This window comes from Mangifera indica, chromosome 6, assembly GCF_011075055.1.
Source record: "Mangifera indica cultivar Alphonso chromosome 6, CATAS_Mindica_2.1, whole genome shotgun sequence".
NCBI lineage: Eukaryota > Viridiplantae > Streptophyta > Magnoliopsida > Sapindales > Anacardiaceae > Mangifera > Mangifera indica.
In genome coordinates, this window is record NC_058142.1 from 14,722,959 (window position 1) to 14,853,434 (window position 130,476).

Sequence of the window (130,476 nt, forward strand, 5' to 3'; positions counted from 1 at the left end):
ATATGTGTATCTTGTGAAATTTTAATTTTTCTTGTATATGACCTTAAGTTCCAAACTCAAACTTGTGAGCAAATACCAATATTAAATCTTGTTCTTATATCAATGAATCAACAAATTGACCATATATCCTTCCTCCTAGATAATCCAATACGTATGAGATCAATAACATAAGACCCAATCAGTAAATAATTAAAATACAACAATATGGGAGACAGAAATTCTGCATGCAGGTGGTTACAACAATGCCTGACGGGGTCTAGTTCCTTTTTGCCCTGGAAATGATAACCAAAAACAATGAATGAGACTGTATAAAACCTTAGGTTTTCATTGTAAGGGTGTAATTATCAAGTTTTCACTCCTACAAGAAGATTGTAGGAATCTCTGTGCAGGTTTTTTAAATTACAGGGAAAGGTTCGAAATAAGCCCGACTTTAAAAATCTTTAATGAATAAGTCTTGAATAAAAAACTGAACCTCATCATAAAAAAAATCTGAATCCCTAAAAGCTAGTTTGAGTAGCAAAAGAGGAGACATTATGTATAAAAATGTATGAGTTCAAGTCTCTTATGATAATATTTTAATATCAAATTTTTTATTTACCTAATTCAATAATTATAGAGTCGGTGACTTGAATTTTTTTACAAACCTGGTTGACAACCCTACTCAGAGCAAACATTGATCCAATCTAAGGACCGCTCTGGAGGGCTTAATTGGTCCGAGCAGTTCAACCACGATGGTTCAGTCCAGAGTTTATAAAACTGGTGAGGTCTATTTGTTTATTAAATTAATTTTATTTTGTAATAACTAATTATAAATTTGTTTTATTAAGACAAAAGCTCAAGTGAGGTGAGACATTGAAACAAACAAGCCCATTTGGGCTCATGCAGCAACAATCTGACACTAAACTCTTGAGGATAAATGGATCAGAAGATTCATTGTGGGCTGAAAGGGAATCAAAGCCCAAATGAAAATTAACCTATTGGCTGAACTTTTATCTTTCACCATTTATATGTTTATCCCAATTTTGAATATTCAATTAGATACTTAAATAATTTATCTTTATGTATATCATATAAAACATATTATATGAATATCAAATTGAGTTTTCAAAACTAAATGTATATAACATTGATATATTTTATGTTGTTTATTTGCTAAATTATTCATATTAATTTTTAAAAGTTTTAAGAACCATAGATTTTGTTTTAAAATTTCAAAAATATGGGAAATAAATTCTTATTTTATAATTTAAATAACTTATTTTCTTTTCAAAGTGGTTTGATGTCCCAAAGGTTTAAGATTTTTTTCTTGCAATTTAGTTTGGATTTTAAATCTAAACTTTGATATTGGAAAGTTGCTTATATAAGACATTTAAAATATAAAAAAAAAATTATATTATTATTATTAATATTATTATTATTATATCTTGAGTCACCAAATTTTTTTTTGAGTGAACTTATCACTTTCGAAAATCCTTCGATGTTTTTAATCTTTATCAAACTTCAAGGAGGAAATAACAGTTTTTGTTTTTTGATTAAAAAAAAACCCAATTCATTATATCATACTTGTTTTAAATATGATTTTGAAATTTAGACTAGATCAATTAGTTCAGTCAGTTTATTAGGGATCTAATAGCCAACCTAATCTAAATCAAGTTTTATTTAAACAATTATCATTTGACTGGATTTACTCAATGGTTAAACTACAACACTAAAACGAGGTCAAATTTTGTAATTATTGAAACTCAAGCCAACACAACTAAATTCAATTTTGATAAATGTAAAGTGGATTTCATAATTGAGAATTATATAGTTAAAATTGTTTTAAATATTATTCTAATAATTATTTAAATGAATCACTAATTCAACATTCAGTAGAAATGGTTTAGGGTCATGCGAGCTTGTAGACTAACATTTCTTGAAAATTTAGGAATCGTGCTAATGCTTGTGAATAAAATAGGTGATGTCAAGACCTCTTAAAAAAGGTCATGAGTCCGCAAATAGAACCCACAAAATTTAAAATTTTTTTTAAAATTATTATATTTTGATAGATTAACTTATAAAAACACATATAAAAATATGAGCCGTCATATTATGAGTCTTGAGGTTTGGTGGGTGGATACGAACTATTAAGACTTTAATTTTTATAGGTCTCGACAAGATATGACCTATGATATATTAGACCTTATCATCTTAAACCTGATACAGCACAATTCAAACAATTACGACCTTTAACCGTCAATCAAACCAAGATAGACCAGATTGACCCGTTAACATTGGTGCTAACAGCTAATTTTTCATATGAAGTTTCATTTTCTTATGAATTTTGAATGAAAAGTTACTTATATAATTAGTTGCTCAGATTTTCTAATATCCTGTCTTTTGCTTCCCTCCCCGCCATTTACCGTTTAAACTTTAAAATTGCTAGCTTCTTGCACAACAAACTCGCAAATACTCGACAGTTCCTTCAATCAAGATGCTCTGTAATTTGTGCAAGTCATAATGTACCAAAGAATCAGAATTATCATTCCATCACACGATTTTATTTTTTCATTTAAACCCAAATTCATACACGCAATCACAAACTCTAAACCCTTTTGTCAAAACACCAAAACTCCACTGGCAACTCATTTAGGGTCAATCTTAGAGGCTTTTTCTGATTACCCTTTTGCTCTTCAACGAGCTAATAAACAAGTCCATGCCCAGTTCATTGTCAATAAAATCAGCACCAATGCTTCACTGGGTGCAAAGATTTTGGGTATGTATGTTCTTTGTGGGAGTTTTGTTGATGCCATTAACTTGTTTTATTGTCTTGAATTGACGACTAGTTTGCCTTGGAATAGGATGATCAGAGTGCTTGTTCAAATGGGTTGGTTTGATTTTGCCTTCTTGTTTTATTTTAAGATGTTGAGTTTTGGAGTTGTTCCTGATAACCATACTTTTCCTTCTGTGATTAAAGCTTGTGGTTCTTTGGATGATGTTAGATTAGGGAGAATCGTTCATGAAACGATTCGTGAACTGGGTTGTGAGTTTGATGTGTTTGTGGGGAGTTCTTTGGTTAAGTTCTATGCAGAGAAAGGCTGCATTGATGAGGCGCGTTGTTTGTTTGATGAAATGTCTGAGAGAGATTGCGTTTTGTGGAATGTGATGCTTAATGGGTATGTAAAATCTGGGGAACTAGGTAATGCTATTAAGTTGTTTAAAGAAATGAGAAGAAGTGAGATTAAACCGAATTCTGTGACATTTGCTTGTGTTTTGTCCATCTGTGCTGTGGAAGGAATGATTGAGTTTGGTATGCAACTTCATGGTTTTGCAGTAGGTTGTGGACTGGAGTTTGACTCGCCTGTGTCTAATTCACTGTTGACTATGTATTCGAAGTGTGAGCAGCTGTCTGATGCATGTAAATTGTTTGAACTGATGCCTCTGATTGATTTGGTGACGTGGAATGGGATGATTGCTGGACATGTACAAAATGGGTTTATGGGTGAGGCTTTAGATTTGTTTTCTAAGATGATATCTTCTGGTGTCAAACCAGACCCGATCACCTTTTCAAGTTTTCTTCCTTCAGTTGCTGAATTAGCAAGTCTTAAGCAAGGTAAGGAAATTCATGGTTATATAATACGAAATGGTGTGCCTTTGGATGCATTCTTGAAGAGTGCACTTATTGATTTGTACTTAAAGTGCAGGGATGTGAAAATGGCGTGCAAGATTTTTAACTTGAGCTCCACAAGTGATGTTGCAATGTGCACAGCAATGATTTCTGGCTTTGTACTTAATGGGATGAACAGTGATGCTTTAAAGAAATTTCGGTTTTTAATTCATGAAAACATGACTCCAAATGCTGTAACCCTAGCAAGTATATTACCGGCAATAGCTGGTTTGGCTGCTCTGAAATTGGGAAAGGAATTACATGGTAATGTCTTGAAGAACGGGCTTGATAGGAAATGCCAAGTAGGAAGTGCAATTGCAAACATGTATGCAAAGTGTGGAAGACTGGATCTTGCTCATAAAATTTTTGGAGGAATGTTAGAAAAGGATGTTATTTGTTGGAATTCAATGATCACAAGTTGTTCCCAAAATGGCAGACCAGAGGAGGCCATTGATCTTTTTCGTCAAATGGGGTTGGAAGGAATGAAATATGACCATGTGAGCATATCAGCTGCTCTTTCTGCTTGTGCAAACTTACCTGCACTGCATTTTGGGAAAGAAATTCATGGTTTCATGATCAAAGGTTCTTGCCGCTTTGATCTCTTTGCAGAGGGTGCACTGATAGACATGTATGCTAAATGTGGAAAGCTAGATTTTTCCCGTGCCGTGTTTGACATGATGGGGGGAAAGAATGAAGTGGCATGGAATAGCATCATTGCTGCTTATGGAAGCCATGGACACCTTAAGGAATCTCTTGCTCTTTTCCATGAAATGTTGGAAAATAAAATTCAGCCTGATCATGTCACCTTTCTTGCAATAATCTCTGCTTGTGCCCATGCTGGCCAAGTTGATGATGGAATTCACTACTTCCATTGCATGACCCAAGAATATGGTATCCCAGCTCATCTGGAGCATTATGCATGCATGGTAGATTTGTTTGGGCGTGCAGGTCGTTTGGATAAAGCATTCGAAACTATAAATAGTATGCCATTTTCACCAGATGCAGGTGTATGGGGAACATTGCTAGGAGCATGTCGGGTCCATGGCAATGTTGAGCTAGCTGAATTTGCTTCAAAACATCTTTTTGATTTGGACCCTCAAAACTCTGGCTACTATGTGTTGCTTTCAAATATACACGCTGATGCCGGACAGTGGGGAAATGTGCTTAAGATAAGATGTATGATGAAAGAAAGAGGAGTTGAAAAGGTTCCAGGGTACAGCTGGATTGAGGTTAACAATACAACTTATATGTTCGTCGCTGCCGATGAAAGTCACCCTGAGTCTGCTCAGATCTATAAATTGCTAAAGAGTCTTCTTATTGAGTTGAGAAAAGAGGGTTATGTTCCTCAACCCTATCTTCCAATGCATCCACAAACCTTAAAGTTGTGATTACTGGAGAATGGCCACTTCTTCTCTTCTGGTCACCAAAGCAATGTTCTTCCATCAAACTAAGGTACTGCACATCCATCTACTCGAACCATTTTTTTTATTTATAAACTTGTAAATTCTATGTTCAACTGTAATATTATGTTGAAAATATATATAAATTTCGTTCAGATTCTTTTATCTTAGCAAACATGAGATCTAGTCTTGTTAATAGAAAGTTAACTTTTAGGAACATGACAAGAACTACCAAAAATTGATAACAACTGAGATCACATGTAATCAGATTTTTCAAGCCAGGTTAGATAATGGATTAAACTTATAAACAGATTTTCTGGGTACATAAGAATAACTTTGTTATCAATAATTAGATTAAGAGTGGATTTGAGTTGAGCCTAACTCAAAGAAGGGCCAATTTGAGCTTAGCTTGAATCTAGAATCAAGTTTGAGCTTGACTCGCTTGATTTGGTGAATAATAATGTTAGAGAAGGTGAACATTAATGCTAGAGAAGAAGAAAAAATATTAGAGAAGAAAAAAAGAATTGCTAGTGAAGCGAGATTTGACACAAGTGTCAATTGTAAGTTGAGCTCGAGTTTAACTAGAGAAAGTCTTTTAGCTTGAGTTTGACTTGTTTGAGCCAAACTGCGAGCTGAGCCTAGGCTAACTTGGCTCGAATCTACTTCTAAGTTAAATACTCAGGTTTCTTTTCTAACAGGATAATCTTAACTCAAACAAATCTAAAGAAAACTTTTAGTGAATGATACAAACATTCATGCGACTAAACTCTTTCCTCTTAAACTTAATCTAATACTTTACAGAACAGAGATGTTTGAAGTCAATAGAAGAACATTTAATTTTGCCAACTGAATTATTGAACAACTTACTTGGCTGCTGGATTAAATTAGAAGAACAATAAGCATTTGTAACACATTTTGAATCTAATACTTGAGCTTACGTACAATAACCTCACTCATTCTTAATTGAGGTTTCTTCAGGAATCTTTGTGCATATTTCTTCTGGAATTTCATTTACTGTGTGATGAATTTGATTATTGCAGTAAGAAATAATTGTTGGTTTGTTGGCATTAATTCTGCATCTTCCTGTTGTTAACATATCTTGAGCTATAATACTTGTTTGTGATTCGATTTGTATGCCTGAGTAAGTTGAGGACATAAATGCATATTCCAAGACACTATGCTGAATCTTTTTGTGCATTTCTCATTTCTATATGGTAAATTCTAAAGATTCATGGAGAAAGTCAACTTTAAAATGTGGTGTGCAGGGCAAAGGTGTCAAATGGGTTGAGTTGACCTAACACGATGACACACTACTCATTAGTCTCATTATCTCTACACATTACATGAAATAATACATCATTTAGGCTATGTTGGTTGGGATATAACTCTTAATTGTATCAACATTCTTGCATCAATCTTGTCGTATTGTGTGCATCAATCCTAGTCTGGAAGGAAAAACCAAAAACAACAGGAAAATACTTGAAATCCTTACGTAGTTCGCCTACAAATCGCATCTTAAACAACATAAAATAATACGACACAAACCTAATTTGTAGAGATGAGTAGGTCTGGGTATCTTGATAAAAAACATAAAATCAGAACCAGAATAAATCGATTTCAAGAAATAGAAGCGGGGTCGAGTGGTCGATCGGATATCTTAAATATAGTTTCATATCTGGTTCTCAAGTTGGTTTTGATTCTTTGTGGGTGGAATCGGAATTGGCTAATCATACCAAAATTGGAATTGAAACCTATTAGGTGTTGGCTGATTCCAAGTAGAAACTGAAAGTAAAAGTCTAGTACCTAACAATTTCGATTCCATGTGGGTCTTTTACTCACCCCTACTAGTTTGCATCTTGGACTAGATCAACATAAAACTCTCTAGATATGAAAAATTATGAAAAATCTTTCTTTCACCAATCTACACAAACGAAGCAAGTTGTATGTGAATATTGGAAGAAAAGCTTGGTCCCCACGAAAGCTCAAGTCTTTCTCTATCACTTCTTTGTTGAGAAATTTGTTGAAAATGAAACTGATAATGGCCCTTCAAAGGTCTTGGTCTTGGTATAATTAAAGCCAAGTTGTGGTTGCAAAAAGATATCTCTAAAGCGATATCTCTAAAGCAAGGTAACACCTCCTTGGGACAATCACGTCTTATCTTGAAATGGGATTTTCATCATGTAATTAACCGTAACAGTGGTATTAATGATTGATTAATAAATCAAAATTTTGTTCTTTGATTGAGATTTTCCTAATTAGCTGGCTAGCATAAATGGAAATCATGGTGTTGATGGTGACACATAAATTATTTGGCACTATTGTTACACCAAAACATACTTGAATGTGGTGTTTTAAACCTTGAAATGGTGTCTGCCACTCCAATCCGTTCAATTAAGACATAGTGGTCAATTTATTTTAAATTAATCATATAACAATATATTATCTAACTATTTAATTGGATAAGTATATGTAATATTATTGTTCTCCTAAATTATTTGTGTTATTTGATTACTTGATGCTCATACAAATTGACCCAAAAATTAACCAAGTAAATTAGAGAACACTTAACCTTTGTGTACGAAGAGTTGATTGGTAAACCTAGTGCTGAATTTAAATCGAATCGAATCAAACTCAACTAGATTTGTATGGAGTTGAGTTTGAGCTTGAGTTTGCTTCAAATAAACTTGAGTTCGATTTGTTTCAAAAGAGCAGAACTTGAGTTTGAATCGAGTTTTTAACTAACTCGTTATTAAAATGATATTATTTTAATATATATTAATCGAAATGATATTATTTTATATTAAAATTTTTAAGTCACGAGCTTGATGGGTTAAACACTTTAAAGCTTGAGTTAAAAAATATTAAATCTTTAAGCTTAAATTTGAATTTAAACTCATTTAAATTTAATTTATTTTAAATTTATTTGAATATAATTTAAACTCAAACTCAGCCCATGAGCCAAATTGAGAACTGCTCAGAATATTTTTGGGCGTGGAAGATACACCTGTCACACTATCCTTTCACTGCATGAACATCCCAACAAGGAAAAGTAGTATGCTCATGACACGACTTACAAAAACAAAAAAATATAAAATATAAATATATAATTAATATTTGATGGATTGACCCCCTAAAAAGATTTATAAAGGCAGAACTCAGGGGCTTGGACCATGCTAAGAACCTTTTCGACAAATCGGCATAGGTCATAATTTCATGAGTCTTGGTCTGGTATGGCTTATGGGCCCCAAGGCTGCACCAAATAAGATATAATATAACCCGATTTGGTTTACGGATTTGTCTCTTTCCAATACTATTTTGAAAACTAGATTAGAGCAATCGATATAATCAATTAAAAAAAAATTAATTTTAAATTTAGTCTGATTAATATTAAAAAGTGATTTACTTATTGATTCAATCAAATCTAATTAAAACCAATGAATCAGATGAATCGATCAAAATTGGTAAAACCAAGTTAGACAAAATTTAGAATATTCTAAAAAATTTTAATTATTCTTGAATAATTTGATTAGTTTATATTAGAGTTGATGAATTTTTAAATGTCTGTAAGGAAAACATAAATTCAAAAATAAAATTAGAAAAAAAAATATCTCATATCTATCAAAATTTTTCTATAAACAATAATTTGTAAAATTATATTTTTTTCCGTATCATGAGATGAAGATTTTTTTTAATGTAATTATTTTATTAAAATCAGGTGAATAATTTTCATTACTTAGAAATGATATGCTCTAATGATTATAGGTTTGGGCATTTGATTTATTTTTTTTATAAATTTTTAAATAAAATATGTTGATTGATATGACATTATTTAAAAAATTTATTATAATTTAATAATAAGTTGAACTATCAACCAGTAAGACAACTAGTTCAATTATTATTTTGATTTTAAAAATATTACTTCCCAATTAACTTGTGTTTTTCTTTTTGGTATTTGATTCGTTTTTTTAATTTATTTATTTATTTTAATTATTAATTCGTAACAAATCTTCCTTTTGATCAAAAAACACAACATTGTAGTCAACACAAGCCCAAGCACTAATATTTTGATATTTGGACTCAGTTGACCGTGGATTAATTTGAAAATTCTGTTAGAATAACAAAAATATCCTTCTAAATAAAATAATAATTATAAATGCATTACACAATTCAGTTGGGCCAATTTGAGCAATTCAACCTAGGGTCAAAGCATATATGATAACATCCACATGACAAGTATAACAACTTTTGGGATTTGAATTCTTAACCAAATTAGGTTTTTTATTAAATCTCATTCGTATTTTATATATTATGATGGTAAACAAAATTATTTTAAACACTATTTTAAATGTTAATTCAAACATTAACCCAATTCAAGTTGAACTACATCTACGGGAATGAAAACATTACTTTTAGGGTGCCTTTTTGTGAACAATCACAATTACAAGTACATTTTTACAAAGGTGGTCAGAAAGTCATGATGTGGCGTAACATAACTCTCAACATCATAGTTATATTTCTTGTAACCCTATAAACCAAAAATTAATTTGTATTGGACATAAGCATTATTAGACGAATCACAGAAAGTTGTATTGTTCTAAGTGAATGATTTTGATTTTTAATTCCTTTTTTTCATTTGATTCGTTTCTTGACTACATAATTGTCACACTTGTGACATTTACAGATCAAACTAATATTTTCATGTCAAAAAAACTAGTGTCTATAACAAAACCCTCTTGTATGTTAGCCAATTTGATATCGTTTGTTTATGTGAAATTTATTGAGATGGTACGCCAAAATATTTTTCATAAATAAAACTATATGTATAAACAAATCATACAAATTTATTCATATTAACGTGGTAATGTATGATTATATGATATAATTATTTATTTTTTCTTTTACTTCAAATTTACTTAATCATATATTATTACATCAATTTGTATGGATAAATAATGAGATTTATTTATATATGTAGTATTACTTATTTTTCATCCACTATCTATGTATTTACTTTTTGTTAAAATAGTGAGCAATATTGCAGAAGTTCCTCAAATGCATGCATGGTTTCTGCATCAAATCCTCCTGCAAACTGCATCAAAAATTGAAGAAATCAATAAGTCATTTTTCTTCATGATCAACCAAAAACCATATTTTCCTGAAACATTTAAGACTGTTCATGACCTATCAACAGTAGACGTATGTCACTTAAGACTGTTCAATTTTACAAATTTTTGAAACATTTTACAGAAGTTTTTATATATTTATGTGGAGTCAGAAGCATCAAGTTATTTATGCAACAAACCTGATGAATTCTAAAAGCAAATCTTACTCCTTGAAGAAGCATATAGTCCATTGCAGGATCCTTTTCCGATCCAGTCTTTGACTGAAGTTCCATAGCAACCCTCTTCACATATTTCTTAGCCAACTTGACTGTGCCAAAGTTTATCTGAATTCAAGCAGTGCTCAATGATAAATGGACTAAATTCTTAGGAATTACAAGTAAATATTTTCTCTAGCCTACTCTGACTATCCCAAAATTTATCAAGACATCAAGTTTTACCTTGATAATGATTCCATTGTCAAGCATCCAATCTGTAGGAATTTTGAAATTCTTGCAATTTTGTATAAGGGATTCTTTCATCTGGAGAAGGTTGTAAATAGTTCTGTCCATCCTGGCAGTAGATATCAGAAACCATTATGAATAAGAGAGATTTGCTTAGTAGAGTAAAATAATTTTTGGAGAGCCGATCCATTTGTCTAGAGAAAATTGATCTTACTTCTCAGACAAGGCAACCATTTTCTTTAGTGCCATATCACAAGGCACTCTTGGATCATCCTTGTAATAAGACACTTCAGTCTCTGGTTTCTTGAGATCTCTATACCCGAAAGCTGCCTTGCGCAATGTGTCAGCTTTCTTCTTTAGCTAATCAAAGTGCTTTAGAACTGCCCTTTCATCCACCTATTGGTAATATGCAAACATGATTATCAGGGACGGTAAAGATTTGGTTGTTCTTTCTTATGGTAATATATTTTCTAGGATACAGTTAGAATCTCCTTTTACTCAGAATAGAATCAAAGCTATTCCTAATCAGGACATCAGCTATTGCAATGAGTACATGAGAATCAATATAATTTGCTGACAAAGTTCTATAAATTGAAGTGCTTACTAGTAGGAGTTCAATCAACTTACAAGGAAGCAAAGTTCATCATCAAGCCACTTCACAAATGCCACAACATCTTCAATGTTTTGATAATTGCCTTGTTCACCTCCCTTATTAATGATTTCACAAATTCTCCTTGTGTGGCACCATCAACCTTTATCTACACATAACAAATGACAATGACAATATATAAGGATTGCGAGCAATGCCAGAACTCAAAGAGTTTTAAACAAATTTGCTATAATAATTGTTTATACTACGACATAGACATATAAGAAGACAAGAAAAGAGCATTTGGCCTCATAATAATAATTTGAATTTCCATCCAACTCTCTATGAGACTTCATGATCCCAAAGCTTTTTGCCCTTACCTATTCAAATATCAATCTGCATATAGGATTCAGGAGCTCAACCAAATTATACAAGTTCAAAGTTATATGATATAGTTAATGATGTCACATTAACAATGCATAAATACTTATTGCAAGCAAATGGGAGGACCAATTTCAATTTCACCAATCTTGCTGCTACGAACATTTGCTATATCCGGGGCCTCAGAGATGCCTCCATTTGAAGAGACTTTTCTAGAATCTCTCTTCATAAGTGAGTGGTAAAACTCAACTACTTGTGGAGGTCTCTGCACCACCACAGTAGTACTACTCACTGAGAACTTTGGAAGAGGTAGTGGAAGAGGCAAAGGTAGAGGTGGTGGAGGTGGTGAAGGTAGAGAAATTTGAGCTGAACCTTCCTCTTTAGGCCTATTGGATATAGAACAAGAAGGCCTTGGAGGGGGATTGGGTATGCACAAAGCTCTTTTCTTGACATTATTCACTTACAAGCAGTTTTTAGAAAGTTGTTGGGATATTTGAAATATACCAAGATCATACTTTTGAGAAGCTATTAAATCTTCTTCCCTTTCCATGTCTTTTGTATACAAAAAGCCATCAGATTGCCTTCTCATACTTAGAGTCAACTCTTCCGCACTGTATTTTGATTTGCTTATAGAATGTCTTCTTATAGGATTTCTCTCTTCCTCTAATTGGACCTAAGTCTTATCTAAAAGATTATCAGGGTTGTCTAAGCTTGGTGCTTCCTCACCAAAATTAAGCCATTTCTTCAACTTTTCAATCAAATTTAGCCTCTTGCCAACACTATATTCCAAGCATTCATTGTTTTGAGAAGGCTAAAAACCAACAATTTCACACATATTCTTAGCTGAATCAGGGCTTGATGCTTTTTCTATTGAACTCGAATTGTGCAACTCATTCCTTAAACATGAATTGACCCACCTAAGGTATGCAAGCTCTTTAACCTCATTTAATCTACTCATCTGTAGACCTTTAACTTGTTTATACAAATCTTCATTTGTGTGCTTTAGTAGAGATGCCTTTGCCTTGAATTTCGCAACAATGTCGCTCTAAATGACCACCATAACCACAACCCAAGTCAATGAAACAAAAAAAATCAAACAACATAACTCTATACAATTAATAATTTCAGTTTTAAGATAATGCAACGTGAAATACAACAAACAATTAGTTAGTCACATTCATATACCTTAGAAGCTTTAGCAAGAGAAGTTAGTTGAGACTCCATGGAAGAGAGTTTGCAAGCAAGATTCCTCTTTTGCATCTGCAACTATTTATTCAATCTTCTTAACTCAACCACTTCCATCTCTAAATTCTTTGAACTTGATCCCATGGACAGATTTTCTCCCTCATTTTTCTCAACAATCAAACTCAATTGCTTGGCTAAACTTGTCTTATTTTCTTCCAACACTCTAACTCTTTGAACAAGCTCATCAACCCTAGTTTTCCTCACTTCTAGCTCTTTCTCAATCTCCAAAATATTTGGACTCCTTTTCAACTTCAACAACTCTACTGTAATTTAAACTCTCTTTCTTTAGATTCTTGAAGCAAAGTCCTCAAACTATCCAACTCAAGAAATAAGTCATATGACCTTGAAGATTGTCTTTTGTGAGTTTGATATGAATGTGGTTGAACTTAAGCTGAGTTCATCGAGCAAGACAAGTCTCCAATTAACGATCTTTTTACTCGCAATGAAACAATTGAGCCCTTTTGGCTGCTGACATCTGAGTTTAATAAAAGAAGCTTCTTGCTCACAACAATTGTGTTTTGCAATTCAGTTTTCTTATCAACTGTGAACCCTTTAACTATGTTTGACCCCCATAAAGCCTGAGGTTTTGAATGATTTACTCCTCCGTTTTTGCCACTTTGAGGCTTATTTGGAGCTTGGTTTTGGTCAGCAAACCTTCACCATTTTTGTTTGATTTTGATTTTCCTTTTTTATTTCGAAGAAAGTACATAAACTTCAAACTTAGAATTTTGTAAAACTACAAGAACAAAAATAACTAGACTAAAACAAAAACCCAGAGGCAAAAAAGAATTTTTCAACAAATCTAAAAAATAAAAAATCTATAAAAGCTCAAGCTTGAGTACGAAATTATATAAATTTCAAACTCAAAACTATCTAAAACTGCAAGAAAAATCTAAACAAACTAGCATGAAACCCAAAAAAAAAAAAAAAAAACAAAAAACAAAAAGGGATTCTCCAAAAATCTGAAAGAGAAGCTCAACCTTTAAAAACTCAATCTTTAGTACAGAACTACACAAATTTCTAACTTAAAACTATCTAAAACTACAAGAAAAATCAAAACAAACTCACCTGAAACAAAAAACCCAAAAACAAAAAGGGATTTTCTGACAATCTGAAACAGAAACTTAAACTGTAAAACCTTTAGGTTGATTACTATTGGGAACAATCATGCCAAAAATCAATAGTCTATGAATTATCGTAAATAGAAATTTGTGCACCTAGATTCGAGTTCCGATGAAGCCCATTCGAATATGATGTGAAGTGTTGATGTTAGTTATTTCCATGACATCATTTGCATCACGTACTGCATTTCATTCGGAGATAAGATCTCTTTGCTATATTGTTTCTAGTTTTGTGGTTTTGTTTTTCTCAAGAGAAGAAGCAAATATTCTTCTATTAAAAAGTATTAGCGTGTCTTATCTTTGGGTAGGTAGTTTGGACTTTAAATAAGAGTCCAACTACCAATAATTGCCCATGATAGTCAAAGCAAATCGGGTCAAGTCGACTTGTCATAGGTGAATCCAGACCCGATATCTCCCACTCACACGTGATGAAAGATTCAAACCAAATACTTAGCCATAAAAATTCCATTTAGCAGTATTTTTCATACTTGCAAATGTGTCATGCGTCCTTGCGAGTAACCTGCATTTGGGAGCTAAATACTACGCATTTGTTAAGAATAGCATAGCCGTTTCAACCTGAATAAAACAAAATAAAGCATTAGGCTCGCAGTACTCCAGACTTACTCAATATCACTAGCTCCCTTTAATCCATCATTTTTTATTGTGTTTTTTTCCTATGTATCTATGATCAAGTCCATTCTCTCATATGAGCGACATGATAGGCCAGCCAATGGACACACGTAATATATAAGTCTTCCTCTTCTACTTGAAATTTTCAATTTAAACTTAGCTGCTTTTCTAGTCGTATTCCATAAACCAAATTTAATTCATGCCTAAAATTCGAATTTAAACATAATTCAATCACAAATTGAAATTTCAAATTATAAAAATCACATAATGCAGAATCTAATTTACATAAAACATGGCATGTACGTAACCTAGGCTTTGATACTAATATTGGAAACATTCATGTCGAAAATCAATAGTCTATGAATTACAATAAACAGAAAGTTGCGTACCCGAATTTGAGTTCCAACAAGGCCTATTCGAATATGGCACGGGGTGTTGACATTAGTCATTTTCATGACACCATTTGCATCACGTATTGCATTTCATTGGGAGACAAGATCTCTTTGCTATATGGTTTCCAGTTCTATGTTTTTGTTTTTCCTAGGAAAAAAAGTAAATATTCTTCTATTAAAAAATAATAGCGTGTCTTATCTTTCGGGAGGTAGTTTGGACTTTAAATAAAAGTCTAACTACCAATAATTACCCTTGACAATTAAAACAAATCGGGTCAGATCGACCCATCATAGGTGGACTCAAACCCAATAATTACCTTTGTTGAACCCATTAAGACATACTCTTTGAAACAACAACTCAAGCCATGGGAAATTTAGCTTTCATACAGAGAAAAAGGACAGAGCCCATCAAAGAAATTGCATTTGAAATTTGAAGTTGCAATGGTGAAGGGGAAATGCTTGTATAACGTGGTGTAGAGTCATGAAAGCTCAAATTTTGAGAAGAAGAGAGAACAAGGGATTTGCTAGAATAGTGGGAAACAACTTTTTCTTTATTAGTATTCTTCGGTAAAATTTGAATTTTTGAATTTGAACGGAAAATTGAGAGAGCCAGAGGCCAATACAATGGTCGGGTTCTGTGTTATGGGGTCCTACAAGTTTTTTCTTTGTTAAGAAAATTTACTCTAAAAAGAGTATTAGTTAAAGGAGATTAAATAGTACTTTAATAATTTATCGTTTATTAGTTATATTATTTTATTTAATTTATTATTATTATTTTTTTAAATATCTTTAATTATTTTAAAATATTTTAAAGGGAAATTAATTAAATTGCCACAAAGTTAAGGAGACAAAACAAAATTACCCCTGTATTTGAATTTTAAACCAAAATTTTGTCGTCAAGATGCTTTAGTTTCATACTTAACTGAATGTTAAATATCTTTCGATCTATATTATACTTGTCACTCATCATTTGGATTAATTCCTTGAATGTCGTGTGTTTTGGAATTTTAATCAATTTTCTGTTACCTCCAACATATTTTATAACATTATCACCAATTTCTATCCATTTCCCCCCATATCTAATTAAAACATTTTTAGTCATTTAAATTAATCCTACAATAAAATATATAATCAATATAAATAACATGATTGAAAATACTATTTACAGATTTTTATTGTACAATTATATCTATTTCATAATTCAATTATATATTGTAACTATTAATATAGTTTGATTAATGTGATACAAATTTGTGAAAATATCACTTTATCCCTATATTGTAAAATATCATTTTACCCCAAATATTATATAACATATCTCTAATACCTTTCATAGTAAAATATCATTTTACCCTCTAATATTATCTAATCTAACCTCTAATACCATTTATTGTAAAATATCATTTCATCCTATACTACTATAATATTTACAAAATAACGATTGAAGTTACAACAGGTATAAATACTTCGACATCACGAACTTTTTTCTTCTCGCTTGAAATCCTAAACACGAACTTCTTTTCTCTTTCCAGAAATTTTTCTCAGATATGTTAAAAATGAAAGAAGAGGTATGGTTTATATAAAAATAAAAGAAGGATAGTTTTGGTATTATTTTAGAGCATTTTTGTTTAAATCCCTTAAAATAAGGGTATTTTGTGTAAATCCCAAAATTAGGGGTAAATTTGTTTATTACCCTAAAAAAGGGTAATTTAATTAATTTCCCTTAAATAGGAAAAAAGTAAGGTAGTTTTGGTATATTATAGGATATTTAGGGTATTTTCGTTTAAATCCTTAAATATAGGGGTATTTTCGTTTAAACCCCAAAATTAAAGGCAAATTTGTTTATTACCCAAAAAAGGGTAATTATTTTAATTTCCTTATTTTTAATGTTATTTTTTATATTAATTAAAAATGAGATTATTTTTACTCAAAAAATTAATAAATAAGGATATAGTTATAATAAAATCAAGATTATCTTGATAATCTATTAATACCTAATGGTGGAGGTGATAATTAAATTATTTTTTATGTTATCTACCATATCACTATTGGTAATAAAAGGTTACTATAATATTTTATTGTTTATAAATTAAACAAAGTAATATAAGTAATAAAAGATATATTACTATAGTAATTGGTACATGCTGTCATCAATACCCAAATTAAAATCCTAAATTCATATAATAAAAATATAGTAAAGGAAAGTAGGGATCGTTTCCTCGAAGAGTTTTAATTAGTACGTCATCACAAATCAATCAAACAAGGAAATAAGGGGGATTTTGAATTGAATGCGATTTATAATTAAAAATAAATAAATAAAAATTCGGTGAAGTAATCTGAAAAGAATTAATCAATTTAACAAATTTTGGTCTATGGTCACATCCACCATTGAAACTATGATTGATCATCAAAATCAAAAATATAAAATTAATTATTCAAATATTCGTTGTGGTATTAAATTTACCTGTCATTTTTTATGATTAGTTAATCAAAAACATGTATTTTAGTTAACCCTTACTAGTTAACAACTCGGATACGATCTCGAATTTAATTAAACAATAGCATTAGGACTTAGAAAGACTAACGAAGCAAGACAACACAAGCGTACGACGTTGCATTTAATCTAATTGAATATTTTTCTTAGGAATTACAGTTTTTGACGCAGCAAACAATAAATCTCAATTGCCACTTCAATTAGATGGATTGAACAATTACGGATTCAACATTAGATTTTATTAATCAATAAACAAATCGCGCGCCTTAGCAATAAACTAATACAATCATAGTAAATAATCTAGAAAAATAATCAATATTTGAATAATTAAAAAAAACATTAAAGAACAAAACTAAATCTCACAATTCTTGTAATCCCATGGTTTCAGATCCCTTTAACCAAGAGAAAATATTCAGCCAGTATAACCTATATTTAGCTCTCTAATCCTCCAAATTACAATGATCGATCCCAACAAAATAAAAATAAAAAAATATATATTTTCTCCCTACTAAAATATGGAAATAAAAGGTAATATTAATCTCCTAATCCAACCAAGCAACGATGATATATATTTTCCCAAAAAGAAAAAAAAAGATATATATTTTAATATATATTCTTTCTCCAAAATTATTCTTCATTATCTATCTCAATTAATTCTTTTTTGTAGCTAATAATTATCCATTTTTTAATAAGCAAATCTTGACTTTTGTAGAAGATCTCAGCTAATCTGGACGTCCAAATTTAATTTTTGAAATATGTTCTCATCATTCACGTGCCTATGCCTAGTAAGCATCACGGATTTTGTAAATTAATGGGTCTGCTCCAATTTTTAATCTTCTTGGCCTAGCTTACTCCAAAAAATATTCAAAGCTTTTTAAATGCAAAAAGATAAATAATTCTATTAGATTGAATTAAATTTTCACACAACATAAGAGAATTATAACTCAAAATAATAACAATTAACGACGTTATCAATAATCTTTATAAACCTTTAACTAAACGTCCCCTAAGGGGTAATTTGATTATCATCTCCACCTTAAGTATTAAAATATATTCAAAATAATTTTGATTTTATTATAACTATATCCTTATTTATTAATTTTTTAAGACAAAAATAATCTCATTTTCAATTAATATCACAAATAACATAAAAAATATTTTAGAATAATTATGTCCAAAGACATGTAAATAAAATAATATATTAGTATTTTTTATTTCCTCTCACCAAATAAAATAATTTTTATATCTATCAATTTTTACCAAATTTTATTAAATATAGTAATAATTTATACTCAGTAATCTTTAAGATAATATATCTTTAAGACAATTTTTCGATTTTGATAATAAAACATTATTCAAATCAAATGCCCCTAAATATGGTTTTTTTTTTTTCAAATTTAAATCTAATTTGGGTTAAAATTTTTAAAATGATGTATAAAGGCCAAAACATTTATTCCCACTCAAGGCTTAACATATTTTCAAACTTTCATTTATAAAATTTTAAAAACTTAAATACTTATCTGTCTGTTAAATTTTACAGTTAATGTTAGAGGTAAAATTGTTATTTATGGATTTTATTTAAAGATAGAAATTTTTTTTTTTATCCCCCTTATTTTTGAAAACCAACAATTTTTCCCTAGTTTAGTTATAAAAAGTTAAATTTTCACCCTCACCATCTAGGATTTCCATATTTTAAGGTTAACAATGACCCCCTCGAAGTTCAAATTTTGCATTTACACCTCAAAAAAATGTATTCTCTCTTTTCAGTGATCGTTCTTTTTGATGATTCACTTCAACACGTCCATTGGCAACTTTTCTCTTTCCCTAGTGGTTTCTCTGATTGAAAATTGCTTGTCGTTCGACCAAAATGGTTAGATGATATTGAATAGATTTGTGTGACAAATCTATGTATCGGTCAATGCATAGATCTGTTGAACAACGTTGCATGAATCTGTTCATCATCTAACCATCTTTGTGTTGGTATAGATCCATTGCACAAATCTGTGCAATGGATCACACATATTTGTGCAATGTTGTCCAACCATTTTGGTTGAACAATAGGTTGTTTATGTGTGAAAAAACTACTAGAGAGAGAGAGAGGGTGCCGATGGATGTGTCAGAGTGAATTACTAGGAAAAACGGTTGTAAAAAAAAAGAGAATGTTTTTTTTTAGGATATAAGTGTAATATTTTGAACTTTGAGGAGAGCAACTGTTAGCCTTAAAATATGAAAACCTTAGATGGTAGGGTGAAAAAGTAACTTTATAAAATTAAGCTTGGGCAAAATTGTTTGTTTTCAAAATTGAGGTGGAAGATGAGAACAAATTTTTCTTTTTTAAAATAAAACCTATAAATGATGATTCCACCCTTGATATTAACTACAAATTTAACAGATGGATAAATATTTGAATTTTTAAAACTTTGTGAGTCAAAATTTGAATATGCACTAAACTTTATATGGGACTAACTCTTTTAGCCATTTATAAATTATGATACAATTTTGGCATAGATATCTTTTTAGAATTATTCTACGGTTAGATTTTTTCCTAGTAAAAATAGAGGAGTGCCTCAAACTAACTAAGAAACATCTAATTATTTCATAGGGAATGACCAATTATACTGACAATAATTAAATATGTCATCTACCTGAAAGATAATTTAAAATATGGGTTTAAAAAATAGTAAAAGCAAGCTTGATAATTTCAATTGTTTTCATGATCTCTAACATAACTCTTTCATCTTCTATTTTCACAATAAAACCTATTTTAACCCTATTTGTTATTTTACGAGATAACAATTATCTTCTACTATTATAAGATGGTAGAATAAATTGATTTTCTTAAATATCTAAATGCAATATAATTGTATAAGATTCTAACCATGCATTTGGTTCAAGTTTTTTTATAGAAAAAAATTAAAAATGACAACAAATATAAATTATTTGAAAGATTATTAGGTATTTAATTATAACTATATTCAATAAATTTGATATATATAAATAAATATTATGTTTGATTGATAATAATAAATATTATTTAACTTAAATTTCTTTAAAAGATTATGGCATTAATTAGTATTTTTATGGTTAAACTAACATATTTTATACAAAGGTATATATTTTAAGTATATTTTAAAATATTATTTATATTAATAATATATTAAGATCCTTTCATATATATAAAATTTGAAATTAAATAATTAAATTATTTTTTCAAATTATCATCTTATTGTGAATATATTTTTTTCAAAATATTTGTGAAATTACTTATTATTTCAATTGAAAACCAGATATTTTTGTTTTAAAATTTTTCATGAGTAAAAGATAAAATTAATATTATTTGGTAATCTTTTACTTATTAAAGTGGAATGGTAATTAGATTACTTGTATAATATAAAAGTAATATAACATATATACATTTTGAATATATAAAATAAGTGTACAAATAATATATTATCATATAATTGAATTCAATTATATGATAATATATTATTTATATATTTATTTTATATATTTAAAATATATACATATAATTTTACCGATCTTATCAACATAAGATAATACAGAGATTAAAACTATGAAATAAGTCAACAAGAAATTTTTTCTTAAAATCTTTTAAGACCGTAACCCCCAATATCGTTAGTTCATAAATTGCATAGTTTCTAACTGTCCATAAATTTAGAAGGATTTATTACTTCCAAAATATCAGGGGGATTTCGGCAATATAACATAACCTAGGGGTATTCCTGATATTAAAATTAATTTGGGAAAACTAAATATCTGACGGATGGAAATCACTGAATTTCGCTCTCACACCAGCATGCTTATCGCTCAATAAGCAGTCTAAAGAGTGGCTGCTCTAATCTCTCAAACCTGAGTGGAAATTCTGAGGCAAAGCTGGAAGCTGTGGAATTTATTCCCTGTAAGTTTCTTTGGAGACCAAAGTTTGAAATTTTTGTCGGGGTAGTTTGTGTAATTTGAATTTTGTTCAGATATGTGAAATCTAGTAAGTAGTAGTTGAAATTGACTTTAATTTGAGTCTTTTGTAGTTTAAACCGAAATGGGTTTGTTAATTATGATGAATGGCCAAATCGGTATTTCTAGTTTTGGAAAAAATGAGACTTTTACTTTAGATTATAGGTGTCAAGGGTTTCCATTATTGAAATCTTGCAAACCCCTTTTTGGTGCTCATTTGAAGAGTAAGAATGTCAAAAGGGTTAAAAGTGTTGTTGTGAGGAAGAGTTGTTGTGGGAGAATTTATGCTGTGGTGAAAGAAGATTCTGATAAGAGGGTGGTTGGAAGTGAAGGTGGGGCTTTTGAGAATGAGTTTGAGTTTAAGCCATCTTTTAGTGAGTATTTGAAGGCTATGGAGTCAGTTAAAAGTAACCAAGGGATGCAACAAGCTAGTAAGTTGGGTAGAGATAGAATGAGGGATGCTTTAAAGGGAAAGTATATGTCAAAAACAGTGTCTTTGGGGAGAGATGATGAAAATGTTAAATTGATGGATGAAAAAGCGATTTCGAAAAATGTTGGGTGTAAAGAGTTGGGTAAGTTTCATCATGAGGGGAACGTAATTAGAAAGACAAAGGATAAATTTAGTGGCAACGAGCGCTGGGTAGATGCGAAGGTGAAGACGACATTGAAAGGGGAGAGAGATGGTAGAAGATGGTCGCATTATCAAAATAATATTGTAGATCCAGAGTTAAAAGACTCCTTTGCTTTGAAGGGAAAGTATATGTCAAAAACGACATCTTTGTGGAGAGATGATGAAAATGTTAAATTGATGGATGAAAAAGTGATTTCAGAAGATGTCAAGTGTGAAGAGTTGCGTAGAAATGGTGATGGAGTAGCTTGGGGTGAAGGTGCGGACAAAGGTAAGCTTCATTGTGAGGGGAGTGTAATTAGAAAGTCAAAGGAGAAATTTAGTGGCAATGAGAGCTGGGTAGATGTGAAGGTGAAGAGGACATTGAAAGGAGAGACAGGAGGTAGAAGATGGTCACGTTATCAAAATAATACCGTAGAACCAGAGTTAAAAGATTCTTATTCTGAGGAGGGTAAAAAGCTACAGAAAGCACGAGATAATCCTGTGGTATTGCTCGATGATAACAGGAATGCCAGTAGTGGTAATATAACGGTAGGCCTAGTTCAGGGCAAAATTTCCTCAGAAATGTTTGGAACGAAAGGGGAAAACTTTGAAAATGACAAGGTTGCTGCTAGAAGCCATGTTGTGAGGAATCACATCCGAGTTCAGGAAACTATTGCTGGTGAATATTGGCAGCGGAATGAAAAATTAACTTATAGCAGAAAGTACATCCCTGAAAAAGATGATGACAGAAGTTGGGAGATGGAAAGAGCTGCCTTCAAGTTTGTGGAAGAAGGAAATGATTTTATGGACAAGCCAAGAGTTGCACGGGTGGATATGGAGGAGAGAATTCAGAAACTAGCGAGGCAGTACGTAATCTAAGCACTTTGTCTTCTTTGTTATTTCATTTCTGAGCTTAATATCTCTTCATTCATTATGCTTCACCTTTTTTTAAGATGTGCAACATATTTGATAGTTTATTAATGTGACTTATGGCGTGGTTGTACCCTTTTGTTGGTGTAGATTTGTGTTCTGAATAATAATAGTACGATTAGCTCGTTTATAGGTCCTATGGTAAGTCAGGTATTGGCCTTGTGCATCATGTGAACCTAGTAATCTCTATATGTTTAGATTACAAAGCATATGCCTAGGCCTTTAGTAAGAAACAAAAGTACTTGGCTGTTTTACCTGGGTATACATCTGGTTAAGAAAGAAGTTTGTGACCTCTTCACGTTAGTCTTTTTAATGTTGTTGCCACTTGCCAGGCAGAGAAGATCCTTGGGACCGTGGGAGTTGCATTATGAAGCATATATTTATGGGTGAATAAGAAGTAATATTAGTAGATACAAAATAGGATCAAGTATAATGGAATTGTATCGAGTCAGAAAAGTGGAGGGAGACCTATCGTTCTTGCAATTGAAGACACCTTCTTTTACTTCATAATCAGCTTTAACATCTGTGATTGAAGCCTTGAGTGCCATGAAAAAGTTGATGTTTACTCTTCACTCCATGCTTGGATCAATCATCTGTGTTCATAAAAAACTAATTAACTAGGGCAATATCCAACTCTTCCAGGCATCTTGAAGGAAGTACACAAAGATGGGGCACAGAGCACTAGAAATATGGTCTACTGGCTGGGTTCTAGCCTTGTGCGTAATGTACGGGGAATCTCTTAATGTTAGATTAAAAGAAAAGAATCTCGTAATGTTGGATTAATAGAAAAACAAAAGCTTCCTTTCATGTAGAAGTCCAATGTAGTGGGAATATGGTTGCATGTCTCTGTGGTATCTGCAATTGTATCATTTATGTCATACTAAATTGGGATGAAAGATTACAGTCCAAGAAATCTCCACTCTATCCTTGTAACTGGTCTCTGTAGGTTACTTAAAACTGCATTAAAAGGAATCCATGTCACATTTATGTCAATCCTGAGAGATTGGCATGAAATTATGGGCTAATTAGTAAGAGTTTAAATGAATTTGCGACTAATACTGTACTATGTTTTAAGAAGCAAATTACTCTTTGAGGAATCAGAATGTCATAGAATCCATGTTACATTTACTATTCTAAAATGTCAACAAATGTTACATAGAAGGCTAAACACCAGTAGTAAGGATACAATACCTCACTGAATGAATGTACAGGAAACCTCGGTTGAAAATTTTTCTTGTAATTTACCTTTCTTTGCCTTTGTGTGATTTACCTTTGTTGATATTTCTTTTCAATTGCAAATTTAACAAATTACTGTTGCTATTTAAGCTAAATTATTGTTTAACAGGTTAAATGGTGCAGATATTGATGTGCCGGAGTGGATGTTCTCTAAGATGATGCGGAGTGCAAGGATCAGGTTTTCAGATCATTCAATATTGAGGGTTATCCAGATATTGGGTAAATTGAGAAACTGGAGGCGTGTTCTTCAAGTAATTGAGTGGCTGCAGATGCGAGAACGCTTCAAATCCCACAGGCTCAAGTAATGACATTTTCCTAGCGTCTTTCTTCTGCTCAATTTTAATAATTACAGGTTTAGTCTGCATTATAAACTCAGGTTTTTGGGTCTATATGGTCTTGCTGTGCTAAGTGTGTCAGAATTTTGAAAGAAGTTAGATCTCATGTTAGAAACTTCTGCCTAAGAACAATACTTTGATTTTTCGCCATCAGTCCTAGCTGATATTCATTGTATATTGCCTGACACTTCATGATCATTTTGTAAAAACATTTTTCTTGGTAGATTCATTTACACAACTGCACTTAATGTACTTGGAAAGGCAAGGAGACCTGTGGAGGCACTCAATGTATTTCATGCAATGCAGGTAATGCCCGTTAATTGTATGTATGTGGCATGCACCTGCTCATGAAACTCTGTAACAAAGAATTAAAGCTTTACCAACCCATTTAATCTTTTCTTCTTTGCAGCAACAAATGTCCTCATATCCAGACTTGGTGGCTTATCACAGCATTGCTGTCACTCTGGGACAGGCTGGCCATATTAAGGAACTTTTTGATGTGATAGATACCATGCGATCTCTTCCCAAGAAAAAATTCAGAACTGGAATACATGAGGGATGGGACCCACGACTGGAACCTGATATTGTTGTCTACAATGCGGTGAGTAATAATCAGACAACCATTACTAATCCTGTTGGCTAGATAGTGGGCTCTAACAACTGTACATGTTATTTATGACTCATCTTCATGATTGATGATGGTCTCACTCGATCAAATCTCAACTAATTTGGTTTCCTTAAGTCATTTCCATGTTGATGCCAGCATTGTTTAACACAGCTTGTGAATGTGTAAGATAAATATCACAACTATTTAAGAAATTGTTAAACCTGTCAACTGATAATATTATTTTAGTGTTTGACAATATCAATTGCATAATATTATCAATCTGAATTGAAGGGTTAGGTTGAGTGGTTTTAAATGAAGGATTCAGGCATTCAAGTCCCTGTGATATCATATCCCACATGGTCCATAGCTACCAAGGTTGTAGCAATTTATATATCCCCAGTTTATTTGATGAATTCATAAGAATGTTAGGAGAATCTTTGGAAAATAGGAAAAAGGAAAGATAATAGAATAATATATGTTTCTTGTCAATGAAGAAATAATCATTTTGCACTCTTCAGATGTCAAATCTGAATCAATTTGGAATCTGAAAGTTTTTCTACATAGATACTGAGTTGATTTTATGAAAATAGGAAGTGAATGTGATAATATTTCATAATGGTTAAGCCTGCATAGTAATAATACGAACATTATAGTTTATGACATGATAAGCCTCTTCTCAAAAACTGCTGGATGAAAAGGTCCTTTCTTTACTACACTTTTCTTGACTTGAAGTATCAAAAGTAAAGCTTGTTAACTTTACCATGCATATTAGAGACCAATATCTGAGGAAATTTTTTGCAAAGCTAGTTTGGGATTGGTTTTGTGCTCACTTGTCCCTGAAAGAAATCTATGGGAGACCTAAACTAAGCTGATATAATTTATGCATTATATTAATAGTGCTTGCATATTTATTATGTCAGTCATTGCTGCCGTTCCTCCCAATGACTATTGATCATATTATCAAGGATGGTTCTGTGCCTTGATAGTTGAAATGCTTATTCAAAGAGATGCAGATTGTAGTATTTCTATTTGGATACTCAGATATACTATATGTGAAAACTTTTAACGTAATGCTGAGATATATATGTCTTGTGTATTTCAAGGTCTTAAATGCTTGTGTCAAGCGGAAAAACTGGGAAGGAGCATTTTGGGTTTTGCAGCAAATAAAAGAAAAAGGTCAGAAGCCGTCTGCTTCAACACATGGACTGGTTATGGAGGTAATAGTCTTCTAGTGTCTCTCTAACTGCTGTTGTTCTATTATCTCTTATTTATTTAAGTAGTTATATGCTCCAGTAATGGTTTAACGTATATGTTACATTGTAGTGAATAAAAACAGGTGATTAAGAGGGTTTACTTTTAAAATATATTTTCAACATGGAAATACAAATCCTTTTACAATCATCATTCTTCATTTTTGTTTAGAAAATTGCAATATAACTTATTTGAGTAAATTTCTTTTTTGAAGATGTAAAATGTAAGAATGTAATAGAAAGGAAAATTTTAGAGCCATAGTTTATTATTTGCTTAAAACCAAAGCTCAAATTTTTTTAATCATCCTTAGATTCATTACCCTAGTGAAAACGCCCTTCTCGTCACTTTCAGCTGTGCTGCGATGTAGTGTTTGATGAAATATATGCTTGTTTATTATCGGACTTTTACTTTTGTATGTTTACAAATTGATATTTTCTGTTGGAATTTTATTTATGAAGTTTTCCTGATTCACAAATATGAATCTAACCTTGCAAGGGATTTTGAACATTAAAGAGAACAGAAAAGTGATTTTAGGTTTGAGATGTGATTGTGTTTCAAAACAATGTGGGCAAATAACAAGTAATAATCTTCCTATAATTCTTGGACAATTATTGTTACTTGTTCCTTCAAACCTCTTATCATGATATATTTATTTATATATCTGTGTGTATTTAATTGTGAATCGTGCAGTATGTTTCCACTGAACTGCTACACTTGTCAAATAATCTTTTTGTGAAGTTTTGTTTCATAGTAGTAACATAATTTGAGGAATTGATCATAGGTTAGCTTGGTTTTCTTCAGCTTTACTCATTTCAATTGCGTCATTCATCAGGAAAATGTGACAATTTATATCCAACAATATTTTTGCGTAAGCAGGTGATGTTGGCATGTGGCAAGTACAACTTGGTGCATGAATTTTTCAGGAAAGTGCAGAAGTCCTTTATTCCAAATGCTTTAGTATATAAAGGTATTTTGGTGATCTAACCTGTTTCTGCATGCTGTTTCGTGCAATTTCATTTCATAATTGACTGTCCATTATATGCAGTTCTTGTGAATACTCTTTGGAGAGAAGGTAAAATAGATGAGGCTGTTTTGGCTGTTCAAGACATGGAAAGACAAGGAATCGTGGGTTCAGCTGCTCTTTATTATGACCTTGCAAGATGTCTTTGTAGTGCTGGGAGGTGCCAAGAAGCACTAATGCAGGTAGATATGTTGTATGCTACTCTGTTAGTTATACGTTTTTCTTTATTGCCTTTTATTGTCTCATTATATAGCTTTTTGACTTTGATAACTTCAATATGAATTCATAGATGTAATATTCGATTAGTGGGTACAAGTTGAAAGAACTCACACTCAAGAAACGTTGGTAATAAAGGCAGACTGCCTAAGTCATAAGATACGAATTGGTAATCAAGGTAGATCTGGGTCATTCTTTCACTATTCCAGCTATTCTCACTCAAAAGTTTGACATGGATTACAATTATTCCAATAAGATTTCTTACTTGTCATGGATTTTTTTGCCACTACGCCAATGATTTGACTTTGCCAGAAAAGTTTTTACTATGAAAAGGACTTCAGAATACCCTGGCTCACAAACAATCCATTGAAAATTTTGTTATTCTTTCCAGAGTCAAAAGTTCGACAAGGAAAAGAACCTTTTCACATGGTGTTGAATTGATTTTCCAAACCAGTTTTGGGAACCATCACAGAATTTTGTAAGTCTTCCCTGTAAGTTGAAAATGCTTCATTGTCTCTCCCTGGAGCCCAGACTGTGCCAAAAGATCTAATCACCGTTAGAACTGAAGCATTTAGACCTAAATTTCATTAAGAACATGAGTTGCCTAATTTTCGTGGCGAATTTAATTTCTGTTAATTATGCAATCATACCAAATTTATGATTCCTGTATCATCACTAAGAAAAGACCAAATGTTTTGCTACTTCTAATGCATAAAAAGCTTAGTAGATGGTTAAGGTTTCAATCTTTCTATCATGTCTAAGACTATATCTCTGTGGTTTATTATATTACAACTAAATAAGATTACAACATGAAGCTGATCTGTTGACCTTACAATCAAAACGTAGACACTTTTATTTTATGTTTTTTACTCGGTTCTTTCCTTCTACAGATAGAGAAGATATGTAAGGTGGCAAACAAGCCTTTGGTGGTAACTTATACTGGATTAATTCAAGCTTGTTTGGACTCTGGGAACATTGAAAATGCTGCTGAGATATTCAACCAAATGAAGGATTTCTGCTCTCCGAATCTTGTTACTTGCAACATAATGCTGAAAGCTTATCTGGAAAATGGTTTCTTTGAGGAAGCAAAGAAGCTCTTCCAGCGGATGTCTGAAGATAGCAGCCGTCATAGCTGGGAACCTGATAACAGGGGTCTAGTGGTACCAGATATCTACACATTCAACACCCTGTTAGATGCATGCATTGTGGAGAAGAGATGGGATGACCTTGAGCATGTATATAAAAAAATGCTGCAGCATGGATTCCATTTCAATGCAAAACGCCATGTCCGAATGATATTGGATGCTTCAAGAGCTGGAAGGGTATATTCTGAGTTCTTCTCTTAAAATTAATTTAATTTAGAGTGCTTATGTATACCTGCTGCAATGGGTTTCACACACCGATAATGCCATACTTGGACACCATTTGACTAAGTCATGTAGAGCCATTGAGATGATTGTCTCCAAATTTGTGATATAATTGTCTTGATGGCATCTGTTGTTGCTGATTTCTGTAATAATAATACAATTCAAAAAATTTCTTTATTCTGGATTGCGAGTTTTCTGTTTTTTTAATTTTTTATTTATTTTTGCCCTCCATAGAAGCTATGAAATCACTGTTTCTTGCTATTTCTGCTGACAGGTAGAGCTACTGGAAACAACTTGGAAGCACCTTGTGCAGGCGAACCGGGTACCGCCACCTCCTCTCATCAAAGAGCGGTTTCGAATCTTTGTCGGGAAAGAAGACTACATTTCTGCTCTTTCTTGTATAACCAGTCATCCAGTTAGTGCTCTGCCAGAGTTTTCCAAGACTGCATGGATGAATTCATTCAAGGAAAATTTTCTTGGTTTGAAGGACGATACTTTTGTTCACTTAATACACGAGGCAAGTATCCAAACCACCAGAATTGATTCAGCGAATTCAGTTTTGCTTAATCTTCTATCATCCTGTAAAGAATTTTTGAGGAGTCACACCGGAGCTCCTAAAATGATAGATAAGCAAACTCTTAATGCAAGTGCCTGAAATATATATATATATATATATATATATATATATATTTTTTTTTTTGGTTCTGTGTTTCACTAAGTATATTGTAGCCACATATTCAATTAGTTATTCAGTCAAGAGATGAATTGTATTGAAAAGCCTTGGAATAAGTCTTAAATTTATGAGCAATCAACATGGAAATTATGTTTATTTGTTTCGATAATGTTTTCCAATTGAACAATATTATGTGTATATATTTTTAAATACATAATTATATATTTAAATGATATATTATCGTATGATTGAGTTACACTCAATTGTTTTAAATACATCATTTGAATATCTGAATACTAAAAAGCTTGGTACACTGTTTTATTATTTCAAAATATGCTAAAATACTTATTCCCATTTAAGGGTTAGTTTATTGACAAAATTTCATTAATTAATTTTAAAAAATTTAAATACTCAAATGTTATTTAATTATGTTAGTATTTTCTGTTAATTTAATTTTAAATTATGAATTTACCCTTTTTTGAATATAATGAAAAAAAAATTAGACGTGGCAGTTCATGTTAATGGGTCGTGTTCGTGTCATGTTAATTCAGATTTTGTATCAGCAATCTTTAACTCTAACTCGATCCAAATTAGAATCATGTCAAAATTTTTTAATTGTAACATAACCCTTTAATATTTGAGTTGACCTGATCTGATCCAAATTAACCGAAAATTATATATTGTTTTACTTTCTAATGTATTTTTATTGTTTTAATTTTTTCACTAAATTACTCCAATATACTATTAATAAAACATATAATATAACATTTTGTTTTATTAACAAATTTTTTAAAAATTTATATACTAAAACTTTTAAAACATACCAATAATTTAACTAACAAAATCAAATTCTTACTACTTAGTGATAAAATAAAATATTTAAATAAAAATATAAATAATATGATTAATTATAATTATGCAAAAACACAATTATGTGTAATCTGTAAATATTTCAAATTCTTACTATAAAAATACAATATATAATTATAAAAGTAAGAACTTTAAAAGACATTTATAATTTGACAAATTAAATTAAATTCTTACTATTTAATAATAAAATATAAATATTTAAATAAAAATAAACAATAATAAGAGTAATTATAATTATATAAAGATATAACTATATACAATCTATATAGATTTCAACTACGGTTAATATTGTCATTTAATATTTCTATAATTTATCCCTAACAAATTATATTAAAAAAACATTTCGTATGAATCCTAATATTACTTGATTTAATTTTGTGTCGTATTGGATTGACCCGAAATAAATTTTGTGTTAAAAAACTCAACCCTAACCCGATATTTTTCGTGTTGTGTTGAAAATTGTGAACTCTGAAAAAAAATTTCTCATAAATTTATTCTTCCCTCCCTCATTTCTCAAAAGAAAATCAAATTTATTCAAATGCAAATTATGCAACCATAACACATTCATAGCCGACAAATTAATTTTCTCCAACTTCAGTCTAAGAATCATCTGAGGCAGGGACAGACATCTGAGCTCTTTATAGCCAGCAAAGCATTTCTTTGCTATGTTTTTAGACTTAGACCTCCCTCTACCTTGATTACTTCCACCCCTTTTCCGGTTCTTCTTTTCGAATCTTCCCCAAACATTAAGACTTTCACCATCAGTGTGAGACTTTTCAAATGTCTTAAAAGTCATTATTCTTTGCAACTATGGCCGTAACCACCTCTTCAAGTTTAAGTGATTGTCTTCCATATTTTAAAATGTCAACAAAAAATGTATAAGCTTTAGTAAAGGAATTTAACAGTTTAACAGTCTGGTCATCATCAGTAACCACAACTGACATACTCTCTAAATTTTATTATCCTAAAATCATGCATATTATCAATAAGAAATTTTTGCTCGACCATTCTAAATGTGAATAACCTTTGTTTTAGAAGAAATATGTTAGGGACAACTTTAGACATATACAATGCATCTAACTTGCCCCAAATACCAGCTATAGAAGTCTCTTTCATTACTTCACGAAGGACTTTGTCTCCCAAACCAAGAATCAAAGAAATATGTACCTTCTCCTCATCTTTAATCATGTCTGGCATTTTAACTTCACCTTCCAGCACTAAAGCTATACCTTCTTTGATGAGAATAGCCTTCATCTTTATTTTCCAAAGCTCGAAATCGTTTGATCCCATAAAATTTTCAACTTCAAACTTTGACATCTTTGAAGATGATGTTTCTCTCTCGACTTGATTTGAGAAACGAATCTACATTGGCTTTAATACCATTTATTGAAATTGTAACCTGAGTATTACCTAGTAGAGCAACAAGATAATGAAGAAACAAAGATAAATTTGAAACAAACAATAAGGAGATTAGTATTTATAGTGGTTCAGTTATCAATTTGATAACCTATATCAACTCTTAGGGTAACCAAAGAGATTTCCATTAAAAATTAAGAAAATTACAGTGAATATACGAAAGAAAAATGCTCTACAAAACACTCAAGCTCCTTATCCTCACCATGTCTTTTTCTTCTTTATCACTCCTCACCCTCATCTACCCATACAATTAAAAGAATATTTTTACGTACTTTGCTAAAAACTAGCTCATAAAATAGATTGCTTTCTCATCCTTTCAGTTGATTATGATGATAACATGGAGTCTCCTTTCACTACAACAAAAAGAGTTTTTAGTAGTATTTTTATAATTTTTAATGGCATTTATAAATGACACTAATATTTTTACTAACATTAATACAAATATTTTTTAATTAAATAATTTCATTAAATTATTCATCAACCTAGCTACTTTCAAATTTGAATTGCTAATCTATAAATGAATTGATGCCACCTCATCAAGTGATTTAATAATTCATTAACATATACATTCATTGAAACTGAGATAGGTTTTAGATATTGAAATAATATTGTAGCTACTAAACATAACCTTGTTTTGTGTATGATTATTTGCTTTATTAATTTGATACACTCATCAAGTGATCAAGGTATAGTTGTCATTATGCTCTATCAAATAGAGATGACAATTTGAACCCGATTTTAGGGGCTCCGACCTTCTCCGACCCTAACGGGGAGGGGATTCCCCGATAAAAACGGGGAAAGGGGCGGGGATGGGGATGAAAAAAATCCCCGTAGTTGGGGACGGGTCGGGGACGGGGATACATATTTCCCCGCCCCTCCCCTCCCCTCCCCTCCCCGCCCCGCCCCGGCCCATCCCCTCCCCACCCCACCCCACCCCACCCCACCCCACCCCTTCCCACCCCTTAAATTTAATATATTAATATAATAATTTCTAAACTATTAAGTTCTAGAAATTTTTATATTATGATTTATTAAAACTATAACTTTAATTTTACTAATTTTTGAATTATCAATTATCAACTTTTACTAATTTCTGAACTATTAATCTAATATATTAAAAAGACCCCAGAATCTCATTATCATAAAATGCAAATGTACCAAATTAATTTTATTTCAACTTCAAAACTTAGTTAGTTAATCCACCAAGTTTTACACAAAAAAAAACAAATTATAAACTTGATAAAATCAATTGAAGTGAATGAAAAGTGTTAAATTTAATGTCATTATAAAATTACCCTAAATCACATACATGAAGAGCTACTAATGAAGAGATTGATTATTGCATATTGTTAGATTTTATGAAAACTTTGTATTTGAACTAAAATAATAATGAATATTTTGTAGCTCTTGTAGCAAGTGATATTTTGAGAGAATATAATTTATTTTATTTATTGAAATACATAAAAGAATTAAAATTTATATTTACGGGTATTGGGAGGGGATTTTTCCCCGCGGGGACGGGGCGGGGATGGGGAGGGGATTTTTCCCCGCGGGGACGGGGAGGGGATGGGGAGGGGATTTTCTTTTGCGGGGAGGGGACGGGGATTATTTTTTATCCCCGTAACAGGGACGGGGCGGGGACGGGGATTGATATCCCCTACGGGGATGGGGACGGGGATTGATATCCCCTCCCCGCCCCTCCCCATTGCCATCCCTACTATCAAATCAACCTCATTTTAAACAGATTTAATATTTAAAAATAAAATATTATCCATTTAGTTGCACCCTTTTAGGGTTTCTTTTTAACTTGTTGTATAGCCACCCCACAACTATACCATCTCTATCTTGTGTGAGAGGATCTTTGCTCTCGCTCATTTTTCTAGTGTTGTTGACTTTCTCCTTCGATGGTTGACCTTCCTCCTTCACTATAACAAGTGTTTTTTTCTCTCTATTCGAAATTTCTCCAACAATGGACTCTTCTTCCATCGACTGTTGCCTTTCCGTGAAGTGGTGCTCTCTCGCATTCTCTCTCACTGTCAACCACTGTGCTGGTGCTCGTGCTCAAAGGCTCCAAGTTGTTTTTGATTTTTTAAGTCTGCTCAAAGGCTCATAAACTTGTAAATCTCTTGATGTTGAATTTTTTGTATAGGTTTTTTTTTTTAAATGCTTTCTCTTGAATTTTATCTTTCTAGGATCTTAGAGAGGCTTTTAATGTAATTTAGTTCAAATATTTAACCTATAATACAAATTTATATGGGTAATTTATTGTTAATTATATTGTCTAAATTTTCATTTTAACACAAGGGGTAATTTAGTCATTTAAACCTTAAACTAATAGAATGCATAGACAGAATTAGATGATGGGTGGCATTTTAGGTTTTTAAAACATTACAGGTGGGACATGGGTATACACTAAGCCTTGGGTGGGAACAAGTCTTTTGGCCTTTGCAAGTACAAGATGTTGAAACTACCTGGCCAAATTGCGACTTAAGACACAGGATAAAACAAACTTATAATATAAAAACTATGGATATAACGATACACTTGAGTCTTTTTTATCTGGCCATCATTGATTTTTTTTAATTTTGGAGCCAATTTTAACATTGAGCAAGGGCCAGAAAAATTAAAAGGGAGGAACCTCATTCCGTTGCAAGCGCTTGCCTGTTGTTCTAACGTGAGTTTGCGTCACAAAGCCGCTTTTTTAAGGCCCCATCTATCAGTTACTTGTCTTTTACACGGTCAAGCAGATTTTCAATCATTCTCAACTTTGTTTTGAGCTCTTCTAACTCTGAATCTACCACTCCAATACATGAAAATCTACAGCAGAATAACTAGCTAGTGGTTGAAATTCATTAAAGAAATGTTATCTGGAAAGAAGAAATTGAAAACTATTAGATGTTATCTATTTTTATAGTGGGTAAATAATCGAGTTTTAATTTAGGAGAATTGAAGAGTTTAAATTTTCTTAAAGGTCACTTACATACCATCATATAATTATCTAATTATATGATAACACATCAATTTTTTAATATCTGTTAGTAGTCATCTATTATTACATGTACTATTGCTCACAACAAAAGCCTTTCAAAATTTTTGAAGATAACATAAAGCTCTCATCATTGAGTTAATAATAAAATTACGTGTATAAATAATGATTATTAATTTATGTACTAACGATGATATATAACTATGTATTCGTTGTTAGTGATTTTATAATACAAATAAAATATTATTCAATTATATAATTAAATTATTATTAATACATAAATTAATAATTACATAATGACACGATATTGTTATTACAAAAGTTAGTATTTGCATAATGACATGCTATCATTATTATGTAAAATAACGTAGTACCTCATAATTATCGGTTGGTTAATTATTTATGGATTGGGGGGCTCAGGGTTTGTTAATTTGACAAATAGTCAAATGGGCATTTCTAGTTTTGGACAAAAACGAGACAATCACTAAAGAATATAGGTGTCAAGACACATTTATTACTTTGTTCTACCTAGTGAGGTTTTTTTTTTTTTTGAGTTAAATTATTATTTTTTAGATTAAATTAATTATATTGAATAGAATAAATTTTAGATCCAACAATTGATTCTATAATCATTAAATTAGATAAATTAAAAGTTTAATTTTGATATATCATAAAAAAAAATTTAAACTTGTATTTTATTATATATAAACCTTTCTCTTTTATCACTCAAACTATATTTCAAAAGTTACTTAATTAGAAAATTATGGTGAACTAAAAGTAGTTACTAATAATTTATTGACGTGGATGGAGGATATGTTAATGGTGATTGAAAACTTGGGTTCGACCACTTTTAAGAACTGCTTAAATATTATCTCTTTATCAAGTAGACTGATTTGTTTGATGAAAGGAAATTAAATTATTGAGTTGTACAATGAATTAATTATAAAGACAAGATTTCCACCTGTCAAATAATGAAGGCAAAATAACGAAGCAAAGTGTGCTGCAATTAATATATATATATGTCTGTCTTGTAAATACAATATTATAAATAAGTAAATGGTACGAAATTTTTTATATGTCATGCAGTTACTTTATTAAAATTTCTCCCCAAAAATCAATAACATCGAGGAACGTTTAGTTTAAATAATATTTTATTATTAAAAATAAAATATTATCATAAATATATATTATTAGATATAAATTAAAAATTATTAAATATAAATAATTATTATATTTGATTGGACATAATAAAATATTAGTAAAATATTATTTTACTTTAATAACTTTGGTATAATTATTATAAAATATTTTTCAAATTATTTATGATATTAATTGAAAATAAAAGTATTTTTTTAAAATTAATAAAAAAATGTAAATATATAACAAAATAAAAATTATTTTTATAATTTTTAATATTTATGATAGAATTAGTTTATCTTTTATGTTATCTGTCGTATTATCATTGATAATAAAAAATTATTATAATATTTTATTACTATTAACTTAAACAAAATAATATAAATAATAAAAGATAAATTTTCGTAATAATATTTTTGTCCATTGAACCAAAAACCCCTTATTAAAGTAGAAATAGGTTTTTGGTAATCTAAACCATTTAAAAATATCTCATTACAAATCATTGCTTGTTCCTCTAGTTTTCTGTTCTCAATGGTATTTACCTTGCCTACTCCGTCTCCCCCGTTTATTCTATCCTAAACACAGCTATACTAAGTTATGAACAGTTTTTTCACAAATTTCAACTCAAAATCAAATTAATTTTTCATAACAACACAGATAACTTGAGTGATGTTAACTTGGGATCCCCAAGAAGGAGGTCTTGGGTACAAGACTTGACAAACTCATATTAAGAAAAAATCTTAACTTACTTGATATAGTGATTGTATAGTTGGTCACTAGATCCAAAATTTGATCTATTTAGTGTAGTCAATACAACCCCAAAAAGGAAGATTTTGCTTGATAAAGTTTATCTAGTGTAGTGGATATAAAATCAATCATTAGATTCGAAATTTAACTTGTTTAATATGGTCAATACAAAATAAAAAAACATTCTTAAATATAAAAGTAACTACAAAACAACAAAAATTAACGAAACAATGAGGTGAAATTGATCACTCAAATTAATTCTATCTTAATTTTTCTACCAAAGAGTTTAAAAGTGTACATAATTTAGTTCAAATAATAAAATAAAATCAAATTACTTAAAAATTACGATTTGATTTTGTTTGGTCTGTAAAATGGTTTGGGTTGATAAATTTTTAAAAAACAAATTTCAATTTAGGTTATAGTTTAGGTGATTTTTAAACCAAATCAAACATTAAATTGTATTTTTTTTAATTACATATATATAACTATATTTGATAAAAAATTTTAATAAATAATTAAATATAAAATTTGCCTTTTTTTTATATTTATTTTATCATTTTTTTTACATGTATATGATATATATATTTCATATTTATTTTATATGTTTATAGTATGTTCTAGAAAATTAAAATTTAATTAAATATATTTATGAGTGAATGATTTAATAGGTTCAAATCGTAATATAAATTAAATCAAATCATATTTTTTTGATTTGATTTAAAACCTAAAATGATTTAGTTTAAAATTTTTTCCAACTAATTTTTTAGTTTGGTTTGAAAAAACTTTAAAATCATAGCAAATCAGTTTGAAAGTTTTATAAAATTTTGAACTATGGAATTCACAGCCGGCTCAAATCAGAGTTCAATGCATGGAAGTTTTGCCCTCCCCACATCATTAGATTTTAAACTCAAATTCAGGCTCTCATTAGACAGACCAAAAAATTAAATTTACTCAAGCTACCTCTTTTTACGCCCCAAGAATTCTTACCCAAAGGCCTCGCAATTTTAACCCCAAAGGCCCGAAAATAGTAGTCAAATCAACTCGTAGCATAAATTAAATCAAAATTAGTCAAATCAACTTTTCACATCAAAATAATTCAGTTAAGCGAGGCTAAATCTAGACTCTTAAAGTCACAAAAATAGCAGCAAGATTAATGGGTCTATTCTCCTCACCCGAAGCCAGCAGGGTCCGAAAGGAAAAGCCCGTCACAGCTCGTAGCATTACTCTGGTTGGAAGCTGTGGAATTCATTCCTTGTAAGTTTCTTTGGAGACCAAAGTTTAAAATTTTTGTTGGGGTAGTTTGTGTAATTTGAATTTTCTTCAGATATGTGAAAGCTAGTAGGTAGTAGTTGAAATTGACTTTAATTAATTTGAGTGTTTTGTAGTTTAAGCCGAAATACGAAATGGGGTTGTTAAATTTGACGAATGGCCAAATGGGTATTTCTAGTTTTGGAAAAAATGAGACTTTTACTTTAGATTGCAGGTGTCAAGGGTTTCCCTTATTGAATTATTGGAAACACGCTTTTGGTGCAGGTTTGAAGAGTAAGAACGTGAAGAGGGTTAGAAGTGTTGTTGTTGGAGAATTTATGCTGTGGTGAAAGAAGAGTCTGATAAAAGGGCGGTTGGAAGTGAAGCTGGGGTTTTCGAGAATGAGTTAGAGTTTAAGCCATCTTTTAGTGAGTATTTGAACGCTATGGAGTTGATTAAAAGTGACCGTGGGATGCAACAAGCTAGTAAGTTGGGTAGAGATAGAATGAGGGATGCTTTGAAGGGAAAGTATATGTCAAAAACAGCGTCTTTGGGGAGAGATGGTGAAAAGGTTATTTCTGAGGATGTTGGGTGTGAAGACTTGGGTGGAAATGGTGATGGAGTAGCTCGGGGTTAAGTTGCAGATAGAGGTAAGTTTCATCGTGAGGGGAGTGTAATTAGAAAATCAAAGGATAAATTTAGTGGCAATGAGAGTTGGGTAGATGCGAATGTGAAGAGGACAATGAAAAGGGAGATAGAAGGTAGAAGATAGTCACGTTATCAAAATAATACTGTAGAGCCAGAGTTAAAAGACTCTTATGCTTTGAGAGAAAAGTATATGTCAAAAACAACGCTTTTGGGGAGAGATGATGAAATGGTTAAACTGATGGATGAAAAAGTGATTTTGGAAGATGTTAGGTGTGAGGAGTTGGGTGGAAATGGTGATGGTGTAGCTCGGGGTGAAGATGTAAACAGGGGTAAGTTTCATCGTGAGGGAAGCGTAATTAGAAAGTCAAAGGATAAATTTAGTGGCATTGAGAGCTGGGTACGTGCAAAAGGGAAGAGGACATGAAAGGGGAGACAGAAGGTAGAAGATGGCTGTGTTATCAAAATAATACTGTAGAGTCAGAGTTAAAAGACTCATATTCTGATAAAGGTAAAAAGTTTCAGAAGGCACGAGATAATCCTGTGGTATTGCTCAATGAAAACTGGAGTGCTGGTACTGGTAATATAAAAGCAGGCCTACTTCATGGCAAAATTTCCTCAGAAATGTTTGGAACAAAGGGGAAAACTTTGGAAAGGACAAAATTGCTGCTAGAAGCCATGTTGTGAGGAATCACATCCAAGTTCAGAAAACACTGATGGTGAATATTGATAGAGTGAAAAATTAACTAGTAGCAGAAAGTAACTTCCCTGAAAAATCGGTTCAAGCCTCTGTCACGCTTGTAAAACTTTGAAAAAATTGCTTACAAAAAAAAAAATTCCTTAAAAGAGACAATGACAGAAGTTGGGAGATGGAAAGTGCTGCCTTTGAGTTTGTGGAAGAAGGAAATGATTTTATGGACAAGCCAAGAGTTCCATGGGTGGATATGGAGGAGAGAATTCAGGAATCAGCAAGGCAGTATGTGATCTATGCACATTGTCTTCTTGTTTATTTCATTTCTAAGCTTAATATCTCTTTATTCATTATGCTTCACCTTTATTTAAGATTTGCAACATGTTTGATAGTTCATCAATGTGACTTATGGCATGGTAGTACCCTTTTGTTGGTGTAGATTTGTGTTGAGAATAACAATGGTATAGTTAGCTTGTTCTCAAGTCTTATGGTCAGACAGGCAATTTGCATTGGTGATATACTCATTCATGAGCACTTCCATTGGCCTTGTGCATCATGTGAACCTAAACATCTTTATACGTTTAGATTACAAAGCCTATGCTTAGGCCTTGAGTAAGACATAAAATTACTTGGCTGTATTACCAGGGTATACATCTGATTAAGAAAGAAGTTTGTGGCCTCTTCACATTAGTCTTTTTAATGTTGTTGCCACTTGCCAGGCAGAGAAGATCTTTGGAACCATGGGAACGTGGGACTTGCATTATGTAGCATATATTTATGGGTGAATAAGAAGTAAAATTACTAGATACAGAATAAGATCAAGTAGAATGGAATTGTATCGAGTCAGGAAAGTGGAAGGAGACTTATCCTTCTTTCAATTGAAGACACCATCTTTTACTTCATAATCAGCTTTCACATCTGTGATTGAAGCCTTAAGTGCCATGAAAAAGTTGATGTTAACTGTTTACTTCATGCTTGGATCAATTATCTGGTACATAAAAAAACTAATTAACTAGGGCCATACCCAACCCTTCCAGGCATCTTGAAGGAAGTACTAGAATATTGTCTACTAGCTGGGTTCTAGCCTTGTGAGTAATGTTCTAGGAATCCTTAATATTAGATTAATAGAAAAACAAAAGCTTCCTTTCATGTAGAAGTCCAATGTAGTGGAAATATGGTTGCAATCCTCTGTGGTATCTGCAATTGTCTTACTTATAGCATACTAAATTGGGATGAAAGATCACGGTCCGAGAAATCTTCGTTCTATCCTTATAACTGGTCTCTGCAGGTTACTTAAAACTGCATTAAAAGGTGAAAGAAGAAAACTTATAGAAAATGGAGAAAAGTCAAAGGGAAGAAATGGGGAGGGAGAGAGAGTTAAAAAAATAAAGTGTAACAGCTGACATTTATGAAATGGTTGTAACAGTTGGCTAAAAAAATTTTGAAAGTAGGGATGGGTTAGGTAGTGGCGGGAGGCGGAGAAATGAAAAGTAAAAAAAGTGGGACAAAAGTGCAGAAAATAAGGGGAAAAAAGCTGTTTTTTGTAGCAGCTTTAAAAGACAAGTTTAAAAAAAAAAGTGGATAAAGATGAAAAAAAGAGAAAATAACACAAAAAAACATTACTTTGAAAAAAAAAATATGCATATATATATATCAAGTAAAAAATATATATATTAAAAAAAATTCTCACCTTGAGAAATAGGGGTTTTCAAGGAGAAAGAAATGTTAGGATTAGGATATTTGTTCTCAAACTATAAAATAGTTTTATTATAAAAAAGGTGTTTAGGTTTCAAAAAGGGAAGGAAAAAAATTAGGGTTTCTAGTTTTGTGGGCAGCCACTTTGACTGGATGTGGGAGGTTTTCGATGCCTCAAACAGTTGGAAATAGGAGGCTCCAGACTCCTCGAATTGTTCAGATTGAGAGGCCTCAAATTCCTCAAATTATCTAAATTATCTTTGTAACCCCCTATTAATGAAATAATTTTCATTTCATTTTTTTTTAATTGAATAAGGGTTGGGTTCCTAACAAACAGGTTAAATGGTGCAAATATTGATGTGCCTGAGTGGATGTTCTCTAAGATAATGCGGAGTGCAAGGATCAAGTTTTCAGATCATTCTATATTGAGGGTTAGCCAGATATTGGGTAAATTGGGAAACTGGAGGCGGGTTCTACAAGTAATTGAGTGGCTGCAGATGTGAGAATGCTACAAATCCCACAGGCTCAAGTAATTTCATTTTCCTATCTTCTTTCTTTTGCACAATTTTGCAAAGCAGAGGTTTAGTCTGCATTATAAACTCAGGTTTTTTGGTCTATATGGTCTTGCTGTGCCAAGTGTGTCAGAATTTTGAAAGAAGTAAGATCTCAAGTTAGAAACTTCTGCCTATGAACAATACTTTGGTTTTGCACTATCAGTCCGAACTCATATTTATTGTATGTTGCCTGAAACTGTTGTATTACTTGAGAAATTCAAGATCATTGTGTATTAACATTTATTTACTATACTTACTCTTGATCTAGATTCATTTACACAACTGCACTTAATGTACTTGGAGGCACTCAATGTATTTCATGCAATGCAGGTAATGCCTATTAATTGTATGCATGTGGCATGCACCTGCTCATGAAACTCAGTAATAAAGAATGAAACCTTTACCAATCCATTTAGTCTTTTCTTCTTTGCAGCATCAAATGCCCTCATATCCAGACTTGGTGGCTTATCACAGCATTGCTGTCACTCTGGGACAGGCTGGGCACATTAGGGAACTTTTTGATGTAGTAGATACCATGCAATCTCTTCCCAAGAAAAAGTTCAGAACTGGAATACGTAAGGGATGGGACCTACAACTGGAACCTGATATTGTTGTCTACACTGCGGTGAGTAATAATCAGACAGCCATTAGAAATCCTGATGGCGAGATAGTGGGCTCTAACAACTATACATGTTATTTTATGACCCATCTTCATGATTGATGATGGTCACTTGCTCAAACCTCAATTAATTTCTGGATAATAGGAGAAAGAAATGATAATAGAATAATATATGTTTATTATCAATGACGAAATAAGCATTTTGCACTCTTCGGATGGCAAATCTGAATCAGTTTGGTTTCTGAAAATTTTTCTGCATGGATACTGAGTTGATTTTATGAAAATAGGAAGTGAACGTGATAATATTTCATAACTGTTAAAACTGCTTATTAATAATATATTATTGTTTCTGACATGATAAGCCTCTTCTCAAAACCTGCTAGATGAAAAAGTCCTTTCTTTGCTACACTTCTCTTGACTTGAAACATCAAAAATAAAGCTTTTTAACTTTACCATGCGTATTAGAGACCAATACCTGAGGAAAACTTTTGTAATGCTAGTTTGGGTTGGTTTTGTGCTCAGTTGTCCCTGAAAGAGATCTTTGGGAGACCTAAACCCAGCTGATATAATTTACATATTTTATGAACAGTGCTTTCAGGTTTTGCACTTGCATATTTTTAATGTCAGCCATTGCTGTAGTTATTCCCAATGACTATTGATTGCATTATCAAGGATGGTTCTGTGCCTTGATAGTTGAAATGCTTATTCAAAGAAATGCAGACTGTAGTATTTCTATTTGGATACTCAGATATACTATATGTGAAAACTTTTAACATAACGCTGACATGTAGATGTCTTGTGTTTTTCAAGGTCTTAAATGCTTGTGTCAAGCGGAAAAATTGGGAAGGAGCATTTTGGGTTTTGCAGCAAATAAAAGAAAAAGGTCAGAAGCCTTCTGCTTCAACATATGGACTGGTTATGGAGGTTGCAGTCTTCTAGTATCTCTCTAACTGCTGTTTATTATCTCTTATTTATTTAAAGTAGTCATATGCTTTAGTAATAGTTTAATGTATTTGTTACATCATAGTGAATAAAAAAGGGTAATTAAGTGGTTTTTTTTTTTTTTTAATTTTCAACTTGGAAATACATATCCTTTTATGACCTTCATTCTACATTTTTGTTTAGAAAATTGCAATGTAACTTATTTTAGTAATTTTCTTTTTTGAAGATGTAAAATGTAACAGAAAGGAAAATTTTAGAGCCATTGTTTACTGTTTGCTTAAAACACACCCTCAAAATTTTTTAATCATGCTCAGCTTCATTATCCTAGCGAAAAGGCCTTTCTCATCTCTTTCATGGTCTTTGTTGAAATATATGCTTGTTCAGCATGGACTTTTACATTTTTATATTTACAAATTGATATTTTCTGTTGGAATTTTATTTATGAAGTTTTTCTGATTTACAAATATGTATCCAATCTTGCAGTTATGAAAGAATTAGGGATTTTGAACATTAATGATAAGAGAAAAAGTGATTTAGGTTTGAGATGGGACTGTGTATCAAAACAATGTGGGCAAATAACAAGCTCGGCTCGCAGCCAGCTTGAGCTCGGCTCGGTTTTCTTCGGCTTTAGTCATTTCAATTGCATCAATCATCAGGAAAATGTGACAATTTATTAACGGCAATATTTTTGCATATGCAGGTGATGTTGGCATTTGGAAAGTACAACTTGGTGCATGATTTTTCCAGGGAAGTGCAGAAGTCTTTTATTCCAAATGCTTTAGTATATAAAGGTATTTCAGTGATCTAACCTGTTTCTGCATGCAATTACGTGCAATTTCATTTTACAAATGGCTCTCCGTTATATGCTGTTCTTGTGAATACTCTTTGGAGAGAAGGTAAAATAGACGAGGCTGTTTTGGCTGTTCAAGGCATGGAAAGTAGAGGAACTGTGGGTTCAACTACTCTTTATTATGACCTTGCAAGATGTCTTTGTAGTGTGGAAGGTGGCAAGAAGCACTAATGCAGGTAGATATGTCACAGGCTAAAATTTCCGACTTGCTTGTGCGGCATCCCTAATACTGTCTACTAGAGGATCAACTTTCCATATGCCCATATTATAGTTTAGGGTCATTGATTTCGTCCTACCTTGGACTCATGGGGGTAGCGGCTCTAGCTTCCAACTAATTTGTACAAGAATGGTCTAATCTCCCTTCAATGCACCCCCTGCTACATTGTGTATGTCTTGTGGCTAGAGTGTCCTGAACAAATAACAACACACCCACGAAACCAACAACTACGAACACTTTTTCTTAAGTATGTCCATCAACCATGTCTACCCAAGCCCTTGTCACACTCACTAATCTTGAGCTGTGACATTAGGTTTCAATCTTTCTACCATGTGTAAGATTATATCTCTGTGGTTTATTATGTTACAACTATATAAGATCACGACACGAAGCTGATCTGCTGACCTTACAATGGAAATGTAGACATTTTTTTTTTTGATTTATGACTTAACTTGGTTCTTTCCTTTTAAGGATAGAAAAGATATTAAGGTCGCAGGCAAGCCTTTGGTGGTAACTTACACTGGATTAATTCAAGCTTGTCTGGGCTCTGGGAACATTGAAAACGCTGCAGAGATCTTCAGCCAAATGAAGGGCTTCCGCTCTCCCAATCTAGTTGCTTGCAGCATAATGTTGAAAGCTTATCTGGAAAATGGTTTCTTTGAGGAAGCAAAGAAGCTCTTCCAGAAGGGGCCCTGCTAACAGGGGTCTAGTGGTACCGGATATCTGCACATTCAACACCATGTTAGATGCATGCATTGCAGAGAAGAGATGGGATGACCTTGAGCATGTATATAAAAAAGTGTTGCAGCATGGATTCCATTTCAATGCAAAACGCCATATCCAAATGAAATTGGATGCTTCAAGAGCTGGAAGGGTATGTTCTGAGTTCTCTTAAAATTAATTTCATTTCAAGTGCTTATTTATACCTGCTGCAATGGGTTTCACACACCAATATGCCAAACTTGGACACTGTTTGACTAACTCATGTAGAGCCATTGAGACGAATGTCTCCGAATTTGTGATATAATTGTCTTGATGGCATCTGTTGTTGCTGATTTCTGTAATCATAATACAATTCAGAAAATTTCTTCATTCTGGATTGCGAGTTTTCTGTTTTTTTTTTTTTCATTTTTGCCCTCCATCAAAGCTATGAAATCACTGTTTCCTGCTATTTCTGCTGGCAGGTAGAGCTACTGGAAACAACTTGGAAGCACCTTGTGCAGGTGAACCAGGTAGATAAGCAATTTGAAATATCATCAAGTCATTGAGTAATTTACTCTTGTAATTCAAAATTTTTTTATCATATGATAATATGTTAATTTATTTGTATCCATCAATAATAACTGTTTGTATATGAAGTATTAGTATATAATATTGTCTTTTGAATGATAAAATGTATCAACCGAGTAATTAAAATGAAATTTATTAATAATTCTTTTTCAACTTCTTAAGTTGTCAAAATGAAAGTATATGTTAGTATTAAGATATTCAAATATTATTGAGATTTTATTTTAAGAATTACAGTGATGAAAATGATAGAAATAAATAAATAAAATAAATTATAATTTTCATAAATCATGTCGAACCTATAGGTTGTGTGCGGAGGGTATTAGGATCCAGTTTACAGGTTCATTGAAAAAATAAAAATAAACATATAATATTGAGGGTTAACCTTTTAAAAGCTTATAGAGGCATAGTCTAAAGGGTCATGGATAGTGTCCAGAGCCTTATCATATCGCATGTTGGCACAACATGACTAGTGGATATAGCAAGCCACGCTCAATTTGGTTTGGGATGGCCATGACCATGTCTAGTTGTATTCTATGATTAAAAAGGAATAAGTTAATGAGCTTAACAATGGGCCGAGTTTAGTTGTATTTCATAATTAGAGAGGAATGAGTTAATAGTCCCAACAATAGGTTGAGTCTACTTTCTCAGTGATGTCCTTTCCCTCTTTTTTTCTCTTTAAGGATGTTTTCTTTGTCCTATCACTTTCAACCATGTCATCTTGTGTTTTAATCAAACTTTAATTTTTCTATCATTTTCTTAGGACAACAATTTTAACTAATCAAAATTTTAAAAATTAAAATTATCACTATGTATTATTAAATATATTGTCGAATATTTTTAAAATATACTATATGCTTACGTGGTTATAATATGAGTACAACTTTATTTCTATTTATAATGCAAGGTAGGGTATGATATAATTCAGGTCAACCCAAATAATATCTAGCTCAAGATTAACTCAAATTTAAAATAATCAACTTCACCTTTCTTGCATTTTTATATGTTTAGGTCATTTGTTATTTCATGTTTCACTCTCATTTACAATTTCAAATTATAACTTTGATTTCGTCTCCTCTATTTTTTTATGTCTAAAGTTTCTCTCCTCTTTAGAGTGTTTAAACTCATCTCTTCTCTATTTTCAACTTCTCCAATATCGGAGAATGCTTGAAAAATCGATTTTGTCAAAATATATACTGTTTATTTAGTTGTCGGTTGATAGATCAAATTTGTTGAATGTGCATCTTATTGTAGCTAAAAAGTTGTATTTTTACTATTTTCTTAAAGAAATATAGGTTGTTGTATTTATAAAATTTATTATTTATGAAAAAACCTTTATATTTTTATATTTATATGTTTTTTCATATTTCTATTTCCTATATTTTTTAGAAAATAAGTTTTAGATTTTCGTTTCTACATTGTGGCATTTTCGTTTCTATGCTACCTAGCTTGTAGGATATTTACTTGAATCATATTTGGAGCACTAGTTGCAAAGCTTGTCATGCCTTAGTGCTTTTAACACTATTAAAATGGTAATGACTCAATGACAAGTCAACTAGACATTGTTTATCCTACCAACAATATTAATTGTTCACCTTTCCAATGATAGAATATTCACCTTGCTAGCAATACTCCAGTGTCACTGTGCATCAGCTCGAGCCTGAGCTACATATTATTGTTTCAATCAGAACTTGAGCAAACTTGAGCCACTCATAGGATTGGTTCAGTTCAGATCAAATCCACCCTACTACACATAAGGTGTTTTCACAAGTATTTATTATCATTATGAATCCTCATAATTCATGTATATGGGTAGATGTTTTATACCATCGTGTCATGTGGGTCTATTACATTCTTGGTGCATGATCATAATTTGCTTAATATATGTCTAGTATAGTGATGAGAATTTATTCGACATTGAAATACTGATGACACAGTATAGATGTTTTATTAGCTTCATTTTTAGGAAGATTGATTGAATTAACTTGCACCAATTTCTTTTCTGTAAATCATGTTGTTTGAGTTGTATGTTCCTGTGAAAAATGAAACCTGTAGTTGTGGATCGGTCAAATTGGGATTATTTTGTAAATTTAAATGCTTTCTTCTCCTTTGCCTTCCTAATTTTTGTTTGCAAAGGGAAGATTCTCAATAGCTGAAGTGTGATCTGAGAATGCAGAGCATAACTTTTTATGAATACTTCATGTAAACTCATTCAAGTTATTGATACACTAGACCTTGAAGTTTCTGATGGTCATAGTTCTACAAATTTGGTTTAATTCTTACATCTCTACTAGATTTTTATTTTTTAGAAATTAAGTTAGATTGATTATTTGAAGAGGATAATATGAACAGATCAATTTTCTTCGGACAAAGACACTGCTTCTGTTGTGGTGCCTATGGAAGTCTGTGATATGGTTTTGGTTGTTCAACTTAGATTAATTAAGGGAAATTTGTCTCACTTCACTCTCAAACAAAGCCATCAAAACACAAATTAAATGCAGAAAGTAAAGAAGACACAAGGATTTTTACATGGTTCAGCTAAGATATATCTTAGCCTACATCCATGGGACCATGTCCTGCTCAAATCAAATCACTAAGCTAAAATTCAATTGTCAATTACAAAGTTGAAATGAAACACATAATGCAAAGACTTACCTTTTACTAAATTACTTTTTAAAGTCACTTACTTTCGGTTGTTAATACCCATATCTAAAATACATTGAGTATCTTGTCCAGGTTGTTCAAACTCCTCTTGAACTTTAAGCTGAAATCCTTTCATTTGTTGGTCTTGAATTTCCTTCGAGTATCAACCATAGAGTTGTATCTCACGATATGAACAATCTAGCCAATTAGTAAGAGATAGAGTAGAAAATTAGAGAACAAAAACACAAAACACAAAACAAACTACCCAAAATAACAAATGACCAAAGTACAAAAAAAAACTTACTCGAATTTAAGTAAGAGACAAATTGCATATTTAAGTCAGGAAGAACTCAAATGAACGCTTATATATAATTTCAACAATACACTTAGACAACAAATAACAATTTTGAATACAGATAAAGAAGATGAAAGTTGCACTTAAATGGAAAATCAACATCCAGATGATCACACAAAATGCAATCATGTCCACACATATGGCATAATAATTGTGTGCGCATCAAAACAAGATGTGAACAACAAAAGTTCACAGTTTGTTAAATTCTTACAACCTACATATGCCGCTCTGTTGCCACAATTTTTCAGCCTTCAAATTCCTGCTATCATCACAATACGCTTCTGGTGCAATGGTGTGACAATAAGATTTATTACATATCCAGGAAGCCCTCTCTGAAATTTTGGAATTTTTGAACCATAATCACTTTCAATCCACCCCAACAACAAAATGGGCCAATCATCCTATGAATGAATTTAGGCGAATCTATGTATTAATAATTGCAAAACTTTCTTCAATTACTTTTTTATGCAGAAAAAAAAAAGGCTGAAAAATCCTTTGAGGTAAAAACATGAGCGAACTTCTGCTTCCAATTGTTTCTCCATCTCAATTACTTTTTTACCTTAAAGGAATTTTTTAAAACCAAGGTGCTATGGACGTGTATTATATTATTTACGTAAGAGAAAATAAAGATTGATGCAAAATTTCAAATCAAAAATTGAATCTGCCTCTCTCTCTCTCTCTCTCTCTCTCTCTCTCTCTCTCTCTCCTATATATATATATATATATATATATATAGTTTATGAAGGAACTTTAGCAGATATATGTTTCAATAATTGCAAATATTGGAATTTGAATTGAGAACTTTCTTCAATTACATATTGTCATCAAAATTGTAGAATAATTTATTGAAAATTATGTTAAGATAACAAACCTGGATCTGAATTAGATAATTCTCTTTTCGAGTCTTCATTTTGAGATACAAAATTGTTCAAATTTCTGCCTCCAGTTGTTTCTTCATCTCAATGGTGGATACGTAACAAATCTAAATAATAGAAAAATGAAAATTTCAAAACTCATGCTAAAAAAAACTCCAACATGATCTTATCTATTTGGATATATATATATATATATATATATATATATATATATATATATATATATATATATATATATATATATATATATATATATATAATTACACATTATATGTATTAAAATCATTATTATTGAAGTTAATTTTTTAATAAATACAAGATGCTCAAACTACCTGCCCACTGTGGTTGTCTCCTTGATGTGATGATCATCATCTGGCAACTTAAAATAAGAGTAACTTAACTTAAGACACAGGATAAAAAAAATACATTGTCAATATAAAAAGCTATGGATAAAACCACACACCTTGAATTGAATGAAATAGAGATGATTATTTGACTCCATGCTTTGAATGCAATTAATTCAAACCAATTCTTCCTCCTTTGAATTGAAGACAAATTTGTCATCGATTCGAACATCAGGGATGCGGGCAATCTTTGAGCAATACTTCCCTTTACCTCTCCTCCAACGTTTTTTTATCAATGGACATTCATCAATTTCTAATTGCAGAAGTGAGGGTGGCGGGCTTGTGAGGGATTTGAGCTTTGGGCAGTTGGAAATGAACAAGATTTGAAGAGAAGTAAGATTTCTCAGGCATGCAACTGATTTGAGATTTGAGCATGCAGAAATAGACAATCCTTCAAGGGTGTTGTGGCTTCCAAAACCTGGAATTGATTTGATCTTTGGGCAATTGCTAATACTGAAGCCTTTAAGTGATACAAGGCTTCCTAGGTCTGGAATTGAGTTAAAATTTGAATTCTGAATTGTCAAACTCTTAAGAGAGGTGAGTGTGCCCAAGTCTGAAATAGATCTGAATGGTGCCAAATTAGAGATAATCAAATATTCAAGAGAAAGGGGCATTCGTTGGTCCTCTGATAGAATCAACTCCGGATCTTCAAATCCGCTTATCCGAAGTGTTTTAAGAGAGGTGAGCTTGTGCAATCCCCATCTAATTAGTGTCTTACCCATTTCGACATCTTCAATGATATCAAAAGAGGTTAGACTAGTTGGAATACCTTGAATCAACAAAGACATCGAACTACTTATCTCTAAGCTTTCAAGACTAGTAAGATTTTGTATGCCGAACAAATCAAGATTTTGAAGAGCATATGAATACATACTTTTAAGACACGATGTACTGTGAAATACCTCTTCTATTGACCTCAGCCTTGGACAATTCCAAATAGTGAGGACTTCAAGTTTTTTATATACGCCCCTGCTTCTTGGTGATAATGTTGTCAGATTTACACAGTTTTGAATGACTAGGGTTTTGAGTGTGTTAGACAACAATCCTTGTGATGATAGATACGTGAGAGATTCGCAACTGTAAATCTGTAAGGATTCAAGAAGAGTAGAACTGATACCTTCCAAGTGTTGTAATTTCTTACACCCTGATATCTCCAACTGTTTTAGTGACCAAGGAAGAGTGTTTCTAGCAATGAATAATAAAGAATCACATTGCCAAATTGCCAACTTTTTGATGTTGTTTTGCTTCAATCTTTTTGGTAAAGATTTTAGAGCCTCCCAATTGATAATCTGAAGATCACTCAAATTAGGAAGAAAGATGGCGTTTAGGAATGAGATACTACAACTTTCTATACTTAAGCTTTTAACAGAGGTGAGGCTATGACTCCATTTTATTGTCTTCTCAACACAACTGAAATTTTGACTCAACCAATTTTCATACTCTGAATCTGCAATATTTGGAAGAGATTCTGACTTAAACGACATTATCTCATCAGTAGAACTACTAGTAGGCACCACTTCCTTACACTCATCAATTTTGAACACGGTGAGCTTTGGAAAACTTGAGAATGAAACCATCAACTTTGCACACACCTCAATCACAAGTTCTTCCAATGAAGGAAGATGATCATGCAATTCCACAGTAAGTTCAGGACATTTAATAATTGAAAGCTCACGAAGTTTAGGAAATCTCTCAACCTTCTCATTTTCCCCTTTTGTGTCCCAATATCGACATTTTTGCAAATCCTGAAAACAAAGAATCTCCAATGAATTGAAAGGACTTTGCATGTCCATTCTTTCAAGTCTTGGCATGTTTATGATTTTTAACACTTTAAGTGAGCTCAATAGGCTTTGAGAAGGCAAGCTTGTGCAATTTTCACAATTTTCTAAGTTGAGGACCATCAATTTAGAGAGTGATGATGAAGTGCTTAACCAAGATGAAAATTCTAAACCACCATAGGATCTAATTGTTAGTTCTTCTAGATGGCTATGAGGTTTCAACATCTCAAGAACATCTTTTTCTTCTCCCTCATTTCGTGGGACATCAAATTGAGACCCCCACTCTAATGACAACACTTTTAAATCTCTTTTGTTGTTTAATATAAACCCACATGTTTGCTTTGCATTCTCTAATTTTGAAATGCAAAGCTCACCTTTAAGAAATTCTAAGCTTTCCAAATCTTCTAAATTGGAACTCGATTCTTTGCCCACTATAAAATTAGATAATATTTGGAGATTTTTCAATTCCTTCATTTTAGATGACATTTCTTCCAATGAATTTCGACCACTTATATCAAGATGATATAGATTGGTCAAATATCTCGTGTTAGAAGGTAACTTCATGAGATAAGAACATCTTTTTTAAAGCAAAGTTTGCAAGTTCAATAAAGAACATGTTGATTCAGGCAAACTAATTGGTCAAATATCTCGTGTTAGAAGGTAACTTCATGAGATAAGAACATTTTTTTAAAAGCAAAGTTTGCAAGTTCAATAAAGAACATGTTGATTCAGGCAAATATTTAATCTTAGTGTAAGAAAAGTTTAGATACCTTAGATGCATCAAATCTCCAATTGAATCAGGTAAATGAGTGATGTTGCACCGTTTAAAAGACAATACTCTCAACTTCTTTAATTGTAGCAACAAATCAAAAATAACCTTAGCACTTATAAATTGTTCACCGTAATTGGGAGACCTCATGAATATTGGCAAGAATGTTCTTAGACTCCTAAGTTTCTCCAAGCCTCTAAATCTCTCTTCCCCCTCTCTTCGATAAGGAATATAAGAAAAATGACGAATCTTTTCAATACATTCCGGTAGCTTGATAAGGGCTTGCTCAGAACTTAAATTGAATTCTTTAGAAACAGATTCAGCTAGATTATGAACAAGGTCATGCATTACATATTTAGAATCATAATTAATTGATTTTTGAAAAAGTGACCTTGAACATAAATCGCGAAAATACTGACCTGTCTTATCCAGTTGCTTATCAATTGGTTGAATGATACCTTCTGCCATCCACAAAAATACGAGTTCCTGCTCCTTAAACTCATAATCTTCCGGAAAAATCGCACAGTAAGCAAAACATCCTTTTAAATGAGGAGGGAGATAAAGATAACTTAACTTTAATACAGGAAGAACATCATTTTCATATGAATTCCATATTTTGCTGTCCAGTAATTTTTCCCAAGTATCAGTCGACTCGAAGAATAGGAGACCACCGAGGGTCATTGCTGCCAGAGGCAGGCCACTACACCTTTCAGCGACCTTTTCATAAATTGTCTCTGTAATTTGACCTGTATAAGCAGTCCTACCAGTCGCAAGTGCATGCTCCTGAAACAAGGATTTACAAGCTTCATTGGATAAAAGCGGTAAATGATAAGTACTATCCGAGCATCTTATTGTTATTGCAACATTTTCATGGCGTGTTGTGACGATCATCGTGCTTCCGGGTGCACCAACTTTGAAAGGAGACGTTAGCTTTTCCCAGTAGTTGTATTTCTTCACCTCCCAAACATCGTCTAATACTATCAAGAATTTTTTCCCACTCACTGCCTTTTGCAGTTCAACTTGCACTCCATTTAAATCACTTGGAATGAAGAACGTGGGCCCTTTTAATGACCCAAGGAGACTCTTTGAGATAGTTAAAATATCGAAATTGGTTGAAACACAGACCCAAGCGTTTTCCTCAAACTTGAAGCCTTCCGGTTCCTTGTGATTGTACACCTCTCGAGCAATTGTAGTCTTGCCGATCCCTCCCATGCCGACTATGACTATCACTCGAAAGTTGTTACCACAAGGTAGATCGCTTTTCACCATCGCAACTAGTTTGGCTTTATCTTCATCTCTGCCATGAACAAATTTTTCAGGTGGGACGCTTGAAGTTTCTTCTGGTCTTTGCAGTGTGACATTACTTGATGTTACTCCAGAAAGCTGTTGCATATTTGATCTTTGCTGGTGGAGTTGTTCCAACCGATTATTGATCTTTTTGATCTTGGAGCCAATTTTAACATTGAACAAGGGGCCAGGAAAATTAGCGCAGAGGAACCTCGATCCGTTGCTAGAGCTTGCCTGCTGTTCTACCTTGAGTCTGCGTCTCAAAGCTTCATAGGCAAACTCATCCAGCAGGTCTTCTGCATCATAAGCCCAGTGTTGAAGATCGACAAGCCACTTTTTTAAGGTCGGATCCATCAGTTGTATGTCTTCTGCAAGGTCAAGCAGAGCTTTATTAATCATTTCCAACTTTGTATTAAGCTCATCTAGCTCTGAATCTACCCCTCCAACAAGTTGCCTGGCAAATCCCCGCACCTCATCAGACCCCAATATATCAAACAACCGCTCGAAGAGTTGAGAGACAAGGGGGTCAACCAAAAATTCCATGGAAGAAAGGAATTAGGATTATTAGAACAAGAGAATTACAGATGAATATGAGCGCAATCAGCCAAGAGAAATTGGTTACTTTTCTCTAGTAGAGCTGAAAAACTGAACTCAAGATACAAGAAGTGAGAGGTCTAGCTGGCTAAAATATTTTGGAAGGAACATGTGGGAACCAGTGAAATAATTCATTTAGGGAAATTGAAATTTTTAGCACTATTTTATTTCGTGTATACAAAATTATCACCTATCCTAAAGCTTTCACAAATTTATCACAACAGTACTCACCTTCCCCAAAATACCCCTCTTCAATCTTTTATGCATAAATTTTCTCTCTCTTCTTCTCTGCAACTTTTTTCTCTCTTCTTCATTTTCTTCCAAAGTGATAAAGGAATCACTCTCTCTTTTGGAAAAAAATGCTGAATTCTTTAGATTTCAAAAACAAAATCATCTGAAATGTGGTTGACTTTAGCCATAGAAAATTAAGACAGGTGATTACCAATTATAAATGATAAGCTTATATACTTCAATAATTTATTAGCATTAAAAACCCCCACAAGAAAAAGTATACTGCAAGTCTTAAACTGATGCATGTATGGAAAACCTCATAATGATAATGAAAATTACAACAAAAATGGCAGGTTCAATTCCATGAATGAATTTGCTATAAATAGAAGTTATTATTTATGAAAAAACCTTTATATTTTTATATTTATACGTTTTTTCATGTTTCTATTTCCTATATTTTTTAGAAAATAAGTTTTAACATTTTCGTTTCTACATTGTGGCATCGGAAAGCTTGTCATGCCTTAGTGCTTTTAACACTATTAAAATGGTAGTGACCCAATGACAAGTCAATTAGACATTGTTATCGTACCAACAATATTAATTGTTCACCTTTCCAATGATAGAACATTCACCTTGCTAGCAATACTCCAGTGTCACTGTGCATCAGCTCGAGCTAGAGCAACAATTAGAACTTGAGCAAACTCGAGCCACTCATAGGTTTGGTTCAGTTCAGATCAAATCCACCCCTACACATAAGATGTTTTCACAAGTATTTATTATCATTATGAATCCTCATAATTCATGTATATGGCTAGATGTTTTGTACCATCTGTCATATGGGTCTATTACATTCTTGGTGCATGACCATAATTTGCTTAATATATGTCTAGTATAGTGATGAGAATTTGTTTGACATTGAAATACTGATGACACAATATAGATGTTTTATTAGCTTCATTTTTAGGAAGATTGATTGAATTAACTTGCACCAATTTCTTTTCTGTAAATTATGTTGTTTGAGTTGTATGTTCCTGTGAAAAATGAAACCTGTGGTTGTGGATTGGTCAAATTGGGATTATTTTGTAAATTTAAATGCTTTCTTCTCCTTTGCCTTCCTAATTTTTGTTTGCAAAGGGAAGGTTCTCAATAGCTGAAGTGTGATCTGAATGCAGAGCATAACTTTTTATGAATACTTCATGTAAACTCATTCAAGTTATTGATACACTAGACCTTGAAATTTCTGATGGTCATAGTTCTACAAATTTGGTTTAATTCTTACATCTCTACTGGATTTTTATTTTTTAAAAATTAAGTTAGATTGATTATTTGAAGAGGATAATACAGATCAATTTTCTTCGGATAAAGAAACTGCTTCTGTTGTGGTGCCTATGGAAGTCTGTGATATGGTTTTTGTTGTTCAGCTTAGATTAATTAAGGGAAATTTGTCTCTCACTTCACTCTCAAACAAAGTCATGAAAACACAAATTAAGTGCAGAAAGCAAAGAAGGCACAAGGATTTTTACATGGTTCAGCTAAGATATATCTTAGCCTACATCCATGGGACCATGTCCGGCTCAAATCAAATCACTAAGCTAAAATTCAATTGTCAATTACAAAGTTGAAATCAAACACGTAAAGCAAAGACTTACTTTTTACTAAATTACTTTTTAAACTCACTTTCAGTTGCTAATACCCATATACATCAAGTATCCTGTTCAGGTTGTTCAAACTCCTCTTGAACTTTAAATTGAACTCCTTTTATTTGTTGGTCTTGAACTTCCTTCAAGTACCAATCATAGAGTCATATCCCGCGATATGAATAACCTAGCAAACCTGTAAGAGAGAGTAGAAAATTAGAGAACAAAAATGCAAAACAAGCTACCCAAAATAACAAATGCCCTAAGCACAAAAAAACTCACTCAAATTTAAGGAGACAAGTTGCATATTCAGGTCACAAAGAACTCAAATAAACGCTTGTATATAATTTCAACAATATACCTGAATAACAAATAACAATTTTGAATACAGATAAAGAAGATGAAAGTTGTACTTAAATGGAAAATCAACATCTAGATGATCACACAAAATGCAATCATGTCCACACATATAGCACAAAAGTTGGCCAAATTCTTACAGCCTACATATGCCACTCTGTTGCCACAATTTTTCAGCCTTCAAATTCCTGCTATCATCACAATACGATTATGTGCAATGGTGTGACAATAAGATTTACATATCCAGGAAGCCCTCTATGAAATTTTGGAATTTTTGAACCATAATCACTTTCAATCCACCTCAACCACGAAGTGGACCGATCATCCTATGAAGGAATTTAAGCGAATATATGTATTAATAACTGCAAAATATTGGAATTTGAATTGAAAACTTTCTTCAACTACCTTTTTATGTCCATGAGCGAACTTCTGCCTCCAATTGTTTCTCCATCTTAATTACTTTTTTACCTTAAAGGAATTTAAAAAAGGAATGTTTTAAAACCAAGGTGCTATGGACGTGTATTATATTATCTACGTAAGAGAAAATAAAGATTGATGCAAAATTTCAAATCAAAAAATTGAATCTGCCTCTATATATATATATATATAGAGAGAGAGAGAGAGAGCTAAGCAAATAAGCAAATGGAGGATATTTACCAAATTTGCTTACATGAAGTTGGAGAAGGAAAATTTACTAAGTTTATGAAGGAACTTTAGCAGATATATGTTTCAATAATTGCAAATATTGGAATTTGAATTGAGAACTTTCTTCAATTACCTTTTTGTGCACCAAAAAAAGCTGAAAAATCCTTTTAAGGTAAAAACATGAGCAAACATTTAGTATCCTAATAGACTACTCCTCCAACTTTGAATTCAATCAACGCTTCACTTGCTTCCTGCTATAGAAAACATAAAATTCAGGCACAGCACTTGTTCCAAGAGACTAAACATGATCTTATCTATTTGGATATATATATATATCCCTAATTACACATTATATGTATTAAAATCATTATTATTGAAGTTAATTTTTTAATAAATACAAGATGCTCAGACTACCTGCCCACTGTGGTTGTCTCCTTGATGTGATGATGATCATCTGCCAAGTTAAAATAAGAGTAACTTAACTTAAGACACAGGATATAAAATACATTGTCAATATAAAAAGCTATGGATAACACCACACACCTTGAATTGAATGAAACGGAGATGATAATCTGACTCCATGCTTTGAATGCAATTAATTCAAACCAATTCTTCCTCTTCCTCCTTTGAATTGAAGACCAATTTTAAATCGATTTCAACTCTAGGGATGTGAGCAATCTTTGAGCAATACTTACCTTTATCTCTCCTCCAATGTTTTTTTATCAATGGACACTCGTAAATATCTAATGCCAGAAGTGAGGGTGGCGGGCTTGTGAGGGATTTGAGCTTTGGGCAATCGGAAATCCACAAGGTTTGAAGAGAAGTAAGATTTCTCAGGAATGTAGCTGATTTGAGCTTTGGGCAATAGGAAATCGTCAAGGTTTGAAGAGAAGTAAGATTTCTCAGGCATGAAACTGATTTGAGCTTTGGGCAATCCACAATAGACAATTTTTCAAGGATGTTATGGCTTCCAAAACCTGGAATTGATTTGATCTTTGGGCAATTCTCAATACTGAAGCTTTTAAGTGATACAAGGCTTCCCACGTCTGAAATTGAGTTGAGATTTAAATTCCAAATTTCCAATCTCTTAAGAGAGGTGAGTGTGCCCAAGTCTGAAATTGATCTGAATGGTGCCAATTTAGAGATGAACAAATATTCAAGAGAAAGAGGCATTCGTTGGTCCTCTGATAGAATCAACTCTGGATCTTCAAATCCACTTATCCAAAGTGTTTTAAGAGAGTTGAGTTTGTGCAATCCCCATCTAATTAGTGTTTTACCCATTTCGACATCTCTAATGATATCAAGAGAGGTTAGGCTAGTTGGAATACCTTCAATCGGCAATGACATCGAACTATTTGTTATCTCCAAATCTTGAAGACTAGTAAGATTTTGTATGCCGAACAAATCAAGATTTTGAAGACCATTTAAACACATATCTTTAAGACACGATCTACTGTGAAATGCTTCTTCTATTGACTTCAACCTTGGACAATTCTGAATATTGAGGAATTCAAGTTTTTTAAGTTGGCACCTGCTTCTTGCTGATAATGTTGTCAGATTTATACAGTTTTGAATGACTAGGCTTTTGAGTGTGTTAGACAACAATTCTTGTGATGAGTGAGAGATTCTGTATGATAGATGTGTGAGAGATTTGCAACTTTCAATCTTTAAGGACTCAAGAAGAGTAGAACTGATACCTTCCAAATGTTGTAATTTCTTACACCCTGATATCTCCAGCTGTTTTAGTGACTGAGGCAGAGTTTTTCTAGCAATGAATAATAAAGAACCACATTGCCTAATTGCCAACTTTTTGATGTTGTTTTGCTTCAATCTTTTTGGTAAAGATTTTAGAGCCTTGCAATTGGTAAACTCCAGATCACTCAAATTAGGAAGAAAGATGGCGTTTAGGAATGAAATACTACAACTTTTTATACTTAAGCTTTTAACAGAGGTGAGGCTATGACTCCATTTTATTGTCTTCTCAACACAACTGAAATTTTGACTCAACCAATTTTCATACTCTGAATCTGCAATATTTGGAAGAGATTCAGACTTAAAGGACATTATCTCATCAGTAGAACTACTAGTACGCACCACTTCCTTACACTTATCAATTCTGAACACGATGAGCTTTGGAAAACTTGAGAATGAAACCATCAACTTTGCACACACCTTAATCACAAGTTCTTCCAGTGAAGGAAGATGATCATGCAATTCCACAGTAAGTTCAGGACATTTAATAATTGAAAGCTCACGAAGTTTAGGAAATCTCTCAACCTTCTCATTTTCCCCTTTTGTGTCCCAATATCGACATTTTTGCAAATCCTGAAAACAAAGAATCTCCAATGAATTGAAAGGACTTTGCATGTCTATTCTTTCAAGTTTTGGCATGTTTATGATTTTTAACACTTTAAGTGAGCTCAATAGGCTTTGAGAAGGCAAACTTGTGCAATTTTCACAATTTTCTAAGCTGAGGACCATCAATTTAGAGAGTGATGACGAAGTGCTTAACCAAGATGAGAATTCTAAACCACCATAGGATCTAATTGTTAGTTCTTCTAGATGGCTATGAGGTTTCAACATCTCAAGAACATCTTTTTCTTCTCCCTCATTTCGTGGGACATCAAATTGAGACCCCCACTCTAATGACAACACTTTTAAATCTCTTTTGTTGTTTAATATAAACCCACATGTTTGCTTTGCATTCTCTAAGTTTGAAATGCAAAGCTCACCTTTAAGAAAATTTAAGCTCCTCAAATCTTCTAAATTGGAACTCGATTCTTTGCCCACTATAAAATCAGATAACATTTGGAGATTTTTCAATTCCTTCATTCCGGATGGCATTTCTTTCAATGAATTCTGACCACTTATATCAAGATGATATAGATTGGTCAAATCTCTCAAGTTAGAAGGTAACTTCATGAGACAAGAACATTCTTTTAATAACAAAGTTTGCAAGTTCAATAAAGAGCATGTTGATTCAGGCAAACATTTAATCTTAGTGTAAGAAAAGTTTAGATACCTTAGATGTATCAAATCTCCAATTGAATCAGGTAAATGAGTGATGCAGTACCGTTCAAAGGACAATACTCTCAACTTCTTTAATTGTGGCAACAAATCAAAAATAACCTTAGCACTTATAGAATTTCCAGAGTGATCGAAAGGCTCCATGAATAATGGCAAGAATGTTCTTAGACTCCTAAGTTTTTCCAAGCCTCTGAATCTCTCTTCTCCCTCTAATTCACAAGGAATATAAGAAAAATGACGAATCATTTCAATACATTCCGGTAGCTTGATAAAGGCTTGCTCGGAACTTAAATTGAATTCTTTAGAAACAGATTCAGCTAGATTATGAACAAGGTCATGCATTACATATGTAGAATCATAATTACTTGATTTTTGAAAAAGTGACCTTGAACATAAATCACGAAAATACTGACCTGTCTTATCCAGTTGCCCATCAGTTGGTTGAACGATACCTTCTGCCATCCACAAAAGTACAAGTTCCTCCTCCTTAAACCCATAGTCTTCCGGAAAAATCGCACAATAAGCGAAACATCTTTTTAAATGAGTAGGGAGATAAAGATAACTTAACTTTAATACAGAAAGAACATCATTTTCATTTGAATTCCATATTTTGCTGTCCAGTAATTTTTCCCAAGTATCAGTCGACTCGAAGAATAGGAGACCACCGAGGGTCATTGCTGACAGAGGCAGGCCACTACACCTTTCAGCGACCTTTTCATAAATTGTCTCTGTAATTTGACCTGTATAAGCAGTCCTACCAGTCGCAAGTGCATGCTCCTGAAACAAGGATTTACAAGCTTCATTGGATAAAAGTGGTAAATGATAAGTACTATCCGAGCATCTTATTGTTATTGCAACATTTTCATGGCGTGTTGTGACGATCATCGTGCTTCCGGGTGCACCAGCTGTGAAAGGAGACGTTAGCTTTTCCCAGTCGTTGTATTTCTTCACCTCCCAAACATCGTCTAATACTATCAAGAATTTTTTCCCACTCACGGCCTTTTGCAGTTCAACTTGCACTCCATTTAAATCACTTGGAATGGAGAACGTGGAGCCTTTTAATGACCCAAGGAGACTCTTTGAGATAGTTAAAATATCGAAATTGGTTGAAACACAGACCCAAGCTTTTTCCTCAAACTTGAAGCCTTCCGGTTCCTTGTGATGGTACACCTCTCGAGCAATTGTAGTCTTGCCGATCCCTCCCATGCCGACTATGACTATCACTCGAAAGTTGTTACCACAAGGTAGATCGCTTTTCACCATCGCAACTAGTTTGGCTCTATCTTCATCTCTGCCATGAACAAATTTTTCATGTGGCACGCTTGAAGTTTCCTTTGGTCTTTGCAATGTGACATTACTTGATGTTACTTCAGGAAGGTCTTTCTTCAATAATCTTTGCTGGCGGAGTTGTTCCAACCGATTATTGATCTTTTTGATCTTGGAGCCAATTTTAACATTGAACAAGGGGCCAGGAAAATTAGCACAGAGGAACCTCGATCCGTTGCTGGAGCTTGCCTGCTGTTCTACCTTGAGTCTGCGTCGCAAAGCTTCATAGGCAAACTCATCCAGCACGTCTTCTGCATCATAAGCCCAGTGTTGAAGATTGACAAGCCACTTTTTTAAGGTCGGATCCATCAGTTGTATGTCTTCTGCACGGTCAAGCAGAGCTTTATTAATCATTTCCAACTTTGTATTGAGCTCATCTAGCTCTGAATCTACCCCTCCAACAAGTTGCTTGGCAAATCCCCGCACCTCATTAGACAACAATATATCAAACAACCCCTCGAAGGGTTGAGAGACAAGGGGGTCAACCAAAAATTCCATGGAAGAAAGGAATTAGGATTATTAGAACAAGAGAATTACAGATGAATATGAGCGCAATTAGCCAAGAGAAATTGGTTACTTTTATCTTGTAGAGCTGAAAAACTGAACTCAAGATAGGAGAAGTGAGAGGTCTAATGGAAGCCGTGTGGACTCCACAATCACATGGCGTGTGGACTCCGGAAGTGGGTCTTCACCTTCGTTTTAATCATAATCTTTTGTTTTTTGTTTTTTTTTTTTTTGTGACTTTTTCTAACACCGATAAAAGCTGTGGTTTTCTTCATTGATATATCAATGGTTGAATTCTACAGCGTCCTACCTAATTTATTTTAGAGCCAGCTAGACCTCTCAATTTTTCAGAACGATCAGAGATATTTATTTATTTTTTTTAAATTAAAACATCATATAAAATAGTTTTGGTGTTTAAGAATTTACAAGATATTTAATTATTCATCTTTTATCATATATTAATGATATATATACATATCAAATATCTCTCTCCAATTCATAACTCTACTCATAAAATAAAAAGAAACTCAAACCTCTTATGTTAACTTGATCTTAATCTCAATTTCAATCTTTTACTCTATGGAATTTTATTAGAGCAATTAGGATTGCCTCCCTTATTATTTTATTTTATTTTTACTCTATTTTTCCATAAATATTGAATATCATTGTCGTTATTTTGCCATCAATTCTTCTCCACGTATATAACTAGGTATTTTTATAAATAAAATAACATATTCATTGCATCATCTTATTTTCAACACTAAAATACACTACATCAAATATTTAATTTAAAGACTAAATATTCAGAGATGATTTTAATTTTATCTTATAATATTACTTTTAGAGATAAAATTTTTATTTTATCCCATAATAATTATTTTAGGGTTAAGGTTAAGATTTATTTTTAAAAAAATTTTAGTTTCATTCTCAAATGATAATTTTAAGGATAATTTTATTTTTGTCCCACAATATAGGATTTATTTTTAAGAACAATTTTAATTTCGTCTCAGAATGAGAATTTTAGTATATAAAATTTTAATTTCATCCCCAAAACTTAGAATTCATTTTTAGGGATATTTTTAGTTTCATCTTATATTATAATTTAAAGGTTTCGTCCTAAAAGACTTAGAATTTACTTTTGGTGACAATTTTAAATTTATCCCAAAATGATAATTTTAGAGACACTTCTTTTTTGTCCTAAAATGATAATTTTAAAAAACGAAATTTTAATTTTGTCCCCGAAAACTTAGAATTCATTTTTAAAGACATTTTTAGTTTTGTCTTAAAATGATAATTTTAGGGAAATTTTATTTTTCTTTCTGAATGATAATTTTACTTAGATTTTCTTTTTAAAGGCATTTTCAATTTCATCTTAGAATAATAATTTTAATAATGATTTTATTTTTACTCCAAAATGGTAAATAAATGATTTTATTATGATTTCAATATTGTCCTGAATTGATCATTTAGGGGATGAAACTTTAATTTCATCCAACAAAATTTAACATTTATATTTAGGGATGATTTTAGTTTTGTTTTGGAATTAACATTTTAGTGTTAATTTCATTCACCAAAATTAAGGGTGAAAATAAAAATCTCTAAATGATGGTTTTACCCCTCACTATAATAACGAAAATTAGCTGATGAATGAATATTTAGGTTTTCAAAATTTACGAAAATTAATTTCAAAATGACTATTTAGGTCACCTTGGATTTTCACTATATTTTGAGTGGGAATAAGTCTTTTGGCCAAAAACAAATGATTAAGATTAAAAGGAAAATGAAGACCCACTTTTGGAGTCCACAAGCCATGTGATTGTGGAGTCCACACGGTTTCCATTAATACATATCATTATCGTGTGGACTCCACAACAACATGGTGTGGGACTCCAAAACTGGGCTTCATTTTTGTCTTAATCTTAATGTTTTGTTTTTTTATCAAACAACTTATTTGTATTCTTTAACTAAAAAATTATAGTGAAATTTCAAAACTTTCAAAAATCTAATTTAAACGTGTAGTTTATATATTTCTTAATTAATCCTCATATTTAAAGTTTAAAAATAAAAAATAAGATTTGAAACTTATACTTTATTTACATTTCTAGTGGTAATTAAAGTATATATACAAACTGATAAATTAACATATGATTAGATAATTTAAATGTTTATCGTAAAAATTTTCTTTTAAACAAGTAATTGTATTACATAATTAGAGAAGGGGTCAAAGGACTTATTCCCACCCAAGGTTTGTTGAATTCTCAAATTATTATCTGTTAGATATTAAAAACTCAAACTCTCACTCGTAGATTGTTAAAATTAATTGAATCAATTAGTTCTAGGAGAAAAATAGTTATTTAACTAATATATTAAAATAATAAAAATTTATCTCATTTTTTCAATGGTTTAAAATACTAATAATTTTTATTTTTATTTTTATTTTATATATTTATATTATATTTTTAAAAAATTATAATTTTATTGAATAATATTATATTTAAAATAAATTATTTTATTAGATTTAAATTAAAATAAATTATAATTTTTTAATTTAATTTGATTTAAAAATTAAATAATTTGATTTGGTGAAATTTAAAAATTTTGTAAATCGTTTTTCAGTTTAATCGGGAAAAAGTTTTAACCAACAATCGGTTCCGAAAGAGGATGTATTCAAAAGGATCAAATGGCGACAGCGTCAAAGCAAAGTACTATTATGCCAAAGATGCCAATATTATCATTCACATGCGTCTGTAATGCTGTCGGCCTCTGATCAAAGCAATAAATTGACGCCACGTTGACAATATATCTGGTCATTTCATTGTGTGAGGTGTAGGGTGCACCTGCAACACAGTTGTGCATCCTCATTAACTTCTCTGAAGCGTGTTACAGCCTGGCCTCTACTATCCGGTCAAAGCAATATCTCGACGCCACGTTGACAATATGTCTCGTCATTTTATGGTGTGGGGTGTACGGTGCACCTGCAACACCGCTGTGCATCATTATTAACTTTCTGAAGGGTGTTAACAGGCCAGTCCGTAAACCCAAACTTAATAGTTTTAGTAGCAACCTAATTTTGCTAATGATATGTTTTTTTTTTTTTAAATAAATATAGGGAATAAAATGACGACTCAAATCCGTTAGTATCAATTAATCAATATATGTAGTATTATTTTAATAAAACAATCAAAATTTCTGTCATTTTCACTATTAAATACTTTTTATAATAATTAAACACCCTCTTTATAAGAAAATTAGTGAATTACATTTTTTTTTCACCCAATGTCGCATTTAGAAAACTTTTCCAATTTAAGATTGAAAGGAAGATGAAGGCCCACTTTTGGAGTCCACACGCCATGTGATTGTGGAGTCCACACGGTTTCCATTAATACATATCATTGTCATGTGGACTCCACAACCACATGGTGTGTGACTCCAAAATTGGGTCTTCATTTTTGTCTTAATCTTAATGTTTTGTTTTTTTATCAAATAGCTTATTTGTATTCTTTAACTAAAAAATTATAATGAAATTTCAAAACTTTCAAAAATCTAATTTAAACATGTAGTTTATATATTTCTTAATTAGTCCTCATATTTAAAATTTAAAAATAAAAAATAAGATTTGAAACTTATACTTTATTTACATTTCTAGTGGTAATTAAAGTATATATACAAACTGATATATTAACATATGATTATATAATTTAAATGTTTATCATAAAAATTCTCTTTTGAACAGATAATTGTATTATATAATTAGAGAAGGGGTCAAAGGACTTATTCCCACCCAAGGTTTGTTGAAATCTCAAATTATTATCTGTTAGATATTAAAAACTCAAACTCTCACCCGTAAACTGTTAAAATTAATTGAATCAGTTAGTTCTAGAGATAAAATAGTCATTTAACTAATATATTAAAATAATAAAAAATTATTTCATTTTCCCAATGGTTTAGAACACTAATAATTTTCCTTGGGATTAAGTTTTGAAAAATTGCATTTTTCCTCTTAGGGTTTCGTTTTCAACCTACTTTTCTCCTGTGACCAGAATTCGACCATGACCTTACTTCTCTGCTGATTAACTCCCTTCAACTATGTCTCCCATTGCCATTTTTGTCTCAACACAAAAACAAATCATTCTGAATTTAAAAAAAGCTTGAGATTTTGAACTGGGACCATCAATCAATCTAATCAATTAGTGCCGAAGAGAGACCAAAAACTTAGACCACCGAGAAAAATGTTGGCGCCAGCAAAGAGAGTCAAACGTTGTGCGAGAACTAAGAGGAAAAAATGGCACAAAATTGGACAAATATAAGACACAACAACAATGAGACAGGAGGGAAGTTGTATCATGAAGGTGTCAAAAGGGAGCTCAAACGCTGAAAAGAAAGAGAGGCTAACGTCGGTTGAATCTTAGGTAGAGAAAGACATCAAAGATGGAGGAAGAAGGTCATTGAAAAACAATAAGGAAACTGAACCAGATCAAGGGAAAACTGAAAATGCCAAAGGCTATCAGCAAAGAAGAAAAAAGAAGAGGGGGTTAATTGTAAAATTACAAAACTATAAATAAGAAACCCTAAATGTCTTGGGGGAAATTGCAAGTTTTCCAACCTGAAAAAAAATTAGGTTTTTTTTTGGGAAGGGGGGAGGGGGAAGATTGTTAGTTTTTAGAGTTTAAGGGGCAAAGGAAATAAAATTTTAAAACTAACGGATTTTATTAACTTTATCAGCTGACGAATAGGTATTTGAGTTTTTGAAATTTGTTTTTGTTAACCCAGGACCTCATCCGTATTTTTTTAGATTGGTAAACGTGGAATACAGTGAGCAAACCTACAACCACAATATCAAATAAATCAAAGTTTTATAAGCGTAGCAGAGACTTGAACTCAAGTTTTTACCTTATAAGTTTTAACACTCTATCAGTTTTGCTAACTCTTGGGATCCAACTTTTGAAAGGTAATAAGTAAGAATTGGAAAAAGAATAAACCTTGGATGGGGAATAAGTCCTTTGGCTTTAGAGAAGGGGGAATAAGTTTTCTCTTAAGGTTTAGCCTTCTTTTTCAGTGGTGTTCATTTCTTTTAGGGATCACAATTGTGATTAAGCATAAACTTCATATCAAATTATAAAATTTTTCATTATTAATATGTATTATGATATTTTAAACAATCCTTCCAAAAGATTCTTCACACTAGAAACGAAAATAAATTAAATTAAATAAAAGAAGCAATAGTAAAGTAGATACTTACATAATTGTGGTCCCCAAATCAAAAGTCTTTGTATAAGCATTGACCTAGTTTTATATATATATATAAAGTCTTTACAAATTAATTTAAATTACCAAGTTTGACAATTTGTCGTACTAGCCTTAGGAGATTGACCTAATTTTAGACATTATATGACTTATCAATAAGTCACACTATTAATGTAGATAATAATTAGAATATAATTCATGCACTAATCAATAGATATTAACAAGTATTAATAGACTGATAAATTATTATGCGAATGAATAATTTTTTATTTTATAATACTCTTTTTTCCTCTAAAAAATAAGTGTTTTGGATTTGAATTAGGGAAATTAAAGTAATTGCCCCAAAGATTAAGGGCTAAAACGAAATTACCCCTAAATCTTAACATTAAACGAAAATGCCCCAAAATTGTGAAGAGACGAAAATGCCCCTCCACTCAAAATCGTCCATAACCACGCGCACAACAGCCAAACACACGAAACTGAAAATTTTGAACACACGATTCGCGTGCTCGGCAACTCCGATTTCGTCCAACGATTTTTCTGACGTTTCCGACAACAACGATGGACAAAAAGGTTAGTAAAATAACCCTTGTCATCTATTTATGCATTTCATTTCACGATTTGAGCGATTTGATGTGAAAATTTGGGTGTTTTGCGTTAGGGTTTACAGTTTGAAATTTTCGAAGAAAATGCTTGATTGCTTGCTGATTTTGATGAATTATGTTAGGGCTTTTATGTTAGATTAGGTGTAGAGTTGATTGTTGTTGAAATGAAGTTTGAAAAATGAAGTTTGGAAGGTGAAATGTGGCCACACGAATTCGGCAGTCACCACACAAATGGCGCAGTGACCACACGAATTCGTGTGGTCAGAATTCGTGTAGACGGGGAAGTGTTTTGAACTTTTCAAACTTCGTGGACTACACGTGATCGTGTGGTTGGGGGTGAAAATGCGTGTTTTCATCGTGTGGTGGGGTATAGTATAAATTGGAAAACTTTATAGGCTGGCAAAATTACGGTCAACCCCCCGAATTCGTGCGGTTGACTCACGAATATTTGCGTGGTGGACACGCGAATTCGCGTGGTGGGGCAAATTGCGATTTTCCAGAGTTATCCAACATACGTTTCCTCTTGTTGGAATCAGGGGGGCAGAATGTAATTTTATTAAATTTTAGGGCTTTTTTGATATTTTTTATATGGGATCAAATTGAAATTTAACCATCTTAAGGTTTTTTGACGTGTAAAATTCGAATTTGATATCTGTTTTTTCGAATAAGGCCTCTATGTATAGAATCGAATAATTTATTCTCTAAAATTTATAAAAATTTAATAAAATTGTAATTTAATTTTCATACAGGGAGCTGTACAAAAGAGAAAAAGAGACGAAAGCGGAGATGAACTACGATTTCCTCTCGAAAAACACTTCAAGGCTCAAGTTACTACACGTGGATATAGAGATGTTGGAGCCGTGATAAAAAAATTATTAACAGAGAGACAATTACAAATATTTCGGCATACATGTTTCGGACACTTCCTAGAGTTGAAGGATAGTCGATTTAGTGGGTTCCTAATACATTCCTTCATCCTTCGAGCGGTAAATAAGGTGACTTCGGGAGAGGAGTTATGGTTTCGGGTTAATAACGTGGATGTCAGATTCAATGCATATGAGTTTGCTATTATGATAGGCCTTCGATTCAGTCATTTAGTAGATATCGACCTCTACATTCCATCGAAGGCCACAGATCGGATCCTCCAGACATATTTTTACGGGTGTAAATCAGTTACATATGCTGATCTGAGTCGTATTTTCCAACAGAGACCGTGGGGGGAGGATGACACTGATGCAGTTAAGTTAGCATTGTTGTTTTATCTTCACATGGGGTTGTTAGGGAGTGACTTGAGAAAAACAATTCCCCAGAAGATATTACAATTAGCTGATCATCTGGATGGGTTTAATACATACCCGTGGGGAGTATGAGTGTGGCAGATGACATATCGCTCTATATGTGATAACATCTCCCGAATTTCTATGGATTCCGATCCGAAAAAGAAAAAGGAAAATCAGCTTAAGCAGTATGACATCATGGGATTTCCATTAGCGTTTCAGGTAATTATGATATTTATTAATTCAAATAAAAAATGAATGTTTAAAATAAAATTAATATGATTGTAAATATATACAATAATCGATTTATATTGATATTACAGTTTTGGATTTACGAGACGCTGGACTCGTTATTTCGATGGGTAGAAGAGTCGTCGTATGTGGGAGCCGCCTGGATGTTGAGATGACATACGAAAGACATTCCGGGATGGGATTCTATCTCAGCTATCTTCACTGGAGATCTAGTAAGTACTAATTTATTAAGTATTAACATATACTCTAGATATGACAATAATGAATACTGAAAATAAATATCTTATAGGATGATGTTAATTTTTCATTAGATTTATCTCCGGTTGAGAGAGATACGGAGTGGTATGAGGATATCGTCCGATATACAGGGATGTCGGATAGTCGATTTTCTTCGGCGTCAGGAGATGCACCATCGAGTCCTCATAACGTTAGTTCTCCGATCGTTGCTCCTCCTCCTGTTGATGCTTTAGTTCAGCCCCCTCCCACGTGCCCGATTAGCGACCCTATCGAGAAGCTTATATCACCCGGTCCCGGGCCTAGGTCCTCTACCATCTAGCATATATCACCGGATCCAGTGCCTATGCCCCCTACCACTGAGCAAATATCAGATGATCCTCCTACCACTAGACCAGATTTCTCTATTGATCACTTCGATGCTGCATTGGCTCGATGGGGAAATCTTATCTTAGCTCGACTTACTGGGTTAGAGGCTAGGATAGAGGATAGGTTTGGTCGCATTGAGGGTAGGATGACTCTTATGGAGGATAGATTGAGTCGTATAGAGGATACGACGAGATTGAGTCATTCAGAGGTCGGACACTCTCATCACCATCCAGATACTGTCGGACAGGTAACAAAATTAATACTTTACATGATATTTCATCTATTTATATACGTAATTGTTTGTAACTTTATAATAATTGTACATTATCTTACAGCCTTCTCAGGATGATGGTGATAGACACTCGACAGGTGCTTTCACGTTCCTGTCTCCACCTATTGTCGATGTGAGTGCTAACTGCTTCGAGTATTTTAAGAATGTTATTTCTTAAATAAATTTTAATATGTTAAAATTATTACAGCGTCAGTTGTTTGATGAGAGACCATCCCGAGAAGATATGATATTGACTGTTGATATTGGCGATTATATATCATCGCATGAGGTCTTCTCGATGGCACCTTCTACGATGGTTCAGGTAATCAGAACGTCCTTTTGAAATCAATGTTATATCTAAATTCTTTGATTGTATATCTATTAATCTCGTTAAATATAACTTTTCGATTAATTATTATTAATTACTAATACTGATACAGGATGTCGGCGATGATGGATTACTTCACATGAGCCTTTCTCCGTCGACACCTTCTGTGATTATTCCGGTTAGTATAACATAGATATACAATATTATATCTCATTTACACATTTGTAGTTTGATTTGCTCTAAAATTGTTATTATCGTTTTTTGTGCTAGCGCCCTGACATTTCTACGGCTGCACCGATTACGGATCCTACTGTGACATCTGTTTCGACATTAGAGGTACGTACATTATATAATGAATATTTTCTTATCAAATGTTATTACCGTTTTTTTGTTGAATAGTATGATTTACAAATATTAAATGTTAATATTGTCATAGGATATTACCGATATCAATCGATCACCACATGCGGATGCTCCAGTATCCCTTTGTGAGGAGGTTGAGGTGAAGTGTCAAAATTTTCATTTATTAATTGTTACATTTGTTAATTTCAACAGTCGTTTAACCTTCCTATCCTATTACAATAGGATCTCCATTTGGTCTATCTCAACACTCCAAGCAAAGGAAAATCGGTGATCGAGATTGTTTCCCAGGATTGTGAGGTCACTGATGATGTTGTTGAGATCCCTGTACACGAAGGCCAGGAGCAGGTAATTGAATATTTAAGAAATTTAATAACTACAATTGAAATAATTTATCATCTCATTTAGTCAATTCATGTATTTGAATACAGCCGGTCTCAAAAGAAAATATATTAGATATAGCTTCACTTGCGGATTCTCCAGCTATGACTCCAGCAATGCAGAAGGTATTAAAAAGTTTTGATTTTTACTAAATTTATTTATTTATTATTCATTTGACCTAATATATCATTTGTTTTGGTGTAATATTTTCGCACAGTTCGTGGTAGGATTATCAAGAAGGGACCCCTGATTCGTAGTCCATACACGAATCCTCTGAAACCACGAGGCCAACGAACGAGATCGTCTGTGCAGTTATCGAGAACCGAACGGGAGGAGGTATTCAAGAAGTGGTATGCAGAGCCGAACTTGTTCGAGAAACGTCATGTATGACATAGGTGAGAGGACCAAAGTAGCATTTTGGGGTACACTCATGAACACCTCTGGATGGTTGTCTGACGAGGTGAGTTCACTTTAATAAATGAATTTCGTATTTTGGTTAGATAATCCTTGTATGGCCTGATGACGTTATATAATCGGTCGAATATGTTGCTGAAATGCACGGATACTACAACCGAATGTCATGTAAAAGTATTTAAATCGATCCTCCTCATCTATTAGTATATGTGTCACCGTCCCTGGATTGCAACGCTTTAAATTGAGGCAATACTCTGGCAAAAACATAAACGACTCTTCTGGTGTCCCCCTCAATGATTGAAGCGCCCAATTTCTCCCCCGCCATGCTTGTGCGTATGATATATCAATTTTATATCGGTCGGCGATATCAGCAATGATCTCTTTCGGTCGATAAACACGATCAACTAAAATGAATTTGGTCCTCAAAATCTGCCCCAAAGCTCGAGCACCTGCTTGCCTATGATGAGGTAATATCTGATTTCTGCAATATGTGTGACAGCTATCCATACGACGTAATTCAAAGCTATCAGTTTCTCCCACCCTAACTGCCCGTGCACGCCATTTACATTCTTTGTTGCGACATTTAAGAACCCATCTAAGCGTGTCTGATTTTTCCACAAAAAATTGATATCCCCTACGAAGCGCATCTTGAGTTATCGCATCAATGACATGTTGTTTACTAGGAAATAATGTACCAGCTTTTGGAGAATCAGTATCGGTCGATGCTTTAGAGTTTCTAGATGTAGATGGTTGATCAGGAAAAGGTGGTAACCAATGAAATGCATCAGTAAGAACATTCCCACCAGCAGGATTTATTTCTGGAAAATAACTCGTACCTCTAATATCGTTATTACCATAGGTCTTCTCTTCAATCTCTGGTTCTTCGATTGGAATATTCTGTTCAACCTTTCCATTAAATTCACTCCAATCTGGAAAAGTTGCTTCGTCCCCATTAAGGAATTCTTCTGCGCGATACAATGCATCAACGTTAACTTCATTTATATGTGCAAAATCTTCCTCTAAGAATTCTTGTTTCGGATTGATCTCGATATTTTGAATCTCTTCTATAATAATAGTTTGATTTTCTGGATAACTACTCGACTCCCCACCTTGAAAATTTTCATTTGCTTGTTGAGTCTCATAACTATCATCAGTAACTGTAGTTATAACAAAAACTGGAACACATTCTTTGAATAGGTTAGATAGACCGTTAAGAACCTCAACATCCTCATCATTCGAAATTTCTATCGGACCACCGTCGTCGAGATGCCTCGGTTTCATACTCAACTGAATGTTAAATATCCGTCGATCTATATTACACTTGTCGCTCACTATTTCGATTAATTCTTCGAATGATGTGTGTTCTGAAATTTTAATCAATTTCCTATTACCTCCAACATATTTTATAACATTATCACCCTTTTCTATCCAATTTCCTCCATATCTAATTGAAGCATATCCAGCCATTTAGATTAATCCTACAATAAAATATATAATCAACATAAATAATACGACTGAAAATAATATTTACAGATGTCTATTACGTAATTATACCTATTCCATAATTCAATTATATATTGTGACTACTTAAATATATCATGTTTTGCTATTACCCTTTAAAAAATAATAATTTAATTTAAAAGGGTAGTTTTGGTATTTAAGAGGATATTTTGGGCATTTTCGTTTAAATATTTTAATGTAAGGGTATTTTTGCTTAACTCCTAAAATTTGGGGGTAAATTGTATATTGCCTAAATCAAATATATAATCAACATAAATAATACGACTGAAGATAGTATTTACAGATATCTATTATACAATTATATCTATTTCATACTTCAATTTGACAAAATAATATTATTAAACATACCCTACTAATTTTTATTATTTTACTTATTACACACAACTATAATTTATTATATAAAATATCACATATAATTACATTATTAATAAAATAATAACGATTGAAGTAATATCATGTTATCCTATATACTATAATATTTAAGACATAACCTATCTAATTTTTATTATTTTACATATTACATACAACTATAATTTATTATATAAAATATCACATATAATTGCATTATTAATAAAATAATAACGATTAAAGTAATGACAGGGATAAATACCTCGTAATGACGAACTTTTCTCTTCACTCCCGAAATCTTGAACGCGAACTTATTTTCCCTCTTCAGAAATCTCTCTTAAATATGTTAAAAATGAAGGAAGATATATGGTTTATATAAAAATAGAGGAAGGGTAGTTTTGGTATTATTTTGGGGCATTTTTGTTTAAATACTTTAATTTAAGGGTATTTATGCTTTAACCCCAAAATTTATGGTAAATTTTTTATTACCCTTATATAAAATAGTAATTTAAATTAGAAGGGTAGTTTTGGTATTTAAGGGGATATTTGGGGTATTTTCGTTTAAATACTTTAATTTAAGGGTATTTATGCTTTAACCCCAAAATTTGGGGTAAATTTGTTTATTACCCCACTAAAAAGGGCATTTATTTTAATTTCCCTTTGAATTAAGTTACAATTACCTTTTTTTGACTTTAGTTCAATTAGAATTATTTCTATTGATGACTTTCAAATCCATAAGACATCAGTTTTTTGTTGAATGCACTTTGAGTAAAAATGGTGAGTCGTAAATCCCAAACCCACGAAATGATTGTTGCCTCGACAAATGTTCGAGTTAATAAGAAAATAATTGATATATCATTATTTTGATATGTGATTTAAGTATTTATTTAATCTCTAATTCAAAATTACTCATTCACTTAATAACATATTAAATTGTTATTATTTAAAACATTATTGTTGAGAAGTAAAAGTGTATTCGAATCAAGCTGGTTTGAACTCGAAAAGTTTGAAATGAGCTCAACTTAGGTGAGCTTGAGCCTAAAGGTTTTATATTGTCAAGCTTGAGTTTGTGTAGTGTTCAACTAATTAAGCTCACAAATCTGGGAAAATTTGATTCAAATATACTAAAACAACATTATTTTGATTTATATCTTATATCTATTATAACAACATCGTTTTGATTTGTATCTATTATAACAATATCGTTTTGACTAATATGTATTAAAATGATGTTGTTTTAGTCGATTTTGGCTCGACTTGATAATGTGAACCAAACTCAAATTCAACTTCCCTGAAGTCGAGCTAAACTCGAACTGGTTCAAAGTAAACGTGTTGAGTTTTAAGCTACGTTGAACTTGAACTGACTCAAATTCAAGTTTAGATGAGCTTGAACTCAAGCTCCTAACAAGAAGCCAACACCAATATGGGTAAACCATATAAATTAAAGAGATGTCTTAGGCGAACTGATCATGCCCACCTTCAATATACAACGTGACAACTAACCTTGTAATTATTTGCAAATCAATTCTTATTATAAAGGCAAAAAGACTTATTCCCACCCAAAGTTTAGTGTATTCTCAAAGTTCTATATGCAAAATTTTAAAAACTTAAATATTGACCTTTCTATTAAAATTCTCAATAATGGTTAAGGGTAGAAATATTAAAAAAACTAAAATTTTTCACATCCCCCCCTTAGTTTAAAAACCTAGCAATTTCCCCTCCTCCAAAGTTTGAACCCCTTAGGGTTTGCATTTTTTCCAATGTCTTCTCCGATGATTGGAGTCTGCCTTTCCACCCATCTTTTGTTGATGGACGAATTGAAGAAGGAAGACGGGTCACGATCACTTCCATTGATGTCTCGCTTTGTCGCTCTCGGATGATGACTAGATGATGCTCACTTCATCACTGACAAGATCTGTGGATCTGTTGCCCTTCCTTCTTCTTCGGTTGTTAGCGGAAGATGGGTGGGAAGGTTGACTCCAGTCACTAGAGAAGACACTAAAAAAATTCAAACTCTAGGGGGAAATAGACACTTTTTCAAACTTTGGGTAGAGAAAATTGTTAAATTTTTAAATTAAGAGGGCAATGTGATAAAATTTTAGTTTTTTAAATATTTTTGACTAAATAATATTTTTACCCTTAATCCTAACTATGAATTTTAATATAATTGTGAGTATTAGAGTTTTTAAAATTTCACGGCTAAAACTATGAGAATAAACAATACCTTGAGTAGGAATAAATCTTTTGACCTATTATAAAATCATGTTAAAAAGAGCAGAAATCAGTGACATGAAACCCATTGGAAAAACAAAATTACAATAAAATTATTTGAATTTTATTTATATATTTATTATAAAGAAATAAAACTATATTTATGCTTTTTTATGATTTATTAGGACCTAATCGGACTTCAATAAAGATTTTGTACACATAATTATTTTATCTATCAATAAGACTAAAACACTTGTTCCCACCCAAAGTTTGATGTATACATTAAATTTTAAAAACCCAAAATATCACACACCATCAGTTAACGTTAATAGGTTCTGTTAGGAAAAAGGGTATATAAGTAAATTTATGTGCTTAAAAGTTGAGCTGCTGGAAAAGCGTGAAAAAGTGAAAAAATATTTGTTTTTTTCAGGAAACTGGCATGCAATTAATGTGGGTGGCTGGAAACAGGAAATATTTTTACGTAATCCGTCCTGGTTGCGACACTTGGCAACTAAATCGAACGCGTTCAGGGAGTTTAAGCCAATAGAATTTTGACACATGAAGGGTCCTTAGTCATTTCACTGAGCGATTGTTCTTGTGCGAGTGCCAGGTTACTGTGTTGTGTGCGAAAATGGGCGAAGGGATATTCGATATATATTTATGAAGGAAAGAAGCACGAAAGATGGCAATGAGAGATTATACATGCAAACTCATAACGGAATGAAAGGCATTAGTGAGGTCTCCTGAAATGGGTCAACCAAATGGTCTAGAAGGATACAGTAGCTGCAATTAGAATTAGATTTAAATTAAACTAATTTAAACTTAAAAGCTGACTCGGTTTAATTTAATCTAATTTGAATTCATTTACTTCGATTATAAACTGAGTATAGTTATCAATAAATATCTTACGATACGATACAAATGAAAAACAATATATATTATAATTGAAACGATATAGTAAACGTATCATATAATACAGTAAATATATCATACGATACGATATATATTACTAATATAAATCAATACACTTTTTAGAAAAAATAATGATGTAATAGAGATGTATGTAAAAATTTTAAAATTTTTAAAGGTGTTTATGATGTTTTCCAAAATAATGTATGTTAATTATATTTTTTATTATTTTATTTATTAAAAGTTGAATTATACAATATGATACTCGATATACAATATATAAAATTAGGTTTTTGGTATATAATTCAACACTCATAAAATTGAGTTCGAATTAAGAGGTTCGACTCATTTTAAACGAATTCAAACTAAACTCAAATCGAATTATTTTTTATTCAAGTCAAACTCGAGTCAGTCAGATAATACTATGGAGTTTCTGTAATTCTTTTGTGAAAATTATTTTTGTCAGTTCATTTGTGTGAACATTCTCCTAGGTCCTCATGTATGATCAACTTCTGCGAGAACATGGAAGTTGCTAACGTGTGTGAACTTAAAGATTTCCTAATCAATAAGTTGGTAGGTCTTCTTATTGCTCTATTGTAACTTTTACGTGAGCTTCAAACTAGTGCGGGCATATTGGTCCTTTTTGTCTTATTTCTGAAAGACTTACATAACATAAGAATCTTCTTTGGAGAAATTTTCATACTTTGAATATGTGAATCTTGAGTTTTTGATGGAGATAAAAGGTTGAAACTTAAACAAGTATGTAAAAAAGATAATTTCAAAATTATATAAAATTGACATATTTATGAGACCACATTGCATCTTATTTTTAAGCTCCATATATTTCTTTAGTTGACCTTTTCCCCCCTCAAGGTCAAGTAAATATGTATTTCTTTCTATAGGACAAAGTAAGTGGAAAATTGGATCATTTAAGACGATCCTTTGAGATTGAATCTTTCACCTTCTTATTTGTTTTTATCTTATTGTTGGGAGTCAGTTAAGAATTAATGTCAACAACTGAGTGGTTAATAGTGATCTCGTGATTTTGTGGCTACAATTTTGTGGTGTGATTTGAGATACGACTAGCTTAACAGCTTGATGTAGAGGCTAAAAAAATTGAGCGCACTACTATATGTACATATTTACATAGATAATATATTATTATCTTCTTGACGAGGCTTTTCATTTTTCTAACTTGAATAACCGATCGAAGGAGAGAGAGATGTCGAGAGAGACATCGCTGGAGGGAGAGGCTATTGGAGATGTTGATGGGAATTGAAAACTAAACCATAGGGGGAAAATGTTGTTTTTTAAAACTTGGCTTAGAGGTGAAATTATTAGGTTTTAGAGTTTAGTGAGAAACAAAGATAAAATTTCAATTTATTTATAATATTATAGATAAAATGACGATTTTATCTTTAAAACTAAAAGAGTTAATTGTCTATTAGTAAATAAATGAGTTTTTCAAAATTAAATGTGAAAATTTGAAATAACAACATACTTTGAGTGAGAATAAGTCTTGTGGCCCTTTTTTTAAATAAAAAAAGGTTAAAAGATATTATAAGAAAATTTTTGACAGTAGAATAAAATCTCTGTAATTAATCAATGAGATATGGTTAGTCTGCTTCCAATTTTATGCAATTTCATGTTGGTAATTTATTGATAATTGCTTAAATTTCATTTTTAATACAAAGGTTATTACATTAAAAAAAGACTAAATTAATAATTTATATTTATTTATATAATTAAATAATTTAAATTAATTAATTAATTAAAGAGGATATTTTGGTTATGATATTAAAAAATAGTAAATGAGTCATTTAAATTTTAAACTAATAGAAGATATTAACATTTTGAGTTTTTGAAATTTAAAGAGTAAGACTTTGTTGATATATCAAACATTGTGTGGGAATATGTCTTTTGGCCTATCAATAATATTTACTCTTTGTATTAAGAACTATTAAATTATGTTTTAATTAAAATAAAATAAAAAATGATTTTATGATAAATGTTAATAATTAAATACCTAAATATTAAGCTTTCTTACAGCAAAAAGTATTACAATTATTTTATTATATTAACAAAATAATAAATATATAATTTAATTTACTATATTTTTATAATGGAAACATTATTATCAATAGAGAACAAATAATGGATTCTTTTTAATTTTTTATATGAATAATGTAAATAAAAATTTTAAACAGTCAGCATCGGGGCATTTTTCCTTTATAAAATTGTTTTAATATTTATATTATTACCTGCATAAAAATCATAACTAAACACAAAATTAATCTTACTAATTATAACACAACGCCGAATATTTTTTCCTACCCGACCTTTTGTAAATTCACATATTTCCACTCATTAAATTAAAAGAAAAAACTAATTTTTTATTTATATGTCAAAATCAATTGTTAATTTTAACTATAAAAAAATATTTATGTCATTTTTGTTTGATTGACTATAAACAATATTATGGAGATGTAAATGTTTTTAACACAGGCCATTTTGGATATTTGTATATATGTCTAGCTGTTTTTTAACCACTCTTCCAATTACTCAATTGCTTTCAACTTGTACCAAGTTAGTTATTTTGCAATTAGGTCGGGTTACTCTGTCATGGATAAACCCAAACTTAATAGTTTTAGTAGTAACACAATTTTGCTAATGATATCACTCAATACATAGGAAGCTTAGTGGATGGTTAATGTTTCAATCTTTGTGGTTTATTATATTGCAACGAGTAATTTATATTTTTTCAACCAAGGTTTAACTTTAAAACACTTGTTCACCCCTAATTAACATAAATAACAATTTTCCATCAAAAAACAAACATAAATAACACTTTTCTATCCAAAATTAAACTCTGTTAATGAAATAATAATATTTTAAGTAAAATTACCATTTTACACATACTATTTTAATTTTCAAAGTTATCATATAACCCTAAATTATATAAAAAGTGTCTTATTTTCATTTTTTTACCCTTACAATTTCTTTTTCTTTTCCTATAAATAAAGATATATTTGTTGTAAAATCATATAATAAGGAGTAAATTATAATTTTTTAAAATATTAGGGATTTTTTTTGAAAAATTTTGGGGTTATTGGAAATTTAAAAAAATTTGTGATATTTTCTAAATTTTTAAAGTATTGTCTACATCTAATTAGTTTCAAAAATAACATCTACACCCCCAAAGAATTGAGCATAGTATAACAAATTATGTGTGTTAATTTATGATAAAATTACTATTTTGGTTTTATGCTATCAGTTTTTTTAATGGAGTTTGATTTTCGATTAAAAATGTTATTTATACCAACTAGAGGTAGAAGAGTGTTTGTAGGTCAACCCTTCGGTGAGAAAATGTTATTTACTCTATTTCAACTAAATAAGACCATGTCACGAATCCAATCTGTTGGCCTTACAATGGAAATGTAGTATATTTTATTTCCTTATTTATGATTTAACTTTAGATCACATAGTAAATGGTTCTTTCCTTTTTCAGATAGAGAAGATATATAAGGTAGAGCCACTGGAAACAACTTGGAAGCACCTTGCTTAGATGAAAGAAATTGGATACACGTAGTTTTGTTATTTTAAAATATTGAAGCTATGTATATTAAGTAAAAAATATACACTTCTTCAAAAGTAAATGTATAGTGTATTAGGGGAGTAATTGAGAGACTATACATATAAATGGTGGGTATTAGGGTGTACTTGAGTCGAGTTGATTTAAATAATGTTTGGCTTATGTTTGACTTTAAGATATTAAGGCAAAGTTTGAGTTAATTGAATTAGAAAGTTTTTTACTCAAACTCGGCTTAAGTTTGATTAAAAAATTATAGTTAAAACTCCAAAACTTTCGAAAACATAATTTAAACTCTATAATTTATATATTTATTAATTATCACTTGTATTTAAAATTACAAAATAAGAATTTAGGGTTTTGTGTATAAGATTTGAAACTTCCAATTTGTTTATGTTTCTAATGGATACAGTGTATGTACAAACTAACGTGTTATCGTATGATTAAATGATTTAAATATTTATTTTATCTATAATTTAATTTTATTTAATCATCTAATAATACATTAATTTACTTTCATATTTATAATTTATTCACGAAATATTATTATAAAAATTGTCATTTAAACAAGTAATTATATTCTATAATTAGAGAGGAATATACCAGTGGGCTCTACAATGGGCCAAACCTTCTTTGTAAATGGTGTCTTTTTCTCTTAGGGTGAAAGGTTTCTTTGTCTTGTTCCTTTCAACCATGCCATTTGCCTTTCAATCAAACTTTCATTTTTTTATCATTTTCCTAGGGTTATATTTGTAAATTCATCAGAAACAATAATTTTGACAATTTAAAAATGAAAATTCTCAAATTAATATTATCAAAAATATACTATGAATGCATGGTCTTGAGATAACATTAGATTCAATCTGATGGTATTTGAATAAAATCTAATTCGAGATTGAATAATATCAATTTAAAATTGATCATTTGAAATTTTAATTTAATTTAAATATAATTTAATTTTAGATTTAATTTAAATCAAATCAAATTTTAATAAATAAAATTATCTATATAATTTTTTATATATAAATAATAATATATTATAATATAATTAAGTATTGTTTTATTTTTAATTTTTAACTATATAATTATATAATAATATATTATTAGTTATATATATAATTAAATATATAATATTACTCAACTTTAATACAATTAGAATTTAATTTATTTTATAATAACAAACCATGACTTGAAATCAAGTAATTCTGTCATTAGTCTCTCAATGTCTGTTTATATATTTATAATTTTTTTTCTCAATGAAGGATCCACTCTTGCCTTGCAATTTGATAGTGATTGTGACTTTGACACGTAGTGTTGACCTACTTTTCTAGTTCTCCCCGTAAACTTTTTAATTTTTGCGTCGATTGTGGCTTGGCTTGCCCTTTAAAGCTACCATCCCACACGTAACAAACACACAACTATCTAAGTACCAATAAACTATAACTCATTCTCTAAAATTTTCGAGAAACAACCATTCACAGAACTGATAGTCAATAATGAATTTAGGATTTTCGTTAAGGACAGTTATAATAGGTGGATATAAATTGAATTAAATTGAATTTAAATATTTTTTAATTTAAATAAAAAATAGTTAAATTTGGGTTTAATTTAAGTTTGTTGAACCAATATTTATAGTGACTCGAATTCACTTAAATAGAAAATGATTTGACTCAATTTAATTTGATTCCTACTCAAATTTATAATTAGAATTAGTGGTTTCAATTCATGATTCAATTCTATTAAATTGATAATTTGAATTTATAGTTTATCAGTAAAATGATGTTGTTTTATCTAAATAATATACAAAATTATCAATTCAAATTGAACCGAGCCATGAATTCAAACAACAAATTCAATCTATTGATTCAAGCTATAAATTTGAGTCTACTTTGAGCCAAACTGAGTCGTACACCTTTTAGTTTGAGTTTAACTTAGTTTCATAAACGAGTCAAACTTTTTGTTCAAATTCAAAATAAACAAATTTGAACCAAACTAAATCGAGTTGAGTCGATTTCTAAGATAAAATTAACTCAGTTTGGATCTAATCGTACCTCTATGAGCGTGTCATTATTTATTAGATTAAATAATGATAAAAGAGAATATTCTATATATAAAAAAATATAAATTTAAATTTTTTATGATATATGAAGAATCAAACTGTTAATTTAATTGATTCAATGATTAATCTAATTTAGATAGAGTTGCTCGTTATCAAAAAATAAATAAATCCAACTCAAAATCAGTTTATTCTATTCAAATTTGTATTTAAGTTTAAATAAATGGATATGATCCTGTTGACGTGGAAAAGGAGAGAGATGAGGTTTGATTTACCAAAGAGCACTCAATATGTGGATGACACATGGAGTTAAGTTAGTTGTGCCACGTATTGAATTTCTCTCCACTATGGAGCTTTAATTTTCAATGGTGTAACTGTGTTGCCTACGCCTGTCCCACTCTTCAAACATTATGAAAATTCTTTCATAATTAATGAATGACACTAATAATGGTTATCTACTAAATTAAATGACCAATATCTAGTTATTAGGATTATAATCGTATTATCGAATTATATTATTTTTTGTTATTAATATGTATTATGATATTTTGAATTATTTTTTCAAAAAATTCTTCACACTAAAAATGAAAATTACAAATAAAAAAATTTTTAATGAGAAAGGGAAATTAATATTAAAATAGACAATTGCACAATTGTGGTCACCAAATTCAAAAGTCTTTGTATGCGCATTGACCTTCGGAATTTGGCCTAACTTTAGATATTATATGACTTGTCAATAAGTCACCCAATCCATTTAGAGAATAATTCGACTAGAATTCATGCACTAATCAATGGATACTATCTATCAAATATTAACAAATAGACGTATCATTATATAATTGAATAATACTTTTATTTTATTATACTTTTTTTTCAAAGATTTTTCTTCTTTGTTAGTAATTTAAACAAACTGAGATTGATTTTGAATTGACTGTTTTGGATTAGAGTCCAGTTTGAGGTAACTTTTATTTGGATTCAAGTCAGTTGGAATCCACCTCTAATGATAACTTTCGAATCCATGAGACATCAATTGTTTGGTGAATGCTAAAGTTTAAAATGGTGAGTGATAACTTTGAGACCCATGAAACAATAGTTACCTAGACGAATGCTCGATTCAATATGAACTTTAGATTAAGATATAAATGATTGTAACAGTAAATAGTAATAATTAATATGTCACTATATGATTAAATGATTAAATTATTTATTTAATTTATAATTTAACATTATTCAATTACATTATGATATGTCAAATTACTTGTATTTATTAACATTCAATTGTTTGTAATAAAACATTATTATTTGAGAAGGGTGGACTTAGCTTGAGCTTGATTACTATCTATGCTTGAAAGAACCTGAAAAAAGCTCGATTTAGTAGCGAGCTCAAGTCCAAAAGTTTTATATTATTAAGTTCGAGTTTGGATGGCTCAGTTCATAAGTCTTGAATGTTCAATTCGAATAAAATAAAAACAATATCATTTTGGTCAATTTTGACTTGATTCAGTACTATAACTGAACTCGAGCTCAACTCCTTTAAAATCAAGTAAAACTTGAATTGAATTAAGAAGAACTTGTTGAGTTTCAGTGTAAGCCAAAATTGAGCTCAAATCAACTCAATTTCAAAAGTCAACACCAGAATGGGTAAACCATATAAATCAAATAACTGAGTTGGCAAATTAATAAAAATAAATATAATAAAAATATTTGAATTTTATTTATACAATTTTTGCCAGGAAATGAAACTATTTTTTTTATTTTTTTAATGATTTATTGTGTCCTAATTGGACTTAAATAAAGAATTTGTATGCATAATTAATTTTTAATCGATAATATTTATTCTTTTTGTAAACAAATATTAATTTATTTGTTAATTAAAATAAATATAAAATCAATTTATGATAAAATATGAATAATGATATACCACAATTTAATTTTTTTTATAATAAGGGGTATTGCAATTATTTTATTATATTAGTAAAATAATAAATATATAATTTATTTTAAAACAAAATTTAAGATCTAATATAACATATTTTGTTATAGATTTATATATATATTCACATAATTTTATCTAATAAATAAAATAAAATTAACAATAAAGAAACAATTATGATATATAAATAAAATTTTCAAAAAGTCAGCACCCGGGCTTTTTTTTAATAATATTGTTTAAGCACATATTATATCACCTAAATAAATAAAAATGACTACAAAATTAGTCTTATTCCCACAGAAAGTGTGATGAAATGGCACATTCTCTATTTTAAGTTTGAATAAACTAATTTGTTACCCATCTATCAAAATGAACAATTAGTTTTACCAATCAAAGGGTATTTATGTCATTTTCATTAGAGTGAATTGTGAACAATATAATGGAGATGTAAATGTTATTCTTTTGAAAACTTAATAGGGCAAATGAATATTTTTTCCATCTTGTTTCGAAAAATATTATATTTACATTCATATATTTTAAAAATATATTTTAATTTTTATAGTTTGTAATATAATATTTGTAATTTTAATTTGTTCTGTTTAGTTCAGTTCTTTGGAAGTGTAAAAATTAAAATATATTTTTAAAACACAACAATTCTAATTTATTGTATTTTATTCAATCCTTTTTTAAAACTGTCGGAGAATATATAACATTTTAAAGTTTTTTTAAATTTCAAAGCACCACTTAAAATTTTTATTAATATCCTTAATATTAAATTTTTATTAATATCCTTAATATTTTTAACAATTATAATTTACCTTAAACAAACAATTGTACATCATTGAAATATATATTTATAAATTTACTCACAAATATATGATTATACATTGTTAATATTTTTATTTATATTTGTATCAATAAAAAAATTAATTATTTTTAATTAAAATAAATATAAATATAGTAAAAAATTATTTGATAAATTTAAGAGTCAAATTTAAAGATGAGACCTCGTTAGTAGATTTTTTTGTGACTTTATGTTGTTATAGTATTATATAATTTTAGTACTTACCAATTAATTATTAATGTTTTAAATTAATCAAATTAATTTTAGTACTAAAAGTACTGTTGTTATATTATTATATAATATTAATGTTGTTATAGTATTAACATTAACAAAAATACTTGAGACAAATGTTGATGCATTATTATATAATTTGATGATTTTAAATTACTGATAAAGTAACATCTAACTATATAATAACACATCAATGTTTGAAGTATGTTTTTACTTATTGTTAATACATATAGTTTTATTTTAAAATTAATACCAATAAAATATGAAAGTGATGAAGGTAGAAGAAAAGCAAAAGGGAAAAAAAACTACGGATAAAATGGTGTGGTTAGAATTATGAGTAATACTTTCTATATTAATGGATAAGTTTTAATTGATATTAATAAATTAATGTGTCTAGAGTATTATAGATTCCATGTTCGTCGAAGCCCTGACACTGAAACCCTAAAAAAAAGCCACATATGGATGCTTTGTGAGTCCCTTTCTCAGCCAAAATGATGGCCAGTTTTTTGTTTTTTCCTTTCTTTTGCTTCATTTAAAACATTTTAAACCAAAAATTCATTATTATTGAATTTTATTTCCATGCAAAAGGGCCATGCAATTTCAGTCTCGAAAAGCCGAAAAGCTAATAAATATGGGATCCTCTTGAAACTACTAGAACTGTTCATTGACCTCATTCTGCATTCATATTTTCTCCCTCAGTGCTTGTCGTTGTCTCATCATTTGAGCTTTCACAATGATCAAAAGTCCTTTCAATTATTATTCTAGTAGATTTAGACAGCAATCAAAGCAATAATTTTTAGGATTTATAAGGAAAACTCTTTCATTATGAGACAATGTGTTTTATTTACAATTACTCGTCCACTATCCCATTTTACAATGTCATGATAATATGTTCATATTTCTCATAATTATACAAGACAAATTGTTAAGCAAGTCTCATCATTTGTGGCTCGAATTCAATTTCAACACCTCCTTTTATGTATTTCAAATGAATTTAAGCAAAGCCAATCCTCTAGGTTTTGACCTTCGCTTAGCGAAAATATTCAATTTTTCATAGAAATTATACTGCACACAATGAGCCTATTGTGTTCTCAATTTCCTCCTCGATCAACATAATTATTCATGAGAAAAAGAAAAACAATTAAGATTATCTAGATGTGACCAAGGACCCATAATAATTTAGGCGGTTGATTGAATCTATAATTACTCTTATAAGGTTGAGACTTATATTTCTTTATATTGTGAAATGTTGAAGGGTTATATTGTACTGTCACATTTAATTCTCTTAAAAAATACATAATAGTGGTATGTAATGATTATACATGTCACCTATATACAAATCAATTTGAAGTGTAATTAGAAATCTTTTATCTAAAGATAGTGAAAAGAATGACTCTTGATAGTTTTAATTATTTTCATAATCTCAACATGATTGTTGTGTTTCCTAGATAATTAGGTTCATTACAGATCTAAATGTCTTTATGTATTTACATCATTATTCTTTCCTATTATAAGGACAATATTATACAATGGTAAAAAAGATAACAAATTATATTTTCATATTATCACTCTAACAAATTCTCATCAAATTATATCAAGAACATTATAGTGGACAAAAGTTTTCAAATAGTAGGTTAAACTATTTTAAAAATTTTCATTTATTCTTGATAACTTATGTAAGACCACCCCACTGGTCTTGTATGCTTTCCTTTCAACATGTTCAATACATTACAAGAAAAAAAAAGTCTATTGACACTGTAAAGCTTGTTGTTAAGTCATTTTTCACAACATATATCATATATATATCTCATGAAATATTTTTTTTTCTTATACAAAACCGTAAGTTTCGAACTCAAACTTGTGAGCAAATACGATTGTTTAATCTTGTTATTATATCAATCAATTAACAAACTGACCATATATCCTTCCTCCTGAATAATCCAATACGCATGAGATCAATAACATAAGATCCAATCTGCAAATAATTAAAATACAACAACATGGGAGAAACAAATTCTGCATGCAGGTGGCTACAACAATGCCTGACGAGGTCTAGTTCCCTTTTGCCTTGACCTTGCAAGATGTCTTTGTAGTGTTGGGAGGTGCCAAGACGCACTAATGCAGGTAGATATGTTGTATGCTACTCTGTTAGTTATACGTTTTTCTTTATTGCCTTTTATTGTCTCATTATATAGCTTTTTGAATTTGATAACTTCAATATGAATTCAAAGATGTAATATTCGAATAGTGGGTACAAGTCGAAAGAACTCACACTCAAGAAACGTTGGTAATAAAGAAAGACTGCCTAAGTCATAAGATACGAATTGGTAATCAAGGTAGATCCGGGTCATTCTTTCACTATTCCAGCTATTCTCACGCAAAAGTTTGACATGGATTTACAATTATTCCAATAAGATTTCTTACTTCTCATGGATTTTGTTGCCACTACACCAATAATTTGACTTTGCCACAAAGGTTTTTACTATGAAAAGGACTTCAGGATACCCTGGCTCACAAACAATCCATTGAAAATTTTGTTATTCTTTCCAGAGTCAAAAGTTCGACAAGGAAAAGAACCTTTTCATATGGTGTTGAATTGATTTTCCAAACCTGTTTTGGGAACCATCACAGAATTTTGTAAGTCTTCCCTGTAAGTTGAAAATGCTTTAGTGTCTCTCCCTGGAGCCCAGACTGTGCCAAAAGATCTAATCACTGGTAGAACTGAAGCATTTAGACCTAAATTTCATTAAGATCATGAGTTGCCTAGTTTTCGTGGCGAATTTAATTTCTGTAATTTATACAATCCTTATCAGCTATGACATACCGGATACCAAGTTTATGATTCCTGTATCATCACTAGGAAAAGCTCAAATGTTTTGCTACTTCTAATACATAAAAAGCTTTGTAGATGGTTAAGGTTTCAATCTTTCTATCAGGTCTAAGACTATATCTCTGTGGTTTATTATATTACAACTAAATAAGATTACAACATGAAGCTGATCTGTTGACCTTACAATCGAAATGAGGACACTTTTATTTTATTTTTTGACTTGACTTGGTTCTTTCCTTTTACAGGTAGAGAAGATATGTAAGGTGGCAAACAAGCCTTTGGTGGTAACTTATACTGGATTAATTCAAGCTTGTTTGGACTCTGGGAACATTGAAAATGCTGCTGAGATATTCAACCAAATGAAGGATTTCTGCTCTCCGAATCTTGTTACTTGCAACATAATGCTGAAAGCTTATCTGGAAAATGGTTTCTTTGAGGAAGCAAAGAAGCTCTTCCAGCGGATGTCTGGTACCAGATGTCTACACATTCAACACCATGTTAGATGCATGCATTGTGGAGAAGAGATGGGATGACCTTGAGCATGTATATAAAAAAATGCTGCAGCATGGATTCCATTTCAATGCAAAACGCCATGTCCGAATGATATTGGATGCTTCAAGAGCTGGAAGGGTATATTCTGAGTTCTTCTCTTAAAATTAATTTCATTTCGAGTGCTTATTTATACCTGCTGCAATGGGTTTCACATAACCGATATGCCATACTTGGACACCATTTGACTAAGTCATGTAGAGCCATTGAGACGAATGTCTCCAAATTTGTGATATAATTGTCTTGATGGCATCTGTTGTTGATTTCTGTAATTATAATACAATTCAGAAAATTTCTTTATTCTAGGTTGCGAGTTTTCTGTTTTTTTTTTAAAATCATTTTTGCCCTCCATAGAAGCTATGAAATCACTGTTTCTTGCTATTTCTGCTGAAAGGTAGAGCTACTGGAAACAACTTGAAAGCACCTTGAGCAGGCGAACCGGGTACCCCCACCTCCTCTCATCAAAGAGTGGTTTCGAATCTTTGTCGAGAAAGAAGACTACATTTCTGCTCTTTCTTGTATAACCAGTCATCCAGTTAGTGATCTGCCAGAGTTTTCCAAGACTGAATGGAAGAATTTATTCAAAGAAAATTCTCAAGGTTTGAAGGATGATTCTTTTGTTCACTTAATACACGAGGCAAGTATCCAAACCACCAGAATTGATTCAGCGAATTCAGTTTTGCATAATCTTATATCATCCTGCAAAGAATTTTTGAGGACTCACGCCAGAGCTCCTAAAATGATAGATGGACAAACTCTTAATGCAAGTGCCCGAAATAATTTTTTTTTTTGGTTGTGTGTTTCACTAAGTATATTGTATCCACATATTCAATTAGTTATTCAGTCAGGAGATGAATTGTATTGAAAGGCCTTCGAATAAGTCTTAAATTTATGAGCAATCAACATGGAAATTATGTTTATTTGTTTCGATAATGTTTTCCAATCGAATAATGTTATGTGTACATATTTTTAAATACATAATTATGTATTCAAATGATATATTATTGTGTGATTGGATTACACTCAATTGCATAATAATACATTATTTAGATATCCAATTGAATATTTAAAAATTAGGAGTACTGTTTTATTATTTCAAAATATGCCAAAATACTTATTTTCATTTAAGGTTTAGTCTATTAACAAAGTTTCATAAATTAATTTTGAAAATTTTAAATATTCAATCGCTATTTACTCATGTTAGTATTTTCTTGTTAATTTAATTTTAAATTATGAATTTACCCTTTTTTGAATATAATGAAAAATATTAGACATGGCAGTTCATGTCAATAGGTTGTGTTTGTGTTATGTTAGTTGGGGTTTCATGTTAGCAACATTAAATTCTAATTCGATCCAAATTAGAATTGTATTAAAATTTTTTAACCGTAACTCAATCTGTTAATATTCAAGTTAACTTGATCCGACCCAAATTGACCTGAAATTATATATTGTTTTCACTTTTCAAAATGTTTTTATTATTTTAATTTTTTTCACTAAATTACCCCAATATACTATTAATAAAACGTATAATATAACTTTTTGTTTTATTAACAAATTTTCTAAAAATTTATATACTAAAATATTTAAAATACACCAATAATTCGATTAATAAAATCAAATTCTTACTACTTAGTGATAAAATAAAATTTTTAAATATGAGTAATTATAATTATACAAATATGCAATTATATATCATTTGTAAATATTTTTCATTCTTCCTATAAAGATACAATATATAATTATAAGAGTAAGAACTTTAAAAAGACGTTTATAATTTGATAAACTATATTAAATTCTTACTATTTAATAATAAAATATAAATATTTAAATAAAAATAAATAATAATAAGAGTAATTATAATTATATCAAGTTACAACTATATACAATATATAAAGATTTTAACTGCTGTTAATATTTTTTTTTAACATTTTTATAATTTATCTCTAACAAATTCTATTAAAATAATATCTCTCCAAAATATTTGAGTTAGTTCAGATTGTGTCAAATTACTTTTGTATGAATCCAAACACTACTTGATTTAATTTTATATCGTATCGGATTGATTCAAAATAAATTTTATGTTAAAAAACTCAATCTTAACCCGATATTTTTTATATTATGTTGAATCAAATTAACGGATCGTATTGAAAATTTTCAACCCTAAAAAAAGATTTCTCATAAATAAAATTTATTCAAATGCAAATTATGCAACCACAACACATTCATAGCCGACAAACTAATTTTCTCCATCTTCAGTCTAAGAATCATCTGAGGCAGGGACAGACATCTGAGATCTTGTCAGACAGAGAGAGAGAGACATCTGAGCTCTTTATAGCCAGCAAAGCATTTCTTTGCTTTGTTTTTAGACTTGGACCTCCCTCTACCTTGATTGCTTCCATCCCTTTTCTGGTTCTTTTCGAATCTTCCCCAAACATTAAGACTTTCACCATCAGTGTGAGACTTTTCAAATGTCTTAAAAGTCATTATTCTTTGCAACTATGGCCGTAACCACCTCTTCAAGCTTAAGTGATTGTCTTCCATATTTTAAAATGTCAACAAAAAATGTATAAGCTTTAGTAAAGGAATTTAACAGTTCAACAATCTGGTCATCATCAGTAACCACGACTGGCATAATCTGTAAATTTTATTTTCCTAAACTCATCCATATTATCAATAAGAAATTTTTGCTCGACCATTTTAAATGCAAATAACCTTTGTTTTAGAAGCAATATGTTAGGGACAACTTTAGACATATACAATGAATCTAACTTGCCCCAAATACGAGCTATAGAAGTCTCTTTCATTACTTCACGAAGGACTTTGTCTCCCAAACCAGGAATCAAAGAAATATATACCTTATCCATAGACTCCTTCTCCTCATCTTTAATCGTGTCTGGCATTTTAACTTCACCTTCCGGCACTAAGGCTATACCTTCTTTGATGAGAATAGCCTTCATCTTTATTTTCCAAAGCCCAAAATCGTTTGATCCCATAAAATCGTTTAAACTTAGACATCTTTGAAGATGATGTTTCTCTCTGAACTTGATGGTTGATGGTTTTAGTTTGAGAAATGAGCCTACATTGGCTTTGATACCAATTATTGAAATTGTAACATGAGTAATACCAAGCAGAGCAACAAGATAATGAAGAAACAAAGATAAATTTGAAACAAACAATAAGGGGATTAGTATTTATAGTGGTTCAGCTATCATTTTGATAACCTATATCAACTCTTAGGGTAACCAAAGAGATTTCCATTAAAAATTAAGAAGAAAATTACAGTGAATATACGATAGAAAAATGCTCTACAAAACACTCAAGCTCCTTATCCTCACCATGTCTTTTTCTTCTTGATCACTCCTCACCCTCATCTACCCATACAATCAAAAGAATATTTTTAGATACTTTGCTAAAAACTAGCTCAGAAAATAGATTGTTTTCTTATCCTTTCGGTTGATTATTATGATAACATGGAGTCTCCTTTCACTACAACAAAAAGAGTTTTTAGTAGTATTTTTATAATTTTTAATAGCATTTATAAATGCCACTAATATTTTTACTAACATTATTGCAAATGTCGCTGAATCCAGTGTCACTGAGCGGCAATTATTTGTAGCGTTTGATTAAATATAGCTTTAATAATTGATTAAATATAGCTTTAAATGATTAATCAATTCATACTATGTAACCTTTAAAAAAAAAGAGAAGAGAAAACTATAAAGGATGATTTAAAAAAACTACAACAATTCAATTTATATTATTTTACTCAAAATGAAACAATTCTTATGAGAATACCATAAATTATATGGGACAATATTCTAGATAGAAAGACAATGTTCAATAGGGCTAAATAAATCTTCTACAACGGTGCCACATACATTTTATAAAAAAAGAAATTATATCAAAATCAATACATTATTTTTCAATTAAATAATTTTATTAAATTATTCATCAACCTAACTACTTTCAAATTTGAATTGCTAATCTGTAAATGAATGGATGCCACCTCATCAAGTGATTTAATAATTCGTTAACATATACATTCATTGAAACTGGGATAGGTTTTAGATATTGAAATGATATTGTAACTACTAAACATACCCTTGTTTTGTGTATGATTATTTGTTTTATTGATTTGACATACCCTCTAATTTGTTCATGAGTGACAAGTCTTAAATAGTAGAACTAATTAACTTCAAGCATTTAGATTACATATAATATCGAAGCAAGAAAAATCCAAGCTTGTGGTAGCGAGAAGCTGAACTTCCATTCAAAATAAGAATCCCCTGTCATTTGTTTCCACATAATTCGACTGCAAGATGCTTGCAATGATACCATCATCATATCCTCTATATGGGGATAAGCTTCACTTGCGGGTGAGGGAGCACGGTGCGTTTTTGTGTCATCGAAACATCCTAAAACTAGCACAAAATGTTTTGGGAAAAATAAAAAAAATTAAAACACATTTTAGGAAAAGAAATTATTTTCCTTATTTTTAATCTACTATAATTTTTATTAGCTTCATTTTTAGGAAGATTAATTAAATTAGCTTGCACCAATTTCTTTTCTGTAAATCATGCTGTTTAAGTTGTATGTTCTTGTGAAAAATGAAATCTGTAGTTGTGGATTGGTCAAATTGGGATTATTTTGTATTACTTTCTTCTCTTGTGTGATCTGAAATGCAGAGCATAACTTTTTATTAGTGCCTCTGCTCTCTTCTCAATAGCTGAAATTTCTGGTGGTCATAATTCTACAAATTTTGTTTGATTCTTGCATCTTTACTGTATTCTTATTCTTTAACAATACCTTGAAACTCCAGACAATCACTCTTCACAAGAGTGTATACATTTGAAGAGGAGAATATGAACAGATCCATTTTCTTTGGATAAAGAAACTGCTTCTGTTGTGGTGCCTTTGGAAGTTTGTGATATGGTTTTGGTTGTTCAGCTTAGACTGAGTAAGGGAAATTTGTCTCTCACTTCACTCTCAAACAAAGTCATCAAAACATAAATTAAGTGCAGAAAATAAAGAAGACACAAGTATTTTTACATGGTTCAGCTAAGATATATCTTAGCCTACATCCATGGGACCATGTCCGGCTCAAATCAAATCACTAAGCTAAAATTCAATTGTCAGTTACAAAGTTGAAATCAAAAACATAATGCAAAGACTTACTTTTTACTAAATTACTTCTTAAACTCACTTACTTTCAGTTGCTAATACCCATATCTAAAATACATCGAGTATCTTCTTCAGGTTGTTCAAACTCTTCTTAAACTCTAAGTTAAAATCCTTTCATTTGTTGGTCTTGAACTTCCTTCAAGTACCAACCATAGAGTTGTATCCCACGATATGAAACAACCTAGCAAACCTGTAAGAGAAAGAGTAGAAAATTAGAGAACAAAAATGCAAAACAAGCTATCCAAAATAACAAATGACCTAAGCACATAAAAAACTCACTCAAATTTAAGTAGGAGACAAGTTTCATATTCAGGTCAGGAAGAACTCAAATAACGCTTGTATATAATTTCAACAATACACCTAGACAACAAATAACAATTTTGAATACAGATAAAGAAGATGAAAGTTGCACTTAAATGGAAAATCAACATCCAGATGATCACACAAAATGCAATCATGTCCGCACATATAGCATAATAATTGTGTGCACATCAAAACAAGATGTGAACAATAAAAGTTCATAGTTTGCCAAATTCTTACAGCCTACTTATGCTGCTCTGTTGCCACAATTTTTCAGCCTTCAAATTCCTGCTACATATGGTGCAATGGTGTGACAATAAGATTTACTACATATCCAGGAAGCCCTCTCTAAAATTTTGGAATCTTTGAATCATAATCACTTTCAATCCACCCTAACAACAAAATGGACCGATTACCTGGTAACCAAAGATTATGAAGGAATTTAAGCGAATATATGAAGGAATTACCTTTTAATGCAAAAAAAAAAAGAAGCTGAAAAATCCTTCAAGGTAAAACCTTGAGCGAACTTCTGCCTCCAATTGTTTCTTCATGTTGTCATCATAATTGTAGAATAACGACTTATAATTTATTGAAAATTATGTTATGATAACAAACCTGGATTTGAATGAAACAGGATATAAAATACATTATCAATATAAAAAGCTATGGATAAAACCACATACCTTGAATTGAATGAAACAGAGATGATTATCTGACTTCATGCTTCGATTACAATTAATTCAAACCAATTATTCCTCCTTTGAATTGAAGACGAATTTAAAATCGATTCGAACTCTAGGGATGTGAGCAATCTTTGAGCAATACTTCCCTTTACCTCTCCTCCAATGTTTTATTATCAATGGACATCCACTAATTTCTATGTCCAGCAGTGAGGGTGGCGGGCTTGTGAGGGATTTGAGCTTTGGGCAATCGGAAATCCACAAGGTTTGAAGAGAAGTAAGATTTCTCAGGCATGAAACTGATTCGAGCTTTGGGCAATCGAAAATCCTCAAGGTTTGAAGAGAAGTAAGATTTCTCAGGCATGCAACTGATTTGAGCTCTGGGCAATCGGAAATCCACAATTCTTCAAGGGTGTAATGGCTTCCAAACCTGGAATTGATTTGATCTTTGGCCAATTGCTAATACTGAAGCTTTTAAGTGATTTAAGGCTTCCTAGTTCTGGAATTGAGTTAAGATTTGAATTCTCAATTTCCAAACTTTTAAGAGAGGTGAGTGTGCCCAAGTCTGAAATAGATCTAAACAGTGACAAATTAAAGATGTCCAAATCTTCAAGAGAACGGGGCATTCGCTGGTCCTCTGATAGAATATATTGTTTGAGTGTGTTAGGATATATTATTTTGTCAAGATATATACTGTTTGTTTGATTGTCAGTTGATAAACCAAGTTTGTTGAATGCACACTTTATTATAGTTAAAAAGTTGTATTTTTACTATTTTTTTAAAGAAACGTAGGTTGTTGTATTTTTTTAGAAAAAAATATCAAATATTTTTTTATACTTATGTATTCTCCCAAGTTTTTGTTTCCTATATTTTGAGAAAATAAGTTTCAATGTTTCAATTTCCATGTTTCTTTCCCCCGCTACAGAGCTTGCAGGACATTTACTTGAATCACGTTGGAGAACTGGCTACAAAACTTGTCATGCCTCAATGCTTTCAACACTATTAAAATGGTAATGACTTAATGACAAGCCAAATAGGCACTGTTTATCCTGCTGATAACATTAATTGTTCACCCCTCTATTGATAAAGTGTTCACCTGGCCAACAATATTCCAATGTCACTGTATATCAATTCAAATGAGGTCAAACTTGAGCTTTAGTTAGATACTATGGCTTCGGTCCAAACTCGAGTCACCCATAGGTTTGGTTTAGTTCAAGTCAAATCGGCCCCTACACATAAGATGTTCTCGCAAGTATTTATAATCATTGTGAATCATCATAATTCATGTATATAGCTAGATGTTTTATACCATTGTGTCACGTGGATCTATTACATTCTTGGTGCATGATCTTAATTTGCTTAATTTATGTCTAGTATGAGAATTTGTTCGACATTGAAATACAGATGACATAGTATAGATGTTTTATTAGCTTCATTTTTAGGAAGATTAATTGAATTAGCTTGCACCAATTTCTTTTCTGTAAATCATGTTGTTTGAGTTGTATGTTCCTGTGAAAAATGAAATCTGTGGTTGTGGATTGGTCAAATTGGGATTATCTTGTAAATTTAATTACTTTCTTCCCCTGTGTGATCTGAATGCAGAGCATAACTTTTTATGAGTACCTCTGCTCTATTCTCAACAGCTGAAGTTTCTGGTGGTCATAATTCTACAAATTTTGTTTAATTCTTGCATCTTTACTGTATTATTATTATTCAACAATACCTTGAAACTCCGAACAATCACTCTGCGCAAGAGTGTATACATTTGAAGAGGAGAATATGAACAGATCCATTTTCTTTGGATAAAGAAACTGCTTCTGTTGTGGTGCCTTTGGAAGTCTGTGCTATGGTTTTGGTTGTTCAGCTTAGACTCAGTAAGGGAAATTTGCCTCTCACTTCACTCTCAAACAAAGTCATCAAAACACAAATTATGTGCAGAAAGTAAAGAAGACACGAGGATTTTTACATGGTTCAGCTAAGATATATCTTAGCCTACATCCATGGGACCATGTCCGGCTCAAATCAAATCACTAAGCTAAAATTCAATTGTTAATTACAAAGTTGAAATCAAACACATAATGCAAAGACTTACCTTTTACTAAATTACTTTTTAAACTCACTTACTTTCAGTTGTTAATACCCATATCTGAAATATATCAAGTATCTTGTTCAGGTTGTTCAAACTCCGCTTGAACTTTAGGTTGAAATCCTTGCATTTGTTGGTCTTGAACTTCCTTCAAGTACCAACCATAGGGTTGTATCTCACGATATGAACAATCTAACAAACCTATAAGAGAGAATAGAAAATTAGAGAACAAAAACACAAAACAACCTACCCAAAATAACAAATGATTCAAGCATAAAAATAACTCACTCAAATTTCAGTAAGAGACAAGTTGTACATTTAGGTCATGAAGAACTCAAATCAACGCTTGTATATGATTTCAACAATATACCTAGACAATAAATAACAATTTTGAATTCAGATAAAAGAAGATGAAAGTTGCACTTAAATGGAAAATCAACATCCAGATGCACACATATGCAATCATGTCCACGCATATAGCATAATAATTGTGCGCACATCAAAACAAGATGTGAACAACAAAAGTTCATAGTTTGTCAAATTCTTACAGCCTACATATGCCGCTCTGTTGCCACAATTTTTCAGCCTTCAAACATCACAAGACGATTATGGTGCAATGGTGTGACAATAAGATTTACATATCCAGGAAGCCCTCTCTGAAATTTTGGAATTTTTGAACCATAATCACTTTCAATCCACCCCAAAGACAAAATTGATCGATCATCCTATGAAGGAATTTAAGCGAATATATGTATTAATAATTGCTAAATATTGGAATTTGAATTGAAAACTTTCTTCAATTACCTTTCTATGCAGGAAAAAAAAAAAAAAAAGCTGAAAAATGCTTTGAGGTAAAAACATGAGCGAACTTCTGCCTCCAATTGTTTCTCCATCTCAATGGAGGATATATAACAAATGTAAATCATAGAAAAATGAAAATTTCAAAACTCATGCTTAAAAAAACTCCAACATGTCTTATCTATTTGGATATATATATATATCCATAATTACACATTATATGGACCTGTGTTATATTATTCACGTAAGAGAAAATAAAGATAGATTCAATAGATATGATGCAAAGATTGATTCAATAATTGCAAATACTGGAATTTGAATTGAGAACTTTCTTCAATTACCTTTTTGTGCACCAAAAAAAGTTAGTATCCTAATAGACTACTCCTCCAACTTTGAATTCAATCAACGCTTCACTTGCTTCCTGCTATAGAAAACATAAAATTCAGGCAGACCACTTGTTCCAAGAGACTAAACATGATCTTATCTATTTGGATATATATATATATATCCATAATTACACATTGTATGTATTAAAATCATTATTATTGAAGTTAATCATAATTACACATTGTATCTACTCCTTTGAATTGAAGACGATTTTTCCATTGATTTGAACTCTAGGGATGTGAGCAATCTTTGAGCAATACTTCCCTTTACCTCTCCTCCAATGTTTTATTATCAATGCACATCTGCGAATTTCTAATTCCAGAAGTGAGGGTGGCGGGCTTGTGAGGGATTTGAGCTTTGGGCAAATGAAAATTCTCAAGGTTTGAAGAGAAGTAAGATTTCTCAGGCCTGCAACTGATTCAAGCTCTGGGCATCCAGAAATATCCAATTCTTCAAGGGTGTAGTGGCTTCCAAAACCTGTAATTGATTTGATCTTTGGGCAGTTCAAAATACTGAAGCTTTTAAGTGATACAAGGCTTCCTAGGTCTGGAATTGAGTTGAGATTTGAATTGTGAATCTCCAATCTCTTAAGAGAGGTGAGTGTGCCCAAGTCTGAAATTGATCTGAACGGTGCCAAAGTAGAGATGACCAAATCTTCAAGAGAACGGGGCATTTGTTGGTCCTCTGATAGAATTAACTCCGGATCTTCAAATCCACTGACATTAAGACTTTTAAGAGAGGTGAGTTTGTGCAACCCCCATCTAATTAGTGTCTTACTCAGTTCAGCATCTCCAATGATATAGAGATAGGTTAGGCTAGTTGGAATACCTTCTATCGGCAATGACACTGAACTATCCCATATCTCTAAGTTTTGAAGACTAGTAAGATTCTGTATGCCAAACAAATCAAGATTTTGAAGACAAAATAAACACATTCTTTTAAGACACGATCTATTGTGTAATGCCTCTTCTATTGACTTCAGCCTTGGACAATTCCCAATATCGAGGTCTTCAAGTTTTTTAAGTAGGCACCTGCTTCTTGACGATAATGTTGTGAGATTTATACAATTTTCAACGATCAGTCGTTTGAGTGTGTTAGGCAACAATCCTTGTGATAATAGATGCATGAGAGATTCGCAACTGTAAATCTTTAAGGATTCAAGAAGAGTAGAATTGATACCTTCCAAATGTTGTAATTTCTTACACTTTGATATCTCCAATTGTTTTAGTGACCAAGGCAGAGTGTTTCTAGCGATGAATAATAAAGAATCACACTTGGCAATCATCAACCTTTCAATGTTGTTTTGCTTCAATCTTTTTGGTAAAGATTTTAGAGCCTTGCAATTGGTAATATTAAGTTCTCTCAAATTAGGAAGAAAGATGGCATTTAGAAATGAAATACTGCAATTTGTTATACTTAAGCTTTTAATAGAGGTGAGGCTATGACTCCATTTTAGCGGCTTCTCCACACAATTGAAATTTTGACACAACCAATTTTCATCCTCTAAATCTGCAATATTTTGAAGAGATTCAGACATAAAGGACATGATCTCATTAGTAGAACTACTAGTAGGCACCACTTCCTTACACTCATTAATACTGAAAATGGTGAGCTTTAGAAAACTTGAAAATGAAACTATCCACTTTGCACACTTCTTAATCACGAGTTCTTCCAATGAAGGAAGATGATGGTGCAATTCTACAATAAGTTCAGGACATTCAATAATTAAGAGCTTACGAAGTTTAGGGAATCTTTCAACATTCTCATTTTCTCCTTTTGTGTCCCAATATCGACATTTTTGCAAATCCTGAAAACAAAGAATCTTCAATGAATTGAAAGGACTTTGCATGTCTATTCTTTCCAGTTTTGGCATGTTTATGATTTTTAACTCTTTAAGTGAGCTCAATAGGCTTTGAGAAGGCAAGCTTGTGCAATTTTCACAATTTTCTAAGCTAAGGACCATCAATTTAGAGAGTGATGATGAAGTGCTTAACCAAGATGGAAATTCTAAACCACCATAGGATTTAATTGTTAGTTCTTCTAGATTGCTATGAGGTTTCAACATCTCAAGAACATCTTTTTCTTCTCCCTCATTTCGTGGGACATCAAATTGAGACCCCCACTCTAATGACAACACTTTTAAATCTCTTTTGATGTTTAATATAAGCTCGTCTATTTGCTTTGCATTCTCTAATTTTAAAATGCGAAGCTCACCTTTAAGAAAATTCAAGCTCTTCAAATCTTCTAAATTACAACTCGATTCTTTGCCAACTATAAAATTAGATAGCATTCGAAGATTTTTCAATTCCTTCATTTTGGATGGCATTTCTTTCAATGAATTTTGACCACTTATATCAAGATGATATAGATTGGTCAAATATCTCATGTTAGAAGGTAACTTCATAAGACAAGAACATTTTTTTAATAGCAAAGTTTGCAAGTTCAATAAAGAGCATGTTGATTCAGGCAAACATTTAATCTTAGTGTAAGAAATGTTGAGATACCTTAGATGCATCAAATCTCCAATTGAATCAGGTAAATGAGTGATGTTGTACCGATCAAAAGACAATACTCTCAACTTCTTTAATTTTGGCAACAAATCAAAAATAACCTTGGCACTTATAAATTGTTCTCCATAATAGGAAGACCTCATGAACAGCGGCAAGAATGTTCTTAGACTCTTAAGTTTTTCCAAGCCTTTGAATCTGTCTTCTCCCTCTATTCCACAAGGAATATAAGAAAAATGACGAATCCTTTCAGTACATTCTGGTAGCTTGATAGTGGCTTGCTCGGAACTTAAATTGAATTCTTTAGAAACAGATTTAGCTAGATTATGAACAAGGTCATGCATTACATATGCAGAATCAAAATTACTTGATTTTTGAAAGAGTGACCTTGAACATAAATCACGAAAATACTGACCTGTCTCATCCAGTTGCTCATTAGTTGGTTGAACAATACCTTCTGCCATCCACAAAAGTACAAGTTCCTCCTCCTTGAACTCATAGTCTTCCGGGAAAATCGCACAGTAAGCGAAACATCTTTTTAAATGAGGAGGGAGATAAAGATAACTTAACTTTAATACGGGAAGAACGTCATTTTCATATGAATTCCATATTTTGTTGTCCAGTATTTTTTCCCAAGTAGCAATCGGCTTCGAGAATAGGAGACCACCGAGGGTCCTTGCTGCCAGAGGCAGGCCACTACACCTTTCAACGACCTTTTCATAAATTGTCTCTGTAATTTGATCTGCATAAGCAGTCGTACCAGCTGCAAGTGCATGCTCCTGAAACAAGGATTTACAAGCTTCATTGGATAAAATCGGTAAATGATAAGTATCCGAGCATCTTATTGTTTTTGCAACATTTTCATCGCGTGTTGTGACGATCATCGTGCTTCCGGGTGCACCAGCTTTGAAAGGAGACGTTAGCTTTTCCCATTCGTTGTAATTCTTCACCTCCCAAACATCGTCTAATACTATCAAGAATTTTTTCCCACTCACGGCCTTCTGCAGTTCAACTTGCACTCCATTTAAATCACTTGGAATGGGGAACGTGGGGCCTTTTAATGACCCAAGGAGACTCTTTGAGATGGCTAAATATCGAAATTGGTTGAAACACAGACCCAAGCTTTTTCCTCAAACTTGAAGCCTTCCGGTTCCTTGTGATTGTACACCTCTCGAGCAATTGTAGTCTTGCCGATCCCTCCCATGCCGACTATGACTATCACTCGAAAGTTGTTACCACAAGGTAGATCGCTTTTCACCATCGCAACTAGTTTGGCTTTATCTTCATCTCTGCCGTGAACAAATTTTTCATGCGGCACGCTTGAAGTTTCCTCTGGTTTTTGCGGTGTGACATTACTTGGTGTTACTCCAGAAAGCTCTTGCATAACTGATCTTTGCTGGCGGAGTTGTTCCAACCGATTATTGATCTTTTTGATCTTGGAGCCAATTTTAACATTGAAAAAGGGGCCAGGAAAATTATCACAGAGGAACCTCGATCCGTTGCTAGAGCTTGCCTGCTGTTCTACCTTGAGCCTGCGTCGCAAAGCTTCATAGGCAAACTCATCCAGCACGTCTTCTGCATCATAAGCCCAGTGTTGAAGATTGACAAGCCACTCTTTTAAGGCCCCATCCATCACTTGTATGTCTTTTGCACGGTCAAGCAGATCTTTAATCATTCCCAACTTTGTTTTGAGCTCATCCAGTACTGAATCTACCCCTCCAACAAGTTGCCTGGCAAATCCCCGCACCTCATCAGACCCCAATACATGAAACAACCTCTCGAAGAGTTGAGAGACAAGGGGGTCAATCAAAAATTCCATGGAAGAAAGGAATTAGGATGATTAGAACAAGAGAATTACAGATGAATATGAGCGCAATTAGCCAAGAGAAATTGGTTACTTTTCTCTAGTGGAGCTAACATATTTTAGAAGGAACATGTGGGAACCAGTCAAATAATTAATTTATTTTCAACAAGTTAGGTAGGAGGATGTGCAATTCAACCATTGATATATTAATAAAGAAAACCACAACTTTTATTGGAGTCCACATGCCACGTAATTTGTGGAGTCCACACGGCTTCCACTAATACATACCATTGCCATGTGGGCTCTAACCACATAGCATGTGGGCAATAGTTATATTATAAATAAGTATTGAATGATACCATTTAATCAAATCATACCAAAAAGATAAGGATCATCCTAATCTTTACTTAAATGAATAGTTATTAAAATTAAAAGATTAAAAAAATTAATTTTTTATTTAAATAAAAATTTTATTTTTTTGATTATAATAATCAAACGTAACAGATGAATAGATATTAAAATTTTTTAAAAATTAATAAAGATTATTTTGAATCTTCATTATATTTTAAATGAAAATAAGTCTTTTAATCAAAAACATAAGGTTAAGATCAAAAGCAAGATGGAGACCCACTTTTGGAGTCTACACAGCCATGTGATTGTGAAGTCCACATGGCTTCCATTAATAAATATCATGTAATATAAAATTTAATATATGATTTAAAAAAGTTAAATTTTTTATACAAAATATGACACATGACTCCATTATTGTGATCCTAATCTTTTTGGTACAATATGATTAATTGGCTTTATCATTCAATACTTATTTATAATATAATTATTGTCAACATGTTATGTGGTTTTCTTTGTTAATATATCAATGGTTGAATTTCCCATCCTCCTACCTAAAATATTTTAGAGCCAGCTAGACCTCTCACTACCTGTGTCTTAGAGTGAAATTTTTCAGCACTATCAGAGCGAAGTAACCAATTTCTCTTGGCTAATTGCGGTCATATTCCAAAATGGTAAATAAATGATTTTATTAAGATTTCAGTATTATCCCAAATTGATCATTTAGGGGATGAAACTCTAATTTCATCCAACAAAATTTAACATTTATATTTATGGATGATTTTTGTTTTGTTTTGGAATGAACATTTTAGCACTAACTTCATCTTCATCTTAATCTTAATCCTTTGTTTTTTTATCAAACAGTTTATTCATGTTATTTAATTGAGAAATTATAATGAAATTCCAAAACTTTCAAAAATCTAATTTAAATATGTAGTTTATATATTTATTAATTAGTCTCCTATTTAAAGTTAGAAAATAAAAAAAAAAATTTAACTTATATTTTATTTACATTTCTAGTGGTAATTAAAGTGTATATATAAATTGATATGTTAAAATATGATTAGATAATTTAAATGTTTATTATAAAAATTATCTTTTGAACAGATAATTGTATTACATAAGTAGAGAAGGGGTCAAATGATATTCCCACCCAAGGTTTGTTGAATTCCCAAATTAGTATCAGTTAAATATTAAAAACTCAAACTCTTACCTATGAACTGTTAAAATTAACTGAATCAGTTAGTTATAGAGGTAAAATAATTATTAACTAATATATTAAAATAATAAAAATTTATCTTATTTCCTCCGTGGTTTAGAAAACTAATAATTTTTCCTAGGATTAAGTTTTGAAAAATCACATTTTCCCCATAGGGCTTCATTTTCAACCTACGTTTCTCCAGTGATTGAAATTCAGCATAACCTCTCTTCTTCGCTGCCTAACTCCCATTGATCATGTCTCCCATCGCCATTTTTGTCTCTAGATGAACACGAATCATTCTTAATTTAAAAAGAGCTTCAAATTTTGAATTGAGACCATCGATCAATCTAATCAATTAGTACTAAAGAGAGACCAAAAACTAGCACCATTGAGAAAGATGTACACGCCAGTGAAGAGAGTCAGACGTTGTGTGAGAACCTGGAGGAAAGCATGGCACAAAATTGGAGAGATAAAAGACATGACAACGACAAGACAACAAAAAGTCATATTATGAAGGCATTGGAAGGGGGCCCAAACTCTAGAGAGAAAGAAAGGCTGACAAATAGGTATTTGAGTTTTTAAAAGTTTTTTTTGTTAACCTAGGATCCCACCCATGTTTTGTTGAATTGGTAAATTTGGAATACAATGACCAAATTCATAATTATTGTATCAAATAATAAAATAATTTGAATTTTATTTATATATTTTTTATAAGAAAATAAAACTATATTTAAGCTTTTTTAATGATTTATTAGGTCCTAATCGGACTTAAATAAAGATTTTGTACAATAATTATTTTATTTATCAATAAGGGTAAAAGAGTAAGTCCCACCCAAAGTTTGATGTATTAACAGAATTTGTTAGAAAAAAGGGCATACAATACAAGTAAATTTATATGTTTAAAAGTTGAGCTGCTGAAAAAGCAAAGAAAAAGTCAAAAAAATATTTGTTTTTTAAGGAAAGGGCATGCAATTAATGTGGGTGGCTGGAAACAGGAAATTTTTTTACATAATCCGTTTTGGTTGCGACACTTGGCAATTAAAGAAGTTCTTTTTGGCGCGTTATTAAACCAAACGGGTTTAGGGGGTCTAAGCCAATAGAATTTTGACACATGAAGGTTCTTTTAGTCATTTCATGAAAATAAATATAAATCTTTTATTAAGTAAAGAAGCACGAAAGGTGGGAATGAGAGATTATACAAACTCATAACAGAATGGTGGAAAGGCATTAGTAAGGTCTCATGGAATGGGTCATCTATATGTGTTGGAAGGAAGTAGTATTCGTAATTAGAGTTAAATTCAAATTGAATTAGTTTAGGTTTAAAAATTGACTCAATTTAATTCGATCTAATTTGATTTTGTTTACTTCAAATATGAACTAAATATAATTATTAATATCTTATGATATAATACGATATATATGAAAAACAATAAATATTATAATTAATACAATATAATGAATATATTATATAATACAATAAATATATCATATGATATTATAAATATTACTAATATAAATCGATACACTTTTTAGAGAAAATAATGATATAGTAGAGGGTGTATGTGAAAATTTTTAAAGGTGTTTGTTATGTTTTCCAAAATGATAACATGTTAAATATATTTTTTTACTATTTTGTTAATATTCTTATTATTTTATTTTTTAAATATTATATCATACAATATAATATTCGATATATAATATATAAAATTAAGTTTTACGTGATCCGTTTTGGTTGCGACACTTGGCAACTAAGAAATCTTTTTTGACCCGTTATTAAATCTAACACGATTCAGGTAGTTTAAGCCAATAGAATTTTGGCGCATGAAGGGTTTTTTAGTCATTTCATGAGAATTAGTATAAATCTTTTATATATTTTTTTTTTGTTTTTTAACTTATTAAGCCAATAGAATTTTGACACATGAAGGGTCTTCAACCATTTTATTGAGCGATCGTTCTTGCGTGAGTGCAAGCAAAAATGGGCGAAGGGACATTCATCACATGTTTATGAAGAAAAGAAGCACAAAAGATGGGAACGAGAGATTATACAATAATGATTTTAAAATTAGATTGGATTAGTTGGTTTAATTGGTTGAATCAAAAATTGACTATAAGTTCAGTTTAATTAATATAAAAAATTGATTTTACTATTAACTTGATCAAACTCTATTAAAAATTAGATTTGATTGGATGACAGGTCAAAATTATGTTTAACTACCAAAATTAATACTCAAAATGATTTTTATCTCGATCCGGTTTTAAAAACCTTAGGTGGATATATAATTATATAATTTGATGGTATTTCTTTTTTTTTTTGAAAGATTTTTCTTCTTCATTAGTAATTCAATCAAGTTGAGATTAATTTTGAATTAACTATTTTAGATTGGAGTCAAGTTTAAGGTAACTTTTATTCAGATTTAGTTTGGTTGGAATCCACCCCTAATGATAACTTTCAAATCTATGAGACATCAATTATTTGGTGAATGCACTTTTGAATTTAAAAATGGTGAGTGATAACTCCGAGACCCATGAAACATTAGTTGCTTGGACAAATGCTCGATTCAATATGAACTTTAGATTATGGTAGAAATGATGGTTTGAGTAAATAGTAATAGTTGACATGTCATTATGTAATTAAATGATTCAATTATTTTCTTAATTTATAATTTAAGATCATTCAATCACATTATAATATATCAAATTGCTTATATTTATTCACATCCAATTGCTTGTAATAAAACATTATTATTGAGAAGGTTGGACTTAGCTCGAGCTTGACTACTATCTATCTTTTAAACGAAACTATTTTTAAAATTTTTTTAAATGATTTATTGTGTCCTAATTGGACTTAAATATAGAATTTGTATACATAATTAATTTTTAATCAGTAATATTTCTTCTTTTTATAAAAAAAAAAACATTAATTTATCTGTTAATTAAAATAAATATAAAATTAATTTATGATAAAATATGAATAATGATATACCAAAATTTGATTTTCTTATAATAAGGGGTATTGCAATTTTTTTATTATATTAGTAAAATAATAAATATATAATTTATTTTAAAACAAAATTTAAGATCTAATATAACATATTTTGTTATAGATTTTATATATATATATATATATATATATATATATATATATATTCACATAATTTTATCTAATAAATAAAATAAAATTAATGATAAAGAAACAATTTTGATATATAAATAAAATTTTCAAAAAGTTAGCATCCGGGCATTTTTTTATAATATTGTTTAAGTACATATTATATTACCTAAATAAAATAAAAAATGACCACAAAATTAATCTTATTAATTATAATAAAAGGCTAAATGACTATCTCGCATAGAAAGTGTGATGAAATGGCACATTCTCTGTTTTAAGTCTGAATAAACTAATTTTTTACCTATTTATCAGAATCAATAATTAGTTTTAACAATCAAAGGGTGTTTATGTCATTTTTGTTGGAGTGAATTGTGAATAATATAATGTTGTAAATGTTTTTTTTTTTTTAAACTTAATAAGGCAAATGAATACTTTTTCCATCTTGTTTCGAAAAATATTATATTCACATTCATATATTTTAATTTTTATAGTTTTTAATATAATATTCACAATTCTAATTTATTGTATTTTGTCTAATTCTTTGAAAATGTAAAAATATAAATCTATTTTAAAACACAACAATTCTAATTTATTGTATTTTGTTCAATCCTTTTTTAAAATTGTTGAGGGATATATAACATTTCAAAATTTTTTCAAATATCAAAAATTCTAAAATTTTTATTAATATTCATAATATTTTTAACAATTATAATTTATCTCAAACTTACAATTATATATTATTACTATATATATTTATAATTTTACTCACAAATATATGGTTATACAAACAATTATATATTTTTGGTATATATATTTATAAATTTACTCACAAACATACAATTATATGTTATTAATATTCTTATTTATATTTGTATTAGTAAAAAAATTAATTATTTTTAATTAAAATAAATATAAGTATAATAAAAAATTATTTAATAAATTTAAGAGTCAAATTTAAAGATGAGACCTCGTTTACAATAACGTACTCAGATTCTTGTGACTGTGTTGGTGAAGTATTGTATCTTCCTGTTTACCATAGATTTATCTGAGTGAGACGTATTTACATTTATTAAATAATAAAGTAATCACATTCATGATTATATAAACAGGACTTTTAGTATCTTCCTGTTAACTCTCGTTGGTTTGTAGTAGTTTGATTGATTTATTGGTTCATTATTAAGTTGTTATGTATTTTTTAAATGAAATTAAACATTATTATTTTTAAATATATTAATTAAAAAATTAAAATTTTGTTATATAAATAAAAAAATAATAAATTTATCATTAATTTAATTAAGATTTTACAAATTATAACTTTTTAAAATTTTAATAAGACAAAAATTATATAATATTACGTAAGTTTGATTTTGTTGGTTTTAAATAGTTTCTTCAATTTAACGGATTTATTGAGTTTGATCGAATTTTAAATAAGATTATTTTTATATATAGATCGGATCGGATTATAGATTAGCTCATGGTTTCATTGGTCAAATTGGCAAGATTGGTTTAATTTTAAAAACACTATTAATTATAGTAATTGCCCTGAAGAGATAATTTGAGTGGTGAAAAAGAAATCTTCACATATAAAAGGTCATAAGTTTAAGTTTTTTTTTTGTGACATACTCAAGATTTGACATATTTGGTATGATTAATCTATCTCAAATGGGATTTTTTAATTAAAAAAAGTAATAATTACAGTAATTAGTTGATTATAATAAAAAAATATTTAGAAACTATTTTGTATTATTTTAAAAATAATTAAAAATAAATTAATCTTATATTTAATTAAACTAATATAAAGAAAGTATTTATTCTTTTATATATTTTTTATACTTTTTATTTTATTAATATATTAAATATTTTAATGTTGTCTCATTATAAAATTAATTAATGAATTTTTAATTATTATTATTATTCTATGTTTATTTATTATTTTAATTAAAAATAGATTAATCATATCATAAAAATTAATAAATATAAAATTATAATAAAATTAAAATTGTAATAATTATTATTTAATATTTAAAATGAAAGTGGCGTATTTTCTTTATTTGTTTGTTATAGTATTATTTTTAATTAAAAATTAATAAAAATGTTTATTATCTGGTAAATTGAATAAGATAAGGTAATTAATAAAAAAAATGCTGCACCAGGGGATTCCAATTCAATGCAAAACGCCATCACCAAATGATATTTGATGCTCCGGGAGCTGGAAGGGTATATTTATGATTTCTTCTCTTAAAATAATTTAATAAAATGATTTTTGTTGCAGCCTATTTAAAGCTGCTGCGATGGGTTTCACACACCGATATGCTACTTCAACACAATTTGACTCACTTCTCACTAATTTATAATTCAATTAGTTTAATTGGTTCAATTAATTTGTTTAATCTATTATCAAATTATAATAAATTTATTATATAATATCAAACATTTAATATATATTTTAAATATAAACCATATGAAAGTCATTAAAAACAAATTTGTACAATTATTAATAATAATAAAAAAATATTTACTCTTCAAAACATAAATTTCAATTCATTGAAAGCAAAAAAAATAAAAAACCTCAAAAAATAGAATAAAAATTAAAATTAAGGGTTTGGGTAATAAGACTTTGTTAAACCCGATTCTGTCAGCTTTCATCAGTTCAGCAGGTTTGATCGAGTTTTATATCTAACCAAGTTTTAGTAAAAACCGGATTAAACTGTGGGTCGGTTCTAAGTTGAATTGATTGAACTAATTGATTCGGTCTGATTTTGAAAACATTGATTGAGACGAATGTCTCCAACTTTGTGATATAATTGTCATGATGGCATCTAATGTTGCTAATCTTTCCCTGCCAGATAGGTTGAATAGATAAATCTTGGAACACAATAGTCTGACCTACAACCACCACTCTAATTAAATTAGAGTTTCACTAATCATGATAAAGACTCAAACTCATTCCTCCTCTTTGAAAATTCTAATATTTCATCATTTTCTTGAAATCATAATACAATTTAGAAAATTTCTTTATTCTTGATTGTGAGTTTTCTGCTTTTTTATTTATTCCTTTTCGGCCTCAATAGAACCAATGAAATCATTGTTCTTGTTATTTCTGTTGGCAGGCAGAGCTACGGGAAACAACTTGGAACACCTTACGCAGGCGAACTGTAACCCCCACCTCCTCTCATCAAAGAAAGGTTTTGCATCTCTCTCAAAAAAGAAGACTGCATTTCTGTTCTTTCTTGTATAACCAGTAATCCAGTTTGTGATCTGTCGGAGTTTTCCAAGAGTGCATAGTTGAATTTAATCAAGGAAAATTCCCCAGGTTTTAAGGATGATACTCTTGTTCACTGAATACACAAGGCGAATATCTAAATCACCAGAATTAGGATAAGGTTTAAAGCGAGCTTGTTTAAGTTTGAAATGAGTTTTGCTTAAATAAGTCTGAATACAAACATGAGGTAAACGAATATGAGCTAGGGAGTAGTAGGAAAAATGAACCTGAATTCGAACCTAAATAGAAGTCATACTTGGTTCACATTATTAAAAAAAATTAAAAGAACAGATGTCATTTAAGAGAGCTATAAGGTGAACATCTAGTGGGAAGCTGAGCCAAGTCTGACTTGTCCACAAGAACCAAGGCTAGGTGTAAGCCGATCACAAACTCTGAAATCACTAAATGAGCTTAATAAGAATTGGTGTTTCTCTATGCTCAATGAGCCCAAGCCGAAAACAAGCCAAACGCACTTAAAAGCGAGCTTCACTTTGTTAAAGCTCGACTTAGTTTGAATACAACTCTAACTAAAATAGCCCCAACAGTATTGCATATCTAATATCATCCTGTAAAAATTTTTTAGGATTCACACCAGAGTTCCTAAAATGATAGCTAGACAGACTCTTAATGCAAGTGCCCGAATTCTTCTTTTTGTTTTGATTCCAAAATTTTCAAAAAAAATAATTTAAATTATGTAATTTATATATTTATGAATTATCGGTCGTATTTAAAGTTAGAAAATAAAAATTTAGGGTTTTGTTTGTGTACAAGATTTGATAATTTCAGTTTCTTTTTTTAACATTTCTAGTGGGTACTAACATATATTTACAAAATAAGATGTTATGATGTACCTAGATAATCTAGACAGTTACTTTATTTTAATTTAATTTTACTTAACCATATAATAAAATATTAGTTTAAAATTTATAGTTTATATATAAAATATTACCATAAAAAATGTCTTTTGAGCTGATAATTGTATTATATAATTAGAGGAGGAATAAACTAATAAGCTTTCTCCATGGTGTCCCTTTGTCTACTTCCTCTCAACCATGTCTTCTGTGTTTAATCAAACTTTGATTTTTCTATCATTTTCCTAGGGTTATATTTGTAGATTTACGGAAACAACAATTTTGAATGTTCAAAATTTAAAAATTTCAAATTAATATAATGAAAAATATTGTTACATATTTCAAAAATGTATCATGAGTATATGGTTCTAAGATAGGGTTGGATTCAATTTGATTGAATTTGGACAAACTCTAATTCGAGATTAACTCAATTTTAAAAGAATCAATATCAATTTAAAACTGGCAATTTGAAAATTGAATTTTGTTTGAAAATAATTTAATTTAAATTGAATCAAACTCTAACATAATTCAAACTAAATTTATTTTATAAAATAATAAAACTATGTATATACACTTTTAAATATATAGTTACATATGCAAATAATATGTTATTATGTAATTATATGATTCTGAATTAAAAATAAAATAATATTCAATCATATGATAATATGTGTACTAACAAAATGTGTGTTTAGATGAGTCACCAAATTTGAATTCAGTGCTAGCAATGAGAGACGATATATTAATATGTGTCAATCAATCAAGAGTGGTTGATTCCATTGACAAAAATGAGTTTAGTTCTTGAAGCACAAAAAATTTTGCAAAATTTTTGCCCTTGAGATAAAATTTTTGCAAAATGGTTAGAATAGAAAAGATAATGTTAGTTCAATGGAAATGGATGAGGATTTTCGGTGTGAGGGTGACTTGGTTAAAGACCTAGGAGATAGAGAAGATGATTATGTCGTCTCAAACAACAATAAGGAGGAAGAACTCTAAGATTCAATAGAGGAGAAAATTTGCCATGGAGACATTCTCTCATTATCAAATTAATAGGAAAGACTACTGGGTACAAATTCCTTATTAACCGTCTCCAAAGTTTATGGAAACTTGTGAATTCATTGGATGTGTTAGATATAGGCAATGATTTCTCCATTTCTAGATTAGGCTCAAAGGATGACTATAGACAATCTAATGTCTCTAAAATTTATCCAAATGACTGAATAGTAGATGATAAACTAAGAGAGAGTGGTACAAGAAAAGTGCACTATAGGGTGCCGCTTTTGTCGAACAATGCCATGGAAAGAATTGATGAGGGCCAAGAAACTGCTGCAATGGAAAAGGTTGATTCCATTAGAAATGTAGAGGGGCTGGAAATTATAAGTTCATCTGTGTTTTAAAGAATTATCTAATGGAGTATTCACATTAATTTATTATTTACAATTTGTACTTAAGGTATTATTGTAAAATTCATCTTTTGAACAGATAATTGTATTATATAATTAGAGAATCAGGAATAAGCTAATGGGCTGAAGAATGGGCTGAGCCTTTTTTTCTAAGTGGTGTTCTTTTCTCTGCTTTAATTTTTCTATCATTTTCCAAGTGTCATATTTGTAAATTCACGGAAACAACAATTTTAACAATTCAAAATTCAAAATTTTCAAATTAATATTATAAAAATATATGTTATACATAAATGGATTTGACATAGGATTGGATTTAATCCAAGTGAATCTAAATAAAATCCAACTTGAAATTGAATCAAATATAAAAAAATTAGCTTCATATCAAGTTAAAAATGACACTTTGAGACTTGAATTTGGTTTAAAAATAATCTAATTTTAAATTTAATTTAATTCGAATAATAGTAGACTTTGATTCGAATTTGGTTTATTTTATAAAAACAAACCTTAGCTCGAAGTCAAGTAAATCCATCACTAATCCCTCAAATCCTCAACTGTGACTTGACTTACCCTTAAAAGCTAGCCTTTGCATTGCCATTTCACACATAACAAACCTATCTAATTGACAATCAACTATAACTCACTCTGTTGTCATACTCTAAAATTTTTCTTCCTACTCACCATACATCTCCAAGAGAAGTAGCCATCGACATAACTGAAAGCTCGTGTTTTAATATGCAGATAGATATTACTTAATTAGAGAATGTGTTTTGCTATTTGGTATCCTTTTGATGTTATCTATCCACAATGAAAATATATAGTTTACTACCTTATTAATCTTAAACATCTTTAATATAACTATTTAAAAAGTTAAAGTTTGAATTTTAATTTCAAATTATAATAATATTGTAACCATCCTAAATATAGAAGAATGTGTATAGATACTAAATATTTTATCCATGTTTTGGATCCATTCTGTATTAACACTAAATTAAGTGACAAAATCTGTAAACGCAACAGTTTTCTCAGAGGATTCTCTCTCTGCTAGTCAAGTCTTCCCCATGATGCCATATATTTATAACTACTACAATTTCATACTTATCATTTTTAGATTTTATTAGTTTTTATTTATTCTTTTATATTTTAATTTTATTCCACCTTAACCTTCCTGAATTTGATCTCTAAGTCTATGTTGGTAGCAACTGATTTGAGAATTGTATACACATGAAAAGTCTATGAATTGAGATGAAAGAGTAATATAAATGGGTAGAGGAGGGGTGGGTAGATCCAGACCAAGTTTGAACAAAGACTATTTCAAGATCAATTTATTCTATTCAAATTCAAATAAGTTTGAATAATTCAGACAGAACATAATAAATGAATTCAATCAGGATAACGAGGAGAAGAAGAAAGAGAAATGACGTTTGATTTACCAATAGACACTCAATTAGTCGTGCCACGTATTGAATTTCTTTGTACCGTAAAGCTTTAATTTTTAACTGTCTAATTGGCTGCCTTGCCATGTCCCTCCTTCAAACATCATGAAAATGAATTGACAACTATTTTACTCACAACAGAAAGGTTGGTCAAAGGGGCGGCTATGACTACATAGATTGGATCTCTCTTCTCTTCATTCCGATGCCAACTTGCCTAACGTTCTCTCATAACGCTTAATAAATTTGGCTTCATTTTGGGTGTCCCTAATGTTACCTCGATCTGCTAAATTCTAGTCATAACAATCTTTTGTTGACGGTATTGGTCTGTCATTCATTAACAAATACAATTTTGGTTCACTAAACCGAATTGGATTAAAATTGAACCAGTTAGTTTAAACAGTTAGATTGGATGAAAAATCGAGTTTGATCTTATCAACATAAAAAATCAAATTAGGTTACCGGTTAAAAAATTCATTATTAACATGCAAACTCAAGGCCTCATCTATCAATTTTAACAATATATATCATCAAACTAAATTTATTTAATGATAAATTATATAAAATTGTTTTAGTGATTATTTTTAAATAGTTGTCCACTCTTACCACTAGTCAAACAATTTGATCGTAATCGTCAATTAAATCAAATTATCCCTTTCACTAAATTAACATCTGATTCAATTTCAAAAACATTGGTTGATGATGGGGTTTTGTTTTGAATGAGTAATACTACATGCAAAAAGCAGTCGGTTCTAATAAGTACAAACAAATTAACGTGTCATGATATGATTGTGATATCTAATTATTTATTTTATCTCTAATTAAAAATTATTAAATCGCATAATAATTTGTTAGTTTGTATTCGTTACTCATATGTTCATACATGAAGTAATATTCTGGTGTGAGACTTATCTGATTTAAAGGTTTTTTTTTATTAAGTTATATGATTTTAAAGTTGTTCAATCTCAATATTTAGTTTTTGGGTTGTAATTCTCCTAAAGTTTATATCGACATCATTTTGATGGGGATTAAGCATAAATTTGGTATAATAATTAATATGAGATATCATAACCAATGAATGGCTTATTATATTGAAATTATATTATTTTTCATTATCAACATATATTATGATATTTTAAATTATCCTTCCAAAAGATTCTTCACACTAAAAATGGAAAAAAATTAAAATTAAACAAATTGTCGGTGAATGCTCAAAACAGGGGCTTCGTCAAGATATAAACTTTTATTTGGTGTCTGTTGATAGATCAAGTTTATTGAATACACACATTAATGTACTTAAAATAAAATTGTATTTTTTTTTATAAAATTTGGTATTTTAAAAAATCCTTAATTTTTTTTATATTTATACGTTTTCCTACGTTTCTATTTCTTATATTTTTTAGAAAATAAGTTTCAACATATCCATTTTCACGTTTATGCGTTTCTGTTCCCATGCTACATAGTTTGCAGGACATTTACTTGAATCACATTTGTAGCACTGGCTGCAAAGCTTGTGATGCCTCAGTACTTTCAACAACATTAAAATGGTAATGGCTCAATAAAAAGCCAACCAATGACTACTTATCCCACTGACAACATTAATTGTTCATCTCTCTGTTGATATAGTGCTTACCAAACCAATAACATCTAGTGTCACTGTGCATCAGCTATGTTGTATTGCCTATAGAAGTTTGTGATATGAATTTGATCGTTCAGCTTATATTGAGTAGGGGAAATTCATCTCTCACTTCACTCTCAAACAAAGCTATCAAAACATAAATTAAGTGCAAAAAGTAAAGAAGACGGGAGGATTTTTACATGGTTCAGCTAAGATATATCTTAGCCTATGTCTATGGGACCATGTCTGACTCAAATCAAATCAGTAAGTTAAAACTCAAATGTCAGTTACAAAGTCGAAATTAAACACACAACACAAAGACTTTCTTTTTACTAAATTACTTTTTAAACTCACCTACTTCCAATAGCCAATACCCATATCTGAAATATATCAAGTGTCTATTTAAGTTGTTGAGTCTTCTCATGAACTTTAAGTTGAAATCCTTTCGATTGTTAGTTTTGAACTTTCTTTAAGTACTAACCATAAAGTCATATCACACGATATGAACAACCTAACAAACCTGAAAGAGAAAGAGTAGAAAATCAGAAAATAAAAACACAAAACAAGCTACACAAAATAACAAATTACCTAAACACAAAAAAACTCACTCAAATTTTAGTGCAAGAAAAGTTGTACATTTAAGTCAAAAAGAACTCAGGTGAACGCCTGTATATGACCACCTAAACAACAAATAACAACTTTGAATAAGTTGAAAGTTGCACTTAAATGGAAAATCAACATCCATATGTTCACACAAAACGCAATCATGTCCACACATACTGCATAATATATGTGTGCACATCAAAACAAGATGTGAACAACAAAAGTTCATAGCTTGCCAAATTCTTACAGCCTACAGTTGCTGCTTTGTCGCCACAATTTTTACTGTTATCATCACAATATGTTCTTGGTGCAATGGTGTGACAATAAGATTTACATATCCAGCAAGCCCTGTCTGAAAAAGGTTCAAGAACAGAATAGCTCTTCATCTCCAGAAGTTCAAGAGATGTGATATTGGAGATTTTTGCACTCTCTGATTCTACAAAAAAGATGTGAGCTTGTCATGTTACAGAGATTTCATAACTCATTCAAGAATTGCTTATCCAAGCTGAAACAGTCATAGGGTTGTATATAGTAACTTATCACAAGCAACATCACTTGCTTTTTTTCATGTTAAAAATGCTGCCTTAATTCTTTACTGGTAACAAGGACTGCAAGACGTTTTTCCTGTCTTTCAACAAAGGTGATACTCAGTTCATTGGAATTTGAATTGAAACTGAAATGATTTGCTATCATGAAGATTATGAAGGAACTTAAGCGAATATATGTTTCAATAATTGCATACATTGGAATTTGAATTGAGAACTTTCTTCAATTACGTTTTTATGCACCAAAAAATGCTGAAATGTCCTTGAGGCAAAAACATGAGAGATGTTTAAGCTTCATGTTTTAAGTATTCTTGTATCCTAATAGACTACTCCAACTTTGAATTCAATCAATGCTTCACTTGCTTCCTGCTATAGAAAACATAAAATTCAGGCAAAGCACTTGCTTCAAGAGAGTAAACACGGGGCAGAAAGTTGTAAAATGAAGAAATTTAGGGCTGCTGTATCACAAAATCTTCATATTGTCATCATAATTTTTTGGGAATAACGACATATAATTTATTGAGAATTATGTTATGATAACAAACCTGGATTTGAATGAGATACAAAATAGTTCGAATTTCTGCCTCCAATTGTTTCTTCATCTCAATGGTGGATATGTAACAATTCTAAATCTTTCTTACAAAGTTATGATAACATAACAGAGTGCCACTGTTGTTGTCTCCTTGATGATCATCTGGCAAGTTAAAATAAGATATAGGATAAAAATTACTTTGTCAATGCAAAAAGCCATGGATAAAACGACAAACCTTGAATGAAACAGAGATGATTATCTGACTCCATGCTTTGAATGCAATTAATTCAAATCGGTTCTTCCTCCTTTGAATTGAAGACGAATTTTTCATCGATTTGAACTTTAGGGATGTGAGCAATCTTTGAGCAATACTTCCCTTTACTTCTCCTCCAATGTTTTTTTATCAATGGACATCTGTCAATTTTTAATTGCAAAAGTGAGAGTGGCGGGCTTGTGAGGGATTTGAGCTTTGGGCAATCAAAAATCCTAAAAGTTTGAAGAGAAGTAAGATTTCTCAGGCATGCAACTGATTCGAGCTCTGGGCATTCTGAAATATGCAATTCCTCAAAGGTGTGGTGGCTTCCAAAACCTGGAATTGATTTGATCTTTGGGCATTTCTCAATACTGAAGCTTTTAAGTGATACCAGGCTTCCTAAGTCTAGAATTGAGTTGAGATTTGAATTCAGAATTATCAATCTCTCAAGAGAGGTGAATGTGCCCAACTCTGAAATAGATTTCAATAGTGCCAAATTAGAAATGATCAAATCTTCAAGAGAAAGGGGCATTCGTTGGTCCTCCAATAGAATCAACCTAGAATCTTCAAATCCACCTATCCAAAGACTTTTAAGAGAGTTGAGTTCGTGCAATCCCCATCTAATTAGTGCCTTGCCCATTTCGACATCGATCATGATAAGGAGATGGATTATGCTAGTTGGAATGCCTTCTTCTATCGGCAAAGACACTGAACTTTTTATTATCTTTAAGTCTTGAAGACTAGTAAGATTTTGTATACCGAACAAATCAAGATTTTGAAGACCAGCTAAATACATACTTTTAAGACACGAACTATTGTGAAATGCCTCTTTTATTGACTTCAGCCTTGGACAATTCCAAATATTGAGGTGTTCAAGTGTTTTATGTACACACCAGCTTCTTGGAGACAATGTTGTGAGATTTATACAGTTTGCAATGTCTAGTTGTTTGAGTGTATTAGGCAACAATCCTTGTGTTGATAGGTGCATAAAAGATTCGCAACTTTCAATAATTAAATACTTAAGAACAGTAGAATTGATACCCTTCAAATGTTGTAATTTCTTACACCTTGATATCTCAAGCCATTTTAGTGACCAAGGTAGAGTGTTTCTAGCAATGAATAATAAAGAATCACACTGACAAATTATCAGTCTTTCTATGTTGTTTTGCTTCAATCTTTTCAGTAAAAATTTTAAAGTGTTGCAATTTGTAATCTCTAGATCACTCAAATTAGGAAGAAAGATCGTGCTTAGAAATGAAATGCTACAACTTCTTATACTTAACCTTTAATAGAGGTGAGGCTATGACTCCATTTTATTGGCTTCTCAACACAACTAAAATTTTGACTTAACCAATTTTTATACTCTGAATTTGCAATATTTGGAAAAGATTTAGATTTAAAGGACATGATCTCATCGGTAGAACTACTAGTAGACATCACTTCCTTACACTCATTAATCCTGAAAATGGTGAGCTTTGGAAAACTTGAGAATGAAACCATCCACTTTGCACACTTCTTAATGACAAGTTCTTCCAGTGAAGGAAGATGATCATGCAATTCCATAGTAAGTTCAGGACATTCAATAATTGAGAGCTTACGAAGTTTAGGTAATCTCTCAACATTTTCATTTTCCCCTTTTGTGTCCCAATAATGACATTTTTGTAAATCCTGAAAACAAAGAATCTCTAATGAATTGAAAGGTCTTCGCATGTCTATTCTTTCCAGTTTTGGCATCCTTATGATTTTTAACTCTTTAAGTGAGTTCAATAGGCTTTGTGAAGGCAATCTTATCCAATTTTCACAATTTTCTAAACTAAGGACTATCAATTTAGAGAGTAATGACAAGGTGCTTAACCAAGATGGAAATTCTGAACCACCATAGAATCTAATTGTTACTTTTTTGAGATTACTATAAGGTTTCAACATCTCAATAACATCTTTTTTGTCTCTTTCTTCTCAGGAGCCATCAAATTGAGACCCCCACTCTAATAACAACACTTTCAAATCTTTCTTGTTGTTTAATATTAGCCCACCTATTTGCTTTACATTTTTCACATTCTCTAATTTTGAAATGCAAAGCTCACCTTTAAGAAAATTTAAGTTCTTCAAATCTTCTAAATTGGAACTTGATTATTTGCCTACTATAAAATTAGATAACATTTGAAGAATTTTCAATTCCTTTATTCCAGATGACATTTCTTTCAATGAATTTTGACCACTTATATTAAGATGATATAGATTGATCAAATATCTTAAGTTAGAAGGTAAATTCATAAGATAAGAACATTCTTTTAATAACAAAGTTTGCAAGTTTAGTAAAGAGCAAGTTGATTCAGGCAAACATTTGATCATAGTGTAAGAAAAATTTAAATATCTTAGATGCATCAAATCTTTAATTGAATCAAGTAAATGAGTGATGTGGTACTATTGAAAGGATAATACTCTCAACTTCTTTAATTATGGCAACAAATAAAAAATAACCTTAGCGCTTATAAATTTTGTATTGTAACGGAAAGACCCTATGAATAGCGGCAAGAAAGTTCTTAGACTCCTAAGTTTTTCCAAGCCTCTAAATCTCTTTTCTCTCTCTATTTGACAAGGAATATAAAAATAATGACAAATCCTTTCAATATGTTTTGGTAGCTTGAAAATGGCTTGCTCAGAACTTAAATTGAATTCTGTAAATATAGATTCAGCTAGATTATGGACAAGGTCATGCATTACATATGTGGAATCATAATTATTTGATTTTTGAAAAAGCGACCTTGAACATAAATCACGAAAATATTTACCTGTCTCGTTCAGATGCTCATCAGTTGGTTGAATGATATCTTCAGCCATCCACAAAAGTATAAGTTTCTCCTCCATAAATTCGTAGTTTTTTGGAAAAATTGCATAATATGCGAAACATCTTTTTAAATGAGAAGGGAGATAAAGATAACTTTAATACTGGGAGAATATCGTTTTCTTTAGATGAATTCCATATTTTGTTGTCTAGTATTTTTTCCCAAGTATCAGTAGACTTAAGAGTGTAGAAGACCCCCGAGGGTTTTTGCTGCCAGAGGCAGGCCACTACACCTTTCAACTACCTTTTCATAAATTGTCTCTGTATAAGCAGCCGTACCAGTTGCAAGTGCGTGCTCCTGAAACAAAGATTTACAAGCTTCATTGGATAAAAGCGGTAGATGATAAGTACTATCCGAGCATCTTATTGTTTTTGCAACACTTTCATGGCGTGTTGTGACAATCATCGTGCTTCCGGTTGCACCAGCTTTGAAAGGAGACGTTAGCTTTTCCCAGTTGTTGTGTTTCACCTCCTAAACATCGTCTAATACTATCAAGAATTTTTTTCCACTCACTGCCTTTTGCAGTTCAACTTGCAGTCCATTTAAATCACTTGGGATGGAGAACGCGGTGCCTTTTAATGACCCAAGGAGACTATTTGAGATAGTTAAAATATTGAAATTGATTGAAACACAGAACCAAGCTTTTTCCACAAACTTGAAGCCTTCCGGTTCCTTGTGATTGTACACCTCTTGAGCAATTGTCGTCTTGCCAATCCCTCCCATGCCAACTACGGCTATCACTCGAAAGTTGTTACCACAAGGTAGATCACTTTTCACCATCGCAAGTAGTTTGGCTTTATCTTCAGCTCTGCCATAAACAAAATTTTCAGATTAACCATATACAAAAATTGATTCACTTTGATTATGTGCACTTTAATGTTTATAGTTTGCATAATTAAAGTTTACAATATAATTTGGAGTTCATGTCAAATTAGAGTTTTGATCCATTCACTTTGATTTAATGCCATTTAGATGTGTTTCACAAGACATGAACAAATATGCTTATGCATATAAATACATGAAGTTTGTGTCAAATAGGCTAGTTGAGTTGAGTTGAGTTGAGTTGAGTTGGGTAATAAGAGATGACTGAGGAGGGATGGGCTAGGTAGCCAGCTCATGTTAGAAATTGGGCTGAGCCCAAGATGCAAAACCATGCGTGAGAGATGAATGTTTTTCCCAAAGGTTCTTGGAGATTCAACGAGATAAACATGAATCAACAACATAATGCTACAAAAATTTCAAATAGAAAATATAAAATAATGAAATTATTTTTGTTCGAGCCACCGAAAAAAAAAAGTTCAGATGACAAAAGTAAAGTAACTGATCAACCTATGAAATGTTCATCTCTCTCACTCAAAGTTTCTATTTCTGAGCTTGATGCACTACAAGCGTGACATCTGTGTAGAAGAAGGGAAGCAATGTACAACCAATGGAGCTCCAGAAGACGATGATTTTGATTTGCTTTTAAAATTTTCCTTGGAAGAAACTTTCATCCCCAGATCACCATTATTATCCGAAACTCGTGCTGACTCCGAAGAAGGTGTGAAACAGCTTAAAAACACAGACAACACTGCCATTTTTTATTTCACTTTTAGTGGAGGGGATTAGAATTAGAAGCAACTCAAGCAGTTCAATTTGGTTATGGATAAAGTTTCAGGTAACACGTTGAGCAAATTTATAAGCAGATGGTTGGTAACTCTGAAGTTTCTGCGAATGGCAAGAAAAGAGCCTCGTGGTGGGGCCGTGGCTGCTTTGAATGGGTTAGAATTTGTTGCATTTAGACCATACATGATGCTGGAACATCGACGAGTTTATCAGAACTTTTGACCATAAGATGAGTTTAATAGACTACCTGATAACAACAAATATATTTCCAAATCAAACTTCAAAAACGTGTCGTTGAATTAGTAATGAAATTTTCCACTTCCCAACGAGGAAAGTGCAGTAAATTTTCAGTTTGAATGTCCCACCAATTGAGGAAAAAAAAAAAAAAGAAAAACGTATGGCTTTGTTTGGGTTATAATCAGACGCGAAACAGCAACTTTCTTGTTTGAAAATAAGAAACTACGAGGGGCGCTCCAAGAGTTTCTGGTTCTCTTTGGCGCGGAGCTGGTACAAATGAGAGCTTCCATTTGGCAAACCTTGACAGTGATTTAGACATTAAGCTGCGAAAGAATAGATTCCTTTTAGAACTTCTGTTTCATCTTCTTGGATTTTAGATTCTCAGTAACAAGTGCTTGCATCCATATATCCAACAAACATGAATACAAACTAACTGCCCACAAAAACTTTAAATAATTTGTCGTAGCCAAATTGCAGAGACTGCATCAATTTTGCCATCCCTCATACTCGGATAGGACTTGACTTTATTGAGAGGCTGAAAATTTGTGATTACTTTAACCGGGAACCCAACGGATGAGATGACCCCACTTGTAGAATATCTTTCATCTTGGTTGTTAGTCTTCCATTTTCTGAAAATACCATAATATAAATATAATAAGTTTCAAGCCTTAGTTATCACCTTCAATTCGAAAGCGAGGTATCACCTTTAATTCGAACGCGGCGACTCTGCTTTGACCCTGTGATTCATTCATGAATTGATTAGTTTCTATGTCAATTAATTGCAGATCGCTCATAATCTAGTAATTTCTCCTGTTGCAAATGCAAGTTTCCATGTGATATAGTTGGTAAAGGTGTTGTTTTATTAATTGAAGGCCTGTAAGTAGTTATATCGTTTCTTCTGCGTATAAGTTTTGTTTGAGCAACGACAGAACACTTGTATTCTCTTTTAGTACAAAGGAACTGATTGAAAATATTATAATAATAAGGGAAATTTTAAAAATTAGGCAAAATTAAAGGGATCTAAGCGAAATTGCCCAAAAAATTCAGGTTTAAGCAAAAATGCCCAGGTTTTGTGAAATGACGAAAATGCCCCCATATATAAACACAGCAAATTTTCACTGTGCAATTCAAAGAAAATTCGAATTTTTAACGCATCCCACGGCAATCCCACGGCGAACGTCATTTTCGCCGATTTGCTTGCTTTCCGACAACCGAAAATGGAAAATAATGTTATCACATCTCCCGTAATCTTGTTTGGATCAAGTTATTGCTCATATTATTGAGATTTGATTGAGATTTTTCGGTTTGAAATTTTAGGGTTTACGGTTTGAATAATGCTTAAAATGTTTTGATTCTTGGTTGTTTTTGTTAAATTGATTGAGGGGTTTTGTGTTAGACAACGTGTAGATTTGATTTATGTGAAAATCGGAGGCTGAAACGACCAAAATTTGGCCGAAAATGACTACCGAAGAGATCGGCAGTCCGACGTGGGAACAGTGTTTCCCACGTCAAAATCGTCCAGTCCACGTTCAGCCAAGATTGGCTGTCTTTGGGGGGGAAAATTAGCTTTTTTAAAATATTGGGAAGCTGGGGAAATTCCTTAGAACACAGTGGACCTTTTAGATTTTCAGTTTTCATGAGGGGGTAAATTGAGATTTTTCTTATCTAGGGTTTTTGATTGTGTACTTTTCGAATTTTATATCCGTTTTTCTGTTTTAGGGTTTTTTAACTTTTAGAATTCGAATTTCAATTCCGTTTTTTCGAATTTCATCGTTTTACGTGATATGGACTCGTATTTTTAAGATTTTCGAAGGATTTTTCGATTGTTCCCATTCTAGGATTTTTCAACTTTTAGAATTCGAATTTCAATTCCGTTTTTTCGGATTTCATCGTTTTACGAGATATGGACTCATATTTTTCAGATTTCCAAAGGATTTTTTGATTGTTTCCATTCTAGGGTTTTTCAACTTTTAGAATTCAAATTTTAATTCCGTTTTTTCGTATTTTATCGTTTTACGAGATATGGACTCATATTTTTCAGATTTCCGAAGGATTTTTCGATTGTTACCATTCTAGGGTTTTTCAATTTTTAGAATTCGAATTTCAATTCTGTTTTTTCGGATTTTACCGTTTTACGAGATATGGACTCTTATCTTTCAGATTTTTGAAGGATTTTTCGATTGTTCCCATTCTAGGGTTTTTCAACTTTTAGAATTCGAATTTCAATTCCGTTTTTTTGGATTTCATCGTTTTATGAGATATGGACTCGTATTTTTCAGATTTCTGAAGGATTTTTCGATTGTTCCCATTCTAGGGTTTTTCAACTTTTAGAATTTGAATTTCAATTCCGTTTTTTCGGATTTCACCATTTTACGAGATATGGACTCTTATCTTTCAGATTTTCGAAGGATTTTTCGATTGTTCCCATTCTAGGGTTTTTCAACTTTTAGAATTCGAATTTCAATTCCGTTTTTTCAGATTTCACCGTTTTACGAGATATGGACTCGTGTTTCAAGATTCTCCAGCTAAACCTCCTCCCGCATACGTGGAGAAGGTAAGATAAATCGATTAATGCTAATTGTTGCATAAGATGAATGATGAATTAATTATTTTTTTGGGATCATGCAAATGATTCGTACAGTACGTGGCCGGATCGTCCGGAAGGGTCCGCTGGTTCGCACCCCGTATACAAATCCACTCAAAGGGAGGGCGAAACGGCGACCTACGGCCATTCCATCCTCTGCCTCTGAGCGTGAGGAATCTTTCCTCACATGGTACACCAGCGCCGCGGCTTCCGACTCACATGATGTCTACTTCATCGGGTCGAAGTCAAAGCACAGCTTCTGGAGGCTTGTTGTAGAGTTGCGTGAATGGTTGACCGACGATGTGAGTTGTCTATACTATATAATTTGATAAAAAGCTAGATATATTTATTAATAACTAACACGTGAACTTGTTTATACCATTGTAGCATGTGGATTCCTTTTTGGCTTTATTACGTCGGCAGCAGGATGATCACCAGTCGACTATCTCACAGCGTTGGACGACTGCCCACACATTCTTCGGAGGCCATATTGAGATGGCTTGGAAGAGTTGGCAGACCACAGCGATTGGAGAGTTTGAGTTTTCGGGGCTCTTCACGAGGATGGTTGATGCATCGTACACCCCGGGATTGTTGTACAAACCATGGGGGATGGTCGATCAGGTAGAGTTTATATATATTTCTATTATATTCAATTGGTTAACGACAACGATAAGTAACTAAAATGTCTCATTGTTTATAGGTTTTCATCCCTATAAACTTCGAGAACGCACATTGGTTCGCCGGAGTTATAGATTTCCGTGAGTGGTCGATTACGGTGTACGATTCAGATGTTTCATATTCGGGGAATATAGGGACTCTGGAGCAGCGCATGCGACCGTACATGACCTTTATTCCCGCGTTATTAGAGGCGATGACTTTTTGGACAGCTTCTAGGAGGACTCCACGACGTGATCCCCTCACTTTACATCGAGCGTCGGATGTCCCTCAGCAGGGGTTGGGCTCCGGTGACTGTGGCGTCTTTATGTTACGATTTTTTGAGTGTTTGGCGTTGGCACGGAGCTATGTTTTTCCCCGAGAGTCGTCTACCTCTATGCGTCGACGATTAGCGACGCAGTTGTATTTTCATTGTATCGAGTAGCTCACGGATGTATATTTATCGTTATTCCTATGTTTAGATGTATATATTTATTGTATGTTCATATGTGTATGATATACTTTATTTGTGGTTATATATGGATGTGTATCGTATTTGAGTTCATTTTTTAAATAATCTTGTCATGAAAAAACAATAAAAACGTATAATTACTCAAACATTTACACACTTGAAACAATTAGAGAAAATATAGTAATAATGAAATAAATTAACACCAAATCCAACAATCCTTCGAAAATCTGGAAAATATAAGTCCATATCTCGTAAAATGATGAAATTCGAAAAAATAAAATTGAAATTCGGGGTATAAAAATAAATGGAGAACACTTGTATTCTCTTTTAGTACAAAGGAACTGATTGAAAATATTATAATAATAATAATAACAATAACAAGAACAGTACAAAAGTGGGAGAAATTACAGAACGACTATGTTTACAGAAGCCAGTGGAACTACGTATATATTAGGCTTCAGCATGGAAGAATATTAGTACTTGTGGTAGATTACTCCTTCAATTTTGGCTTAATTTTATCAGTTGTCTGTGAGCACATGCGCTACTATACCAGCTCGCATAATTTGGCCTCTTCTATCCCACAAATTTATCTGCCTCAAAAGTTGGGTTGATATTCTGCATAATTACAAGCGAGACATGTAAGAATTAACAGGGAAGTAAGAAACTACAATAGGAGCTCCAGATGATTTTTTCGATGATTTGTTTTTGGGCTTAGAAGCTTTCACAACATCATTATCAGCTACTCGAGATGATGAGGATGGAATGAAACAATTGAAGACAACAGAAAACAAAGCCATGATACTTAATTAATGTCTTCAACTGAAAATAAAACGAGCTTGCTCTAACTTATGGAAAAGACCGGGCTGCTTATAACAAAGAAGATAGCAAATATAAAATTGATTGAGTAGAAGGCTGGGAATCAGATAGTGGTTATTTATATTGTGAAGAGAAATGGAATTGGATGGATGAACTTGTCGAGCAAGACAAGAATTTTAAGCTGACTTATGAAAAGGACAGTAGATTAATAAATATCCAGGTATCTTCCGCAACACGTAATTGTGGGGCTGCTATGACCAGGCCCCATGTGGCGCCTTTGTCTGGCGATCATCTCCGACACCCGAGGACAGTGGCGTGAGTCCGTACCCCTCACGGCTCCACTTAACAGAGTTTTATGCCAAATTACTATGCCCTTCTTTGCCTACTCATCCATAAAATTGAATTATTAAGCTTTTTTACACGGTTCTATTTTTGTAAAAGCATGCATGTCGGAGTTTGTAAATGGATAGTTACAAGAGAAATACAAATGAATATGAGCGAAGAGAAATTGGTTACTTTTCTCTAATAGCGCTGAAAAACTGAACTCAAGATAAAATATTTTAAAATGATCATGTGGGGACCGGTCAAATAATTAATTTATTTTCACTACTAATATCAACTCTTTCCTTTGACATTAAAATGCGAATATATTATTTTAATATTTTAAATTTTTTTATTTTTCTAATATTTTATTTAATATTTTTATATATTATTTTATATCAAAATAGTTTTATATATTTTTAACATTTTATTTGAAACTTTTATATATTGTTTAATATTAAAATACCTTTATATTTTTTTAACATTTCATTTAACCTCCTATATTTATCTAATTATTTATTTAATACTCTCGTATATTATTTTATAACAAAACATCTCTAGATATTCTTAACATTTCATTTGAAATCTTCATACATTGTTTGATATGCCCCTATATTTTTTTAATATTTTATTCAACCTCTTATATTTATCTAACATTTTATTTAACACTCTCATATATTATTTTGGATTAAAATGTCTCTATGTTTTTCTAATATTTCATTTAAAACTTTCACACATTGTATTATATCATAATTGCCCTCAAATTTTTCTAACATTTTTAATCTTCTAATATATTATCAAATATCCAAAAACCCTCTTTATATAATATAAGAACTAGATTAACAAATAAAATTAATTTTTGGATTAAGATTCGTATAAATATATTATTTTTATGAATTAATTTTTTTATTCGAATTCACAAATATGAATTTTCTTCATTTTGAATAAACTAATAGTATTAAATATTAAGTAAAAATAGAAGTGATAGTAAGAGTTCAAATAATGTGAAAAATTTATGAGAGTAAAAGTTTATATAGAAGTGGTAAATATAGTTTTGGTATTTTAAAAAAATTTCAAGTATTTTTGCTTTAAGCGTTGAAAATAGGATATTTTTACTTAAAAATATAAAAATTTTGGCATTTTTGCTTACCTCAGGGTAAGATGGGATAGTTAATTTATTTTCACTATTTTCAACGACTTAGGTAGGAGGATGTACACGCATGTTTTATTGATTGCCTACAAATAATTCTTCAAAGAACTGGGATATTAATTAAAATAGGCAGTCGCTTTCCCGCTTAAACATTTTTCGACAGCAATTCATACGTTTTACCTTTTTAAGCAAATTGAATTTTTCATTCCAAAAATACCCTCATTTAATTTCTCAACGTTTAGCGTAGTATTTCACTGATTAATTACTTACGTTTAACTATACGTATTAAGATTAATTTATCTGTAATGAATAAAATCTATAGATTAAAAAACAGATATATTACAGATTGAATAAAATCTACAGATTGAAAATGTTAATCTATGAATAAAATTGAAAAACACATTGAAAATCTATAGATTGAATAAAATTTATGAATAAAATCTACAAATTTTATAAAATTTATTTTATAAAATCTATAAATTTATAAAATAATTAAATTTAAAATTGATTGATATATATGAAAAATAATGGATATATCAAAAACGGTACGTTTTTCTCAAAATGGTGCGTTTTCTCAAAAGGGGTGCAAGAAAGTGTTAAGGGGTGCGGGAAGGGAATGAAAATACAAACGATTGTGTGAAAATACAAATGGGTATGTGAAAATGTAAAGGGGTACGTGAAAATACAAATGAGTACATGAAAATACAAAACAAGTGCGTAAAAATATAAACGGGTGCGTGAAAATGTGAAATGGTGCGTAAAATTACAAACGGGTGCGTGAAAATATAAAATGGTGCGTAAAAATATAAACGAGTGCGTAAAAATGTGAAGGGATGCATAAAAATATAAACGGGTGCGTGAAAATGTGAAGGGATACGGGAATTGACTAAAGGGTACGGATGCGTGAAAGGGTGCGGGAATTGGTGCAAGTGCGTGAAAGGGTACGGAAATTTACTAAAGGGTGCGAGAATTTCCTAAAGGGTGTGTGAAATTACACCCCTTTATATTATATAAAGGGATGCGGGAAATGTGCAGGGGGTGCGGGAAATTGCACCCCTGCACGCACTCCTTTATATTAATATAAAGGGGTGCGGGAAATGCATTTCCCGCACCCTCCACGCACCCTTTCATAAAGGGGTGCAATATATATATATATATATATATATATATATATATATATATATATATATATATATATATATATAATATATATATTATTTTATATTTTTTGCACCTCCACCCTTTCAGAAATTGTCGCACCATTTTAGCAATTATCACACCCTTTCAGCAATTACTGCACCCTTTCAAAAATTGCCACACCCTTTTAGAAATTGTCGTACCCTTTTAGTCAATTCCCGCACCCCTTACACATTTCCCGCATCCGTTTATATAATATAAAAGGGTGCAATTTCATGCACCATTTAGTAAATTCCCGCACCCTTTAGTAAATTCCAGCACCTTTTCACGCACCTGCACCAATTCCCGCACCCTTTCACGCACCCGTACCCTTTAGTCAATTCCCGCACCCCTTTACATTTTCACGCACCCGTTTGTATTTTTACGTACCTCTTCACATTTTCACACATCCGTTTGTATTTTCACGCACCCCTTCACATTTTCACGCACTCATTTATATTTTTATGCACCCTTTCATATTTTCACACACCCGTTTATATTTTTACTCACTTGTTTTGTATTTTTATGCACCGGTTTGTATTTTCACGCACCCCTTTACATTTTCACGCACTCATTTGTATTTTTACACACTCGTTTGTATTTTCATTCCCTTCCCGCACCCCTTAAAACTTTCCTGCATCCCTTTTGAGAAAATGCACCGTTTTGAGAAAAACGTACCGTTTTCGATATATCATTATTTTTCATATATATCAATCAATTTTAAATTTAATTATTTTATAAATTTATAGATTTTATAAAATAAATTTTATAAAATTTTTAGATTTTATTCATAAATTTTATTCAATCTATAGATTTTCAATGTGTTTTTCAATTTTATTCATAGATTAATATTTTCAATCTGTAGATTTTATTCATTCTGTAGTATATCTGTTTTTCAATCTATAGATTTTATTCATTACAGATAAATTAATCTTAATGCGTATAG

At 31.2% G+C, this 130,476-nt stretch overlaps 5 protein-coding genes, 3 long non-coding RNA genes and 1 pseudogene across 24 annotated transcripts; 4 read left to right on the forward strand and 5 right to left on the reverse strand.

Annotated features, from left to right (window-relative positions):
* The first annotated feature begins 2,233 nt into the window (after window positions 1–2,233).
* LOC123218232 (pentatricopeptide repeat-containing protein At4g21300-like) lies at window positions 2,234–5,206 on the forward strand. Its single transcript, XM_044639527.1, has one exon. The coding sequence runs from the start codon at window positions 2,500–2,502 to the stop codon at window positions 5,032–5,034; it is 2,535 nt and encodes an 844-aa protein (XP_044495462.1). The 5' UTR covers window positions 2,234–2,499; the 3' UTR covers window positions 5,035–5,206.
* Window positions 5,207–10,053: 4,847 nt separating this feature from the next.
* Window positions 10,054–14,133, reverse strand: LOC123219697 (annotated as a pseudogene).
* A 7,255-nt stretch (window positions 14,134–21,388) lies between these two features.
* Window positions 21,389–29,843, forward strand: LOC123218327 (pentatricopeptide repeat-containing protein At1g30610, chloroplastic-like). The gene is made up of 9 exons (XM_044639746.1): window positions 21,389–22,909; window positions 24,319–24,510; window positions 24,769–24,850; window positions 24,954–25,145; window positions 26,255–26,368; window positions 27,279–27,369; window positions 27,448–27,605; window positions 28,530–28,961; window positions 29,281–29,843. Exons 1-9 carry the CDS (start codon window positions 21,519–21,521, stop codon window positions 29,659–29,661), a joined length of 3,033 nt encoding a protein of 1,010 aa, XP_044495681.1. The 5' UTR covers window positions 21,389–21,518; the 3' UTR covers window positions 29,662–29,843.
* Window positions 29,844–37,955: 8,112 nt separating this feature from the next.
* On the forward strand, window positions 37,956–45,690 carry LOC123218333 (pentatricopeptide repeat-containing protein At1g30610, chloroplastic-like). 7 transcript variants are annotated; one of them, XM_044639753.1, is made up of 9 exons: window positions 37,956–38,089; window positions 38,369–39,704; window positions 41,452–41,643; window positions 41,937–41,998; window positions 42,102–42,293; window positions 43,098–43,211; window positions 43,930–44,020; window positions 44,773–45,170; window positions 45,481–45,690. In XM_044639753.1, the coding sequence occupies exons 4-8, from the start codon at window positions 41,960–41,962 to the stop codon at window positions 44,808–44,810; spliced, it is 474 nt and encodes a 157-aa protein (XP_044495688.1). In that variant the 5' UTR covers window positions 37,956–38,089; window positions 38,369–39,704; window positions 41,452–41,643; window positions 41,937–41,959; the 3' UTR covers window positions 44,811–45,170; window positions 45,481–45,690. The 7 variants fall into 7 exon arrangements, 6 of the variants coding, with proteins under 6 accessions (XP_044495688.1, XP_044495690.1, XP_044495687.1 ...); XM_044639755.1 differs by lacking the exon at window positions 41,937–41,998 and having other exon boundaries at window positions 41,466–41,643; XM_044639752.1 differs by lacking the exons at window positions 41,452–41,643; window positions 41,937–41,998.
* Window positions 45,691–48,105: 2,415 nt separating this feature from the next.
* On the reverse strand, window positions 48,106–95,540 carry LOC123218324 (putative disease resistance RPP13-like protein 1). Of its 11 annotated transcripts, none has more exons than XM_044639735.1 (7): window positions 60,599–62,185; window positions 57,702–60,394; window positions 57,573–57,612; window positions 57,292–57,412; window positions 49,453–49,563; window positions 48,793–48,913; window positions 48,106–48,424 (listed from the first exon to the last, which is right to left on the reverse strand). In XM_044639735.1, the coding sequence occupies exons 1-2, from the start codon at window positions 62,007–62,009 to the stop codon at window positions 57,759–57,761; spliced, it is 4,047 nt and encodes a 1,348-aa protein (XP_044495670.1). In that variant the 5' UTR covers window positions 62,010–62,185; the 3' UTR covers window positions 48,106–48,424; window positions 48,793–48,913; window positions 49,453–49,563; window positions 57,292–57,412; window positions 57,573–57,612; window positions 57,702–57,758. The 11 variants fall into 11 exon arrangements, 9 of the variants coding, with proteins under 9 accessions (XP_044495670.1, XP_044495674.1, XP_044495671.1 ...); XM_044639736.1 differs by lacking the exons at window positions 48,106–48,424; window positions 48,793–48,913; window positions 49,453–49,563 and adding exons at window positions 56,036–56,352; window positions 56,439–56,517; window positions 56,654–56,701; XM_044639739.1 differs by lacking the exon at window positions 57,292–57,412.
* LOC123218335 lies at window positions 88,694–89,699 on the forward strand. Its single transcript, XR_006502671.1, has 2 exons — window positions 88,694–88,852; window positions 89,166–89,699. It is a non-coding gene; the product is annotated as an uncharacterized LOC123218335 (long non-coding RNA).
* Window positions 95,541–96,891: 1,351 nt separating the features above from the next.
* Window positions 96,892–97,601, reverse strand: LOC123218337. Its single transcript, XR_006502673.1, has 3 exons — window positions 97,567–97,601; window positions 97,307–97,388; window positions 96,892–97,219 (listed from the first exon to the last, which is right to left on the reverse strand). It is a non-coding gene; the product is annotated as an uncharacterized LOC123218337 (long non-coding RNA).
* Window positions 97,602–98,390: 789 nt separating this feature from the next.
* Window positions 98,391–102,529, reverse strand: LOC123219698 (putative disease resistance RPP13-like protein 1). The gene is made up of 2 exons (XM_044641688.1): window positions 101,828–102,529; window positions 98,391–101,711 (listed from the first exon to the last, which is right to left on the reverse strand). Exons 1-2 carry the CDS (start codon window positions 102,527–102,529, stop codon window positions 98,391–98,393), a joined length of 4,023 nt encoding a protein of 1,340 aa, XP_044497623.1.
* A 13,831-nt stretch (window positions 102,530–116,360) lies between these two features.
* Window positions 116,361–118,367, reverse strand: LOC123218336. Its single transcript, XR_006502672.1, has 3 exons — window positions 117,652–118,367; window positions 117,430–117,578; window positions 116,361–117,253 (listed from the first exon to the last, which is right to left on the reverse strand). It is a non-coding gene; the product is annotated as an uncharacterized LOC123218336 (long non-coding RNA).
* Between the last annotated feature and the right edge of the window lie 12,109 nt (window positions 118,368–130,476).

Coding starts and splice junctions, on each gene's coding strand:
- LOC123218232 (XM_044639527.1), top strand. CDS start 2,500: ATGTACCAAAGAATCAGAATTATCATTCCATCACACGATTTTATTTTT.
- LOC123218333 (XM_044639751.1), top strand. CDS start 41,733: ATGGTCTTGCTGTGCCAAGTGTGTCAGAATTTTGAAAGAA. Junction 41,773..41,936: donor GTGTCAGAATTTTGAAAGAA/GTAAGATCTCAA, acceptor CTCTTGATCTAG/ATTCATTTACACAACTGCAC. Junction 42,294..43,097: donor ATATTGTTGTCTACACTGCG/GTGAGTAATAAT, acceptor GTGTTTTTCAAG/GTCTTAAATGCTTGTGTCAA.
- LOC123218324 (XM_044639739.1), bottom strand. CDS start 62,009: ATGGAATTTTTGGTTGACCCCCTTGTCTCTCAACCCTTCGAGGGGTTG. Junction 60,395..60,598: donor TGGGCAACTGGATAAGACAG/GTCAGTATTTTC, acceptor CTTGTGAATTAG/AGGGAGAAGAGAGATTCAGA.
- LOC123218327 (XM_044639746.1), top strand. CDS start 21,519: ATGGGTTTGTTAATTATGATGAATGGCCAAATCGGTATTTCTAGTTTT. Junction 22,910..24,318: donor ATTCAGAAACTAGCGAGGCA/GTACGTAATCTA, acceptor ATTGTTTAACAG/GTTAAATGGTGCAGATATTG. Junction 24,851..24,953: donor ATGTATTTCATGCAATGCAG/GTAATGCCCGTT, acceptor TCTTCTTTGCAG/CAACAAATGTCCTCATATCC.
- LOC123219698 (XM_044641688.1), bottom strand. CDS start 102,529: ATGGAATTTTTGATTGACCCCCTTGTCTCTCAACTCTTCGAGAGGTTG. Junction 101,712..101,827: donor AGTTTGAGGAAAAAGCTTGG/GTCTGTGTTTCA, acceptor GTTGAACTGCAG/AAGGCCGTGAGTGGGAAAAA.